The sequence below is a fragment of the Mauremys reevesii genome, linkage group 11, assembly GCF_016161935.1.
Source record: "Mauremys reevesii isolate NIE-2019 linkage group 11, ASM1616193v1, whole genome shotgun sequence".
Lineage (NCBI taxonomy): Eukaryota > Metazoa > Chordata > Testudines > Geoemydidae > Mauremys > Mauremys reevesii.
The window spans coordinates 29,898,677-30,042,855 of NC_052633.1; the positions used below are offsets into that span (position 1 = coordinate 29,898,677).

The 144,179-nt window shown below is 41.5% G+C and overlaps 2 protein-coding genes and 1 long non-coding RNA gene across 3 annotated transcripts in view; all 3 read right to left on the minus strand.

The window, feature by feature from the left end:
- Nucleotides 1-5,167: 5,167 nt before the first annotated feature.
- Nucleotides 5,168-88,925, minus strand: ITGAV (integrin subunit alpha V). Its single transcript, XM_039494681.1, has 30 exons — nucleotides 88,539-88,925; nucleotides 76,557-76,684; nucleotides 53,830-53,921; nucleotides 53,259-53,373; nucleotides 51,538-51,599; nucleotides 48,447-48,492; nucleotides 46,792-46,917; nucleotides 43,859-43,903; nucleotides 43,582-43,625; nucleotides 43,430-43,486; nucleotides 42,852-42,904; nucleotides 42,253-42,455; nucleotides 39,978-40,169; nucleotides 39,797-39,842; nucleotides 38,633-38,740; nucleotides 37,062-37,120; nucleotides 35,823-35,977; nucleotides 35,175-35,312; nucleotides 33,819-33,886; nucleotides 31,144-31,291; nucleotides 28,837-28,929; nucleotides 28,007-28,086; nucleotides 23,704-23,784; nucleotides 22,333-22,438; nucleotides 21,145-21,303; nucleotides 17,575-17,688; nucleotides 13,470-13,583; nucleotides 13,263-13,370; nucleotides 11,586-11,708; nucleotides 5,168-11,204 (listed from the first exon to the last, which is right to left on the minus strand). The coding sequence occupies exons 1-30, from the start codon at nucleotides 88,697-88,699 to the stop codon at nucleotides 11,109-11,111; spliced, it is 3,120 nt and encodes a 1,039-aa protein (XP_039350615.1). The 5' UTR covers nucleotides 88,700-88,925; the 3' UTR covers nucleotides 5,168-11,108.
- Nucleotides 88,926-104,610: 15,685 nt separating this feature from the next.
- Nucleotides 104,611-123,650, minus strand: ZC3H15 (zinc finger CCCH-type containing 15). The gene is made up of 10 exons (XM_039495258.1): nucleotides 123,379-123,650; nucleotides 118,747-118,848; nucleotides 114,306-114,417; nucleotides 112,521-112,673; nucleotides 111,177-111,268; nucleotides 109,522-109,704; nucleotides 108,499-108,645; nucleotides 108,038-108,139; nucleotides 107,616-107,742; nucleotides 104,611-105,407 (listed from the first exon to the last, which is right to left on the minus strand). Exons 1-10 carry the CDS (start codon nucleotides 123,454-123,456, stop codon nucleotides 105,217-105,219), a joined length of 1,287 nt encoding a protein of 428 aa, XP_039351192.1. The 5' UTR covers nucleotides 123,457-123,650; the 3' UTR covers nucleotides 104,611-105,216.
- A 15,383-nt stretch (nucleotides 123,651-139,033) lies between these two features.
- Nucleotides 139,034-144,179, minus strand: part of LOC120375123 — a 16,708-nt gene continuing 11,562 nt past the window's right edge. Inside the window, exon 3 of the long non-coding RNA XR_005586446.1 lies at nucleotides 139,034-139,101. This is a non-coding gene — a long non-coding RNA (uncharacterized LOC120375123). The remainder of the gene's footprint in view (nucleotides 139,102-144,179) is intronic.

Below are 144,179 nucleotides of genomic sequence, written 5' to 3' on the forward strand. Positions count from 1 at the left end.
GCACTCAGGCAAGCCTACCAAAGAACCAGAGAGGCAAATGGCTGCTCCGGATCAGAGCCCCAGACATACCACTTCTATGATGAGCTGTATGCCATTCTAGGGGGTGCCCCTACAACTACCCCACCCCTGTGTGTGGACTCAGTCAATGGATTCTCACGCAACAGGGATGTGGATTTTGAGGACGAGGAAGATGATGAGGGGGAAGAGGTTGAAGATAGCGCACAGCAAGCAAGCGGAGAAACTGTTTTCCCCGACAGCCAGGAACTGTTTATCACCCTAGAGCCAGTACCCTCCCAACCCACCCAAGATGGGCTCCCGGACCTTGAAGGCGGAGAAGGGACCTCTGGTGAGTGTACCTTTGTAAATATAATACATGGTTTAAAAGCAAGCATGTTTAATGATTAATTTGCCCTGAAAACTTGGGATGCATTCACAGCCAATACAGCTACTGAAAAAGTCTGTTAACATGTATGGGGATGGAGCAGAAATCCTCCAGGGACATCTCAGTGAAGCTCTCCTGGATGTACTCCCAAAGCCTTTGCAAAAGATTTCTGGGGAGGACAGCCTTATTCCATCCTCCATGGTAGGACACTTTACCACGCCAGGCCAGTAGCACATAGTCTGGAATCATTGCATAACAAAGCATGGCAGCGTATGGTTCCAGTGTTTGCTGGCATTCAAGCAACATCCATTCTTTATCTCTCTGTGTTATCCTCAGGAGAGTGATATCATTCATGGTCACCTGGTTGAAATAGGGCAATTTTATTAAGTGGATATTCAGAGGTGGCCGTTCCTGCTGGTCTGTTTGCCTGTGGTTGAACAGAAATCATCCCTGCTGTTAGCTCGCGGTTCGGGGAGGGGTGAAGCATTCATCCCAGAGAATTGGATGTGAGGAGGGGGTTTAGTTGGGTTTGTGCTGCACGTTAACCCGAAAACCGCAACCCCTCCTTTTAAATGGCCAACCCATTTTAAATGGCCAACCCACCGAGTGCTTGGTATGAGAAATGAGGGCGCTGCTGTTTGAAACCATTCCCACATGTTATGAAGGTTAAAGAAGCCAAAAGATTGTGGCTCACCATGTCTGCCTGCAAGCTGAATTCTGTTGCCCGCCAGACCTGCACATGTGATCTCTCACACCAAAGCGGCAGGTCCTCAATATAAGAGGCTATGTAATGTCCACTGTTAAAGACTCTACCCCTTGTTCTCTAAAATGTGTCTTTTTAAATATACTACTCTCCCTTTTCTTCCTCCCGCAGCTGCAAATGTTTCAACGCTTTCCCTATTATCTCCATCCCAGAAGCTAGCGAAGATTAGAAGGCGGAAAAAACCACACTTGCGATGAAATGTTCTCTGAGCTCATGCAGTCCTCCCACACTGAAAGAGCCCAGCAGAATGCCTGGAGGCAGACACTGTCAGAGTGTAGGAAAGCACAAAATGAACACGAGGACAGGAGGGATGGGCGAGAGGACAGGTGGTGGGAGCAAGAGGAGAAGTGGCAGGATCAAGACGATAGGTGGTGTCAGCATGATGAGAGAAGGCAGAAAGCAATGCTGAGGCGACTGGAGAATCAAACTGATATGCTCCGGCGTATGGTTGAGGTGCAGGAAAGGCAGCAGGAGCACAGACTGCTGCTACAGCCCCTGTGTAACTGACTGCCCTCCTCCCCAAGTTCCATAGCCTCCTCACCCAGACACCCAAGAACACGGTAGGGGGGCTCCAGGCACCCAACCACTCCACCCCAGAGGATTGCCCAAGCAACAGAAAGCTGGCATTCACAATAAGCTTTGAAGTGCAGTGTGGCCTTGTCCTCCCCTCTCCATCACCCCACCTGGTGCTTCCCTCCTCCCCAACCCTTCCTGGGCTACCTTGGCGGTTATACCATTTGCGTGAAGAATTAATAAAGAATGCATGAATTTGAAACAATGACTATTACCATGAGGGCAGCTGTCTTAGTCTGGATCTGTAAAAGCAGCAAAGAGTCCTGTGGCACCTTATAGACTAACAGACGTATTGGAGCATGAGCTTTCGTGGGTGAATACCCACTTCGTCGGATGCAACCGACGAAGTGGGTATTCACCCACGAAAGCTCATGCTCCAATACAGCTGTTAGTCTATAAGGTGCCACAGGACTCTCTGCTGCTTTTAATGACTTCATTGCCTCTCAAAGTGGTGATCAAAGGAGGGAGGGGAGGGTGGTTGGCTTACAGGGAAGTAGCGTGAACCAAGGGGGCAGGTTTTCGTCAAGGAGAAACAAACAGAACTTTCACACTGTAGCCTGGCCAGTCATGAAACTGGTTTTCAGAGCTTCTCTGATGCGCAGCGCACCATGCTGTGCTCTTCTAACCGCCCTGGTGTCTGGCTGTGCATAATCCGGGTCCAGGCAATTTGCCTCAACCTCCCACTCCACCATAAATGTCTCCTCCTTACTCTCACATATTGTGGAGCTCACAGCAAGCAGTAATAATGATGGAAATATTGGTTTCACTGAGGTCTAATCAAGTCAGTAAACTGCACCAAAGCGCTTTTAAACATCCAAATGCACATTCTGCCACCATTCTGCACTTGCTCAGCCTATAGTTGAGCAGCTCCTGACTACTGTCCAGGGTGCCTGTGTATGGCTTCATGAGCCATGGCATTAAGGGGTAGGCTGGGTCCCCAAGGATAACTATAGGCATTTCAACATCCCCAGTGGTTAGTTTCTGGTCTGGAAAGTAAGTCCCTTGCTGCAGCTTTTGAAAGAGACCAGAGTTCAAGATGTGAGTGTCATGTACCTTTTCCGGCCATCCCACGTTGATGTTGGTGAAATGTCCCTTGTGATCCACCAGTGCTTGCAGCATCATTGAAAAGTACCCCTTGTGGTTTATGTACTGGCTGCCTTGGTGCTCCGGTCCCAAGATAGAGATATGGGTTCTGTCTATCGCTCCACTGCAGTTAGGGAATCCCATTGCAGCAAAGCCATCCGCTGTGACCTGTACATTTCCCAGAGTCACTACCCTTGATAGCAGCAGCTGAGTGATCACATTGGCTACTTGGATCACAGCAGCCCCCTCAGTAGATTTGCCCACTCCAAATTGATTCCCGACTGACCAGTAACCGTCTGGTGTTGCAAACTTCCAGAGAGCTATTGCTACTAGCTTGTGAACTGTGAGGGCTGCTCTCATCTTGATATTCTTGCGTTTCAGGGCAGAGGAAAGCAAATCAAAGTTCCATGAAAGCGCCCTTACACATGCAAAAGTTTTGCAGCCACTGGGAATCATCCCAGACCTGCAAAACTATGCAGTCCCACCAGTCTGTGCTTGTTTCCCGGGTCCAGAATCAGCATTCCACGGCATGAACCTGCCCCATTACCATCATGATATCTAAATTGCCAGGGCCCATGCTTTGAGAGGAGTCTGCGTCCATGTCCTCATCACTCTCATCACCGCGGTGCCGTTGCCTCCTTGCCTGCTTTTGAAGTTTCTGTTGCAGCATATACTGCAGGATAATGCGCGTGGTGTTTACAGTGCTCATAACTGCCGCGGTGATCTGAACAGGCTCCATGCTTGCCGTGGTATGGTGTCTGCAGGAGAGCAGAGTGGCAGCGGAAGCGGTCGTTCGATGATGACAGTTTGCAGTCCTACTGTACCGTTTGCTGTCTGCAGCACCCAGGACACAACAGCGGTGGCTGAGCTGAGCGGGCTGCACGCTTGCTGTGATATGGCGTCTGCATGGAAAAAAGGCACAAAACGATTGTCTGTTGTTGCTTTCATGGAGGAAGGGAGGGGGGCCTGACGACATACCCAAAACAACCTGCAACAATGTTTTTGCCCCATCAGGCATTGGGAGATCAACCCAGAATTCCAATGGGCAGCAGAGACGGCAGGAACTGTGGGATAGCTACCACAGCGTAATGCTCCAAGGCGACACTAGCTTCGGTACTGTGGACACACGCCGCCGACTTAATGCGCTTAGTGGGGACACACACAATCGACTGTATAAAATCGATTTCTAAAAAAATAGACTTCTATAAAAGCGACCTAATTTCATAGTGTAGACATACCCTCAAACACTGCCTGGATGTGAAGATGCAGAGAGGTTTTCTATGTTGTTTTAATGGTGGCCCCTCATTTTGGTCTTTGTCTCACAGGATAAAAATGGTGGCTACAGATCAGCTGCCATATGTTGGGTCAGACCATGGTCCATGTTGTCCAGTGTCCTGTCTCCACTAACTAAAAGCAATTTTTCTTTAGCTCAAAATATACGCAATAGCTATGCTTGTGGAGCAAAAGACCTCATTTATGTTCCTGCTGTTGCCAGGAGGTGTCATATGGAACATATTGACAACCATGACACCTTAGGTAGCTACAGATTGACTTCAATATTGTAAACAATTTTGCACATCTTTCTTAGTCTCCTTTTATGGTTTTCTCCAGTTAGTATCCAACCCACTATTTGTTTTGGTAATTTGATATTAGTCAGGCAGCACTCACTCTTATTTCTACTGCAGTCAACATGTATTATGTCAGGGGTAGGCAATCTACGGCACATGTGCCAAAGGCGGAACGCAAGCTGATTTTCAGTGGCACTTACACTGCCTGGGTCCTGGCCACCAGTCTGGGGGGGGGCTCTGCATTTTAATTTTAAATGAAGCTTCTTAAACATTTTAAAAACATTATTTACTTTTCATACAACAATAGTTTAGTTATACATTATAAACTTATAGAAAGTGACTTGTCTAAAAACATTAACATGTATGACTGGCACACAAAACCTTAAATTAGAGTGAATAAATGAAGACTTGGCACACCACGTATGAAAGGCTGCCGACCCCTGTATTATGTCATGGTCTTCAAAAGCAGCAGAACTGAGGGAACATTAAAGCCCTGACAATAGTACTACTCCGTGTGTAAAGGGAAGCACATGCATAAGTCTATGCAGAATTAGGTGTAAAGGTGCAACCTGACCATCTGAGCTGTATGCACAGTGTGTTCTACAGACACAACCTGTGTGCCGATACTGTATCTTATAGAGCCGATTGAAAACTGCCAAAAAAGTTCACACTGAATTTCTACCATTCTAAGCTGGTTGAAAAACCAGCATGCACACGCACACACACATGCACACGCACTTTTGAAAAATTTCAGCTAGCTCTACTTCCTAAGTAAACATATATTCAGTCAAAAGAAAATAATATGCACCCCTTTATTATTTTGTCCAGCAAAATATTTACAATCACCCAGAATATAAAGATGAATACAGTTGTTAATTTGAAAACAACCCAAGAAATTAAATTGTCCTAATATGTACAACTAGAAAATTAAACACTCGTTCCCAGAAATTTCCCTTGGTAACTTTACACATTTAAGAAAAGGATAAAAACTGACAGTTTTCCATCAATAAATTAATGACCATGGAATGACCATTCCGTCAATAAAATAATGACCTTGCAGATATAACTTTTTGATATTGAGATATGTTGCAAGATGTTTGTCATCCAGTAATGAGAGAAAATAGATTGCAACCAGCTTCTCTTTCCCCTTACTGTAGTAACAAATCCCCTTGTTGGAAGTGCAACTTCAGCTGAGAAATTGACATCTGTGTAATGTGCACCTTTTAATACTCAATGAATCCTTGTGGGCTGCAAGCAGCTACTCTGGAACTTTTCTACTGACTATTTTATAGAATTTTTTTAAAGTGCATATTCCTTTGAAATAATTCAGAGAAGATTTTTTTATTGAGGTATTTTATTCCAAAATTCTAATAAAAATCAATCTAACATTTACAATCAGATTTTGAAAATCTGTTTATCCAATCATGAATATTTTAAATTATATCTAAAATCAAATACAGAGCTATACAAATATAACCCAATGAAATCATTTTAAATTGTAAGATGTCAGTGGATTTCTGGGATTAAAAATTGACTTTAAAGGAAAAGAAGAAAGGTTTGCTAGCCATATCTGATGCTAATGCAGTTCTTCCTGCTGCAATACACAATTTGTGTGATTTATATTTAAAAAAATAAGATGGCTGAAAATGAATATTGCTCTCTTTAAATGTTCCATAAGGCCCCTTGAAACAATTTTGTAACTTTTGAAAATATTTCCACTTGATTCATGAATATAGTTATCAAATAGCTAGGAACACTAGTTGCCCAAATTTGTGATAGTCTTGTTAGTAAGTTAATTTTCTGCTTGCACAGACAACATTGTATTAATTTAATGCACTAGCAAAATGCATGCAAAATGGTCTTATAAAATGAAGAATTAAATTTTACATTTTCAAAACAGAATTGTCGTAACAAGTAAGTTTCCTTTATGGATCAGAAAGGGCCACTCAACTAATATTTTCATTGCAGTTTCTAATGTTATGTTAAATCTTTATTTATTTTGTAAAAGTCAAGGGTCAAGTTATTCAACCTTAATGTAAAATATTTTTACAAGGACAATGCATTTAAACTTAGATTTCCTTTGCTATTATTAAAAAGTTTCCAATATCTTTTGGAAAAAAATGACACTGAAATAAGAGGCACAAACATATGAAACAGTAGTAGCACTACAGACTCAAATACATTATTGTACAGTCACTAGTCAAATTTTCCACAGTGGATTTAAAGAAAAACATTGTACCAAATCTCATTAACCCCAACCAATGAGTTAGCAACTGATAAACTTTAGAATATATACTCATTATGTCTGACCCAATGTGGGTGATCAAAACACTTTCTACAGCAGTCATGTATCAACTCCATTTAATACATTAGTTTTGTAAAAGGTTTTTAAAAAGTATTGACTCCTGTAAGTCAACAAATGCTACATGACATCTTAGGTTAGGCCTATTAAACTTAAATATGACTTGGCAGTGAATTAGGTCTGATTATAATGTTATATTGCACTTGAGAACTAAAAACTCGGGACTGAGTACCAAAAAGTTCAGATCCCAAGGAACTGCGAGAGCTCAGCATCTCCCAGGATTAGATCCTAAAAGGAACAAAAGGTTGCATTTCTTTGTGGTAGGAGTACACAGTGCACAAAACTTTTTTTTCCTCAGCTCTTGTGTCAACAAGTGAAAGAGTCCCTTATCGCCCCAAGAAAGTGACACGGTCAGCGCACATTCTGCCACCTACCCATTCATTCTGGGCTGCCATTTTCCTATTACATAACCTCAATTCTTTCCCATTCACAGACAGCTGCATTGTACATGAGCAGACCAACTGAAAGCCGACTTCACAGGACTTTGGAACAGGCCCCACTCTGCAGTAAAACAGAGTTGACTAGATTTTATCCACGCTAATGCTGCTCTCTGATGCGATTTGGTAGTGCTCAGTAGTGATACCCCATAGCTCCCTCTGGCATGAGCACTGGTTCTAAAACAAGATCTCTTCCCCTCTCCCCTCCTCCCCCCAAAATGGTCAAATCTCTTTTAACCCCTCTGAAATAGTAGCGGACACTCCTAAGAAAACTTCTTTAATGCATTTTTTGCTGTGTAAAGCTCTACACTTTCATAGCTATATATTAATAAAATGAACATTTCAAAAGCACCAAGAATCCCCTAGTTCCAGCTGAAATACTTTCGAAAATACCTATGAAAGTCCATTTTAACAAGGTTACAAGTATTCAAGGCTAGACACAATTTTAGGAATAATACTAAAATCACGGTTTGGATTTAAATCTTAGTTATACACAAAGAGATGAAAAAATGTTTAGTAAAGAAAGGAAATACAGTAGCAGACTTTCTTTAAAAGTATAAAAAGTACCAAGATCGTTTCGTCAATCATAAATTTAAAGGATAGAACTACAAGTCTAATATAGACATTTGTGAACATTTCTAAAAGATTTTGACTTTTGATATAAATATCTAAAGTTTGGCTTCCCACTTGTGCTTAACAACAATATATCTACTACTGAACTTTAATAGTGTTTCTTGAAAGACTGATTTAAACCTACAAGTGAGGTTACATCCTTACACCTCATGAATCTTGTCAAAGTATGGTACCAGACAATATACATTTCTCAATACTTTTTAAGATACATCATGAAATGCTGCAATAATGCAAGTTGGAGTAGTTATATAAATTCATAAAAGATCTAGATGTTTTAAATTGCCCTCTTAGGCTAAATAATTTCACAAGTTGTTAGTGCATATACATGAATTTTGACTTATGAAATGAGTTTATCTGAAAAGAGGACTAAATAAGCTATCTGCTATTCGTATTTTATGCACAGCATTTGATTCAGGGGCATTCATTGCATACAAAAATATCACATTTTCTTTATAAAAAAGTGAACATTATCAAACACTTGCTATAAGAATACAAGTAGCGCTTGCAGGCCACTATGAAAACTATTATGACAGTAGAAAATATAAATTCTATAATCATCTTATTGCCAAATCTAGATTGTAAAAACAAAGACCTCAATTCAGGAAAGCATCCCTGTTCAAAATATCCCTTAAGCATATGCTTAACTTTAAGCCTGTGCATATGTGCTGTCCTGAACTGGGGGCTGTGTCCAGTTGCAGTTATGATGTAACCTGAACACTGCAGCTATGTTACTGTTTTCTAACAATGAAACTGGAGATTAGTGGATGTACAGAAATTTTAATCAAAGAGGGGAGGCAATTATTTGCTGTTATTCTTTAGTAGAATATAAGAAATACAAATAATTTCAAGAAATCTTACTTTATGCAACTTAGTACAAATGGAAGTTTCCATAGTTACAGCAGTGGTGCTGAAATTATACCTTTGTACCCTAAATGCCAAGAAATAAGCTTTCCTGACCGTAAAATCAGGAGGTAGTTAATGCTAATGTTAACACCTCTCCCAGATGAGCTGAGCTTTCCCGTGCTTTTCTGTCTCCCTGTAATGGCCTCTGTCCTGTGCTCATCCTTAGATACGTGAATTCTCCTGCTGATTCCAAATCACTGTGGCTACTCACGTGCTTTAAGCACATACCTGTTTGCAGAATCAGAGCCATGTTCTCTCTGCTGACAGACTCTTCAATCTCTAGGCTTAGCCTAAGTTTCAGACTAGACCCAAAGAATCCAATGGTCCTTCTGTGCAGATTTCTGACTAACATCAATGGGAATCAGGTGTGCAGTATAACTGCAGGATCAAGCCTCAATTGAAGCTGAATTTAATAAAAAAAGTCACTCCTGTTTCATCTTAAAACACATACAACAAGGCCATCTAGGGTATGTCTACTCTGCATCTGGGACCCAGCCTCCCAGCCTGGGTCCAAAGGCTCACATTAGCAGCGTTTGCACAAGCACTCTGAAAACAGCTGTGTAGACGGGTCAGGTTAGAGGTTGGATTCTGAAGCCAGGGTGGGGTGAGATGGGCTTGAGAGCCTGAGTTCTGGACCATGATGCAACATCAAAACATCTATTTTTTGAGTGCCAGCATGAGCCCCACTAGAGCAACTCTGTGGACCCAGGGTGGGAGGCTTGCCCCAAGATGCCTCATAGACATGTCCCTAATGGCTTGGGTCCTGATTCCTCCCTCTATGATTACAATAACAATACTATAAAATTAAAGGCAGTGGGTAAAATCCATTACTTCAGTGAGGCCAGGATTTCCATTATAAACTAATTTCACTTAAACAGCTGTCTAAAACAATATGTAAATGGATAAAAAAGCAAGCTGCCCAATATACATATTAACTCCTTACTAACTTTGGACTTTCTCAGTAATAACTCAGAAGAATAGTGGTTCAGCTAAGAAGAATGCAATGAAGAGTGAAAATCAGTCCTGGTTTTCAAAAAACCAGACATGAGGCAGAAATGAAAGTCTAAACAAGCTATTAATTTCAGACAACTTGCAGCAAAAAGGTTATCTGGTCATTGGGGTATTCACAGTGGAGATGCTGCCCCAAGCAACCTGAATACATGCCAAAGCGTTCTGTCCTTGGTGTTACTCTTAGAGCTTGTCAAATACAAAAGTTGCATCAGTTCAACTATCCTAGTATATTTAAGTAGTATAATACCGTTAGGATTGGTCTACACTAGGGGGGGTATCGATCTAAGATACACAACTTCAGCTACGTGAATAGCGTAGCTGAAGTCGAAGTATCTTAGATTGATTTATCTCGGGTCCTCACAGCGCGGAATCGACATCCGCAGCTCCCCGTGTTGACTCCGTTGGAGTTCCGGAGTCGATGGGAGTGCATTCGGGGATCGATACATCACGTCTAGATGAGACGCGATATATCAATCCCCGAAAAATCGATCGCTACCCGCCGATACGGCGGGTAGTCTGGACATACCCTTAGTGTGGGCACAGTTACATTGGCATAAAGGAATTTATACTGGTATAGTTTATTTATATGTTTGGGAGGGTACTAAGCTATCCTAGCAGAAGGAACCTTTATATTGATATAACATCATCCACACTAGGGTTGATATCAGTGTAACTATACTGGGTTAAAAATGCAGGCCAAGACCTGTGAAGCACCATCTATGAAATCAAGAGGAGTGGGAGAGGGGAGAAGAAATGGTCCCATGGAAGCAGCTGACCCCCAACTCCCTATAGAAAGGGCTACCAACATGCAGAAGAGAAGGCAAATGGGAATGATCCTGCTGAATATTCCCATGTATACTTTTTTGGGGGAAATCATCAGCCTACAGTCTAAGGACAGAAAAGCTTTGCAATCAAGGCAGACTTGTAAAATAAGCTATACTCATTTTGTGCATCTAGCCACAGAGCTTGAAAATTAGTGTCTGAATGTAAATGTCCATCAACAGAGAACATACTAAATCTAGCAGTTAACTATGGGAACTTCTGGTTTACGGAGTGTAAGTGAAATCTATGTAGCAGTTCGTACAACACTAGTCTGTGCATCAGAAGACAGTGTCTCTGAAATTAGATTAGCAAAATCATGGAACTAAATATGATGTATGTTTTTGACATCCAAATCAGTGCATATGTATTAGTCACATCTATTAACGTGATTAATACAAGGGAAGAATTAAATATATTGCTTTTAATCTGTAGTTAAGGCTATTCCCAATGCCAAAAGACATCAGCAGTAGTGCAGTCGTGGAGTGTCTGTTCCTTAAGAGGGAAATCAAAATTTGTAACCAAGATGCTGGCATTTTTACAGTTTCAGTATGTTACACAGATAAAACTCTTTTTAAGCTTCTGACGTCCCTTCGCCATTTTCATGGGGTTGCAGCTGTTCTCTTTCTTGTTCTTCCTGAGGAGGTCGCACACGTTTGAAGAACCCCATCTGTAATTTGGAGAAATAACACGTATTTGGAAAGTGACAGTCATGCCATCTACAAGCCATTTCTCACTGTGTGAGCGCTTAAACCAACTAACTATTCAGTCACTTGGGTTTTCCTCCCTACTCTCTAGTTTCAGCTCATCCTCTAAAACCAGGAAATACTAACTGAAAAAGGAAACCGAGCCAAACAACAGCCCAGTCCTCCCACAAACACCAATCTTTATTGCAACTCCTCCCCTGCTCAACAACCTAGAATGAATGGATGGACTCTGCAGTTTACCCAATAGATCAACATATTCAGACTGTTTAGGAGAAAATTACTAGTCTCGTTTGCAGTAATACATCAGTAACGGAACCCCCCCCCCCCCAAAGTATAATGCTTACCCTGTACATTACAAAGACTAGAACAGCCAGGAGCAATAATCCTGCTAGGACAGCCAAAATTATAACCCACACTGGCACTGGCATGGGCTGTGGTTGAATGCCCCAGGTGATATTTGTGGTAACCTAATGGAAAACACAACGGATCACATTTTATTAGGCAGTGGCATGAATGAGTTTGTCCATACAGTTTGTGACATACGTATTTTGAACCTGTCATATTTAAAACACATCCTAATGCACCCCATGAAACAACATTTCTTTTGGTTGAGATGGCACTTCTGTAAATTGATGGAGAATATATGAATTCAAAAAGGCTTCATCAGCCCAAGTAGGAAGCAGCCACATTATCCAAGACTATGAAAGCCTTTGAACCACACTAAATACAGATTCTACATATGCTTGACATTTTAAAGAAGAACTGTGGCATCTCACAAATGTGTCAGAGCTTTTAAAAATATTTTTGACATTTTATTTTATATTTTATTTTAAAGGTAGGCCCCCCGGTAATGCTAAGACTCAAACCTTACAGGACTTGGAACTTGTAAATTGTAACTAATATATTTTAGAAACCAGACACTGTATAAGAATGTCCTCTTCCAAATCCCTCTGTAAAAACTCTCTTTTGCCATGATGCCTACAAAAGTCTTGACCATGGTTAGAGAGCTGGTGAGCCGAGCTCGCTGTTTGTCATGATGACCACTGCTGCGTCATTGTTTCTCCTCCTCTTTGTATCACCCTGTTGTCTACTGCCTTATACTTTGGTAAGCTGTTCGGAGCAGAGCTCATCTTTTTGTTCTGCATTTGTACACTGCCTAGTGCAATATAGTTCTGGTTCTTCACTGGGTCTGTTGGGCACTACTGCAGTACTAGATTATTAATTACTATTAATAATAATAAATAAGAATGTCATAATTTTTAAGTTCAAACCCTTCCACTCTATAAAGACTAGAAAACTAAAAATTTCTACCATTCCTGGATTTCTTATTGCACCAGTTTGGTCACAAGATATTGGACTTCACATCTGTCAGTGGTGCAGGACTTAACACTGTCCATTCTGGGGTCTGGCAAGTGTAATGTGCATGGGTGGGGATGGGGAGAAGGGAATATTTCTCTGGAAGAGTTAAGGGGAGGGGGACCCATGACATGGTAGGTGCTGGAAAGCTTCTCTAAGCTTTGGAATATTAGAAGCAGTCCCAGCAGACATAGATTAGTAGGCAAAAGGCAGGTGAAGCGGTCAAAGATGAATGATAAATAGCATATATTGCATACGTCTGCCGAATTGGGCCCTAAGATGTTTGATAGTACCACCACTGTGACATCAGTAAACTGTATTTCCCAATAAAGGACTAAATATAATCCTGAACATCAGAACAAGTGATTCAGAACTGTCAGTATGTAGACTGATTTGTATCTATTAACTAGGTCTATTTGTGCACAGTATTGTCAATATAGATATATGACAGCCTACATGCCAAATGCTAGAATTCTAGTTTTCAGATTGAAAATGTTTGGTTTTATTCTTAATTTTATATGTATAAATAATTTTAATATATAAAACTAAGGGTTAGTTAAAATTTAGTAGCATTATGAAGGTGAATTTATGTGCTTCATTTTGATTGTATTAATTTCAACTGAATGTGCATTGGGTCAAACCATGTTCAGACATAAATGACTTACTACTGTAGAATTGTGGATATCTTCAAATGAAAGGTTCTTGTAAGGGAACTCTATAACATTGAATGAGGCTGATGACTTGAGCGAGTACGAATGATTCTGGTTTTCTTTCTGTGCAAAAAACCAAAATTGATATTACATGTTGGATGTAAAAAGACTTTTCATGTTTCAGAGGCTGAGAGAGATAGTGAATTATTAATAGGCACTTACGTTCATAAAGGTCTGGGTCCAAAGGCGGGATTTTACATACAATATTGCACTCTTTCCCCTCTCCAAGCGGCCAACTTGGCAGACTATTTTTAAACATTCAGCAGTTCCACAGCCCTACGTGCATCAAGAGAAATGGTTACCTCACTGATGAAAATTCATTACTATGTCTACATTCAGTCTTAAAGACACAAATGACATTACATCAATTGCTACACATTAGATAATTTCTATATTCAAATGTGCAATAGAAACACCATAAATCACTCAAGTGACTGGGAAATCCATAGCAAAATTCCATAATTTTGCAATTAACGAACTCTATTGATTTAACCCAATTTTAAGGCCCCTTTGTACCATGATTAGAAACATTTGATGGCAATTCCAGGATATGCATTATAGATATATACTTTAGTAAGATGTGTGCTGATCTGAACTCTCACTGAATGCTGGAGTTTGTAATTGTCCAGTGTGTGAATTAGAAAGGTTACATATTTCTACAAAATATGGTACATTGTACCCAATGTATTCTCAGTTATAGATTTCCATAGCATTGTATTTCACAGCTGGATATCACAAACTCATGATGCAAAATATTGTTGTTACATGTAAAACCCAAATTCCATTATTTAAGATAAATACCCTTAAACGAGGAGAAGCACAAATCCTTTCAGATTGTGGTATCCTCCAATCCCAGAGAACATAGCTAAAAATTTATTTCAAATAGAAATTATTCCTGTTAATATTATAACTGACTAGACTGCTTTACTTTCTCTCTTTGTTCTAGAAACTGTGAAAGCTGGCTTCTCATTTTATTGTGTACCGTGTGCCAAATAACTGCACAGACCCAACCTAAGTGCTTCATTGTTGTTGCCTTCATACAAAGGTCACAGAGGTTTTAGAAAAAGATTTATGCCAAAGATTCCACCTGCTGTATCAGACAGCTCTGAAACATTCTGCTGCTGCACTGTTGATAAATTGGACAAAAGGCCTTCAGTAAGGGAGAGTGACCCTGTGACACTCTATAGCTCGGGGGAGCACCCTTTAACCCCCATGTTCTTCGTCTATATATAATTGTGATATTGCAAATAAAGCATGCCATGTGAGGTATCAGGGGATCTGCTGAAACCCATTGTCCCATCTAAATATGTGCATCATTAATGCATATAAAATTATAAGAATTGTGTTGCATGGTTTTCACTAAAATATGCTGTGGGTTTGGGAAGCGCCCAGATACTAGCTCTCCAGAGACAACAACAACAAGGGAGGTAACCAACGCCTGGGTGGGTGCAGAACAGACATCACCAGCCTTTACTGTACATACATCACCAGCCTTTGTCCAGCAGAGGAGTTACAATTCAATGACTCACTCACAGGAGACACACCAGGGGTATTGCGTCACCTTGTGACTCAGCAATGCCCACCAGACATGCTTCTCCAAGCACATGGATTAAGGGTATAAAACAGAACACAGGGGCCCCATGCTTTTCCTTTTCTCCTCTCCCTATGCTGCAAACAACAAGGACACTCAGAAGACTGAAAACTCCAAAAGAGAAGACTGGTCCAGGTTTCAAGGGTGAAACCTGCATACTATGAATTGCAATATCCAGTGGGATGAGAAAAACTGCTTAATCTAGATGTTGCCCAGTCTAATAGGATTGAGAGTTTAGACTGCGTATTTATATTTTATTTTATTTTGGTAACCACTCTGACTTTGTGCCTGTCACTTATGATCACTTAAAATCTATCTTTTGTAGTCAATAAACTTGTTTTACTATTTATCTTTACCAGTGAGTTTCCCTGAAGTGTTTAGTAAATCTGCTCAGGTTTACAAAGGCTGGTGTATGTCCACTTTCAATTGATGAAGTGGTGAACTAATTAATAAACTTGCATTGCTCAATAAAGGGTCTTGAGCAGTGCAAGATGGTATAATTCCTGAGGCTGGGAAGATTTGGCTGGTGCCTTTCCCTGTGTGATTCATGAGTGGCTCTGGAAGCATTCATGCAATCTAGCTCCACATGCTGCTGTGCTGAGCGATAACAGCACCTGGAGGGGTTTGCTGCTTGTCACTGGCAAAGCATTGCGAGAAACAGCCCAGGGTGGAGAGTTAAGGGGGCACAGCAGTCCCACAGTCCCAGGATGACCCCCAGGGACCGCATCACAGTCCCTTACCTGTAAGCAGTGCTAAGGAAATTCAGAGTTCAGCTGGCTTTTCTAACCTGGATTAAACATTTCTATTTTCCACTAGCATCCTCATTAACTAATGGGATTAGATCATCAACAGTTCAGACTGAAAGAGGAACAAAACAAGGCTGCCTCTTTTCCCCTTCCTTTTTTGACGTGACATTCAGAACTGTAGCGATGCTTACACAATACAATTTGGATGCAACCATCACCCTGCCTCGGAGGGAAAGAGTACAAGATAAAAACGTAAACTGGCAGAATATTCTTGTCACTCAAACTGTGTCCTTGATGTCACTCGTCTCAGAGTTGTTTGAAACACTGAGTTATTTGTCAAGCTAGTGAATCAATTGAAATATCTCACATATAATAAATCATAGATGTTAGAGACTGAAGAAACCTACTGTATTGTATCATCTATAATAGGTGCTGTTAAAATCCACTGTTTGCTATTCTGCAGTACCTCCTCTTCTAATTAGGGGAAGCTATTGGGGAAGGCTGGGCAAAGGCAGTGACCTTTAAGAAAGGAATGTTTGGCAACTGGAGGTATAGGAGTTTGGAGCTCTTATGTGGAGAAGACTCAGACTATCAGATCAGAGCTGTTTCACGGCACAAGCGCTGGAGGGAGGGGGGAGAAGCAGGACGCGGCGGTGTGCTCAGGGGAGGAGGCGGAGTGGAGGCAGAGATGAGCTGGGTTTTTTCCAATGGGTTCTCCAGCCCCGGAGCACCCACGGAGTCGACGCCTATGGCTCTGCCTTGATGCCAGCCTCTTGAGCAGAGCACCAATCCCAGAAGTACTCCCACCACTTCTCCCAGGTAGAGCCATCAGACTGCCCTTCCCAAAGGTCTGACAGGTTCATTCCACAGAAATGGGGAGAAATTCACTGTCCATTTCTGCAGTCTCAGGGTTACAGAATAGACTGATGCTCCAGTGAATAACTTTATTTATATGACAGTAATGCCAATGGGCCCAAATCAGAACTAGGGCCTGACTTTGTTAGGGGCTGTACAAACACTAGGTGGACACGGTCCCTGCCCCAGCCAATTAAAGACAAAGCAGAAGAACCGAGCATAACAAGAGAAAGAAAAGGGGAAACAATGGAAAGAATTCATGGGTGACAGCAGCAGGTGGATACACGGCTTGAAGGTTCCAAACCATTTGAACATTTCTTTAGAATTATCCTTTCTAAAGAGTTCCCATTTAACCATAACCGCCCCCCATCCTGGATTCCCTCTACATTTGCTCCCTCACCTACTAGATAAAGTGGACTCACTACGTTATTATTATTATATTATTACTTTTTCCTCCTGCAGAGTCGATCCCCCAAATCCCTCTATCTAGCACTACTGGCTCCTTTCAAAGAGAAACACAGATGATCCCCACACTTCCTGTGGATATTGGGTCCCCTTGGGAGCTGAGAGGCCACAAGAGCTCAGACGTTTTCCCACTCCCTGCTGTTATCCAGAAAACAGGGACAGGTCCCTGCAAACATCAGGAACAGGAGGGCAGAAAGTCCATTGGTCAGTTAGGTAGAGTATGCTCTGATGTCACTGCAATCCAGGGCTGTGAAGATGCCCCCAGGGATCACCCAGTCATTATACATCTCCTCAGTGTCTCACACCTCCCCCATCCAACTGTCAATCTCCCAACTCTACAGAAAAGCATAGTATATGGAGACCCTGACGTTGAAAAAGGCCTCAACTCAATTCCCATGCCTGCAAATAACTGTGGGCACAAATGCACTCAGACATCTAATTAATTGATTGCACAATTAGATATGTTCCACTAAAAATGGAAACACATGGAAAAATCAAGGCCCTAGATTATCAAATGCATTTTTTCCCTTATAAAACTATTTCCAAAGTTTTCATCTCTCCATTAAAAGAGCAAAAGATGACAGCTGAAATATATCAGTGAAGCACTTACCAAAGTATGTACATCGCCTTCAATGGCAGTTATATCTCTTCGATTTATATGGTGATCACGATTATCTTCATCCCTAATTGTTTCATTCTTCTCATCTGCTTTAGGAACTAAAATCTAGGGTTACATCAAGAAAGACACAAATAATAAACAATATTTTATATAGCATCTTCTATCCTAAAGGATCTTAGAATGCTTTACAAACTACCAAATACATATACAGGAATAACTTAACAGAAGCAATCACCTCTGGGATGGAACATAGCAACATTTTAACTGCAGAGAGCAACACTTCACACAGTTTAGTAGAGGAATGCAAGAACACTGCCACATACTCAGGGGCGGCTCCAGGCACCAGCATGCCAAGCACGTGCTTGGGCGGCAAGCCACGGGGGGGCACTCTGCCGGTCGCCGCGAGGGCGGCAGGCAGGTTGCCTTCGGCGGCATGCCTGCGGAGGGTCCGCTGGTCCCGCGGCTTCGGCGGACCTCCCGCAGGCTGCCGCCAAATTCGCGGGACCGGGGACCTCCCGCAGGCAAGCCGCCAAAGGCAGCCTGCCTGCCGTGCTTGGGGCGGCAAAATGCCTAGAGCCGCCCCTGCACGTACTGTGGGGAATGCCGTGGAATTTTAAGTAGACAAAAGTAATTACCTAAAAAGAACGTGTCTAGGACACCAGGCTAATACCCCTACTCTTGGCAAATGTGATTGAGATCTTTAAGAACTACTACTAATGATTAGACTTAAGAGTGTGCAGAAATTGGGTTACAAGCCAACAGCTAGCCAAACTTCTTTGACTGGGTCATTCACATGTTTTTTGCTTAATTGTTAATGCTGTTTCTGTGTTCCAGAGAAAAACAACAAAAAAAAAATGGATTCCTTGAAACCAGGGATAATTTTGTTGCTATGTCATTGCAACACAGACATGAACATACCAATTGCATAGCAAAACCATTTAAGGAACTCAAGTTTATTAGTGTTTTGCATTAACTTTCTGCATGCCTGTAAACTTCAAGCAAAGTAAAACTAGGTCAAGAAAAAATTCAAACTGACCTCACCTGAAAGATTTCACAAAACTTAGACAAATCAAAATCTATGAATTGCACACAGCCCTAGTCTGGAACTTTCTGGTACGTGCAGCAGAATGGAACCTCTGAATGAAAAAGATGTGTGTGTCCTTATTTTTAATCCCCATTGGTCCCTTTGTCTCTGTCCTAGCTGAGGTTTGCAAATCTCCAAAATTTATCATCTTCAAATTTAATTATTATTTTAATTAATCACTCCCTTTCCTAGATCATTAACATAGATGGTTAATACGACCTAATTCAGAGCCCTGCAGTGTCCAATTCTTGCCTCACCAAACTCAATACTTTGCCAATTATTAGTGCATTTTTTTTATTTTTTTTTTTTACACAGTTCAGCCAGTTCAATTAGTAGAATGTTAGCTGATGTCAATGGAAGTTTCATGCCTAGAATGGGCAAAGAATCTATTCTTAAAGCTGTCAATAGAGCACTTTCAATTTAGTAATCTCATATTCAAGGGTCTCTCCCCAAAACTTCTAATGTATTTGAGTCTAAGAAACTGGTGCAAGCACTGTATGTTACACTTACATACACACATTTGTATCATTTAAGGAGGCATTTGAAATAGGGTACTGTGGGTAGGATATTGTGGGCATTGGCAATTCCTCCAATTTGGGAATTCTTTTTCCAGATTTCACATTTGAGACCTAAAGGACACTATATTATTCAGGGTTCCACATACGAAATACCCATTTATCCTTGTGAGGGATTTGAAATTGTATATACACCTCTACCTCGAAATAACGCGGCCCGATATAACATGAATTTGGATATAACGCGGTAAAGCAGTGCTCCTGGGGGGGCGGGGCTGCACACTTCGGTGTATCAAAGCAAGTTCGATATAAGGTGGTTTCACCTATAACGTGGTAAGATTTTTTGGCTCCCAAGGACAGCGTTATATTGAGGTAGAGGTGTATATGTGCACACTATATTTATACAGTATATTGAAATTACATGAGAGAAATATATATCATTGTGTATTATATATAAAATACTTTTGTGGCATGCTGGGCCTCATCCAAAGGCTACTGAAATCAATTAAAAGACGTCCATTGACCTCATTGTGCTTTAGATCAGGCCTTAGGTAAATAAGTAGTAATAAAAACAATAATGAAATGTCTCCTACTAAACTGAAAAATAAAAATATTACATAAACAACAAAACAACTTTTGGAATATTGCTGTTTAAATCTAGATTAAATAACATTCCATTTGTAGCCAATGTTTCTAATTATTCATTAATATGTTATATCATATATATTCATTCTATGTTAATTAGAGTTAATTTGTAAGATTATAGAAGTATAAGATTGATCAGTATTTAGAAGAACCAAGTATCAGACATGACAAGTTGAAATGCAAGAACATGTAGGCTGAGGCCTGCAAGATTTTAGCTTAGCTATTTTAGGTCTTGGAGACAAGAAATGATGACATGAGTGACCAGAAAATAACTCACTGCCCTCAGATTATGGGAAAGGAGGTACCAAGTGGTAATATTGTGTAAAATTACCCAGAAAATAAATATTGAATCATAAAAATACTGTAAAGGCACATTTGTATCTGACATGTCTCAACCGCGGGATACAGGCTGTGCATCAATGCTAATGAGAATAAAGGGAACTTACACAGCCTACAGAAAATTGGGGTCCCTTAAGTTTTCAGGGGACACAAACCAATAAGAGAAAGAGGTTGACACTTTTATGGACATGCGCAGAATGTAGGTAAAGACAGAATTACATTATAAAAAAGGGATGCCCAGAATGGGAAAATTTATCTCCCTAGTATGGGAGACTCCATCAGGAACCATCCCTCTACTGATGATCAAGCCAGGAGAGACCCATCAGACCCTAACACTGTTATTAAGGATGTGAATATAACTATATTTGTAACTTGTCATAGGTATGTATAAAATTTCTATATGCTTGGGTAATCTTAACTTTAATTGTAACTTTAATAAAAATTGTAAAACAGTCTAGACTTTGTACTTGTGAATGTATGTGTAGTCACTACCTTTGGTCTTTTTCTGTTCCTAGAGACTAACTCTGAAGCAAGTAGCAAAGGTGACTTTTACTCTGTTAAGCTTGAAACTGTAGCTGCCACAGCTGAACCCACGGTGGTGTTATTGTGTAGTCCACATTACAAAATTCACTTTAAATAAAATAAAAGGCTACACATTGCTGTGGACTGAAAACTATGCCAACATGAGTTTTTCTTTAAAAAAAAAAAAAGTGGGATACTAGATCTGAACTTTTGGCTGAAAAACTGGTGTCTACCTATCCTTCCAGCTGGTGTCTCTTCATGCAAGGAACCAGGATATAACAAAAAATAAAAGGGAATACATAAAAAAAGAGTAGAGAAAATAGGCAGATTCTCAATAGGAGTAAAACTAGCATCTATGCTTATTTAGATCAGCAGAGGGTCTGGTCTATATACATAAGCTTATATTTCACAGTTTATAGTATACCCAAACATGGCATTACAAAAGTCTCTGCTTACCTTAATTTTCAATGGGTTGATCTCCATATCTGAAGTGCAGTTCATGGGTCCATCAATTTCATATTGCATAATATACAACAGGGTGTTATTGTTGTATTTGTAAGGCCATTGAAGATTTAGCATCACCTTGCTGAAGGCACTTGGACCATTGTTTCTCAGCTAGTGACGAGAAGAAAATGAATGACTGTGTAAGACTATCCTCTTTCCTTTGTTAATGGCCCAGTAGGCACTAGTATATATTTAAAATTATATGAAGGAGCATCTACAAGATTTCCCCTGACTGTCAGTACAATCAGAGTATCACCAGTGTTACTATGGAATGAAATTTCATCTCCCAAGAAGCTAACTTATAATTACTTGAAATAATTTGCTGGAAAGGGGAGAGTCTTCTGAAAAAACTTAAAGGAAAGATTTTTCTACCTTCAAGAAATTCCATTTGTTAAATGTACTACATTGCCCAAAGTGAGAGATACTGTACATTTCTTATCCAAAGTTGTATGTACGTTGTGGACACGTCAGATATATAAGAATAATTTTTTTTAGATAAATCAGTACCTTATTGGTTGCATAATAACTTGAATTATAGTCAGCCTTTCTAAAAAAAGTTATTTAAAAAAATTAATTGAACACAGATGAAATCTGTGATAGTTGCTTAAAAAAAAAGGAACTCTCAAAAGACTTTAATTTAAAGGTAAAAGGCTTTTGTAATAATGACTGCATAATTACAGTACAGCTGAGTGTCCAGAATAATTAACACACAGAGTAGTCATTTTATTGGTTTCACTGTTGCAGGATTCAGGCGACCAGATAATTTGTGAAATTTTCTAAAGTACTGGATGATTTTATGGCCAATAACATGCACAGTTATGTAAAATAGCATAGGGGCTTATGATTCAGGTATAAGGTGACTGCTGTAAGGATCGGAGAGGGATTTCTTCCCAAGTCCCACTAACTGCAATGTTCAGCACTGCACAGCTGGCTATATTAATTGTTAGTATCTTTGCCTTCCTCAGAGGCTTGAACCAGTGGACTAAATTGACTCAATGCAGCAAATTCTAAGTTCCTATTGAACAACCACATGGAGTAAAGCACATTTAGCATAAAGGAAATCTTAACTAAAATATTTCCTCCTTCCCCTGTTATTTATTAGCTAGAATCCTGGACCTCAAATCAGTAACTATTACATACCTCATATATGTGCTGAACTAGAGGTCCTATGTCTTCTTCTGTCTCTGGATTCTCCTGGGGTTGCCAGTTTGCAATGGGGAGGAAGATGTGATCAGGAGAAGAGACACTACATAGTGAAGGGGATAAACAAAGCTATCAAATATTTAGCCTAATGAATTACTAATTTCTAAAAAGTGACCCTAAGGCTTTCATAATGCAGACCGGAGAAAACTAAATTTACAAATATCTAAAAACTAACACTGACTGACAATGACCTTTCCATCCTAAATACTGGATGTTGGAATGAGCAGAAGTGGGGGTTTTTTGGTATACAATGCTTGATCTTCTGCTCAATATATTGTTAAGAATAATTCTCTCTCAGAGGGATGTTTCTTCATATTCTTCTAGTTTGGGGCATAATATAAAATTAATACATGCTGTCTGGATAATCTTCTGTGGTGAGGAATTCAACTGTGAGCCGTGTTGATGATAGGGGCATCTGATTGGTAGGGTCATACATGGAACTCAGCCAGCACCTGGTTGGTAATGGTGGTTTGACTAATTTTTCTTCCTTTTTAAACATGAAGGTTTAACAGTACCAGGATCTCAAGAAACTTATTAATGCAGAAGATTTCTGGTGGGAAGGAAAAATTAAAGAAAATGGTGCCTTCACAGGTGATTTTCACTTTCCCCCTAAAAAATATGCAAGGCCTCAATGATTGTGAGCAATATTCGTGTTCCAGCAGGAGAAAGAACAGTCAGGATTCTTTAGAGGTTTAAGAGCTGCACAGAAAAGCGCTCTTTGTAAAATAAATACATAAATAAAAGCTATTCAGGATCATTAAAATATGTAGTGAGAGGCATCCTGAATTGACTGGCTGATCAGAAGGACCATTTAACAGTTAGGTGAAGTTTGGCTTTCAATAAATAGCAGTAGGAGAGTCCCATCACAGCCTCTCAGATACTATACCTGAGGCTGAAAAGGACAAGCTACTTTAGACCTATATTTGGAGAGTATTTTGACATTCTAAAAAAAGGGTTTTGGCAGTTTTGGACTCAAAATGTATTTTCTTAGTCTGTTCAGAAGGTGATTTTTTGGGAGTAATTTTTACATACTGTTCTTTGAACAAATTATAAAGATGAAGAGTAGCTTTTTCAAAGGCACTTAAGTGACTTAGGAACCCAAGTCCCATTTTCAAAATTGACTTAGGATCCCAAATTACTTAGGTTTCGCTTAAAACCCCAAAGATGATGACATGAATCCGTGTTTACTTTTCTATTACAAAACCTCCAAGGCTCAATGAGAGGCAAGACCTGCAAGGAAATTTACCAAAAAAACAAAAAACACTCATCTGAGAAAGAGACACTTGCTAAATTAGTATCAACACTCACCCTCTAATTTCAACAGATGCTAAGATGGCAAGGTCAGCCTGATAAGATGTGGTTGGGCTTAAATTGTCAAATAGATTGGAGCTGAAAAAGAAGATAAGTCCATTTGTTAAATGGAATGAACAAGGTTCTTTTTTCAAGCGTTAAGCACACGTTAAGTAACATTATTATGTGACTCCTGTGTCACTGGGGCAAAAGGAGAGGTACTAAAAACGAAGGGCCAGAGACTCTGCTCCACGGAGGTCTGCTTTGCCATATTGTATGGAATAAATGGGCCTTAAACCTGCCCTAAATATTCTACTGGCATGGAAAAGTCAATTGGCATAAAGCTGGTGTAGCTGACTACGCCAGCCCTTCCACTTTAACTCTCCTTGGCATAAGGGGCAATCGAGGGGCTAGAGGAGGCAGGGTCAGAGCAAAATGCACTCCAGTGATCACTGCTACACATGGCCCTTGTCTAGCCCTTCGGCCGCTCTAACTTGCCCCACGGGCTGGCGTGGCCTTCACCTAGCCCCAATATTGGGGATGCAAGAAAGTGCCTTAAAGTCATCTCTGCATACCTCATCCCCTGCCACAGCTACACTAATCAGCAGCTGGGCGCTGAACCCTACATTTAAACCTACAGGAGGGTGTACTAGATCACAGGGCAGTTGTCACTTATAAATGCTAGGATTACTCATACCAATACAATCTAGCACTTTCCTAGCTCCTATATAAAAGCTTTTCATCAATTCTTTATCCCTATTTTACAGAAGGGGAAACTGAGGCAGAGAGAGGCTGCGCCAGGTCATTCAGCAGGTCAGTGGCAGAGCTGGGAATAAAATCCAGGTCTCCTGAATCCTAGACCAGTGATCTATCCACTAGAACCCATGGCCTCCTCTGTAAGGATTTCCTAAATGTTCTCTATTTTCTTCACAGCTGTTGTAATTATAAATTACATGTAGCAGAGCAATATTTTCCTCCTAGGCAGCAACCATCATACCCTTTTGGATGCCGGGTTGTACCTGTGACATTGGTGGGCCAGGTGCCAGCTCATGTCAAGGTGCTCGTGTCTCCACTGGACACTAACAGATATGTAGCTGGAATCTGTATGGCTCACTTGTGGGTTAGAATTGATCAATTATTAGAATTTTAAGAAAGTGTTTAGATGAGAGTTGCTGCACGCATTCATCTTACTTGCAGTATCTATGTTCCATACGGTAATTTGTGAGCAGTTCTGTTGTGAGCCTCTGCGATTCTTTCCACACAGGAGAGGAATGTTAATTAGTGTGGGGAACTGCTCTTCTACAGAAGACCCACCAGACCAGAGGGGCTTTGGTTGGATCTTGCAACTGAAAACTCCCTATGTCTGGACTGAGAAACCCTCAACGAAAGGATTAAAGACTCTTATTGTTCTGCTCTCCTCTCTGAGAATATGAGTCATGCAAGTGGATTCTGCCCATCAGCTGAGTTTGCAGCTCAGATCACATGGCAGGAGGGGGATAAAAACCCCATACTGAGCAAATAGGTTTCTCCATGCTGCTTGGAATCAGAGAGGGAGAGGTGTTTCTAGGCATAAACAAGAGATCCCCAGCTGAAGCACAGGTTCGCTCTAAAGGTCAAGTAGAGCTTGCTCATTATAGAAGCCTATGTTACTGTATGAAACCCAAAACTGTAACTCATTCGTGTGTCTGTCTGCTTGTTTTAACCTGGTAAATAACTCAGTTTCCTTTTCCTATTTAATAAATCTTCACATAGTTTACTATAGGACTGTCTACAAGTACTGTCATGGATGTGAGCCCTTGAGTGCAATTGACCTGTAGTAAGTGACTGGACCTTTGGAAGCAGGAGTAACCTGAATATTGCTGTGATCCTTGGTATAAGGAGACATCTATCACAGAGATATGCTCACTTGGGGGCAATACAGATCAGAGTATCCAAGGGGACTGTCTGTGACTCTGTGTTAAGGCTGTTAAAGTGCTGAGGAGTTTGCACTTAGTACAGTTTGTTGGTGAAATCTAAGTTTACACCTCACAACCAGTTTGGGGTTTGTTAAAAACCAGGGCACCCCCTCTTTTGTCACTGTTGGGAGCGTTGCAGTGCACACCTCTGAGTGCAGCAAAAGGCACAGAATAGAGAAGTGGGACGTGTCTGTCATATTACTCGGACCTGTCACATGTCACTAAATGCTGCATTCCTCCCTCACATTCTGCAGAAGCAATTCCTATCCTGTTGCGTTTGCCAATTACATAAAATGTGCATTTCTCCCTTATATTAACTTGTAGTATATTATGCTTGGGTTGCTCACTCAGTTAATTTCCTCACAAGTGATTGCCCTCATGAGAGATCAGGGGGGTGAAAAGGGTCGGGGAGCTTTCAGAGGTAGATGGTGGGGGATGGTTTATGGTGGCAATCGGAAGTCAGGCAGGCGAGTTTCTTGAGGTGGGACCTGGGAGGTGCTGTAGCAGCTCCCCCTTTCTCCTTCTTCTCCCCCACCCCCCACACTTCTCTGTGGAGGAAGCTGGGGAAAGAGGATCTGCAGGGACTGTTATTCCTCTGATGGAGGGAACCAAGTGCCTTGGTGATTGCTCTCACCTTTGAGGGAGGGAGAAGCTAGGAGGCCCAGTGGTGCCCAAGGGAGGTGAGCTAGACTTATATGCCACTGGCCAGAAGCAACAGTACATTGGCTGGTAGAAAGGATGGGAATAAAACTGAACCAGACAGTTATGTGAGATCAAAGGGTTTGAAGTGCTGCAAAGCCTTTGATCACCAAGGCAAACATCTGTGCCACTAAAATTGAAGGAAGGGGCTAAAATTATTATTCATATTATCAGTTTTGGAGAGGGAAAATGCATAATGGGTGAGTGTTATCCATTCACTGGGTTCTGGGGACAAAGTCCCCAGGAAGTGTGACAAACTCACATGATGCCTCAAGGACAAAGTGCTATATTTGAAGCTCAGGCTTTGGCTACACTTGCACTTCAAAGCGCTGCCGCGAAGCGCTAAGTGTAGTCAAAGCGCCAGCGCTGGGAGAGAGCTCTCCCAGCGCTGTCCGTACTCCACCTCCCTGTGGGGAATAACGTACAGCGCTGGGAGCCGCGCTCCCAGCGCTGGGGCTTTGACCACACTGGCGCTTTGCAGCGCCGCAATTTGCAGCGCTGGAGAGGGTGTGTTTTCACACCCTGCTGCAGCGCTGCAAATTTGCAAGTGTAGCCATGGCCTTAGAGTTAACTTAAGAGATGTATAAATCATAACAGGAGAAGCAGATTCCTATCGACTATGCATCACAGGAAGCCTGTGTGTTTTCTCCAGCAAGCACATAAATCTACTCCATTCATATACTCCTGATATATTATTGCCCAGAAGTCACCATTCAGGTTCTAGGCTTGGTTGTGCCACGGGCTGTACCAAAAAACAAAAACAAACACAAAACAAAAACAAAAAAACCACACACACACACACAAAGAAATGGTCTCTGCTCTGAACAGCATAGGTGAATAGCCCTGGTATGGAGTAGCACCTCCCACGGTCACAAGTTCATTAGACGTAGAAGCCTGGACTAACGTGCTCTTGAGAGCATGCCTGCATAGCAATGGGAGGTACTACTGAGTCTCAGGTCAGTGTAACTGCACTAGCTTTAATCTAGCTAGCACAGCTAAAAATAGCGGTGAAGATACAGCAGCACGGATGCCAGCTCAGGCTAGCAACACAAGTACATACTCAGCGTTCCAGGTGTGCTCGTACAGTCTGAGATGAAGCCCACGCCTTCGCTGCTATTTGTCCCATGGTAACTAGATTACAGCTAGCGCAGGTGTGCCTAACCCAGCTGCAATCACACCTCACGCTGCAGTGCAGACATACCCATAGAAGGACTGGAGTGTCCAAGCAAACTTCATTTTTAAAACAGAGCCTGCTGCTAATCCGTCAAATGCACACATTATTTCACATTTTGGCGCTGCATGTGTGAAGAGGAGATCCAAACTGAACCAAGAATGCAAAATATTAAGCTCCACTTCAAATACCTCATCTGGTTTTGTACCCATTGTCACTAAATAGCACCATTTCATTTGTGCCACATCATGTGGATGGTAAATCAACCGCATACAAATAGAACTGACATTTTTCCTACATTACAAACAACAGAGAAGTGTTTTAAAGCAAGTTAAATCCATGATAGAACATTTACCAAATAGAAAGGAAGAAACTAGCTTAGAACTAATTTGTAAATGATCAGTTCAAAGCTTTGTCATTTACCAAGGTATCTATTCAGTGCTAGCTACAGCATAAAGTAGATTTGGAGGAGTAGTGTTAGCATCTAGTTCCATACCTTCTGATCTGCAAGTCAAACTTCACGGAAGTGTCCATCTCTGACTGCTGATTCACACTGAAACGCAGCCCAGCTAATAGCTTAGAAACAAAACCAAGTGACCAAGGTTTAGAGGAACAGAATCAAGTTCAAAACAAAAAGTGCTCAGCACTACTATTCGTCACTGAAATTGCACAAGGCCCGGGGTCACAGGGAAGGAGAGGGCAGACTGAACTAGTAATAAGGACATCCAACTGAACAAGTCGTGCCTCTCTCACTTGGTTGAGGTTGAGTTGTCATAATGCTGCCTCAGAGAAAAAGTAAAATTTGCTTCTACATATTCCCAGACCTCATGTTCTGCACCAGGAGGCAGCATGGTCTAGTAAACTGGACAAATGTCTGGGAGTCAAGTAATTTAGATTCAATTCTGAGTTTTGTACTAATTCACCCAACGTCATGCAGTGAATCACTTACTCTCTCTGCACCTCAGCGTCTCCATCTTTAAAATACTTGGAAGTGATATGTACTCCCTTATGTAAATTGCCTCGAGATTTATGAGTGAAAAGTGCTATACAACAGTGCTCAGAATTATTACAGAATAATTCTAGGTAAAGTTGCATCATAAAAACCATGTACATTCTTTTCAGACATTAGTTTACCGGCAAACTTGCAGCCAATTATCAGAATGTTTTCTTTGAACTATTCTAACATGTGGGTGGCTTAAAATATATTTTGAGATCTAAATGTCAATGAGATTACATCTTCTAGCAGTATGAGTGTGCATCTTTCTCAAAGAATATGAAAAGTCATCTTCCTGCCTCTTTTAAACCCCAGCCACGCATTTGACTTACTTTAGTCCCAGCCTTCATGGGATTTCCAAGGTCACAGACCACCAGGCGAGTTTGATTCTCAGTTTTAAATGCACATGATAGACGTGCTAAAGCCTGCAATAAAAATAAACACATCTTAAAGAAGAAGAGCAGTGCAATATTTTCTGGCATCAGTATGAAAGACAGGAACAAATTGCAAGCAAGTTGCATTCATTTAAAATATTACTGGGCAATCTAGTAGCAAATAGCTCTGGAAAAAATCTGGAGGCGAAAACCTCACAAGGTAAGTGGTGTTCTGTTTTCTTGAATATACAGTATGAAAGTCTAATACTCTTACTCATATTGGGTAGCAATGATGATTTTTGAGGCCTCAAGTATTTCTTAGGTTGAGTTCTCCACACCTATGTGAAGTACCTATGACTTTTCTGCAGGGGACTTAGTTTCAGAGCTTGATTAATACTTCACATTAAGAGAGAAGTCTTTGAAGGCAAAATGCGATGAGAAGTCAGTAGCTCCTCAGAAGCAGTTCTTATCAGAGACATCAGGTTTTGGATAAGTCCACAGTAACAGTAGAGAGATCTAGGGTAGCAGAAGGCAAACCTCTCTGAACATGCCATTTGAAGTATGACCAGGATACTCAAGGGCACACTATCATATGGGACTAAAGGAGTGGTGCCCACTATGACAGTGAACAACAACAGAGTTGAGGAGGCTTAAACAAAAGGATTTCCCCCCCGCCTCTTTTTCTTAAGAGCAGGTGCTCTCTTAAACTTTACAAGTATGGAAGAGGGATTATCTAACTTCATTTTGTGCTTCCTACAGACCTTGCCCATCAAAGAAGTGGGATAAATTGCATCAAAGGTAAGGTTTGTCTTAACATCCTGGCAGTCCAACCAAACCTAGGGTTATTCAGCTGTTGAGGGCTGTTCCTCCTCCTCCTCCCTGGTCTGACTAGTTGAGGGAAGGGGAACAGTGCGTGTGTGTTGACACCTCAGAGGTAACCACATACAAGACATTAGAAGCAGAGCAATCCAGTCAGTCTAGGTTGCAAGAACTCATGGCAAAAACTGCATTTACTGATTTATCTCAGCATTCTCCAACTTTGTTGCCATTTTAAACAATCCTATAGGTCAAAGGCCTAACTGTGTTGAGAGAAAACTAGGATGGGGGAAGTTCTGGAAGCATAGTGGGATCTAAGCACACTCTAAGGCAGAGCACTGCTGGGAAACGTCACAGAAGCTTCAAGAATCAACATTGGTGCTTTGAGATTGGTTGCTTGTGCCTGTGCACGTGTGATGCCAAAGAAAACCCATTTAGATAACTTGCGTCCCTTCCAAGAAATACAAACATCTCAGAAGGCTACAGGGGAAGAAATTAAATAAGTCAATCCCAAATACTCCATGTGACCAAGAGAACTGAAGCCCCTTAATTTATGAGGATTCTGCAGTTACAAAATTTCCAGCAGAATCCACTCTTTGATTTTTCCCTTTGTTCTTCACTTGTGTGGCAGGGAGGGAGCAGTAGAACCCAGATATTATTCTCTCTCTCTCTCTTAGATTTGCTCAGCTCTTTACCCAAGATATGAAATGCTGAGTCTGAATATAAATTAATTAGCAAAGGTGTTGTTCAAAGACCTGTGCCAGAAATAATCTGTGTGTATTCACTGTGGCTGTGTGCAATCTATTCATCATTGCTTAACACCTCTCTATTGAATCAGAATAATTCAGCTTTGAAGTTCCAGCTGGGCATCTGCTCAGGCAATTTCCAAGTTATTGTGATCACCTGACTAACTTGAAGGCTAACACAGAATACCCATAATTTCCAGGACCAAGCTAGTAAGGGTTTAGAGCAGGAGAATATTAGTGACCCAGTCTAATAACTGGTGATCTAGAGCCCCTCTTACAATAGCTCACTTTTGGGAACTCTTTCCTAAAAGATACAATAGTGTGTTGGGATGCACAAAACTACACAAGGCAAGAGTGTGTGCTGTGAGGCCAGAACAATTCAGTAGAAAGTTGTGGTTTTAATATTTCCCACACACTGCTTTGACTTTTTGGTTTCATCTGGTACCAGAAGACACACTTTCCTTACAGCACTTTCAGATTAACCAGAAACAAAGCAAGTACCACAGAATTCCTGCAATGACATCTGTTCTAATGAAAGCTCCAGGCCAGTTTTACACAGCCAAGAGGTTTGGGTAAACATTTGAATTTTTAGGCTTAGTTAAAGACTGAAGCTTGTGCATCACTAAGAGCTCGATCCTGCAAACCTCCACATGAGTAAATGCAACAGGGCTAGTGACAGGAAGAAAGCGAGTTAGAAACTTACCTCATTGTTACGAACAACACCAATGAAGTCTGCTTGAGGTGGAATGATAACAAAGAGTTCGGCTTCATAGGCTCCTTCCCCTTGGTTCTGGGCATCGACAATCAGGGTTAAAGGATTGTCATCACCAATATAGATCTGCTTCTGATCACTGAGCAAGCAAAGCAAGTGCAAAAGTGAATACTGTGTTCACATGTTTAAAGTAGTTATGTTTAACAGCTAGGATTTACAGAAAGGAGGCGTTTTGACATTGCACTAGAGCATTAGGGGTCACCACAGTTAACTTGCAATAAATGTTTCATAGCTCAAAAAATACAACTTGCAATGGATTTTAAAGGAAAAAAGATACGTCACTGGCAATAATGGAGCAAATATGAAATATCATTAAGAGAAACTCCCTGATAAAGCATTTTGTCAATTAAAAAAAACCAAACAAACCACAACACAACACACACTTCCTAACAGCAGAACAGTAGATAAATGCTACAGGCCAGATCCCCAGTATACCCTTGCCATTTTAATAACCACAAACACATAGTTTATATATAAATGTGTACACACGCACACACACACACACACAGCCAAACTCAACTTAAAGTTAACTACAGAGCCGCAAGCAGCATCTCCAAAACACACACACATTTATATCACTTTCTAATAATTCGAGATAAATGTAAAATATTTTCCCTATATAATCTTTGAAAATGTTGCATATAAACTACAAGCGACCCAAATTTTCTCTGAATTGGTATAAAATTTCTCAAGCGTAAGACTACAAGAATGGCCATACTGGGTCAAACCAATATTCCATCTAGCCCAGCGTTCCGTCTTCCAATAGTTGCCAGTGTGAGGTGCTTCAGAGGGAATGAACAGAACAGGACAATTATTCATTCCCTGTTGTCCTATCCCAGCTTCTGGCAAACAGAGGTTTAGAGATACCCAGAGCACAAGTTTGTGTCCCTGACAATCTTGGCTAACAGCCACTGATGGACCTATCGTCCATGACCTTATCTCTCTCTTTTTTTAAACCAGTTGTACTTTTGGCCTTTTCAACACCCCTGACTATGAGTTCCACAGGTTGACTGTGTGTTGTGTGAAGAAGTACTTCCTTATGTTTGTTTAAAGCCTACTGCCTATTACTTTCATTGGGTGACCCATGGTTCTTGTGTACCGTGATGGGGCAAATAAAATGTCTTTATTCACTTTCTCCACATCGTTTATGATTTTATAGACTTCTATCATTTTCCTCCTTAATCATCTCTTTTCTAAATTGAACAGACCCAGTTGCTTAAATCTCTACTCATGTGGAAGCAGTTCCATATACCTAATCATTTTTGTTGCCCTTCTCTGTATCTTTTCCAATTTTAATACATCTTTTTTTGAGATGGGGCGACCAGAATTGTATGAAGTATTCAAGATGTGAGCATTCCATGCATTTATATACAGTAGAACCTCAATGTTAGAAACAGCCTGGGAATGGAGGTTGTTCGTAACTCTGAAATGTTCATAACTCTGAACAAAACTTCAGGGTTGTTCTTTCAGAACTTTACAACTGAACATTGACTGAATACAGCTTTGAAACTTTACTACACAGAAGAAAAATGCTGCTTTTAACGGTCTCTTCCAACCCTGACATTCTATGATTCTATGAAATGAAAAAAGCACAGAAAGTTTCCTTAACTTGTCAATTCATTGTTTTTAGTAGTTTACATTTAACACAGTGCTGTGTGTGTGCGTGCGCGCGCATGCTGCCTGACTGCGTACTTCCAGTTCCAAATGAGGTGTGTGGTTGACCAGTCAGTTCGTAACTCTGGTGTTCGTAACTCTGAGGTTTTACTGTAGTGGCATTATAATATTTTCTGTATTATCATCTATTCCTTTCCTAATGGTTCCTAACAGAGTTAGCTTTCTTGACTGACGCTGCACACTGAGCAGATGTTTTCAGAGAACTATCTACAGTGACTACAAGAACTCACTCTTAAGTGGTAACAGCTAATTAAAATCACATCATTTTGTATGCAGAGATGGAATTAGGTTTTCTTATATGAATTACTTTGCACTTCTCAACATTGAATTTCATCTGCCACTTTGTTCCCCAATCATACAGTTTAATGACATCCCTTTGTAACTTTTTGCAGTCAGCTTTGGACTTTGCCACCTCATGGGGTGTGTATGTGTATACATACTCATGCATGCATGTACGATTGCCCTCTGCTGGATAAAAATCACACCTTCTCATGTGCCTGTAACCGTGTCTAGTAGCAGCTAATGAAACTGTGGGACAGCCTTTTTGTTTGTAGCCGAAGATTCTACATGCTCTGCTTTCCTTGTCACATGTTTTCACTTTAGCTGAGACAATGATGACTATATACATGCAGCCAGAGTGTCTTTACAGGAGTTTAGTCTCTCCTCACAACTCATTTATGTTAACAGCACTCAGCCACAACGGGAAAACAGGTTCCCTTTTAGGCCATGATCCAGCAAAAACAACTTATGCACATGCTTAAATTTTACACTCTGAGTACTCCCAATGGTTTCATTCCATTCCATTCTTTTCAATGGGACTACTCACAGTTCACAAGATCTATGTAGGTTTGGAGTCTTACATAGGAAGTTACCTTTCCCAACAGTATTTTTCCATAGTATTTATTGTTTATTTTTCCAACACTGAAATTTACCTGTGTACTGCAACCTGCAATTTTGGTTTGCAGATATTATCTTCACCACAGTCCAGCAGAATATGTGTCTGTGCAAAAATCAAATACATATGGCTTTAATAAGTTCAGCCCATTAATTCAAACATGTATCTTCATTAGCACAGTTCCCTTATCACTGCTTTTTTCAAAGGTTTTTTGGAACAATTCTAATTAGGGGAACCGTTTACTTGTCTCTATATACATGAACTATGAAAAAAGAAAGAACAGTTTTTAATGCATGCTGCATGCCCCTTTTACACTTGCTCACTATATAAATCTAAAGCCAATGTCTACATTTATCAATCGTATTTGCAGATCACCTAAAATAAATCATATCTGTTTCTTTACTGTTGCATCTCTATCAGGGGCGGCTCTCTGTATTTTGCCACTCCAAGCACGGCAGGCAGGTGGCTTTTGGTGGCGCGTCTGTGGGAGGTCCGCTGGTAACGCGGATTCGGCGGCATGCCTGCGGGAGGGACTGGCGGACCTCCCGCAGGCATGCCGCCAAAGGCAGCCTGACTGCCGCCCTCACAGCGACCATCAGGCCACCCTCCGCTGCTTGCCACCCCAGGCATGTGTTTGGCGCCCTGGTGCCTGGAGCTGCCCCTGATCTCCACTATTCTCTCTGTGCAAATGACTGTGACAAAGCTTGGAACAAAAGGTAGAAATTAAGTTGTTTGAGAGAACTGCAAGGATAAATTACTAATCTACAGAGCATCTCTGAAACTTATACAAATATAAGCATAAGATCAGGAACAATTTCTAGGAACCCTGTGCTCCAGAATGGCAAACAGCAAAAAAAAAAAAATTTCAGAGGTGACTGCATCTTTTGCGGTATCGGGTTAAAAGGGAGGAGGAGCGCCCACTGATCTAGGAACACCAATAAGCTGCAGAAGTGAACTGCATGCTTCAGTGAGTAACTTACTCTTTCCTCTCCCTGGAAACTTCACATAGGTATGGCACATACAGCAGCTCAAAATGAGAAAATGGATTAAAGCCTCTCACCCTTCTGGACCAGCATACCTGATGCTGACTTGACCTCTGTTTTCTGTAATACAGCTAAGTATGATAGGTGAAAAAGAGGCTCAGCTCTGAAGACTAGGGTGTGTCTAATGCAAAAAAGTAACTTATAAAAGAGAAAACAATACATGCATGTATTTGGAAAACATTTTCAAAATTCAGTACCTAAAGCTAGACCCCCATATCCATATTTAGGTGTTCTGATATTTCAGAGGTGTTTCTGAAAATAAGGCCACTAGTTGACCATTATGTGGATTTAGGCACCAAAGGCTGAAAACACTGTCTATTCTGTTTAACCAAAAACTGTCAGGAATATACCTGTCTGCTAATGTTAGCAGGAGTGAACTGGTTGAGGATGGGCTGTAATCCAGCTGAGTCTTTGGCTGTTTTGTAATCCAACCGATATTCCATGAAAACGGTGATCGGAGTAAGTTTGTCTCTAAACTCAGATTCATCCTGAGGGGAGAAATGATTCTGGTCATTCTTAAATCACATCAAAAAGAATCCAGAGGGGCACTGGATTCAAATCAGAAGCCTACTAGTATTGGGTACTATTATTATTTATTGGTCATATTATGCACTCAGAGTCCCAAACCAAGATCAGAGCCCCATTATGCTAGCTGTTGTACAAACAAAGAGAAAATCCCGGCTCTAAAGAACTTACAATCTAAATATACAAGCCAGACAACGTTAGTGTTAGTATGCCCATTTTACAGATGGGAAATTGAGGGATGCAGAGAGATGTAAATGATTTCCCCAAGGGCGCACAGGAAGTCTGTGGCAGGGATGAGAACTGGCTCTCCAAACCCAGCCCAGTGTTTTAATAACAAAACCATCCTTCTATAGCAATAATAATTCAGGGCAAACAACGACGACTCTGGTAATTACAGCTCTTTATTCAATGTGTGCAATTCAAATAAGGCAAAAGACATTTGCCCTAAAAGTTTAACTGAAGTGATCACTTACCCTCAAAAAAGCCTGAAGTTCTTCACAACGCATTGTGCCCCCTTTGACAACAGTCATATTCTTAGAGTGACCAGGCTGTTTGTTATGGAGAAACAGAGCTCTCCTTAAGGCTCCTTTTTGCTTAAGCTTATCCAACAGCAGCTCCACTTGGAAGGCTATCAAATCCAAAGCATTTGAGTTAGGAATTTCTTGACCACCCATACGCATAGCAGGTTCCTCTCAGCTAATAAGTCACAAGCTGACTTCAGCTGTAATGGCAATCTAACAGCTGTGCCCTCTTAAAAACTTTTATTTCTTTCAAGTACTAAATCTGTCATCACAATATTGTAGCAGAGGTTGATATTGTACTAAAATGAGACTCAAATCTTCTGCTCGACACTCCAAGCATATTTTTGAAGACAAATCTTCAAGTAATAGGTTTGCCTTTATATTGGGATTTCTTTATGAAAGCAGAAGTTAGAGTGTTGTAGTCTCTGGAAAAAATCCTTACAGCCACAATATATATCCTCCACTTTTATTATTACTAATCTGATCATTGCTTAATGTATTTGATATGGATCCCACAACTTAAAAATATAATAAATTTCCTTCTACATAAACTTTGCCAGATCATATCTATTATATACACATTATGTAGAAAACACTGAAAGTTTTCTGTATGTGACAGTAGAATCATCCAGAAAACATCAGTCTGTTGCACTGCAAAAACCTACATACAGCCACCATATAAACCTCTTAGAATCATTTTATTGAACCTGGTCCAATTCCTGATCCGATTCCCATCCATGCCAATGAGAGAGTCTTTCTATTGACTTGAATGGGAGTTGGATTAGGCCCTTAGCATCTCAATTACCATCTCCACTATTAGTTCCATTAATGCACCCATGGGAATTGTTTATCTAAAATTCCCTTTTGTAGACACAGCTAAAGAGCTTGATCCTGCCAGATGACGTGCTGTCAGGCCTCACTTCAGGAAAGCCACTTAAGCACGTGCTTAAAGCCCATTCAATTTTGTGGGACCTAATATGCTTAAAGTATAATGCATGCTTAAATTCACTGCTGAACTGGAACTTCACTTCTAAATAACTTGAATGGTGTCTAAAGGGGCTCAGCACTGGGAAGGATCACGCTCTATACTGAAAAAGCAATTACTTTAGTGATTAAGAAACAGTTATAACCAGGATTCATGCTTACAGACAATTTGAAAACTTTTACATTTTTTAAAACAGCAGAACTTACTGAGTGTATTGGGGAGCTTTCCTTTGCCATCAGCTGTTAAGCAGAACTTTACTTTAAAGCTGTTTAAAAAAATATTTCAAAAAGCATATTTGATTAAATATTTTTCAGCAGAATGTAGTTTAAAAGTGCTCTCCCATAATTTTCCCAGTTCAAAGTTCTTTTCTTTAGAGACTCCAAACCCAGTCCACTCCCAAAGTTCAATCCTCATAGCCAAAGAAACCAGAACAGATTCATGACTGCTTCTTTTGTCCCATCTAGTTCCAGTTGGGCCATAGGGCGCTGTCCAAAACCTGACCTTCTCCTTCCCCATTTAAGAGGACAAATGAAAATACAAAAACGGGTCATGTGTTTTTTCACCTCAACTGGAGCAGGTGGAAAACTCACTGCATTGCTCTCAATCTGCACTCCCAACGTGGGAGAAAACTGGAAATTTCAGAAGACATGGATTATGTTATTTCCATATGGAGAAGTTGAATGTTGGGGAGGCTTTCAAGGGTGGGGGATAAAAAAAAATACCTGAACCATGTTGGGCAGCCACTCTTTAGGGTTAGGAAGTAAACCTTGCAGTATTATAGCTCTGGGGACTGAAGTACCAGAGAGCCATGAACCTTAAACATAACCATGGAGAACACATATAGCAGTTTATATGGCTCACGGCACTTCTACACTGAAGGGTCATTGTTGACTGGGGTATAGGTCTTGCCACTGTAAAAATTTAAGACGTCAAGCTGGACAGTGACAGTAGAAATGAAGAGCCTTTAGAGCTTGATTAGCCTAATAACGTTCACCTGTGAAGACCAGAGTTCAAATTTTGCTGTAGGCCAGAAATGAAAGTGAGCTAGGGTTCTTGACCTAAAGCACTCCACAGTGGGGAACAACCGGCAGCCTGGGCTTTGAGGAGTCCAGGCCTAAAAAGGAAGGGCGACGGCAGTCCAGAACTGAATTGTTAAAACAGAATGGCTAGAGCAGCAGTTCCCAACCTTTCATGGCGGCGGTCAAGCATCTGCCGAAATGCCACCGAATTTGGAGGGAGGGAGTTTGCAAGACATCTGACCCCAATAGACCTGGCTCAAACCAACCCTAGTGGTCTCTTACTTTCCTGAACAGTGAATTCATTCTAATCAGTAGTAGCAGTAGTAGTAGTAAACGTTTATGCAATAAGTTTGCTAGCGATTATACAAGCATTCATTTGCGAGATGCTGAACCTTGGTGCTGACATGCATTAGGAACCCGGAACATGTAGAAATTTCCAAAAGGAAACTGAGGACTTCCTTATTTGCACTGATATGCAGCTGTTCAGCTCTTAGCTGATTTAATTGGGGAGATTTTACTCTATTCAGTGGAAACATTTTGCCATCCATGAATGAAAGGTGAAAAGTGAGGATCAAATCCAAAGTCCACTGAAGTACTGGGAGTCTTTCTATTGATTTTAATGGGATTTGGCTCAAGCCCTAAGTGTGCTTGCTTTGCTTTGTCTAGCCATTCAGAAAATCCAGTTTCACTTTTTAAAATCTGTTTATTAGCTCTACTCTCTCGGCCTTGAGAGTTTAATTAAAAATAAACCACCGTACCAGGAAACTTTCACACGAGTATCTGGCAGTTCACAGATTTTTTCTTCAGGATTTAGAATGGTCGGGTTAACTTCTAAGCCGGCATTTACACTGATCACTGGCCTAGCCCTGTAGACAAAAAGTAAATAAATTCGTGTGAATGACAACACTCATATAACACAACACCACAAAATTCTTCATACTGTGAAAACTGTTATACATTAAGTAATGCTAAAAATAATAGATACAGAATGTAATGATAGAGCAGCAGATGGAAAAAGATACAAGAGAAGTTTTTTCATTGAATTCAAAGAGATGGAGAGTAGATGGGCAGAGAGTTAAAGAAAAGCTGCCCCAGATACCAGGAGCTGTGGACTCTCACATCAATACTACCCAAACGTCAGAATGAATCAAGAAGAGCCAGATGCTAGATAAGTAGAGGGAACAAGGAAGGGAGTGGAATGAGATAAGTTCTTTGGAGGAGATTGGAGTGAATATGTGCAGAACTGAAGAACCTTAATGACACTTTTAAACTAGATCCCTAATGGCTATATTGTAACTTTACACCCTATCCTGGGTAAGGGACAGGGAACAGCTACGTGACCCCAGAATCAGATCAGAAGAGGAGTTGGAACTCTTCCACAATTCCTCCCCTTCTCCCTCTTTCTCTGAGGAGAGTAAGTTACTTCCCTTTTTTGTGAAGCAGCCATAAACTTTTTTGTGCTCAACTTAATACTCTGGCCTGCGAGAATGAGTGGAAGAGGAGAGCAAGCTCCCTCCATTCCATGCCCCACTCTGCCCCTCTCTCACAGGAGAAGTTGCCATAATAAGTCAGGAGCTCGCAGAACCTTCAAGGATGAGAGCAGGTTTGCACATCTGACCAGGCAGCAGCATTTTACACCTGCAGGCCTCTGGAGAACTGTCACTCAGGGGAGGCCATGGAGGAAGATCTCATGCAGTGTATTCTCTCAGCTCTGGACACATCCACCAGAAGCAAATAATAGATTATGGACCGCATATTACCACAGTGGAAAGAATGAGGTAACCACTTTTATCCATGTCATTCTGCAATGCAGCAAGACAGAACTTCAGACTCTCTCGTTTCTGTTCCACTCTGGAATTTACAATTTGTACTGAGCTTTCCTCCTGACTGCTCTTACATGAGAACATGCACCATGTGCCTACCTGTACAAAACAGCTGTGTCAACACCAAAGGCTCCGACAATCAAATCTGGAAAGGAGAAAGAAATGCTAAATTTGAGACTTTATCCTCTTTTTTAAAAAGGGACATTAGTTGGTCAGACATATAAAAGTGATGTAGTCACATTACTGCAACTGTTCTAAAGCTATGTCAAGAAAAAAGCACCTGGATATCCATTTTTGTCCACATCAGTGGCTCCTTTCAGTGAGTACCCAAAACTTGGTGGCATGGTACGGGCGGCCCACTGTCCTTCAAGAATCTGAGATGGCACTGCATTCAAACCTGTCGCTCTTCCATTGTAGATGTAAACAACCCCTCTTTTGTCCTCTCCACCATAGGGTGCAGCAACTGCAATATCTGTGAACCAGAAGGAATAGCCTTAATGTCTCCATAAACAAAGAGAACTTCTGTGTGCTGACACTGAACAATTCATATAGGCAAAATACAGTTACAGCAGAGTTTCAGAACACAGCAAGTTGATAATGTTACTATTCTTTGAAAGGTTTATTTATCTACACCCTTGTCTCTGTTTTATCCTGAGATTTTCCAGAATAACACCAAAATTAATGTTTAAGGAGCATGTGTCCTGTAGACTTATCTGCAACAGAGAAGGGCCCAATCCCGCAAACACACTTTTGCACCTATCTGGAGTCCGGGTATTTAACATTTTCCCCTAAAACACTCAGGATTGGTCACTTCTGGAGACAACTCACCAAACTAGGTTTCATTAATATAATCACGTTCATCCAGAAGGTTCAAGATTTTTAATAGCTCCTATAGACCTAAACCAGCCTAGTAAAACACAGTTATTAGATCCTAAGCACTATGTTGATGAGTGCGTGGAAATATACCACAGGAAGAATTTTAAATTAATGCAATTATGCCACATCTCAGTAAGTCTGAGAACACTTATATTAGCAGTGAATGATAAATGGCCATAAACAAAATGCTAATCTGATTCCTTACAGGAAACACAACTAAAAAACAAGTGAGTATGCTGATTCAAGAACACCATGGGGCAGGATAGCTCAGTGGTTTGAGCATTGGCCTGCTAAACCCAGGGTTGTGAGCTCAATCCTTGAGGGGGCCACTTAGGGATCTGGGGTAAAAATCTGTCTGGGAATTGGTCCTGCTTTGAGCAGGGGTTGGACTAGATGACCTCCTGAGGTCCCTTCCAACCCTGATATTCTATGATTCTAATCAAAGTATTAAAATCTGAAACAACTTATAGCAGATGTTATAACATTACTCCCTGTACATTTATATAAAGCTGCATAATGAGAAGAAACTCTCAAATATAGTACTGTTGTCTTATGGGCATTAGGACTTATCTGCATTGAGCTGATGAAAGGAGCAGAGACAATGGTACTGTACCATCTGGGGATGGAAAGCATGTTAACCAAATGACCCTGTCACAGAGAGGAATAGTGGAGCTTAGGGAAAAGACATAGTAATGATTAAATCCTAGTAAATGAATTAACTTTAAAAAGGTGAAGATTTTGTTCAGTTACCTTTCTAACAAATGAATTAAGTCTGATTAAAATAACCTGAGTAGAATAGCATAACAGAGTAGCAAATGAACCAGAAAAGACCACTTGTGTCATCTAGTCTGATGATCAGCATTTTGCAGGACTATTATTAGCCTTGATCTTACTAATGTTTTATTGAACTTGTACTTGAATGGCTGCTGAGATGTTGCCTCTGCACAAGGATTCCATGCTACTAACAACTAAAAGTCCAAATATTCACTTTTGTTGAAACCATTGGCATAGACTATTTTGAGCAGCAAAACATGTTTCTTTAAAAGCTGAACATTAAAACTGTTTTCTCCTATGAAAAAAAGTTGTAACATATACAGACTAATACTGGGCCTGAAATCAAATTTTTGCCTCTCATGCATGAGAAGCATCTCCTGGATAGATTATCACCTTTAATATTGTTCTTTAGATCTAGTTTGCATTTCCTGTTCTGTTTTGTAGCATGACTATTTCGGAACTATAACATTTCCTATGGACCAAATGAAAGGCTAGAAGATCAGCTACAATCCCTAATGTATTAATCCTTCATGAAATATCCTTTGTTGAGGTTGTATTTGCTATCATAACACTTTTGGGGGAAGGATTGGCTTTTATAAAAGGGAAACCTCAAAATTTCACCAGAAATGCCCTTCCAACTCACGATGGGAATGACGTATTTGATCAAAGTACTTATCATTCACAAAGAAGTTCACTGACTGATATAACAGCTTAAAATAGTCATTGCTGTAGTTTAATTGGTATAGTCTCTGCGTGATGCACACACGTAACTCCTGTTAGCATTCTTGAGAGCAGCATATATGCATCGAAGGGAGACTAGACCTTGGTGTCCAACAGTCTAATCTGTTTGTGTTCAGAATTCACATTACACTATGAATTTAATAATTCATAAAATGAGGTCCTACCATTGAAGCCATCCTGGTCCAGGTCCCCCAGAGGTGCAATAGAACTGCTGAATCTCGCAAAGATCTCAAACCCATTCAGCTTTACGATCTGAAAGCCTCCAGAAGCTTGTTGAAGGCATATGGAGACCTGACCCACCTCTTGAAGTTTGCCATCAGAACCACGCTCCATAAAAAGGGGAGCTCCAATAAACAAATCTGTGTAACTGTATAAAAAAAATACTGTCTTTCAACCACCACAAGAAACTCGTTTCACATGTTCCCATCACCCACTGTCACACAGAATTGTACAGTTATGGTTAAGATGAATGTTTCATATCTATCTTTAGGTTTCACTTGGAATTTAAAGAAAGCATCTAAAGCATGCATTTCCTATTTAGACAGTGTAGATGACATAAGACAACTTTAAAAAAAAAATTGCATATTGAGTGCTCAAAATAAAGTGTGTTGTGCAGGGAAGCCCTAATAAAATGCAGTAAAAAATCCATAAAGAGTGAGAAATAAGTGTAATGGGAAATATTGCTAATTTTGTTCTAGGAAATTAATTTTGAGAGAGAGACAACTGTTTCCACAAACAGCTAAGAAAAAGAAAAGGCACTTACTTATCCCCATTTATATCAGTGGCAGCTACAGAATATCCAAAATAGGCAGCCATCTGGAAAACAGCAGCAGTTTTACGTTTGATCCAAATACTTCAATGAGTGTCATTTTTGCCCCTCTCCAAAATATTTGGTACATGAATTTCATTAGGGGCCACCAATAGTTTTTTCATTCCTTTCCCCTACTCCCTCAGTAAACTGGTCTGTTTCTACAACTGAATAAAGAGAATGGATGACTCCTTCCCCGCAACTAGTAGAATCCTGTGGTCCATCCTCTTTTTTAATTCTTAACAGACTAAATTGAATTACAACACCAAGCAGCACTAACACAACTCCACTCCAATGACTCTTACAGGTTTCTAAAGGGATTTCTGTGCTAAAACTGTTTTTTTTAAGTAATATCAGCACAAGAAAGGGAATTCATGGAACACATCCACAGATTACTAAAGATATGGAGGCATATGAGCTAACAAAATACATCTCCTAGACATGGACTTCATGCCAATGTTCTGTCATTCTGAAGACTTTTTCTCCCTTGCACCCCTACAGCCACCTAATTGGTATAAAGCAGAACTATATACCTGTTCTCCAGTAAAATTGTACAAGGATGACATATTTTTCCCATTGTAAATAGACACCTGCATAGGAAAAAGAAATGAGCTAGTAACACATGTCACTATACACTACAACAACATTTAACAGCTTTTCAAATTTAAGATTTCAAGTTTCCTACCATGCCCAGCGTTCTTGCTGCTCTTGGAACCCCAGATACAAAGTCTGAAACATAAAAGAAGACAACTTGTTAATGTTCAGATTCCAGCTGAGCAAAGAACAATGGCTCAAGCTAGATCTTAATTTGCCTGAACCTTTTGCTCATTCCTAGAATGTGAGGTACTATACTGTGTATGCATCCATGTACATCTGGGTTTGTGTCTGTTTGAATATTACTTCAAGTCTGCTTCCTGCTGAACACATTTTTACATACCAACAAAACAAGAGCAAGGCTGTACCTTCTATGCCATCACCACTGAACTCTCCAACAGCCACCGAATAACCTGAGCAACAACAACAAAAGTGATAAGTCACGATATGAAGCTTATTCATTTTTGCTTTTCATGTAATTTCTCAACATTTTCCATATGATCCACTTTGCTTGCACATCTTATTGAATGATCTCAAAAGACAGTAAGATAAACAGCTATTCCAAACAGCATATCCATTGGATAACTATACTACCCAACTAAAAATAGTTACAGTCTGCATGAGACGCATCAATTTCAGTGGGAACAGCCATACCCAAATGGGCAGGTTTGTTTTGCCAAATGGGGATCCACCAGTTTGAAACTGGAATGGCTAGGTTCAAACAAACATATAGAACCTAGAGATGGTCCAGAACTGACATGTTTGGGTCTGCATTTGAAAGGATTTATATGTTGCAATCCAAGTTTCTCTCTAATGGAATCCTTTGATGAATTTATGGCAATGAAATTTGGTGGTGATCGAGACCAACTGAGGACTTACCTGTTATATTGAAAAAGGGCACATCAGGAACAGTAACAGAATGATCCTAGCTCTGGACTCAGCAGTTGAATCTTGGCTCAGGTTGTGTAAAAGAATTTTGAATAATGTCTAATACAGAGAGAGCTCCTACTTGAGATAATATTTAGCCTGATTTTTTCTGGTGGATGAGGGGAGGTCACATCATAATTCAACTGAGATAGCAGACAATGACTTGTTCTGTGTAAATTCAGATGGTGATGGTAAAATAATCTCAAAGCTCTTTGCTAACTACTTAATACAAAAAGCCCAATCACAATACCAATTTTACGGATAGGAAAAAAATGAACAGATGCACAATGAAGTGCACATAGTCAGACAAAAGTGCTTGGCTCCTGGGCCGCATGTCTACTCACAAGACCTTCAGGAAAGAAAACAGGAATTTTGCTAAGACACCATTACTGGCACTTCTACTTTTGTGAAAAGACACCTGGGATTCTTAAATGACCAGAAGAATTCAGGACCTCTATATTAATCTCGTTATTCAGGAGTACATATTCCCCATTCTCCCAACCATTACACTGGGCCATTAGTCCAGTACAGCTTCAGAGGAAATAGTATTACAAAGTCACTTTTTGCAACACAATACCTTTTTTTTTTTTTTGAAGGTCACACATCCTCACAAGTACAGACCCTACTTAACTGTCAGATCTGACAGACTCCAACATGCTCTGGTTCAATTTATTTTAGTGAGGAAGAACAGTTTCTTTCTTTAGATAAGGGTTTTACTTGGAAGTTTAAGGCACAGTATTTTTTGAGAACTTCCAGGAACCGTAGCAAGAGCATCAATATTAATTTGTTACAGTATTAAATTATGAACATGTTCAGGTCCAGACAGGGGAATATTTTTAGAAAGGACAATTCTTTTAAACAATGTACATGTGAACAAAATAAAAATGTTTCCGAAACAGCCTTCTCTTAAAGGAGTTCCTGGTCCTCTGTTTTGCACACGCAATAAGATGGATATATGCCCACTATTTCTTGGAATACAGAGCTGACATTGGTATCCATAGGAATTCTACACACTCACCCAAGGAACACCCTAAAACTATTCTCTCCCAGGAATTTTACTCCATGTTCCCTAGGAACATTTTTCCTTTCCTTTCTTTTGTCTAAGCAAGACCTAGATAAAGCTAAATGATAACTTCCTTAACCTCTCCTGGAGAACACTTTTATTTGTTATTACATCAACACACATTTTCATTTTGGTTCATAGAATCCGAAGGCTATTTCCAACTGCTGTATATCTAAAGTAAATACAATATGTGTGAGGGGGTGAGTGTGGATGTGAATCTCCATATAGAATTATATACATGGATGTAAGGCCTGATTGAAAGCCTAGTCAAGTCAATGGAAAGACTCCCACTGGATTCTCTGGGCTTTGGCTCAGGGCCATGAAAAGTTAACAGCACCCACTGTGTTGACAAAAATGAAATGAGGTCTCAAGTGACTGTGACATATTGATGAATTGGTGCAATATTGAAAAGCAGACTTTCACTTGTTCCTGACCAAAATATTTTTTTATCTAGAGAGGACTGCTCTAAGCATGAATTTAAATTAGTAAGTAGGTTTCAAATGCTTCTAATGTATCAGCATTTTAAAGTAATCTCCAGCACTTTCTTATCTAGGTTTATGTAAGGGTGGGGAAATGGGTCACTGAGATTGACCTCTGTTCCCATATTAGCAGGGTCCACTTATACACTTTTTTTGGTCTTTTATTCTCCTTTAAGACCTCCCAGGGAAATTTTGAATTACCTTAGGAACTGGTATGATTTGAACAGGCAAGTCTGATTCCATGCCAGACTGGTGTACATTAGACTGCCCTGTAAAGGCAGAACAGGCCTTGTTCCTTTACTTTCACAATTTTAAAGTAATAAAGGACTTAAGAACTAGGGAATTTTCTGTGCCATGTTACACCAGCTGCTGACTTAGAACACTTCTTTTTTTGAAGGGCAGAGATTACGGAATAATAAGTAATCTCACTGATAAAGATTTCTGGTCACACATTTCCCCCCCCCCAGGGTCATACAGAGTCACTGAGAAAGTGACAAATCTCTGACACCATATAAAAAGCAAGTGCAAAGCAAATATACATGGATTAGATAACATGTCCAACAGCTCAAGACTGACCATGAGTCACTCTCCATATTAGAGAGACAGGATGGTTGCACATAATCCTAAATGGATAGGCATTTAGCAGGTAGAAACACTCTTATCAACTGCTATCTTTATCAACATTAACATTCAGTAAGGGTTCAAACCTGCTCCTGTTGAAATCAATGAAGTCAATAAAGTTATTGGGTCTTTTGCAGTGGGTGCAGGATCAAATCCAATGAGTCTTGCTGCAATATTGATACAAATATCCTTTTTTTTCGAAATGACCTACCCAAGTAGCTGTCATCAAAAGCAGCACTAGCGGACCGTGTTGCTAACTGGTCATCATACTTTATACTGTAGACTTTGGAATTAGACTTAGACACAATTTCTGCCACCCGATCAGAAATGAGTTGACCTGCGGAAAAAACAACAACATTAAAATAGATAATTGCTCTGGTGAATTTAACTGTGAAGAATGGGACTTAATCAGAGAATGTTTGGATTCTAAACCAATAGCTTTTCCATTAGACTAAAGGAGAAACCTCCATTAGCCAACAATAACAGTAGCCATTGGGAGGCATGAAAATAAAAATGTAGACCATGATACAGCAAAGACTTAGGCTTTGTCTACAGTGGACTTTGTTGTTAAAACTTCTGTCGTTCAGGGGTGTGAAAAAAAAACACCTCTCAAATGACAAAAGTTTTACCGATGAAAAGCACTGGTCTGAACAGCGCTTTGTCGGGGTGCAAGTTTTTTGTTGGTGAGAGAGCACCCTCCTGCCGACAAGTAGTGGCTACACTGCGTGCCTTTTAGTGGCATTTCAGAATTTAGCTTAAAAGAATTGTAGAAAATTATGAAACTGCAAGTTCAGGCGCATTATTTTATTTTTAAATTACTGTTACATTTAGATTTTTTTTTTCCTTTCAAGTTTTATGTAAGAGATGACAATTTCTCAAGGAGCTAACAAATATACATTACAAACTCAATTTGATGAGCATCAGTTGCATCTGTAATGCATTTTTAATCACTCTCCTTTATTCAGGGTCTGCACTAATACAGAAACTATGTTATATACATGCAACATGGGCAACTACATTTGGCAGCTGCTCACTAGGGGTGGTGGCAGCAAGTCAATCGGCTTTTGTATTCACAGGCTGTCTATGCTGCTTGAGCTATCGTGCTAAAAATAGCAGCGTGGACATTGCGGCACAGACTAGCTGCCCAAGTACAAGCCCAACCGACCCCTTGAGTCTGCACTCAGGTGGCTAGCCCATGCCACCGTGTCCACACTGCTATTTTTAGCACATTCATTTGAGCATAGCTAGTGCGCATCTGTCTGCCAGGATACAGACCGTGGATGCGCAATGGTCAGTTGAAGGCCTTCCCTCTAGGAGAAGATAAATGAAATGTTCTTGTGGAAACTGTGAAATCAGAGGTAAGGTTTGTGTTACAGCGCAAGGCGGATGCATGTGGAGAATGTGACATATCTCTGTATCCAAAGGAAATGGAATGTACTTCTCTTGGTGGGGCCCGTAGCGTGTCTCATTGACAGTGAATAATTTGATGTCTGTGTTATAAGATACAGGAAAGACCTCTGGCTTAACTTTACATTTCCTTGCTTTTAAGGTTTTGGGTGGACGGGAAAAATATTCCCTGAGGTAATCTCATCGGGCTTGAACAAAATATTTGCCTTTAGGAACAAACACACACACTTTATATATTTAACAGAACATTTGTATGGTTATTTAGTTAATAATCAGTACAAAGAAGTCTTTTAAAGCTGCCTCAAATATTCAGTAAATGTTTTAAGGGGATTAAAAAAATATATTTCTAGTGTCTCATTCACTGAGATATTAACGTTTATGGAGGAGTCAAGATAGGTGGAGTGGGGGTGGAAAATCAAAGATATCAGCATTTTGTGTCACATAAGTGATTTGTCTCACCTTGCCAGTAGAAGCTTCCAGGTCCTCCAAGAAGTACCCGGTCGCCCTAGAAAGAATTAAATAAAAAATAAGAGCCCTCATTACCATATAGCTGAAAAATAATAAACAATAATAAAATATATGGTAATTCTAGGGGCACACAGTTTTCTTGTACTGTAAAGTTGCTGTAGCAACCCAGCCACGTATTATACTTTTTAAATAGATTTTTTTAATTATGATTTGAGATTACACAGACCTACTAAAAGAGAATCAAAAAACAAAAAGGAAAATTAAAAATGTTGATCTTCTAGAATTTTATTAGGTTTAACACTACTGAAGCAAATCAACATCTGCTTTTGATCAAGTTATTTTCCCACCCCTATGCTCCTCCCCCCATCCCGCCTCTTCTTTTTAAAACTCTGAACTGAATGATTCATGTCATTTTAGCTGACTCCTACAGGCATAATTTTAAGACAACAGAATATAGTTAGAACAAAACCGTATGACATTTTGCTAGGACTCTGTCATATGACTGGTTTCTGTGCAGGCATACAGACTATTCTTTCCTCTCCCCCATCCCTACTTTTTCTTAATCAACTACAGAAATATTGTACACAAAGTAGTCTTGGTTTTGATCTTTGTGTATATTACAGCAAAAGCTTTGTTATCCAGCATGTTGGTGGAATGGGGGTTGACGGTTAAGTCAAAAATTCCAGTTAACTAAGAGGGAGGGAGTTTGGGTACAGAAGGGGGCTCAGGGCTGGGGCATGGGCGGGGTTTCAGGGTGCCAGATCTGGACGGCTCTCATCTCGGGCAGCTCCACAAAAGTGGGGACATGTCCAGAGAGGTGCGGCCAAGCGGCTCTGCATGCTGCCTCCGCCTCCAGGCGCCGCCCCCACAGCTCCCATTGGCTGCAGTCCCTGGCCAATGGGAGCCGCAGAGTCAGCATTCAGGGCAGGGCGGGGGCAGCGCACAGAGCCCCTGTGGCCATTCCTCCATCTGGGACAAGGGTCTCAAACATGCAGCCGGCCCGCGGAGCTCTTCCCTGCAGCCCACGGAGCTCCCCAGGGCCGCCCAGAGGGGGGAGCAAAGGGGGCAATTTGCCCCAGGCCCCGGGCTCCGCAGGGGCCCCCAAGAGAAAAGCGGAGGCTCCCACCTCCGCCCCTCTCCTGGAGCCTCGGCGCATAGAGCGCCGAGTCTCCGTCCGAGCGCCTGAGCCCCGCCCCGATCCGAGCCGCGTGGGGAGGGGGCGGGGCTGGGAGCTCTGGGCTGAGCGCTGCGCTCGGCGTGGAGCTCACAGCCCCGCCCCCTCACCACACAGCTCTGAGCGGGACGAAGCTCAGGCCTCGCCGGAGACGCGCTCGGGTAAGGGGGAGCGGGAGCCGCCGGGGCGGGCCGGGCCTGGGTGGGAAGCGGGACCTGCCGGGGCCGGGCCGTGGGGAAGGGAAGCGAGACCCGCCGGGGCCGGGCCGGGGGGTGGGGGAGGGACGTGGGACCCGCCGGGGTCGGGCCGGGGGGGGGGAAGCGGGACCCGCCGCGGCCGGGCCGGGGGAAGGGAAGCGAGACCCGCCGGGGCCGGGCCGGGGAAGGAAGTGAGACCCGCCGGGCCGGGCCGTGGGGGAGAGCGAGACCCGCCGGGGCGGGTGGGAAGCGGGACCGGCGGGGTGGGAAAGAGGGACCCGCTGCCCCAAAGACCAGCGGCGGGCAGGGCCACCCAGAGGGGGCAAAGGGGCAATTGCCCCGGGCCCTGGGCTCGCAGGGGCCCCCAAGAGAAAGCGGAGGCTCCGCGCCAAGCCACCAAACAGCTGTTGGTGGCGCTTAGCACTTTCCAGGAGGGAGGGGGGAGGAGCGGGGAGCTGCGCGCTTAGGGGAGGAGGTGGAGAAGAGACAGGGCAGGGGCGGGGCCTCATGGAAGGGGTGGATTGGGGGTGTGGCCAGGGGCAGCAAGGGGGCGTGTCAGTGATGCGGCCCTCGGGCCAATGCACTAGTCCTCATGCGGCCCTCGGGGTCATTTGAGTTTGAGACTCCTGATCTAGGAGCATTAACTTCGGCCAATGGGATCTTTGGGGCTGCGCCTACGGGCGAAGGCAGTGCACAGAGCCACTCGCTCCATCTCTCTGGACATGTCAGCACTTGTAGGGAGCTGCCCAAGGTGAGTGCTGCCCAGATCCAGCACCCTGAAACCTCTCCCACACCCCAACCCACTGCCTCGAGCCCTGTCCTGCAATCCCTCCCAGAGCTCACGCCCCACAACCCCTCCCAAAAGGAAGGATTATAGAGCTTTCTGGTTTGCGAAGTGCCAGATAACACAGCTTTTCCTGTACTTGGTATGGCTATGATCCAGCAAAGCATGTTTGTATCTTTAAGCACAAGCAGTCCCATGTAAGTCATTGGGACTACTTGTGTGCTTACGCGTGTTGCTGGATCAAGTCCTTTTTTTAAAATGTGATGCTTCGCTTTGTAAACATTTTTTTCCTATGTTTGGATTTTAAAAGAAATCAAACAAAAAAAGAAAATTAAAAGAGAATATACGAAAAAACATTTTCATACAGCAACCTACATACATAGAGAAAGAAAACATAAGGAAGAGAACACGAGCAAGAAGATACAGAAAATTTGGAGCCATGGCTCAATAAGCAGCAGTGATTTGGGTCTAAAAGCAGAGTCTACTAATGGAGTTAAGGAGGGGTTACACTGTCACTTTCAGAGCAAGTCATTCCTGGAAGAGAACTGATTTAGTGACTTGAAGTGACCAGTGTATGGTTAAGTGTCTAATAAAATTACAAGTTTACTGTAGTTTCATTTGACCTGAGGACCAGTGGCAGCAAAGATAAAACAAATAATCAGGTACCACTGACAGAAGCTGGAAATGCAGGGTACTTATGTAGGGCATGATCTTTCAGAGCTTAGGTGCTAAGCACCTTGCAGGATCAGGGCTCATAATAATGGCTTATTCCAAACATTTAGATTAGTTTAATAAAGTTTTACTTTCAGGAACAATGGATCTTTATTTTAAAAAATAGATACATGCCTATATCAGGTACTGGTTGGAACTGCTGTAATTTGTCTGCTGACTTGTGAAAACAGGCTACATCCAATGAGCATCACATACCTTTGTAAAATCAATGCTAAAGCCTCCTTGACAAAATCCCTGTCCATCAGCATCAATAATTGCTACAAAAAAAAAAGATGGGGAGAGAGTGATAAATTAAACTTTGTGACAGGGAATGGTAAGATGATTATAATTACATTGATCCATTCTGCTCAAACATCCTTGGATGGCCAAAGCCTGGATTGGGTGAACTTGAACTCCAGGTGATTTTTGGTTTGGTGTGAGGGAGATGTGTGTCCCTTTCTCTGAAGCAGTGGTCAAAGCCAGAGGTCAGATACCAAGTTAGGTGCTTCAATAGTTTGTTCTAATATGGCAAGGCAGATATTTCTTCCTGTTCTTCAACACATAATTAAATAACTTTAGGATTAGTTCTAGTCCTGTCCGAATAGAAGTAAATGGTAACTCCATATTCCTGCTGAGTTAAATTCCAAAGGTACTGAGGAAAAAATAGATGTAAAGTATCTGAAAAAAGGAACTATTTTTCTCTTTCTATGCAAAAAAAAACAACCCAGAAAGCTATAACTATAATGTATTTCAAGGATTGTCTGAAGAAGAAGAGAAAAGCATTCCAGGCTGATAGTTCCCATGCTAGGATTCAGCCCAGAGAGAGATTTTATGACCGAGTTAATCCCCTGAATATACAGCTTTAGGGCAGTAATGTGACAGGCCCTTATTTATAACCGTGTGAGTAGTTGAATATTCGTTAAGTTTAAGACAGACATTTATGCTCCTTTTATGTTGGATGACTATGGAATGCACTTCCTGCTGTTCTGCAGAATTTCTCAGTCAATGTTGTGATTCAAAAGGAGGCTAAAGAAATAGGGTAACAAATTTAAACAGTAATCTCTTATTCTGGGTGCTCAAGTTGAGACATCTTGGATCTGATTTCAGAGGTGAGAGCCACCGCAGCCCATACTGATATGACCAGGGCTTGTGGGTGCTTAGCACTTTCAAACAAATAGGCCCATGATTGAGTACAAAAAACATGAAGGCACCAAAAATCAGAGAGTCTACTTTTGAAAACGTTACTCTAAGTTTACCCTAGTTGCTGTTATTTGAAACAGCTAAGATGCACAGAAGTGGGACTGTTCTGTGCAGGGCACTTTGTACTCATAATATGTTGCAGTACCCTAGTTATTCTCCTCTTCAGTAGTTCACTGGCAGAAACTTTAATCTGCTCTGGCACATTTCAAACAGTTAAAAGAAGAATCAACTGGAGCATTAATATGATGACAATAATTCCAGATTCAGAAATTCATGCACTGGGGGTTGCAACAGAGCAACATCCACATCTCCGAAGAAAAGTGGGCTCATTTTGGATGCCACAACAATTATCAATGAGCTGTGAAATTCATCTCTGGATTTTCCAAAATTCAGGGATATTTGGATCCATGGTCTTAGTTTGATGCACTGTAGGGAATAGGGTGGGGTGCGGGTGGAAGTAGGGATGGTGGTGAGAGAGAGATACCGACATCTGTGAAATTTGAATGAAAATCGAATGAAAATCCTGAACACCTCAAAAGTTCAGGAGTGCCCAGACCTGGAGCTTTGGGTCAGGTTCTTCCCCAATTGCCACAAGGATAAATGCCAACCTGACCAAGGAAAAAGAGGGAAGGCACAAAACAGATTCTCTTCTTACTCCACACAAATATACATAAAATTGGTGTAACAGAAGAGAAATTGAAATTACTAAGTTAAACAACAAAACCTTCTATACATACTCGATCTGCAGGGAGCATATTCAACAGCCTTAGATCCATCATGAAGGTAACAAGTTCCTACAGGCTCTCTCTCCTGTTTCGCTTCAGTTCTCCAATGATACAAGGGGGCACAGGCCTGAGGAAAAGACATGATAGTCTATAAAACAGGTCTCTCTTCAGAACGCCTGAGCAGGTTGGATTGATCTTTGCACCGCTGTTCTACTGCATGCCCAAGGAAAAATGATCCAAAAGCACTGCTTTTAGTAGAAGTACATCACATTGCCTACACAATGGGCAGTTGTAACAACCTTAGACAAGGAAAAGTCCACTTGTATTTTTAGAAATGTGCATTTGTTGATAGAAGGCTGTGTACAACTCTCATAAAAGAAGGAAGGGCTTTAGAGGAATTTTTCAGAAATAACTTCAACATCCACTAATTCATGAATTATACTAGACTTTCCATAGCAGAAAAGCCAGACAAAATCCTAATGAGAAACTCAAATTGGATGGCAAAGCTAAGTTTAATTCTGAATTGTCACAGTCTTTCTATTGCAGTATTTTCCTGTAGAAAAACATTATAAGCAAGACTTACCAGAATTTTATCATTTTTAGACCTCACAGATGCTCCAAACCACTGGTGAGACTTAAACTCCAGTGGATCATTAGGTGCAAAATTTCTGTCACCTGCAAAGAAAATTAAAAACACAGCATTATTTCATGAGCACCGAGTGATCTTTAGAGAAACAATACTAATACAAACTGAGATAAAAAGCAAGCCGAAACCAATAATATTTGAGGGCAGAAATAGCTTTGATAGAAGTAATTTTTTTCTGATGTGCTTATATATCTATGGAATATGTGACTATTTACCACATATGTAAAAAACATAGGCAGAATGATGAATTACTGTAGGAGCACAAGTGTTGCAATTTCCACTCTCAATGTTATAAAATCAAGTAAAGATTCAAAAATATACCAACTGATATGATTAGAAACAAAGCAAGAGTAAAGTTTTGCTGTCTACAGTAACCAATGAGTTAAAACTTTAAGTTGAATAAGAGAGTTATGGCTAACTTGTGCCTTCCTAAGGGCGTATGTACATTGACTTCATACTTTTAAGTTAATTCCCCTTCACTTTCCTGAGTACCCCCATACACATGCCCGAAAAGTTAACTGTTGTTGTGGAATCTTGGGAGGAGTAAATTAACTTGAATGATTTCTTGTGTAAGTGTAAATGTAAAAATCATCTAACATACCCAGCCCTGAGCCTTCTCCCACTAAGAACAATGGAAATGTTGCCATTTCAGTGAGAAGATAATCAAGCCCCCAGGGTACAGCACTCAGAGTGGGAGATAACTAAGGAGTTGTCTACATAGGGAAACAGCCTGGAATAGCCTGAAAATGGATTAACCTAGAGGCACTTTTAGTACAAAAAAGGAGAGTCCACACAAGGAGGTAGTGAAGAATAAGTTACTGCAGTTTAAATCCACCCCCTAGCTTATTTTGCAATAGCCTCCTTGTGTACACAAGACATGAAAATTACTGAAGTTTTGCTATGTCTGTGTTTAAAGTATCAGCAAGCTGACTAGTTGATACATCAGTCCCACATGCTGCAAAAAATACCCTTTCTTGTGAATCAGGAGCTCCATTACTCAATACTTGTGACTACTTGATTCAAAACTTCCTTGTACATTATACACCTTGTAAGGAAATCTCTGTATCCATAGGCATGCTATTACTTCCTGATGGGGAAATCCTTCAGAAAGGAAAACAAAGCAGACTCCAGTCTCCACAGGCGGCTAAAACAAAAAGGTGGCTGGATAACCGTTACTCTGATCTCAGGCCAGAACAACACAGAAACCAAGACAGGTTTTCATGGTGTCAGAGAAAATTATTTATTTTTCTAATTTCAATAGCACAAAGAGGCCAATAAAAAGACATTTCAGTCCTGTCTGCTCTCTCATCATATTCCTATTTATTACTTCAATGGCCAGTAAAAGTGCACCTCTCCACGATCAGCAGCCTGTAGTTTTATATTACCACCCAGCGGTAGCAGAATTTAGTCAATTTCTGTCTGAGGCAGAAATCTGTAATCTGAAGCCAGGTATCTTCTGAATGTGATTTGATTATTTACAGTATGTACACAAGACCTGTAACCCTTCAGCAGGTTTGGTAACACATGGCACACAGGCAAATCCTTCTTCCAGAATCCTCAGGCAAGGCACTTTTTGCCCTGTCCCCAGAAACAGCTGTTCTGTCTCTGCGCCCCCCCCCCCCCCCCCGCCCCCGGCGAATGCTCTCTTTTTACAGACTAATCCCTTCAATTTTACACTTGGCGAACTCCTAATCCTAGGCTGCTCACCAAGGCTACATGACCTGGAAAAGTGAACCTGGGGCTCTGCAGTACCAAGGAAGTTGGAACCTCAGTGCTTCAAGTGCCAGACAAAGGAGAATGTTTTAACCCACACAATAACAATACCCTTAATGATATGTTAGGTTGTGGTTACTGTGTATGGCATCTAACCCTTTTTATGCAGAGTTTCATCCTAGGTGCTTCCATCTCAGTGATTATGCAACTATTAAGTACCTTTTGCCATAACAGTATTAAAAAAGACAGAGAATGAAGTGGGTTTAAAAAAAATAATAGATCAGTTTCCCTAATTAAAGCTTTCCCTATGCTGATGTAAATTGGAGACTGCAATATATCTAGGACAGGGGTCGGCAACTTTTCAGACGTAGTGTGCCGAGTCTTCATTTATTCACTCTAATTTAAGGTTTCACGTGCCGGTAATACATTTTAACGTTTTTAGAAGGTCTCGCTCTACAAGTCTATAAACTATTGTTGTATGTAAAATAAACAAGTTTTTTAAAATGTTTAAGAAGCTTCATTTAAAATTAAATTAAGATGCAGATCTTATCAGTTTAGTGCAGTGGTTCTTAACCTGGGATGCACGCACCCCCTGGGGCAGGGCTGGTGCAAGGATATTTTGCGCCCCCCCCCCCTTGCACATCGGTCCATTGAGGGGCAAATCCCAACGAGCCTTTATAGACTCCAGGGGCCAGCTGTGCCCAGGGGCTGCTCCCCAGACCAGGTTCCCCCCTCCCCGCCCCTGAACTCCCTGGAAGGTGCACAGCCCCGTGAGCCCTCCCCACCCCATCCTGGTGGCCCCCACCCCGAGTCCACTCACTGACTTTGCCAGGCTTGGGCCGCTGCAGCAGCTCGGCAGGGAGGAGCCCCCTTCCGGAGGCACCGGCGAGCCAAACCGTCCTGCTTGTGGCAGCAGCGAGCCCCAGCCATGGAGGAGCCGGCATGGTGCAGGGGCAGCAGCCCTGCAAAGGCGGCAGCACCGCTAGTGGGGAGCAGCTGCGCCCCCCCAGCCCGCCTGCCCAGGCTGCGGCCCAGTGCCCCCCCGGGGGCTCCTGCAGGCTGCAGTGGATGTATGCGGGCGCCAGCCCCCATGTGCCCCCCGATCACCCCCTCGCCTAGGATTACCATATCAAAAAAGAGGGGAGAGCCCTGCCTGAGCCCTGCCCTAGCCCCTCCCCCATCCACTCCCTTCCACTTCCCACCCCAATTGCTCTGGTCAGAAATCACCCCCTGCTCCTTGTCCCCTGACTGCCCCTGAGACCCCACACACACCCTAACTGCCCCCCCGAGGACCCTACCTGTCCCCTGACTGCCCCAACCCTTATCCACACTCCCACGCCCCATCCAACCACTCCCTGCCCCCTGACAGGACCCCTAGAACTCCTGACCCATCCAACCATCCCCCTGCTCCCTGACTGTGCCCCGGGACTCCCCCTACCATGCCCATGCCAGTCAGACGCGTGCCGTAGATTGCCGACCCCTGATCTAGGACTTGACTGAACTGAGTTATAGGTTAACAGTTGAATTTTCCAAAGCACCTTGCATGACTGTGCTCCCACTGAAATCAAGCACTCGGTGCTTTTGAAAAATTCTACCCTAAACTTCTAGAAAGGTGCCCACCTTGTACAGGGCTATGTCTACACTGGCAATTGAATGACAAAACTTTTGTCTTTCAGAGGTGTTATAAAAAACAAACAACAAAACCCCAAAAAACAAAAGTTTTGCTGCAACAAGTGCCAGTGTGAACAGCATGTTGTCAGCGCTCTCCTGCTGACAATGCAAAGGCAAACATCGCTCTTTTTGTCGGCAGGAGAGACGACAAACAGCGGCTACACTGCACAACTTTTAGTGGCACAGCTGTAGTGACACAGCCGTGTCACTAAAAGCTGTGTAGTGTAGACAAAGCCTAGGGAGTCTGGCAACTCGCTGTTGGAGTGGGAGGAGAGATTTAAGCATAGTTGTTTGGGTATATTCCACAAACACAGAAAATGATACCTTTTGTTCTTCTGAACATGCTCAGAAGTGTTCAACATACAGTATTAATGCACAAATGTTTGACATGAGAGATTAAATTTTTGTTAACTAAGCCTTACAAAGAAGCTCAATTACTAAACAAAATAATCATATTTCATAAGCAGGGTTTGGACAAAGAAAAAAACTGTCTCCCCCTCGAGCAAGGCAAAAAAAAAAATCTCACCTACATGTATCAACAAGTGAGAAATATATGCACTGCAATAGCTTCTCCCTAGCAGCTTTTTTATGTGCCAAAAGTTAATGTTTCACGAGAGTATTCACAGAAAGTAAATTAGGCCTAGAGTCCTAAGTGTACAAAACTGAAAATCAGTAAGTGTTTATTAAACTTATGAAACTTTGGGTACAAGAGTTCACATACTCAAACCAATATACGACATTTTGATGGACAATTTTTTGTACTATTTATTTCTGAATTTTGTTAAACCATTGATGAGAAAATTACATCTAGCTACTATATATTTTAAATCAACAACTTTACAGATTGATTCATATCTTAATACATTTTTAAATTACTGTAAAACCATTTCAGTGAGCATGTCTCTCTAACCATAACGTTGCCGACCCCAAGCAAATAAATAAATACATACATAAAATTGGTCAGGTCCTCAAAAATCATGACATGGTCTTAAAAATCATGAGATTTGAAAAATAATTAATTGGGGCATCTTTTTATTTGCTTTCTGGCGTGGGGGCTTCAGAGTTCAATTTTGTTCAATTTTGTCTACAGGCTAGAAACTTTTGTTTGTTTTTAAAATGAAAGCTGAGATTTTCACGTAACCATCAACTGACTGTAGTACCTGGGGCTTTAATACCTAATACCATGAGACTTCTGACTAAGAAGAGAGTTGACAACACTTTCACTGCCCATTCTCTCCATTTTGTTTGATGCATCATCTTGTCTTGTTTTAAACTTAAATTGTAAGCTCTTTGGGACAGACTCTCTCTCCTACTATGAATCTGTACAGTTCCTAGCACATTGGACACTTTGGTTTCTCTGCAATACAAATAAAATAACTACAAAATGAAAATCTAGGGCAGACCTGACCCCACCCCCTTCACTTGCAAAGTAAGATGCAACTTTAATCCCAACCAAAAAATCCCCTCAGGAAAAAAATGGTCTAAGTAGGCCTTGCAGCATGCTCCACTGTCAACTGACCAGAGTTCCACACAGATAACATTATGCAACCTGATCCTCACCGGTTTAAATCCAAAGCCTTTGGGCTGGTCTTCACTGCTAAAAGAGCTGTGTTTTTTTTACCTCGAAGTAGCTAATGCCATAAACTATCGGGAGGCAATAACCCAGTGAAGACAAGACACTTAGATTGACCTTGAAGTAAACACACTGAGGTCAGTCCTACTGCCTTCTACCCGCTTCCCCGCAGACTGACAGCAGCAAATTTACTTCACAGTTTAAAAAAAAAAAAGGGGGGGGGGGGAAGGGCGCGTCTTCACTGTGTCTTTACCACAGGATAGCTCACATCCATTAGTTACCCCTTAGTAAAAAATGCAGCTGCTTTTTTTTTTTCTTCCTTCTTAAAGCACTGAAGACAACAAGCTCATTAGGTCAACTGCAATGGTACCAACAAGGAGTGAAGTGCCTTTGAGGGTACATCTACACTGCAAACAAAGACTCCCCAGGCAGCATGTCTCAGCCTAGGTCAACTGACTTGGGCTCATGCTATGGGGCTAAAAATAGCAGTATAGCCTCTTGAAGGCTACCTGTGGAAGTAAGGCTATGTATTAGTCTAGAACAGGGGTCGGCAACCTTTCAGAAGTGGTGTGCCGAGTCTTCATTTATTCACTCTAATTTAAGGTTTCGCGTGCCAGTGATACATTTTAACATTTTTAGAAGGTCTCTTTCTATAAGTCTATAATATATAACTAAACTATTGTTGTATGTAAAGTAAATAAGGTTTTTAAAATGTTTAAGAAGCTTCATTTAAAATTAAATTAAAATGCAGAGCCCACCAGACCGGTGGCCAGGACCCGGGCAGTGTGAGTGCCACTGAAAATCAGCTTGCGTGCCGCCTTCGGCACACGTGCCATAGGTTGCCTGCCCCGGTCTAGAAGATACACACAAACAAACAGGCCTGCACTCAAGCTCTAAGTGAGTACGCATCTGAATATACTGATGAATCTCACATCTACCACGTACACATTTCAAGCTCTTAGTAAATAATGGTTTAAAGATTTGATATACTAAAATGGGAAGAAAACAAAAATCTGTATCAGAATATGTTTCAAAACACAAGGAAGTTTAAAAAAAATCAGGAGAAAAGGATGAAAGTTGAGTGTATGCAGTGCAAATGGTGTGGCCAATTCTTAAATGTAAATATTTATAGGTTAATAGTTCTAAATCTACAACAGTAAACTGTTTATCCAAATAAAAGGTTTTATTTGGGGATTAGAAATGTATTGTTTTCTTAAACACAGGGGTGTTAAACACATTGAATTCCTTTCAAAGCATTAACCTACTGAATACTTTGTTCCCGTCCTTCTGTCCACCAAAATAAACCCTGATATTTACCCAGAAAAATTAATAATTTTGCACTGATTTTCACCTGTTTTTGTTGCTGTAGTGATAAACTCCCCGGAAACATTAAATAAAATAAAAACTGAAAATGAAGGGTCTTAATCATGGGGTACACGTCACACAAATAAAAATGTATGTATAAATGCCAGATCGGTGCTGGGGCTTTTCCTTTGTGCATCTGTTCCACCATCCTACTTATCTTATGTACCTTTTCATTAGGGAGAGGGACCTGATGTGCCAACTCAATAGTGCTCAGCCCCTTGAAATCTCACCCCTAGGACTTTTTCCTCTTTCTAGTCAGAGCAGGCAATTACTCCAAACAAAAAGCCACTTCACCTAACCCGTCCTAACACAATTATGCCTTGATACATTCCAGTTCTATAATATTCAAGCCTCCTGCTCAAGAACAAAACTTGGTATCCTTTAATGATCAGTTTTATGGGTGTGTTTTTGCTGTTGGAGAAATGGGACATTGTCATTGTTATATTAAATAGGACTTATATTTACATCTGGAAGTTGGGATGGGGAGAAATAGCAGGAAGAGGAGGAGATTATTAACCACACCTCTTTCAAAGAAGGCAGAGAGATTCAAGGAGGGAGGAGGTTTATTTCTGACATATTTTTGGCCAGTCTGCTACAGTGTATGCCTTCTTCATTCAATATAAATGCTATCTAAACAATGGTGAAGTTACTGTTAAGTGATCTGGAAGTTGTGCTATGCAACCCTTAACATGCTTGGAAGCAGAAACTCATGAAAACTCCATGGTAATGAGAAGATTGGACTGTAAACATTGTCCCCTTCTGGAAGTGCAAATCTGAACTGAGTTAACTGTATGAGTCAAGACAAGAGGCACTGAACTGGTGAAGTTTGGCCCAGACTATGAATATTTAAAAAGATGTAAAATTTAAAGACTGACCTAATTTACAGAATAGATTAAAGTCTCCTCAGTAAAATAAGGACTGGTGCAGTTAAGATGAGTTTTAATAAATGGAAACTTAATGCAGCTGGCCAAAAAAAGGCAACCTCACAAAATATACAGAAGTGCTCTTCTCAGAAAGCAGTATTGTAGATGGTTTGAAGCTGGACATCTTCCATGTAAAATCTGAATAAAGGTTTCAATGTGGGGGATTGTGAGCCAAGAGGATGAATGTTAATCATCATTTAAAAGTCCCATGCTGTGAAGGGACTGACTCCTGCATGAAGACCACTTGTTTAGCAAGCCTGTTTGGATCATGACCCAGTGATAAACAGGAACACAAAGCTCCTGCTTACCTCTGATTGGGGGAAAAAATCCTGTTACTTCCTCAAGGCTCTGTTGGAGCAACACAATTCCCCCCTCCCCTCCCCCACCTCATCTGAGGTAAGCAAGAAGCTGTGTGTTCCATATAGTCCTTAATCACGATCCAACTGCACTCAGTGAAACAGTATCCTGGCAGAAATCTACCTAATCACAAACACACACGAGTGATTTCTCCAGTGCTGGGAACTGACAGCACTTTGGTGAAGTTTTACACATGTAACACCTCTCCCCACTCTGTAGTCACTGGAGTTACCCTGAGCCTGACTCAGATTTCACTTACTCCAGGGTAAATCACAAAGATGACAGTTGATTTCACGAGAGCTATAGGAGTGTGAAGGACGAGTTAGCAAGATTAGAATCGATCCCTCTAATTACAAATGAAAAAACTGCCTTCACACAGCTGAGTGGTTTGTTTTTGAACCAAACAGCTCCCTTTGAGATTAGCAGGTTTAAATCTCTGTCCATGTCAGTGGCCAAATCTACACTCCCCCTTACTTTGGTATAACTTACATTGCTCAGGGGTGTTAATAAGCCACCTCCCCAAGTTCTCTCCCGTTGGCACACAGCATTTTCACCAAATGTGTTACAACAGCGCAGCTGCACCAATGTAGCACTTCTAACGTAGGCTAGCCCAGTAAAACAATCATACTCATTTAAAAACCAGTATTTGCTAAAAGTGGATAATTTCCCAAAGATACCAACTTTCCTAGTCCCGAGATCCACTGATGAAAAGTGCTATACAACAGTTATATTATCATCCCAACTTCCCTTCCTTATCCTACTCTAGGGGAAAGCAGGAGTTCCCCACTATTTCCTCCGCAATATACGTATAAATTTGCCTTCAAGAGTTTTGTTCAAGTTTACAACATGCTAGTTCTGCCCTGAACTCTATCAGCAGCTCTAAACAGTGAAACACTGAAAGGATGAAGCTGCACAAAACAGCTAATATGCCCTCCTAAAACTAAATAGGTCACAGATAGAGCCAGGCCAGACTGGTGGAGTAGGCTTCCAAACAAAGCCTTTTATTGTCTAGGATCACCCACTTCAGTACGGAAGGAAGCTGAGAAACGTAAGAGGGAGTGTGTGGGGGAGGGTGGGACTTTATTATTTATTATTATTTCCCTTTTGAAAAGCTTATTTCTCTTTTAGCATGGATCAAAACAATCGATCTCAAACTAATTTCAGCCAAAATGAATACAGGACAATTCCTTCATAAAGACTGTGGTATACTAAACATGGGCAGTGGAAGAATACAGCTAATTAGAAAAGTGCCAAACTGTACCCGGTCAGACTTAGCCTATGTAACTTTTTTTCCTGGAGCAATCAGAAAAAAAGCTGGAATGGACTCAAACATTTCAACCAGTACACGAAAACCCCACACTTGAAGCTTGGTAATTTTCTGTAGATGCTTTTCCCAATTCCTGATTTTGGGAAGTGGTACAGAAAAGGCAGAGAGTTCTGGAGACATCCTCATTGCCAGGAAAAAGATTGAGACTAACAGTGAGTCACAATCTGTGGAGATATATATTATATATACAATTTTAAAGAGGTGGGGAGACAGTTTATCACTGCGGAGCCAGCACTTTCTGTGCTAAAATGAAATTTGCCAGAGAAATCTGCAACTCATTAGCATGGAAGTTCAAAGTTGTTTTAAGAGCATATTTTAGTTTACAATAGTTTAATGGAACTTTCTGTATTTTGTCAGATAACTAAGTATTTGAATTAGCAAGGAAGCTCTTTAAGCAGGGACTCAAAAATGTTATGAAGCTGACTGCACAGGGCTGTACACAGAGGCATTTTGAAATGGAACAGTCACATTTTCCCAATCTAATATGCAATTCAAGAGCTCACAAGTACACTGCATTGAAGCATTAACAGGAAAGTTTGTCAGTGCAAATGTAAAACTTTTTATTATTCTTTTGAAAAGGTTACAGGATTCCAAACAATGCCCTAAACATTCTTGAAAAAGGAAGAGTTAATTTCAATCTTGCAGGCGTGATACTCAAGAGAACTGCAAGAGACTTGAAAGGAAGAATATAATTTCCTTTTTGGAAGCAAGCACATAACAGAATCCTTTGGTTCACATTCATTTTCTACATATTGCTTACATGTGTACAATCTAATAGACTTCAACTGGTCATGTAGGTCCCTGAAAAGCGTGTGTGCGCGCATGTCCAGAATAAAGTTTCATAGCTTTTAGTGACCCCCTCCCTCCCAAAATCCTATGTCAAAAGCACAGAGGCATTTTATCCTGACTGCATAAAGCCAGTAAAAGTTACGCTCCCTGACATTCACTATATTACTGGTAACAAAAAAAATCTTAATGTGCCTTGTATGCTGGAAGGCTGTTTGTGAGCAGCACAGGTGTGAGCTACTTCAGCAAGACATTGTAAGGCACCCTAGGCTGCAGGGCAGGGGTGACACAGCTACTCATTAGTCTGGATTGTACCCTGGTATGTCACACTTGATCAAAACTTACTTTTGCTGATGTTCATGTACAATGACTTCAGAACACCTACCTGCTCACTGATTTTTGTTGCCTGTTAGTCTTATTTTGCCGAAAGATTGTCAGACACTAAGTGTAAGGTTAACCTTCTCTAAAGAGGAGGACATCCCCAGTCTGTACAACTCATGTGAACTACCTTTCAGCATCTCAAGAAACCATCAGCTAGGCAAGATTTGAAAATACTTTCAGCGGTAGATGGATCTGTGTGTGTGTAAGACCAGCCCTACTGAGTTTCAAGGCTGTGAGGAGGGAGGGGCATGGAAGGTAAGTTGCATACCACAAAGAAATGAGAGACTGGCCCAAAACAGTTAAAACTAGTGGGTGCAGCAGTAAGGATTCGCCTTCTTTCAGAGGTGTAGTGTATACACATGAGTAGCTCCCCAAGCATGGGTACTAATAGCAGTATACACAGTCAGGCATGGTTTAGGCAAGTAGAATGAGTACATATCCATATCCTTCAAGGGTGTATTTGAGTGCATACCCTATACAGCTCTCTAGCTGCCCAAGGCATGCCTCCTGGTCTATGCCACTATTTTCAGCAGTGTAGTGTCCTGCGGCCTCTCCGCTACTGGAGCCTTTTCCTACCACAGGGAATGTGGGGAAAGGCGCCGGCAGCAGGAATGCAGAAAGGAAAGGCTCCACCAGCTCCCCCTTACTGGAGCCTTTCACTGTTGCCTCCACTCTGCCAGAGCCTTTCACTGCTGCGTGTAGCTACACATACCCCACACGTCACTGCTAGTGGTGTATAGCGTAGACAGACTAGGAAACAGATTTTCAGAAAAAGCTGAAGGTGTGCAGTTAGGGTTGCCAGGTATCCGGGTTTTAACCATAACACCAGCAGCTCCGGTTGGCACCACTGACTGGGCCGATAAAAGTCCAGTCGGTGGCACAGCGTGGCTAAGGCAGACTCCCTACCTGCCGTGACTCCGTGCGGCTCCAGGAAGCAGCAGCATGTCCCTCCTCCGGCTACTATGTTTAGGGGCAGCCAGGGGGCTCCGCACACTGTCCCCTCCCCAAGTGCCGGTTCCACGGCTCCCAATGGAAGCTGCAGGGTCGGCGCCTGCAGACGGGGCAGTGCACAGAGCTGCCTGGCCACACCGCCACATAGGAGCCAGTGGGGGGACATGCCCCTGCTTCTGGGAGCTGCTTGAGGTAAGTGCCACCCAGAGCCTGCACCCCTGACCCCTTCCCACCTTCCAAACCCCTCATTCCCAGCCCCACTCCAGAGTCTGCACCTCCAGCCGGAGACCTCACACACCCTAACCCCCTCCCACACTCAAAACCTCGAAGCACCCCTCATCCCCATCCCCACCCCAGAGCCCTCACCCCCTCCTGCACCCCAATATCCTGAGCCAGCCCAGTGAAAATGAGCAAATGAGTCAGGGTGAGGAGAGCAAGCAACAAAGGGAAGGGGGATGGAATGGACAGGGCCTCAGAAAAGGGGCGGGGCAGGGCCTCAGAGCAAGACGGAGCAGGGGCAGGACAAGGCAACGGTGTTCGGTTGTGTGTGAGTAGAAAGTTGGCAACCCTAAGTGCAGCTCATAGTGTGAATCATACCTTTTAGCAAGCTTTATATAATTTGGTTTCAGAAGGAAAAGAGAGAGGGTGGTGTAGTAAAATTTAGCTACAGTTCAACGCCTGTGCAGATTTTCACTATGAACAAATTACCAGATCTGGCTGCCACCCAGAAAAGGCAGGAAATCAGATGAAAAGCCCAGAGTATGTGCTAGAGCATCCGCCCTATACAGCGAAGGACCGCTACACAAAATTTGGTGGGGAAGGGGAAGAAAGGAGAGAACTGAGAAAAGAAACTATTTGTTATAAGGATCATAGTTTTCCCATCTGAATCCCAAAAATCTAATTTTTAAAGCCAGAGTTTAAAACACAAGTTATGTTTTCACAGATAGGTCATGAGGTTGAAGGTAGACAAGGTTTTCCCAACATGTTTTGTTTATAGCGAGTTTTGTTAATAGCAATCTGGTTGGGAAACCAGTAACTCTGTGTCTTCAAAGGAAGAGAAATTATTACTAAATGATCTCTTTGCAATTATACAGTGTATATTGTTCTGGAAGTAGATTTCACCACAGCATTTGTATTGAAGAATCACTAAACATCCACAGCTTCTTAACAAATGCTGAAGTTGTATTTGAACACAGAAAGAAAACTCCAGGGAGTTTTAAGAAGTAATTCAGTTCAAAGAAACTGCTAGTGCTATGTTATGTTTACATTGTTAAAATAATAAGAAGTCAGGAAACTCAAAAAAATAAAATTTCCAGTGTTAACACACTTTGTGACAGTGATGTATTAAGCTACTCAGTGAATAAGAAACAGGAATGGAAAAAAAAATCACTTAGCACTTATACTGTACACTCATCAGTAGATCTGCAACACAGTCAAGTTAAAGTTACAAAAACAACGTGCACTGCCTGACACTTCAATTTTGAAACCTTAACACTGTGTTAACACAAGATATTTTACATTTACCCTAAAACAAGTATTTTTTCCACTGAACGTCCAATGTATTTTTTAAAATGAAACAAATTTTAAACCATTTGTCTGGTGATGTTGTGACACCCCAATATTCACCACTGTCATGTAAATAGGTTATGTTTTGTACAAAGTCAGTCTTGTGAGGTATCATTCAGAAAGTCTTTATCTGCTAGAGCAGGGGTATGCAACCTTTGGCACGGGTGCCAAAGCCGGCACGCGAGCTGATTTTCAGTGGCACTCACACTGCCCGAGTCCTGGCCACCAGTCCGGGGGGCTCTGCATTTTAATTTAATTTTAAATGAAGCTTCTTAAACATTTTAAAAACCTTATTTACTTTTCATACAACAATAGTTCAGTTATATATTATAGACTTATAGAAAGAAACCTTCTAAAAATGTTAAAATGTATGACTGGCACGTGAAACCTTAAATCAGAGTGAACCACTTCTGAAAGGTTGCCGACCCCTGCTGTACAGGGTTGCAGATTCTCTTACCAGATCAACCAGTGGAAGCAAACATAGCCCAGCTCCATGCAGCCATTGCTCTTAGCATTAGTAGCCCTCTTATGAGCCAGAGGGGGAATGTGACGCACGTGGGGGAGGAATAAGTGTTATAAAAACAAAAGCCAAACAAGAGAAGGAGGGAAACAATGAAAAAACAGAAAAAAGTATGGAGCAGACAAGGAGAAAAAAGGGGCGAAAAAAGAAGGGACAGATGCAACTGGGCCAGGGCTAGGGTTACCACCTGGCTGGTATTTGACTGGCCTGGCCAGTATTTTTATAGACTTGCCAGTTGCCAGAAAAATAATTTAATCTGCCAGGTTGTTTTTGTATGTGGGTCTAAAGATTTGCATTATCATCACAATACACTGGGATACCTCATGTTAAAAGTTTCTGTGTCCAGCGGACAATGCTGCATAGTTCCCACTTCTTCAGTTTAAGTCGGGGTGGACAAACTTTTTGGCCCGAAGGCCACATCTGGGTGGGGAAATTGCATGCAGGGCCATGAATGTAGGACTGGGGCAGAGGGTTGGGGTGTAAGAGGGAGTGCAGGGTGTGCAGTAAGGGGGTCAGGGCAAGAGGCCAGGGTGCAGGAGGCGGCTCAGGGCAGGGGGTTGGGGTATGGCAGGGAGCTCAGGGCAGGGGACTGGGGTGCAGGAGGGGGTACGGAGTGTGGGAGGGAGCTCAGGGGGTTGGGCTGCAGGAGGGTGCAGCAAGTGGCTCAAGACAGGGAGTTAGGGGGCCCAAGGCAGGGGGTTGGGGTGCAGGGTGCAGGAGGGGTTCAAGGTGCAGGCTCTGGCCTGGCACCGCTTACCTTGAGCAGCTCTGTAGTGGTGTGCAGCGGGGCTAAGGCAGGCTCCCTGCCTGCCCTGGCCCCGTGCCGCTCCCGAAAGTGGCCAGCGTGTCTGACAGTAGCTCCCAGAGGTGGGGTGGGGCAGGTGGCTCTGCCGCTTGCTGCCCTCACCTGAGGGTACCACCTCCAAAGCTTCCACTGGCCGTGGTTCCCTGTTCCCAGTCAATGGGAGCTGCGGTGGGTGGTGCCTGCAGGTGAGGGCAGCGCATGGACCCCTCTGCCTCCCCCTCCCCCAGGGGACGCAGGGATGTGGTGCTGGCCGCTTCCGGGAGCAGTGCAGGGCCAGGCAGGCAGGGAGCCTGCCTTAGCCCTGCTGTGCCACAGGGCCAGCAATCCCATGGGCCAGACTGAAATCCCTGACGGGCCGGATTCGGCCCGCGGGCTGTAGTTTGCCCTCCCCTGGTTTAAGCAACAACATATCAAAACTGTTGAAAATACAGCAGCCGTCTGCCCACCAACACACAAGTGCATCACACGTGTGCGAGAGATGGTTTGAGTCCCATGAGAGTGAGAAGACATGCGATGTTATCAATCTTATAGATATGTGTTCTCTCTCTAGATACTGTAAGTGGCTGTTGAAGGGGGGTGGGTTGCGGAGTTGTCTTGTAGTTGGGGTTGCAGTGGGCTTGCCTTGGGGGGTGGATTGCTGGTTTTCTTGCATTTCAAAAGTAGGCCATTCCCAGGCAGGTTACTGAGCGCTTACCACCAATTCCCAGCGGCAAAGCTTTTTCAGAGGGAACCATCAATGCAGAATTCTGGAAACTATTGATGAAGATAATCTGGACCATATTTTCATTTTGACCTCACTCTTCTTGCTTGTAAGTACAAAGAAACTGCAGTACTTATTCTGCAGGAAATAAAGAAGAGATAACTGCCTCACTGATTTACACCAATATATAGACAGACATTCTCAGGCATGGAGTGGCTTTTAGGAGGATCAGTGATTACTTTAGAACAAGTGCCTTTCAGTCTCTCAAAGCAGTTTGAGTGGAAATTTGTTTTTAAAAAGCCCCAGGTGGTACAATAGCATCTAGAGATCTTCAACTCATGCGGGGGAAGCACACCCATTGTGTCAACCCTGAGGAGGGTAGAGTGTGTGCTTTCCTCTGGGACCAGCTCTGTACAACCCTAGCACAACCACCAGGAAGCAGTTCCTACAGAAAGGAGTTTCAAACTTGTCTAGCTACATCAGTGACTAAAAACCCTAGTGTAGGCAAGGCTTCTACTGACTCCAGCCCTAGGGAGTTTAAAAAAAAAAAAAAGAAAGAAAGAGAGAACTCCTGTCTTTGACCCCAGAACCACTTAAGACTCAAATCTGCCTGCCACAGGCAGGAAAGCCATTACTTAAGTTTCATATTACCTTCATAAAATGGAATTCTCACTAGATATGAACAATTAAAGAAGAAACTGACTTAATTAAATGTTAGTCCATACACAGAGAGAATGCTACGTTTTCCATTAACAAAACAGCCAAATACTCTTGGGAGTAATCTGTTTTACGTTGCCATTTCTAAACAACACTCAGGAATTAGCATTTGTGTAACATATGAGAAATAAAGTAGTGATGGATGACCCTGCAAGCTGCAGAGGTTCCACTCAGTTAACCACTCAAAATACACAGGGAGAAATATGTGTATGATGTGAGTCTCACATCATTCTCTCCCTAGCCCCCACCACATGCTACGGAGGAATTACAAGCATTTTCCAGTTCCCTACATACGGTCTTCTATTGAAGATTCACTCAGTAAATGACAATTGATTTTCCTTAGGAACATAAGGCCAATGGTTCATCAAGCCCAGTATTCTGTCTTCCAACAGTTGCCAATGCCAGATGCTTCAAAGGGAACGCACAGAACAGGGCAACTGTAGAGTGATCCGTCCTTTGGTCATTCAGTCACAGCGTCTGGTTCTCAGACAACGGGGCTGCCTTCCTGCCCATCCTGGCTAATGGCCATTGATGGACCTATCCTCCATGAACATACCCAATTCCTTTTTTGAACCCAGTTCTACTTTTGGCCTTCACAGCATCCCCTGGCAACAAATTCCACAGATTGACTGTGTGTAAGGTGACCAGGTATCTGGTTTTCGATCAAAATGCCCAGTCGAAAAGGGACCTTGGCAGCTCCGGTCAGCACTGCTGACCAGGCAGTTAAAGTCCGCTCGGCAGTGCTATGGAGCTAAGGCAGACTACTCCCTACCTGTCCTGTCTCTGCGCTGCACCCCGGAAGTGGCCAACAGGTCTGGCTCCTAGGCAGGGGGACCATGGGGCGCCACATGCTGCCCCTGCCCCGGCTCTGCACTCCCACTGGCCGCAGTTCCCCACCAGGACCCCTCTGCCCCACCCCCCAACCTGGAGCCCCCTCCTGCACCCCAAACCCATTCATCCCTGGCCCCATCCCAGAGCCTGGACCCCCAGCCAGAGTCCTCACCCCCTTTTGCACCCCAAACCCCTGTCCCAGCCCAGTGAAAGTGAGTGAGGGTGGGGGAAAGCGAGCCACCAAGAAAGGGGGAATGTAATGAGCGGGAGACATAACCGCGGGGAAGGGGCGTGGCTGGGGTGCTCGGTTTTGTGCAGTTCGAAAGTTGGCAACCCTAACTGTGTGTTGTGTGAAGAAGTACTTCCTTACGTTTGTTTTAAAGCTGCTGCCTATCAATTTTATTGAGAGCCCCCTGGCTCTTATGTTAGACTCTAGGGCCTCCCCATAAACCAGGCGTTCTCAAACTGGGGGTCAGGACTCCTCAGGGGGTCATGAGGTTATTACACAGGGGGGTCGCAAGCTGTCAGCCTCCACCCTAAGTCCCGCTTTGCCACTAGCATTTATAACGGTATTAAATATATTAAAAAAATAATAATTTATAAGTGGGGGTTGCACTCAGAGGCTTGCTATGTGAAAGGGGTCACCAGTACAAAAGTTTGAGAACCACTGCCATAAACTATTTTGAGGATTCTTATAGGCCCTTAAAAGACTGCTTAAAAGGTCATAGGAAAGGAAGAGAAATACAGGAACAGAGAATTCTGAGGAATATCTGTTTGCAAGTGGCTGAATAAAGGGACACAGGATGAAAGAGAATGAGAACCTCCAATACAAAAATAACCATTATGGGCAAGAGGCTTAGTTTAACTTTCTCACAGACTCTCTCACAAAAGGTTGTGAAACAGACTTACCTCCATTAGCAACCAAACTTCACATGTACTTTACAAAGTATCTGAATACATTTCTGCTCTAAAGAGATCAAAATGCTATCCTTCTTCCTGTCATGCACGTTTAAAAAAAAGAAAATATGATTCTGCTTTGGCAATCTGAACTACTGGCCTGATAATGGCAAGGAACCAGCTACGCACATTAAAAGAGATTGCATTGTTACAATGCATTGACTGCCCTGTTTTTCTGGAGTATAAACATACATTTTAATCTCCCAGACACAGTGTGATAAATACAGCACTTCCATAAACACTCAAATGAAATTTTAATAACTTAAAATGTATCTGAATAAAAATTCTCCTGAGCCACCATGATTCTCAACTATGAAATTCTTATCTTTAAGTTCCAGGAACCTAATGTGCCCATTACCTAAGGCAAAAATACAAATAAAACACTGCTTGTTTGCCCAGTAGTACATATCTTGATGAGTAGAGACATGCATTATAGTAGTGAGGCCTTTTCCTCTACCTACTTTGCCTGGCATATGGGAAAGCCTATTGTAAATATTCAGAGCCTAAACTGATTCATTAATTATGATCACCACATCTCCTTTTGCCACTTACCCCTGGGGGTTCTATATCTAGCAGAAATCTTTCAGCTAGCATAGAAAGATCTATTAATTACAGAACTCTTATAAAGATTGCTAGCAGCGTCCAAGACTGTACTTCAGCATAATCCAGAAAACAAAGTTTATCAAAGACACAGAAATACAGACAAATTCTGCTCTCTTACACTGGTGTAAACAAGAGCTGATTTTGTTCCACTATCAACATCTGAAACCATATTTAAAACAGCCGAGTGTACTGTGGCACCTTATAGATTAACAGACGCATTGGAGCATGAGCTTTCACCCACGAAAGCTCATGCGCCAATACATCTGTTAGTCTATAAGGTGCCACAGGACTCTTTGCTGCTTTTACAGATCCAGACTAACACAGCTATCCCTCTGATCTTTAAAACAAAATGCTTATCTATTTTAATTAGACCAGTTTAAGCCCCAATCCTGCAATTTGAGCGGCATGACAGGTTCCCACTGAAGTAATTGAGAATCTGCACAGAGGTCCTGTGTGGAATGGATTGCAGGATCAGGGCCTATGATTATTCATATTGAAATTATTTTCCTAGCTAATATACTTCAGAGCATTTGAAGTTTATGTTTTTTAATTACGTTCAGCTCGGACATTGAAACTGTACTCCCTCAATTAACAGGTTCATTTAAGGCCAGAAAGGATCATCTGTATCCTGTATCAAAGGCCATCAAATTTCATCCATTTCCCTTGCACTGAGCCCAATAACTTGTGTCTGGCTAAAGCATAGCTTTCTGCTTACAGCTCCAACTTAAATACAGCTTTACCTCTGCTAGCAGTTTACAATCAGTTTCGCTTTTTTGATCTTGCACACTAACCTAAGGCAAATATAGCTACTGTGGTTAAATAAAAGAAAAGTTTGCAATATATTTTTACAACAGGTTTTGAAAAAAAGTAAATTTAAACTTGGGGCCCTAACTGCGTAATGTCCTTTAAAGAGCTCTACTTTCAAATGTATAGAGGTGTCTAAGCATCCTGATTTAGACTACGAACGTATTTCTCCTTAATCAGTTGACCAGATGCTAACTAACATCCAGTGGATGAAAATGAACTACAAGATTTGAAAGAAATACCAACTGAACTTTTAAAAATACAGCCTGCACAAATGGGGCTGGCATCCTGCTTTCATTGACTAGCTAGGGTACGTCCAGACTACCCGCCTGATTGGCGGGTAGCAATTGATTTAACGGGGATTGATATTTCACGTCTCGTCTAGACACGATATATCGATCCCCAAACGTGCTCCCGTCGACTCCGGAACTCCACCAAGGCAAGCGGCGGTAGCAGAGTCGACAGGGGGAGCCGCGGCCATCGATCCCGTGCCGTGAGGACGGGAGGTAAGTCGAAATAAGATACATCGACTTCAGCTACGCTATTCCCGTAGCTGAAGTTGCGTATCTTACATCTACACCCCTCACCCCCCGCCCCCAGTGTAGACCAGGCCCTAGTAATCTCTCTCTCTTAGATAGCACTTTTCATCAGTAGACCTCTCAAAACCTTCTTCCTAAATATGAAATTTTACTCTATCATTTATTGGAGCCTACACTGATTTCTGTACTAGTGGCATACTTATCAGTCTGGTTGTAAAAATGCTATAAAATTGTATTGCGATACATGTCAATAACATTCATCTACAGTGCTTAATGTCAAAATGAAGATCAATTACCAGAATATCCCCTATATTTCTTGGTATTTATAAAGCATCTAATAATGATGATATTTAAAGGGGGAAGAAAAAAAAAAAAAAGAGATTCCCTAACAAAAAGTATGTTAATCATGAACTGCTAAACATCTGCAATTTGGTTATTCAAGGCCATTTGTACTACTGACTTAATCCAGAATACCAAATTTTCAAAAGAGATTACTGCAAGGAGGAGATGTACATAAGCAGTATTCTGGTCAAAGATATTTGTACAGCAGTCATTGACTTGATTGACAAGCCTCAACTATACTAAAACCAATCTTACCCTATCAAAAGGACTGTTCAGAACTCAACAGGGTGGTTTGCAAAAGGATTATAATCAATGATTTAGAGTGAATATAAAACACAAGACACCTGAGAATCTGAGTTTCTAAAGCTCATGTCACATCAGAAGTGTCAGCTGTGTGAAACATTCAGATTCCTGGATGTTCTGCTCTTAAGTCTTGTTGCCTGAATATGGCTTTGAGTACTAGCCCATCCCTTATGGGAGAGTCAGAGAATATTTTCGATATCAGGAGTACATTTGCAGGATTTATTTGCTTAAAATAGGTTTTAATTAATCTTGCAGGACTAAACTAGGCACCCACATGATCATATTTAAGTTTTATCCTCTCACAACCTACACTCTTTTACCACCTAACTTTGGACATGAGGGAAACAAGAAAAGGTTTCTTTGAGGCAAGGACCTGGGGTGAAATCCTGGCTCCACTGATGTCAATGGGAGCTTTGCCATTGAGTCTGATGGTGTCAAGATTTCACCCTTGTTGTATCTGTGCTGTAAAGTACTTAGCATGCTTTAGAGTATTGTGAAATAAATGTTAAAAAAAAAAGTCAGTCTTATTTCTAGATATATGTTAAGAAATATTTTGAAGAACAAATATGTGATAGACCATTATGATATCTAAAGCTAGTGCCAACACTACTTTCCAGTCAAATCCAACCCCCGAATTTCATGACTCTTACCCTACCCTGTTCAGAAGGGGGGGGGGGGGAGAAACCCTAGTAACTTAAAAACTGTGTACAATTATTATTTTCACGTCCTAAGCAGTCTGACATACTGGTAGCTGTGGACTGAGATTTTACAGCCAAAACAACTTTAAAACCATGGTTTGTTCCCAATGAACAAATCAGTCAAATCTTGATATGAGTTTTATACACACTATGCCGAGTACAGCTTTCAACTATTTAGAAACTAATAAACAGAACAATTTCTAGCATCATGTGCAGATTTCAGAGACTTTGGTGAGATACCTTGAGAAATTAATGCTATAGAAGAGTAGCATCTTTATTGTACTGTAGATTAATTTACAAATTCTGAATAAGCATGACAACCTATCAAGCCAAAACTCACGTGTGCATACATGTACATAGATAGTACTGACAGATGCACAGATGGATGGTGACCTGTAATGCTCTAAATCACCAGTGCTTCCTCAGGCCACATTAATATAGGTCTTGCTAATCCACACTCATGACACGCAATGGTTTTTCCACATGCTGGCCTAAAACAAGCTGTGGGAAACAGGATTCAATACCCATGGGCTCAAGTGTAGGAACACGTGCAGTGGATTATCGCATAGCCTACTACAGCTGGTGGAAATCACTAAGTGTAACAGAGCGTAAAGACTGAATGGAATGATAACATAGCACAGTGTAATATTGTTTTCCGTTTTTGTACAGTGCTGACATGGGTTAATTTCTCATCACATACCTATTGAGAAATCCTGACAAAGATGTGACGTAAGTATTGTGAAATGACTAGAGTTGTAAAAACCCCACTGATTTCTGTTCATGAAAACCTTTGCTTTTGTTTCAGTTTACACCCCCAGGTTTCAGTTTGATGTTTTTGAATAACCTGAGTGGGAGGTGCAGACACGTAAGTCAGGGCAGTATTTACCATGTAATGTCTTAGATATATTTCAGAATACAAAAGAGAAAGTATGAATGAATAACCAGGGCTGTAGTCAGGTTAAACAAAAACAAATTAATAAAGAAATACTTGTGATCACATAAGCTTCCAGCACACACCAAACACGCTGAAATTCTCAATGAGAAAGAAGAGTAAGCCCTGACTAGTGAGCCAAACCAAGAGAACTTGCATTTAAACTAACTGGGAACACATCCCTTCATCTGAATCTGAACAGGCCCACACTGTCACTGTCAGACATTGCTTAGGTGCAGAATTTCTCTAATGCAGCCACCAGGGGCCTTTCGTGTGGCCATGACAGCCTCCTGGGCAAGTATTGGCCTCTTCCTCTCTCTCCTTGTTGCTCCTGGATGCACTTCCCTGCACTGCCTCTGGAGACAGGTGGGGCACAACACTGCAGAAGCAAGGTGAGTTCTTGACCAACCTTGGGGAGAGGATGGGCTTCAGCCCTGGGATGGTTAGGCAGCAGGCTCCAGTAGCGGGACTTCAGGAGCCAGGCTGCAGGACTTCAGGGGCCCTCTAGCCCCTGGCTCTGGCCACTAGCCCCTGGCTCTGGTCCCAGGCTCCCACCGACATATGGTGGGAGCCAACCCTGAGCGTTGACCCCTGGTCCTGGCCACATGGCAGCGGCTTCCAGCCTCTGGCTTCAGCTGCACAGCCCCCAGCTCTGACCATGCAGCAGCAGACACTGACCCCTGGCTCTGGCCATGCAGACCCCAACCCCCCAATCACACTGGCCCTCCACTGCCTCTCCCAACCCCACAACCATCCCTCCATCGCCCCTGGCCCCGGCTGCCTCCCCCTCCAGGGCTTAATTTGTCTTGGTGCTTGCTGAGAAAAAGTGATGAACAAACATGCAAGTATCATTTTTCACCTGGGAAGATGTGATAAATAATACTTGTTGTGAAAAGTAATATTTGTATGTTCTTTAATACCACTTTTCAAGCACACTTAATAGCTAGCTGGAATGCTGTGATAAGTGATATTACAAGTAGGGTCTGATACTTCTAGTATCAATTATCACAGCCTTCCAGCTAGCTACTAAGTGTGCCGTGAAAAGTGGTATTAAAGAACATACAAATATTACTTTTCACAACATTATTTTTATTATTGAGTCCGCAAATAAAAACATACATAAATAAATTACAATGATTTGGATGTGTACATGTCCATAATTAACTTTAGGAAAAAGAAATAAATACGTATTTTAGGAAAAAGCGTCAGTGTGAGTCACTCTGAGGCTACCAAAAACTTTGCTTAGGGCATGGGAAACATTACAAGCTCCATCTACTTACAGCAAGTATATCATACTTTACCTGTGGAATCAAATATAACAGGCTGGCAATTTTTGTTGGAATTCCAGTTACACTTGAGCACCTGGCCTCCTTCTACAATGTCAGGTTGTGAAGTGTTCGCTTTTGGAGCACCCACCAGAAGAAATATCCTGAAGTAAAAAAGAAAACACAAATAGAAAGTTCAAGAGCACAGTCACTAATTAATAATAATAATGCTTAGCTCTTATGTAGTGCTTTAAACGGTTATGTAACCATGGTTCTAAGACACAAACTTAGAATTTGGATCCAAACTACTTCAAGATTCAGAGATGTTCGGATTAGGGGGTTTGTTTTGGATCCTGTGTTAATGCAGGTTAAAACAAAATTTTGACTAAAAAACAGACAGCTGAGAAAGTGTAAATAGAGATTCATGTTTAAAACATTTCCTGACTGATTCAGATTTCAAACAGACATTTAGCTGGACAGCCTTTCCTTCCCTCCTTTCATTATTCAATCTTGTGTGTGTGACAGAAAAGGATGTAGTGTACCCTGGTTAAAAAAAAACAAAACAAAAAATAGTCTGGCATCACTTCTAGTTCATTTCATACCTAAAAGCAATTCACGGCAGATAGTCAAAGGCCAACCTTGATAAAAATCTGGGATTTTTCATTTAACAAATATTCTAACTGGTAAGTTAGCCTAGCAATAGCAATTTTTTTTTTAAATTAGTCTCTCCAAGAACCCCAGCTGACATCAACCACACATTTGCACGTTTGGCATATGACTGAGTCTTTATTGAAACCCATCAAAAACTAACCCTTTTCTCTCTCACACCTATTATAATTTTTAAAATCTTCATGGGTATTTAGATGTGCATTCTGCCCAGTGGCTGTTGTGACATAAGGCTGTGAGAACTTGCAGATTGCAAAAGTCTATTTCTGTATATTCAGATTTGGTTTCTCTTTCTTTTTCTCACTCCCATTCAACTCAAGATTATTACATCTTTCAGAAACTCCAACAATTCCATGAACCATGCTTGACTAATCAGCACTTTCTTTAGGGTCTGAATCTGAAAAACAGTGTGGATATAAAATAAGAGGCGGCAATTACTAAGCAGTCTATTGTATTATTTCTATTTTATAATGAATACTATGACACTGTTCCTCCCTTTAAAGCCACAGATGGCCATTTTCCTCGAATACATTTTCAAATACAGACAGTGGGTAAAAGTGTTACTACCAATGCAGAGAGGAATGCTTAATAAAACAGTATCATAGAATCACAGAACCATAGGGTTAGAAAAGACCTCAAGGGACATCTAGTCTAAACCCCTGCAAGATGGATGGTTTAGACACAACAAATCCTACAAGACAGACGGCTATCTAGCCTCCTTTTGAAAACCTCCAGTGAAGGAGCTTCCATGACCTCCCTAGGCAGTCTGTTCCATTGTCCTACTGTCCTTACAGTTAGGAAGTTCCCCCCAGCCCCCGAGATTTAATCTAAATCTTCTATGCTGTAGTCTGAAACCATTGTCTCTTGTGCTGCCATCTGTGGAAAGAGAGAACAACTTTTCTCCATTTTTTTTTATTGCAGCCTTTCAAATGTTTGAAGACCACTATTATGTCCCCCCTTAATTGCCTCATTTCAAAACTAAACATACCCAGTTCCTTCAGCCTTTCCTCATATGGCTTGCATTCCATCCCTTTGATCATCTGTGTCGCTCATCTCTGGATCCTTTCCAGTTTCTCTACATCCTTTCTAAATACTGGTGACCCAAATTGGACCCAGTACTCCAGCTGAGACCTAACCAGCGCTAAGTAGAATGACTTGCATGCTATGTCTCCATTAATGCAACCTAAAACTGCATTTGCTTTTTTTTTTGCAACTGCATCGCGTTACTGACTCATCTTGAAGTTGTGATCCACCACAACTCCCAGATCCTTTTCAGCAGTGCCGCTGCCCAGCCAGTTAACTCTCATTCTGTATTTGTGCATTTGTTTTTTCTTCCCTAAGTGTCATCATCATCATGTTCCTATTACACCTCTGATGTTTAGCGCAGTGATGAAGCTCCTCCACTCCTGTCTGTTTCTGGCAAGTCTTTCAATGGTTCCCCAGCTGTGCCCCAAGTTTTTCAGCTTGGCTTCCACAGCTCTTCGCCATGTTGTTTTCGAGCGGCCTCATTTCCACTTGCCTTCAGGTGTCCATCTTATTGCTATTCTGGTGATGGAATCAGTTTCCATCCGAAGCACATGACCAATCCATCTCCAACGCCTCCTGGCAGCGATGGTGCTCAGATCCTCTTGGCTTCCTTGTGTCAACAGATCTTCGTTTGAGATTGTTCTGGGCCAAAAAGATAGGGAGGATTTTATTAAGGCAGTTGTACGGAATGAAGAAACTTTGGACATGTCATACTTTCTCATTCCCCAGCATTCTGCACTATAAAGTAGTACTGAAAGTACGCCACTCTGATAAATCTTGAGTTTGGTTTTGGTGTTGTATTTTGATGATTTCCAGACTGTATTTAAGATTCTGAAGGTGTTTCTGGTTTTATTGATTTTGTTCCAGATGTCCTGGCTTATTCCACCTTCCTGGCTGGTGGTGTTGCCCAAGTATGTGAATGTTTCTATCCGTATGTGAATAATCCTCTATCCGTACTGGTGATGGTGAGGCAATATTAAAGGTCATGATATCTGTCTTATTGCAGTTGATTTTCAATCCAATTTGCTGGCTGAATGCGATGAGTCGAGTTGTTTTTTCTTGTATATGGTATTAGGTATGTGATAGTAGAGTGACGTCATCTGTGAAGTCCAGGTCTTCAAGGGATGAGTGTCCATTTAAAGCCTCTTCTGTTGTACGCCACATTACCCAGTCAATGACAATGTTGAAGAGGATTGCAGACATGACATACCCCTGACATACTCCTGGTTTTGACTTCAAAATTGAGCTCACTGTGATTAACACTGGATGTAAAGCTGTCCTCTGGTGTCCATCCCTAAGTGTAACACCTTACATCCGCCTTTGTTGAATTTCATTTTGTTATCTATAGCCTAGTTCTCCAATTTATCAAAACCTCTTTGAATTTTAGCTCTATCTTCTAAAGTGTTTGCAAACCCCCGAGCTTTGTGTCATTTGCAAATTTGATCAGTATACTCTCTAGTCCTACACTCAGGTCATTAATAAAGATGTTAAATAACACCAGACCTAGAACAGATCCCTGTGGAAACCCACCTGAGACCTCCCTCCAATCTGACATCATTCCATTGATAGTTACTCACGTGGGACTGTGTCAAAAGCCTTGCTAAAGTCCAAGTATATTAGGTCCACACTATTCTCCCTACCCACCAAACCATTTACTCTATAAAGGAAGGAAATCAAGTTGGTTTGGCATGATCTGTTCTTAGTAAACCCATGCTGGCTGCTAGTGATCACCTGTTCATCCTCCAGGTCTTCCCAAATTGTATGTTTTATACATTGCTCTAGTAGTTTACCAGGTATCAAGGTCATGCTGACTGGTCTATACTTCCCTGGCTTCTCCTTTTTAAAGACGGGCACTAGGTTAGCCCTTCTCCAGTCTTCCAGAATCTCTTCTGTCATCTATGAGTTTGCAAATACTATTGCCAGTGACGCTGAGATTTCTTCACCTAATGCCTTCAGCACCCAAGGATGAGTATCATCAGGCCCCGCTGACTTGAATTCATTCAAATTAGACAGAACGTATCCGATGTGTTCTTCATTTATCCTGATCTGCATTCCTTCCCCTTTACTGTCTATGGTAACTTCTCTAGTCATCCGGTCACATATTATTTTTGTGAGAAGACTGAAGGAAAGTAGTGTATCAGAGGGGTAGCCGTGTTAGTCTGGATCTGTAAAAGCAGCAAAGAGTCCTGTGGCACGTTATAGACTTGGAGCATGAGCTTTCGTGGGTGAATACCCACTTCGTCGGATGAAGGAAAGTAGGCATTGAGCAGCTCTGCCTTCCTATCATTTATGTCAAATTTGTATTTATTTGTCAGAGCCAGAGACTCCAGCCAGTAGGGGCAGAAGCAGCCAAAGGAGGGTCTGCTGCACTGGTGGGAGGAGGTAAAATGAGGCAAACTGGGACAACCCCTCCTTCCACGCCCCCTGGACAGAGACCACCCAAACACAATGAGGACCCTAGGACCCCGGAAACGTCACCTCCCTCCTTATCTGCTCATGTGAGCTCCATATTCAGAGAACCTTCAACAGTTCTGAGCGGACTTTTTCTGCCCTATGATGATTGGCTGTTTTCTTCAGCCCTCCCCTGCCCTCACACAGTATCTCTACACATGGATAAAAGACCTGTGGTATAGCCATGGCTAGCCTAGGTCAGCTGACTTGGGCTTGTGGGGCTCAGGCTGAAGGGCTAAAAATCACTGTGTAGATATTTGGGCTTGGGCTGGAGCCCTTCATCCTTGCTGGTCCCTGCTCTGTACCCTTCATCCCTCTTCTCTTCCCTTCCCTTTCTGTTTACCTCATCCCCTCCTAACTAAGCAAAAAAAAAAAATAAATAAAAAAGTTGTGGAACCAACATGCTCTTTGCTGTCATCACATTGTTTGCTCCGCTTATGTGTTCTACCCCTTCCCTCACCCTGTGTCTGTCTGGTCTATATAGTTTGTAAGCTCTTCAGGACAGAGACTGTCTACTGCACTGCGTTTGTACAGAGCTTAGTACAATGGGACCCCTTGTTGGTTGACCCTTACGTACAACCAAAATGAACATGTTAAAGAAGAAAAGAATGCTTCTAGCAAAAGGAAGAGACAGGACAGCACTCCCAGTGTATCTCCCCTATAGAAACTCATAAGAACATACTACGTTATAGGATTCCCCTGTCTATGCTAGGAATATTTTCAGATAGATTTTAAAACCAGTTAGAGCCATAGCAGAGACCCGGTTTTAGACAGCTTTAGATAGCATGGCTTGTTTAAACAGAGTCAGTCCTGAAACTGATTCAGATAACCATAGTGTAAGGCTCGCAAATTAGTTAGCTGAACCAACTTCAACACTGGTTAGAAAATATACCCAGTGTAGAAACACCCAGGTTTCTTAATCTTCCCTACATTTCAGTTGCTGTTTTCTAAACTTTCACTTAAGCAATTCTTAGTGCACTTACCAAAGAGAAGCAAGGCTACACCAGATTTTCAGCTGGGGTAAATCAGTATAGTCAAGGGAGCTACGTAATTTATACTAGCTGAGGATCTGGCCCACTGTTTTGAAATCAGTCAGATTATTTCTGACCAGCTAGTCATATTACAAGTGAATCCCCAAAATGTAAGACCTGATCCAAACCCCAGTGAAGTCAATGAGATTATGTTTTTAACATTGCTGGTTTTCGTGCAGGGATGGTACAACTGGTGGTGGCAGTCAGAAACAAAAAGGTACTTGATGTAGTCAAGACAAAGGAGTGCTTGTTTCAATGCAATGTGCAGTGCACCATGAGTAGGTATCCCAGTGTGCAACTCATTACTGTCCAGCAGTGCACTGTCTTTTGGAAGGTTTTGGCAGTGCATGGTGGGGTCAAAACGAGTCATGACCCCAGGGTCAAGATCCCATCATGCAACTGTCTCCAACCCATGATGTCATCTCTATTCCATAACTTTTGTTCCTATTTTGAAAATCCCATGAACCTGCATGGGACTTGTCACTGTCTGTCATGGCTGACAGAAACATGGAGCATGCTCAGATCTGAATTATTGTCATGAGCATTACAATCACAGGACACATAATACTCTTGTATTTGCAGAGCCTCAAGAAGAGACATGGAAAACGTGATGATTTTCTAGAGAAAAGACTGCAGTGGGACAGAGCGAGAACCAATTCAAGATTGGTGGTGATGTGCACAGAGCAGCTGCAAAATGGTGGAGTGCCAGTTCTAAGCCTGAGAAACAAGCACTGACTGGTGCGATGGCATTGTTATGTAGGCTTGGGATGATGAGGAGTGGCTGCAGAACTTTTGGATGTGCAAGGCCACATTCCTAGATCTGTGTGCTGATCTCCCCCCAGCTCTCCAGTGCAGGGACACCAGAATGAGAGCTGCACTGACAGTGGAAAATCAAGTGGCATTCACACTGTGGACACTTGCAATGCCAGGTTGCTACTGGTCAATGAGAAATCATTTTGGAGTGGGAAAATCCACTGTGGAGAGCCACTGTCATACAAGTGTACAGGGCCATTAATCATCTCCCAGTACACAGGGCTCTGACTCTTGGACCCTGCATGCTGCCAATAGATGGATTTGCAGCAATCGGGTTCTCAAACTACGGGGGCAAGAGAGGGCACACATATCCCTACTCTGTCACCAGACTGCCTTGCCACAGAGTACATCAACAAAAAGGGCTACTTTTATGCAAGAACTGGTAGATCACTGGGAATGCTTCACTGACATCAATGTGGTCTGGTCAGGGAAGGTGCATGATGCTCACATCTCTAAGAACAGAGGGCTGTTCTGAAAGCTACAAGCAAGGACTTTCTTTCCCAACAGGCAGACTGCTATTGGCAATGTTGCAATGCCAACAGCGACCCAGCCTTCCCCTGCCTTACAAAGCCATCCACCGACCGACCACCTTGACAGATTCCACTACCAGCATAGTATCTGTGAAGCAAAAGGGGAAGAGTTGCTGCCAGGATGTAGGGCAGAGATAGAGCAGCTGTCTGCTGAGTCTGAACAGACAGACACAGGGGCTATCAGAAGAGGTTAGCATGGAGATATAGGAGCTATATCAGGGAAGCTCTGGAAGAGCACTTTAACAGCGAGCCACAGTAAGACACTGTGGTGTTCTGTGTTCCACATGACTCTGCAGTTTGGTCTGTTAGGAAATGTGTGATGTTTGATGCACATCTATGATCATAAAACAGGCAGAGTACCTACGAATTTTGTGGTGCTTGCTGTACATTTATGATTGACAAACACAAGGTCACAATGATCCTATGAGTTGTGTCAGAGATTGCAATAAAAACTTAAGTGGGTGCTCTCATTGCTGCCAGGCACTTTGCAGCATATGTTCAGAATTAATGAAGATGAATTATTTTCCAAACAATAAAGTTTTATTGAGTAACAAAAAATGCTGCAAAAATTATGTGCAAGTTAAAAATAAACACATTAAAGCCTTAATACGTTTATGAAGCAGAGCTTAAAGAAGCTATATCAAGTGAAGAGTAGGTGACAAAAAACAAAAAACCAAAAAACATTCTACACAGCAGCAACAAAAAAGGCTCAGGGGTCAATGATCCATGTCACAAGTTTGGCAGAAATCATACACAGTAAAAGCTGTGTTATCTGGCACTTTACCAACTGAAAAGCTCTATAAACCGGCATTTCTGATCTTCACTGAAAGTCCGGTTTATAGTCTGGTTGGCGCGGGGCCGCCTGGCTCCCTACCTGGCTCAGTGTGGCTTCCTGGAAGTGGTGACATGTTCCTGCTACTCCTAGGTGGAGGGACAGCCAGAGGGGCTCCGTGCTGCTGCTCCCCACCCTGCCGCAAGTGCTGGCTCTGCACTCCTATGGGCAGCAACCGCACGTAGAGCCGCCCATCCGTGCCTCCGCCTAGGAGCAGCCAGGGACATGTTGCCACTTGCGGGGAGCCGCCTGAGATGAATGCTGCCAGGATCTGGCACATCGCACCCCCTCTCATGCCCCCAACCTTCTGTCCCCTCCCGCACCCAAACTCTCTTCCAGAGCCCACACCCCACACCCCTTCCCAGCCCTGAGCCCCCTCCTGCACCCAAAGTCCCTCCTTCTTAGTCAACTGGAATTTTTGACTTACCGGCACTCCCCATTCCCCCAACATGCCAGATAACAAAGCTTTTACTGTAACATGATCCAACATTGATTTCACTAAATGCGTTTTCCTAATCATAACGAAAAACAGTTTTCTTGAATTTCTGCACAATGGTCCACTGAAGATGATATGTAGTTTGTTCTTCACTGTCTATTTTCTCTCTTGCACAGTGGTTGGACCAAATGGGCAATCTATGTTTTTACATACACTGTCAAGCTTCTGCATAACACAAAGGAAGAATCATGGATCTGATCCTGAACCACTGAAGTCAATGAAAGCTTTGCTATTTAGCCACAAGCATGCAGTGGGGATAAAGCGAAGGCTAATTATGCAGTGCGTGACACAGGAAAATTTAGTACACAAGGGACAAGCTTCAAGATTTGTAATCAGCTTTTGGCAGGGGACTAAGGTTTATAACTCGTGCTTCATTCCATTCTTGACGTTAAATTTTCTGGACGTTAAACTTCGCAGCTCCCATTGGTCAGGACCAACGCTCTGGGCTGAGGTAATGCGCAGAGCTTCCTAGTCAGTCCTCTGCCTAGCAGCTGAGCAAAGGGGTGTCACCACTTCCGGGGGAGCCCCCCAGGTAAGCGCCTCACCCCGTCCCGTGCCCCAACCCTCTGCCCTCTCCCACACCCAAACTCTGCTGCTACTGGGAGGGGGAGGCACGAAGCCCGGTAGGGAGCCTGCCAGCCCGCCAACCCGTCGCCCCCAACAACAGCAGGGGCCCGGGCCACATGCCACCACCCACGCGCCCCGAGCACCAGCAAGGGTACTGGGCTGTGCACCGCCGCCCACCAGCACCAGCAGGGGTCCTGGGCCGTGCGCCACCACCTGCGCCCCCCCAGCACCAGTGGGGATCCCTGGCCACCCCCAAACCCTCCAGCACCAGTGAGTGTCCCGGGCCGCCCCCCGCTAAGCAGCCGAGCTGCCCTCCCTCAGCACCCACAGGGGCCCCAGGCAGCCCCCCACCAAGTTTTATTCACTGGTATTTTTAGTAAAAGTCATGGACAGGTCACAGGCTGTGAATTTTTGTTTACTGCCCATGACCTATCCGTGACTTTTACTAAAAATACTTGACACAAAATATAGCCTTAATTATGATCACTGCTTTGTATGTATGCAATCTGGTGCAACTATCATGAAGCTGATATTCCAGAAGTCTCTCTCTTTCACAGCAAATATATACATTTATGAAATATGCAATACAGCTAATGATTCTGCAAACACTTGAACAGGTCCATTGTATAAAATGTAGGGTAGCACATAAAACCTTGATCCTGCAGAGTTATACATGTTCTTAACTTTAAGAGCATTAATAGTGAATAATTTCATTGAACGGGACGTGCTTAAAGTTAAATAGATGGTAAATCTGCAGTATTGAGGCTTAATTTTGTAGGGTAAGCACACAAGATACATATTTTGACTGCATAACAATATAAAAACCACCAAGGAAAAGAATTCCCATACAGGATAGTCATGTGTCTCTCATTTGGCTGGTCATCTGGAAAATGCTTTCACCCTTAGAGTATTGGCAAACAAACACTATAGTAAACCAGGATCTTTGCCAATAAAGCATTAAGAGGTCACTCTGACTCCCATTAAAATCAATGGGAAAATCCCCCATAATTGACTTCAGTGGGAGTTGGATCAGAATACAATAGGAAAGTCTAATTTGTTTACATATTTACTATTCTTACTCAAGATATACAACTAAAGATAATAGTATAAAACTTGCAGAATGAAGACAGCACAAAAGAGTGTTGCAACATTTACAAGTTAAGGCAGGGTGACTTCTACTTAACTGAAGCAACAAAGAATGCAAACAAGGCTGATACTTTACAAAAAGGTGTTACTCAATATTTATACGTTTATAAACAAATTCTAGCTGCTAAAATCAAGAGATGAATAGAAAAATCACCCCGTATGTCAGATATATGCTAATCTTCTACCTCTAAAGTTGATTTTTGAAGGGGTGGGGAGGGCACAAAAAGGGAGAACTATAATGTGTATCCCACCTAAGAAAGATAAATTGTAGTATTATAATTAATCTAAGAGTTGATAGAAGAACTATGGAACACTTTTGTGAATCACAAACTACGTCATTCTGAATCCTTATTTTAAGGTGCCAATTAAAATCAGACTGCAACTTCTTCAAATCTCACACCTTCAAGAAGTGCACATGATCAATAACAATCTCTAGAGCACTTTTGATCCTTTAGAACCCTCAGATACTTCACAAAATTCAGAGATATACCATTGAAATACCTCCACTTTTGCAAAGGACTATAGCAATAAAGTCAAACAGCTTCATACACAACATTGGAGTGGGAAACAGATATGCTGATTCAGTTCATAAAGCAACAAAGAATCCTGTGGCACCTTATAGACTAACAGACGTTTTGCAGCATGAGCTTTCATGGGTGAACTTGCATCCGAAGAAGTGGGTATTCACCCACGAAAGCTCATGCTGCAAAACGTCTGTTAGTCTATAAGGTGCCACAGGATTCTTTGTTGCTTTTACAGATCCAGACTAACACGGCTACCCCTCTGATATCAGTCATAAAGTCATTAGAAAAAAAATCCTATATTTCTGTTAACTGCCAGGGGAGCTACTTGGGCAGATTTTTAAAACAGGATAGTCAGTGTTTTGTATGCAACAATGCAAATACAAACCCATGCCTAGATTTGCATACATAATATTTACCATGATTATGACAGTCATAGAATCATAGAATCTCAGGGTTAGAAGGGACCTCAGGAGGTCATCTAGTCCAACTCCCTGCTCAAAGCAGGACCAAACCCAACTAAATCATCCCAGCCAGGGCTTTGTCAAGCCTGACCTTAAAAACCTCTAAGGAAGGAGATTCCACCACCTCCCTAGGTAACCCATTCCAGTGCTTCACCACCCTACTAGTGAAAACGTTTTTCCTAATGTCCAACCTAAACCTCCCCCTCTGCAACTTGAGACCATTACTCCTTGTTCTGTCTTGCAATACTGTTAAGAAAATTTTCCAGTCCAAGCACAAAGTCTATGCCCCTGCCCTTAACTATGATGAGTAAGAAAAACTATATATTTTGCACACCAGTTTTAAAACAAAAGGGATCTATCCTATGTTTGCAGGGAGTAGAATTTTGTATATCCAGGTTGTGCACACAATCATGGTAACTGTGTACGCATATGCAGACACACATAAAAGGATCTGGTTTAAAAAATGGCCCTTAGTGCCCAGGCAGTACAATTTTTAAGGTCTCATTCAAAAGCCAAGTCTATAGATTGAACTGCACAAGATTCAGTTTGGGCCTAAGGAAATAAAATGACTTCCACTGATTTCAAGTGGGCTCTAGATCAGTATACCCTGGAAGAATGAAGGGATGATCCCCTCCACCTGAGATTTAAACCTATTGTTTCAGGGCATCTATATATTTAAATCCTCAATGTTAGGCCATTTAGCCACTCCCCTCGAAGCAAACAGGCCTGCACTAATGCCTGCCACCGGTTTTCTTCTGAAAGGCTTAATACAGAGAACTTGGTTGATTTTCTCCTAAATAAAAAATAAGCTACAGTAGCCATTTAAATGCCTAGGTAGCCTCCTTTTAGCTTGGTCTTTATTACTATTCTGTGGACTTCTGAATTACTTTTCTGGCTGACAAAGTTCTTTGACACAATTTGCCACAGGTGATAATGGATCAGAGTTTCAAAAGCAGAGTTTCTTTCAGCCACCCAGTTGTATGACTTCCACAGCCACTCACACAACGCCCTCACTCTTTCATAGAAAGCGACCCTCAACATTGTACGCTTGGGATGCATCCGGTCAATCTCAAAACCGCAGCGCAAGCAGGGGGTGGGTGGGAGAGCGGAGAGTGCCAGAAAAGCAATCAAGTGTCTAGAGACCCGAGCTACAGTAGAACAGGATGTTCGCCCGCTTCGGGGGACAGGGGAAGAGGATGGGATGGGAGGCTTTGTTCATTTCACAATTCTCCCGGCCCTTTACGGCTCCACCAAAGGTGACCAGATCATGTCCTGATTTGATAGTCACAGTCCCGATAGTCGGGGCTTTGTCTTATATAGGCGCCTATTAACTCCCTACCCCCGTCCTGATTTTTCACACTTGCTCTCACGCTGCCACCGGGGCCACAGCCCCTCTGGGGACTCACACGGCCCTGGAGCCGCCAAGGGGGACCCAGGTTACAACACCCCCGCCCGCCGGGCTGGCAGCTACGTACGAGGAGGAGTCTGGCGCGAAGAAATCCACAGCGAAGCCGAAGTAACTCCCCTCCGAGCCGGAGTAAACAGCCGGGCCGTCCGCGTCCAGATTGAAGGCGCCGCCGAGCGCCAGCCAGCGGCCCAGGAGCAGCAGCAGCAGCAGCAGGCGGAGGCGAGCCATGGCCGGTGCCCAGGCGCCTGGCAATGCCCAGCGGGTGCCCCAGCAGCCCGAAGCGGAGGGACGCCTGGCAGTGCCCGCTGCCGGCAGGGACCAGCTGCCCGGGGCGAGGCGCGGCGCGGGGCGGGGCGGCGCAGGGCTTCCCGGCCGGGCGGGTCGCTTCCTTTTCGGTCGTGTTCCCGGAGCGGCGCTTCCCTGCGACTGGGGCTGGCGAGAACCCGCCGCGGCCTCCGCCTCTCCCCGGCGGCTGACGCGCCGCCCCACGCCGGGAGGGGGAAGCCGCGTCCTGGGGCGCTGGGGCCGGGGGGCGGAGCGTCCGTTCCGGGGGCGGCGCCGGCCATGGGGCGGGTGCTCGCTTCCCTCCAGGCCTGTCACCGCCGGTCCGGGCACCGGCCGGGCTGCCCCAGCGCTGAGTGCCAGGCCCCGGGCGCCAGGGGGTCCGAGCGGCTCCCAGCGGCAGCGCCCGAGTGCCGGGGTCTGCGCGGCCCGGGGAACCGCTTAGCCGCAGGGGCCGGTCCCCGCCCCCGCCCCCGGAGATGGGGTGTTTGTCCGCCTCGGGACACTTAGGCTTAAGGTTGCCAGCGACTCTAAGCTGAAAAAAACCGGGACTTCGAGGATGCTCCTGAGCCCAGAAATCTAGACAGCGGCAGAGTGTGCTGAGCACCCTTGCCGATTTCCCAGGGCCGCTGCCTCAGAAAAAGGGAGGCTTCTGGGCAAACATGAGCAGAAAAATTGACTCTACTTAGTCAATTGCAACTGGAGAGTCAGGGAAATGATGACAGCACAAAATCCCTAAAACAGAACTGAGAGAAGAAGAGATTTTTTTTTTCTACAAAAACAAAGAGTGTACCTTAAAAGCTTCTTGGAACAGGGACTGTGTTTTCATTCTCCCAGACTGAAATCATGGCTCTGTTGAAGTCAGTGGTAAAATGCTGGTTAACTTCAATGAGCCAGGATTTCATCTTGTGTTTCTGTGGACAAATGCAAAATCATCATAATTAAGGGGTTTTATTTTCCTAACACATTTATTCTAACCCAAAAGGTGGAATGTTTTGGAAAGTTTGCTGAAGTTATAAGGCTATTTTTGAGTAATTTCAGGGTGGAAAGAAAATATATTTGGTGCAGATTAAGAACTCAGATTTCTTAGTTTTAAAGTTTAATTCGTCATACACTTAATCTTTAATGAGGTCAAGTGCCTCAACATTATTTAGAAACATCTGAGACTACAGATAAGGGAGAACTGGTTGACATTATATGATTGGACTTTCAAAAAGCCTGTGATGAATTCCCTCACAAGAAGCTATTAAGGAAAGAAAGTAGGGGAGGGAAAGTGCTTTCATGTATTACAATCTCGCTACAGGGACAAAAGCAGAGTCAGAATAAGTGGTCAGCTTTCAGAATGGCAAAAGGTTCAGAGTAGAGTGCCCTAGAGTTCAATAGTGGGATCGTGTTGTTCAATGTTATTTAGGGGGAAGTTGTATGGTCTGTGTTATGCAAAAAGTGAGATTAGGTGATTGGTCCCTTCTGGCCATAGAATCTATTAATATAGTTGTCAGTGATCTCAGGAAAAGGTTTAAGTGGTGAGGCCCACAGATTGGAGACTGCACAAAATTTAGATTAGTCCAGACAAGAGAAGAGTCTGGGGAGCTTCAGAACACTAGGAGAATGGGCAACATGATGGCAGATGAAATTCAAGCAAAGTAATAAACATTGGAAGACATAATTTGGAATTATCCATACACTGTGATTGGTTCAAAATTAACTTTCATCCCTCAGGGGAAAAAGGCCTAAATCCCGTTATGGACACTCAATGAAAACCTCTGCTCAATGTAGAGTAATGTTCAAAACTCTTAAATAAAATGTTGGTTGCATACAAAATGGGATAAAGTACTGAAAATGTTATGCTATTATAGCAATCAGTTGTACACCTTCACCTGGAATACTGTCTTCAGTGCTAGTTACTTGCTGAAAAAGAAAATACTGGCAATAAAAGAAGTTCAGAGACAGATGAATGTGGTAGGGAGATACCTAGAGGCAGAGAGAGACTTTCAAATGGAGGAGAGATAGAAAAGGCTGGAGCTGTTTAGTTCAGAGAGGAGGTAAATAAGCGAGGGAATGATAAAGGTACATAAGATAATGACGGGTATAGACGTGGTAAAATGAGTGTCAAGTATGGCTTTTCTCATGATGCTGAACAAAGGAGACGTTGAATTAAACAGCAAGGCAACAAAATTGAAAATTGATTAAAAAAATCAATGTATAGTTAACCTGTGGAACTCACTGTCACAAGGCCAACAGTTTTGCAGACTCCAAATAGGAATACAGTTACATTAGTTAACAAGTTGGCATCCTTTCGTCTGCAAGAGATGGTGGAAATTGCAGCCTATGAGCTAGATGGTTTGCAATGTCTCATGTGACTGAATAGGCCAATCAAATTTGCATGATCTTTGGCAGTTATTGCAAATGTATGTATCTTGGTTGGGAGCTGCTTGCTTCCTATGGGCTCTTTTCTCCTCAAACTGTAGGAGCCAGCTCCTATCATGAACTTAGATACCCTGATGGAGATGATAGTGCCACTTGTTATGATCACTAGCCATGATTTCCCATTGGTCAGGATCAATTCCAAATTTAGACAGGTTTGAATAAACAGTATCTGAATCAAGGTTCAGAAGAAACATGTTGTTTCAGAACTGTCAGAGTTTCGGGCACTTTCCTTTAAAGCATCTGGTACATACCACTGGCAGAGATGGGGGGTCAGGGACGGTGTGGGTAATGCACACAGCTACTGAACTAGATGGAGCTTGGGTCTGAGCCAAGTAAAAGCAAAACGAATGACAGCAAATAATAAAGGCTGCACGCAATATATTAGAGATACCAGGTAGTTAGATATTAAGATATCTTAATAGATACATTTCTGATTTAAGGTCAGATGCAGAGTTCTGGGAATCCCTTTTAAAAAGAGGGAATCAGCAAGGAAATAAGTGTATGAAATACACTTGAAGATGGGGAGATTTCTATTAGCAGACAGCTCTTTAATCTAGCAAAAACATAAGATCCAATGCCTGGAAGCTGAAGCTAGAAATAATGCACATATTTTTAACAGTGAGAGTAAGTAACCATTGGGACAACCTGCCAAGGGATATGATGAATTCTCCATCACTAAGGGCTTGTCTACACTACTGCCTGAGGTCGATCTAAGATACGCAACTTCAGTGCAGTAAGTTGACAGCTGATGCTCTCCCATCAACTCTGTTTGCACTCCTTGTTCTGGTGGAGTACTGGAGTTGACAGGAGAATGCTCAGTGGTTGATTTATCGTGTCTGTACTAGATGTGATAAATCAACCCCCGCTGAATCGATCGCTGCCCGCCGATCCAGCAAGTAGTGTAGAAAAGCCCTAAGTATTTAAATCAAGATTAGATGTATTTGTAAAAGATGTTCTTGAGCTTGATAAAGGAATCACTTGGTGAAATTCTGTGGCCTGTGTTTTATAAAAGATCAGATTGAGTGATCATAGTGTTCCCTTTTGGCTTTAAAATCTGTTAAGTGACTAAGTGGAACTGCGGGTGCTCATCACCTCTGAAAATCAAGTGCAAGATGCCTGAAGTTGGGGTTCAAAAAAGGGAGGTACCCAAAATTAGAAATTGCTTTTAAACATGTATTCTGTGATTCTGGGAGGGCAATCAGCATCTATAAGGATTAGACTCTTTTTTTTTTTTTGAATGGAAAACACATTCAATAGGAAATCATTCTTAAAAGTGCTAAATTTTTAAAGTGCTGTTTAAAAGAACTACGATTAATCTATCCACCAGTGTTCCTGAACAAAATCCCTTTCAAAGGAGACATTTTAATGATATATCTTTTGATGAAAAGGCTTAATCCATATCTAATCAAATTAAGGTATTAATATTTAATAGAGTCCTCTATTCTAACAAGATTTGTCTTACTTTTCCTGTAAGATCTTAATCCTCTTAAGACCCTTTCACAAACAAAGGGAATATGATCTTTTATCCACAACCACAGTAATGAATCACATTTTAGGATTAGAATCAGAGTTTCCTGTTTTCTATCCAATATGATATCACAGTCTTCTCTTTTCTGTCCCAGATAGTTCTCAACAACTCAAATTCATTGATCTCTGTAGTCTTTAGGGCACAAGCTAATAAGAACAAACTATATAAGGGTTCCATTGATTATCAGTATTGGAGATGGAGACCTCATCTAGCACTAGATTAAAATCTAACAGAGAAAGGCACCTTAACTTTAAAAGGCCTAACATAATATTTATCTCTGGATATAATATAATTACATTATTGTTGATTATATACAATATAAATTAAGTCAGTCTGAAGTCAACAAAAGATTACCCAGATTATGGTAGACTAAAAAGGGAAGATCAAGATAATGGTAACCTTTAGGAAAGTTTCTGAATCTATTTTGGATTTAATAAATATGGAGAATTACTATTAAAAGCATAGTAATTCTGCATATGTAAAATCGCAGGGCGGGTTCTGACCTTGCTTACACAGTGTAACAGAGCAGAATTTGAGGCGTAGTTTTGAGTAAATTTGGAAGGTTTGTCAATAAAAAAGCTAATAAATTATGAAGACACAAGGCAGTGCTGTTTCTCACATACACTGATCTTATGCAATATGAGCAGCAAAAGAGGGGGAAAAGAAGAAAAGTTTAAACATAAAACTTTCTTACCCCTGAATTGTTTTTTCCAAAACAGAAATACTAGGCTGCTTTTTACATACATAGAAATTGACTGATAATCTGTCCAGTGGGCCATTTATTCATTTAAACATACTAATATGGTTATGTTGGTTTGAGAAATGCTCCTATGCCTTGTCTAATTATTCTTTCCATTCACTATAGCTGGGAAACTTGGGATTGATTTGATATGCACTATAGGGGAAGGATGAAAATGAGGGTTAGAGGAAAGGTCAAAAATGGGGGATTGAGCTGCCTGTGGGGTACTATGCTATACCTACTTTCTCTGCTGGACCCATCAGTGTCTGCAGAAACTAAATTTCATTTTGTTTCTAGTCCTTGTAGCGGAGAGGATAAATGGACACTGACACACGGCTGAGTCCTCACATAAACAAAACCAAACAAGGGCCAAGAGTATATCCAGGTGAGTTTTTTCTGCAGAAAATATCCTATGACAATGGGAGAAGTATAGACTGCCTCTTCCATTCACCTCGCTCAAAAACAATTGAAGAGATTTTGCCTTAACTTTAATTTAAAATAATCATTTTGCTGATACTCCCCCTGCATCATGTCATGTTATATATAACTCACACTGTAAAACTCTCAAAGCAGGAATTGTGTATTCCACGTAGGCAGTAATATATCTGAAATGCCATGCATGCCTATTGTGTTAAATATAATTTTAAATCACAATCCTTATAAATAATAAGCAATATTGTTTTAGTTAAATAACAAAGCCAGCATCCCAGCCAAGAAAATACTGCCTTTAATAACTAGAGTATGTGATATATCCACAAACGGGAATTATATAGTTAAACTGAAAAGATAAGGTCCCTAAATCCAATAAGAAATACTGTACATTATATTCATAAATACTTTATACTTATCCAGAAGTTTTCATCTGATAATCTGAAAATGCTTTATTACTACAGCTAGCTGAACATTTTTCTATCAAAACTTTTTTGACAGAAAACTGGGTTTTCACTTACATTATTTTTTTGTTTTGCAGAAAGTGTCTACTTCCTTAAAAATCTTTCAATATTTTGTGAGGGTTTTTTTTAAAGTGTTTTTTTTCACACCCCTGAGTAACATAAATTATGCTGACATAAGCTGTAGTGTAGACATAGCTTTAATAATTTCAGTTACTACACCTGTCCTTAAGCTCCTCTGGCAATTTTCCTGCTTTAAAAAAAAATGTTCTCTTCCCTGCTGTGGATGTGTAAAAAACATAAACAAGATGAGGTCAGCTAAGTGACTGACTATAGAGGATAAACAGTCAATTGACACAAAGAGCTGGCAAATGTGCAACATAAACAAGCTCAGAAACAGAAAAATGCTTTAATCTCTTGGTTATAGACAGGTTAGGTGTTACTTACAGCATGAGTAGATAAACAGAAAGAGAACAGGGCGGGGGGGGGGGGGGGTAATTGACAGTGTCCCTTTAAAATTATATCCAAATCACTGAAAAATGCTTTATTTTCAAAGTATCAGAGCTGCTGTGTCAATTATAAGTTTTAGTGGTGACTCTTCCTGCTTTGCTGTCCAGCGTTATCTTCCATTGTCTGTTAAGAGAATTCATTAAGAGAAAAGGTATGTGAAAATATCACACGCTGGGTTCCTTATCACTGGGGTTATTTATCTTGCTTCTTCAAACAATTTCCCCTCTGCTCTTTCCTTCACTACTGTTTCACATACATATCTCTTCTCATTTTATCTTGAGCTGTACCAAAGGGAGTAAGGTAATAAAGCCTGTCATTTTCCTGACTCAGCAGACAGCCTCCCACTCTTCTCCCACCAAGTTTAGTCACTGATCCAGCTAAGCGGAAGTCATGGAGTCATTAATGTCTGGCTTAATTCAGAGCACAATCAGAGTCAGTAAGTCTAGACAGTTTCAGGGTGTAGCCACATCTCCTATTATGGCATTATTACCCCCACATCCAGCCCAGGTAGAGCTGGAAAGTGAAGGGGATTTGGGTCATATTTGGTTCTCTGCTGATGTCTTTTTAACTGTTGCACCACGGTGTGTCCTGATCAAAGCCAGCTTGCTCTGCATTAATGAGGAAGAAGAGTATTTTGTGTTGTTCAAAAGTTTAATTAATCTCTCTGTTTATTGCTTGCACTGAGTAATTAGGTCTGAGAGAGCGATAAGATGGATTGCTGTCTGAATACACAAGAATGGGTTTGTTAATATTTACAAGCAAAAACACCATCTCACCAGGCATGGAGATGTCATTGTGGGGGAGGAGGGGCAGGGTTTCCTGCTTTCTCAGTGTTCCAGCATAACTATAAACTGAAGCCTGTAAAATCATGTTTCAGACAGTGAACAATCAAAGTATGTGCTTATGTGTTTGCTCTCCTCTTATCTCCACTGTTAGATTTGCAGTTACTGACTAGGATGCTTGGTGATAAAAGCCAACAATTAAAGAGTGGATGGTTGGACTGGCTCCATTTTTTAGAAATGCTAGGGATGGGGTTGTGGAGAAAGACAGGATTAATTTAAAATTAATCTAGCCTCTTTTAGGGTTTTACGGTCTAGGGATAAACTCTGCCCCCTATTGGGATCTGCTAACTCTGGATCTAGTCTTGCAAGCCTCTATTTGTCTGAATAGTTATTACAGGAGGACTGCCAGGGGAGTCAACAGGACTACTCACATGAATAAAACTTTGCAGGATCAGACCCTAAGAGAGATCTGGGTTCCAGTCTTGGATCTACCACAAACTTCTCATGTGCTCTTGGACAAGTCACTTCCCTCTTTCTGTGCCTCAATCTCCCATCAGAAAATATCATCCCCATTTTACATTCTTCCACTCTGTATCTGTCTTGTCTATTTATTTCCCTTCACCATGCATTGCTGCAATGGTGAAAGGAAATAAAGGTGTGCTCTATTGTGACCAGGTCAACAGTAGCAAGGATGGGAGTACACAGACTTCTAGCTAGTTGGAGATGGTGGGAAATGTTTCTCGAGCACACTAATATTTGCAGGCCCAGCTTCATCCCAGATGAATTGCAGACTATCTTGACAATCTGTAGGCGTGCATCCCCAGTGCTGGCTGTGGACAAATACATTTACAAGCTTTTCTAAACTTGCCAAAGAAAGGAAGATTAGATAGTGGGTAATAGCTTAATCGGTGTCATTGAGGGATGGTTTCTTCAGGGTTAGTCTGCCATTGTAGTCTTTAAAGCAGGAAGAAGGATGTACAAAAGAAGCATTAGCAATCTCAGTTGGAAGATATCTTGGTTGTTCATTACTCTTCTTTACTAATCAAGAAGGCCAGGGGTCTGATTCATAAGTGTTGAGTCATGACTCCGTTAGAGTGTCCCACATGTTTTGAGTGGGATGAATTCATGGAGTGAAGGAGGGCTGAGCTCATGGGTTCCAGTACCATGCTGCCTGAGAAGCCCTTACAGACATGGACAGTGTCCTTAGTGAAGAAAGATATCAGCATGAGCAATGGGTAGATTATGTTGGAGACTGTAAGCACATGGGGTTAGTGAAATCACTCACCACTCTGAATATTTCTACTGGGCATGGTTTGGTGCATTAATGGAGGTGAGCCGCAGTGATCTCTTGGCCTGAAATACAAGCTTTGGATAGGCCTGGAAACAGGCTTTTCTTTTGGTGTGTTTTTGCTTTTGATTTCCACCATTGTCACTTGAACTTCTGCCCATCTCATTTGCTGGTGCAGGACATCTGTGAATCATAGGAATCTGTGAGAGCAATGGGTAGGGGTGCGGGGGAAGACTCTGGGACCACTCTGTCTATGCTTCTGGTTAGCATGTGATGAGTCTTACCAGATCTGCAGTGCCTCATTCAGTTGTTGGACTGACGATGCCCTCAAGGATGTTTTACAAATTGGTGGGACCCAAAAGCCTTAGGGATTGAACCATGATTATGTGGCTTTCATGCAGTATAGAAGTTGCCAAGACCCCTGCCTGAAAAATGCAATAGTCCAGTCAGGACAATGGCTGGATGAAGATGTACTTTGAGTCAAAATTTAGCCCAAAGATCACGCCTAAGATATGGCTGGCTAAATAGGTTAGGCCAGAAACAACCTGAAAGAGTCTTGAGGAAGAAAAAGGAAGTGAGTTCCAAAACATGTCTGTGTTTGGATTTAATTCCTTGAGTATTGTTAGTAACATTACTTCAGTATAAGACAATGACATTTTCCTCCCATGATTCTTTGCCTTCTGTAGAGGATAAGTTACTCATCCGAGTTTTAGTTCCAGGACCTCACACAGTCAGAATAAGAAACAATTCCACTGCCTTTAAAAATCGACTCATATTTCCTTGGTTTGGCCAGAATTAAGTCCTCATAACTCATGCCTTTTACTAAACATTCATTCTGAATAGCAGTCCTGCAAACTTGAAAAACAAATATAATCCATATAGGCATTAATTGCTCATATATATTTTTTTAAAAGAATTAATAAAGATTTTTTTCTCCATTAGAGGAACAGCAGGGAAGGTTGATGGGCCTAGGCCAGGCTCCCTACCTGGCTACTGAGCTCCACACGCTGCCTCCGCTCCGCCCCAAGCTCTGGTTCTGCAGCTCCAATTGGCTGGGAACTGTGGCCAATGGGAGTTATGGGGGCAGTGCCTGCCGGAAGAGGCAGCACAAGAAGCTAGGAGCTGAGAGAGGGGAGCCCCCCACCCAGGTAAGCACTGCACCACACCCCAATCCCCAGCCCTGAGCCCTCCCACGCCCAAACTCCTGCTGCTGGGGGGTGTGGGGGCTCAGGCAGCCCCAGGGCCAGGCACATCAGCTGCTGCAGAAGTCATGGAGAGTCACGGAATAATCCGTGACTTCCATGAGCTCTGTGACAAACAAGGAGCCTTATTTATGATGATCAGTGTGACATAAGCTTTCATCAGAGACTTACATGGCATTCTTTGGCAGACTTCTATGTAGATATCAGATCCAGGGGATTCCTGTAACCCTTACCTCTATTCCCCCTGGGTCACACACATATCCTAGCTCATCTTGTCACCTTGAACATCCCCCGCCGCTCCCTCAGTATCTCCCCTGATGACTGCTGTTTCTCTGTTGTCCATCTTCATACAACCCTACATTCTGACCCTCTGTCAGGGCCAGTAATAATACGAAGGAGCCTAGAGAGATTAGCAGCTTGGGACAATACACAACATGAGATGAAATTTAGAAAATGTAAAGATACTATCTCGGGGGAAATAATTTGAAACATACATCATTCAGTGTCAGTAGGAAACTTTGGAAGCAGCAATATTAATTACCGCATATTCTGTTATCAGCCAAAAAGAAATAAGATTCCCCTTCCATGCAGCCAAAGTGTATATGCATATGAAATAAGAAAGGGCTTGATGCTGGAAGTTCTCCATACATGGAAATCTACTCAAGTCAGTGGGAGAACTGAAGGCTCTTTGGATTATGCCCTTTCTTATTTCTTTTGGTGCATAAAAGTGTATCCACTAACTGGCATCACAACTGTTTTCCACTACACGGATATCACCATTATTCTTTTCAATTATATATATATATATATAATATATATATAATTGAAAAGAATAATGGTGATTATTATATATTATTATATAATTATATTATTATATATATCACCTTTCCCTGTGTTTTCTTACTGCATACAACACATCTCTGCCGCATCCTTCTGACTTGAGGCATCTGATCCTTCAAAGTGTGATCTCTTAATTACACACCAGAAAGAGTAATAAAAGTTTAATACACATCGATATGGTTATCCATTGTGTAATGATTGCATATTGCTTAGCATGTATAGATATAGCCAAAAGGGCAAGTACAACTAGCTGACTTCCAAATGCAGCAGTTATTCAAACTAGGCAATGTAAGTTAGAGAGGTGTCTGAAAAACAAAATACTAGTTTTCTATGTGAATGCTGCATAAGAGTGACAGTTCTGAAAATTACAGCCATTCCTGATTAGACACTCAAGGCTGCATTGCCATTCATTTGTTTGGACTGGAATCTTGGGGTTTCAAAGGAGAGCTGCCCTTGTTTAGGTACACATCTGTGTCCTGGTCATGAGACATCTGAGGCTGATGGAAAGCATGGGAGGATTGGTAATGTGATTCAGAGTCTCATGAAGCTACACGGTGTTACACGTGGCTGCTTGATGGCCTTCGATGCACTCTTTATGGACAAGTGGCCAGGGCTTAAAGAAACCCACAAAATTGACCCCCTCAGTGGCAGAAGAAAAGCCAAGGATTAAACAGGAATGGAGAGGAAACAAAACTGCCGCTCCCACATGGCTGGTTCCTCCAGAGAAAGGTTGAGGCAGATGACTGGAGCAGTGAGAGGGAAAGATTGCACTGCACCTGCCTGCAGCACTCCTGTTCAGAGGGTACAAAAATGACTTCAACCTTCTGAGCTGTCTCTAAGGACTCAATTCACTCTGTTATAAAAGACTGGTGTAGTAAATGCAGTTTCACAATTTTTAGTGGTCAGGGAATGGCAGGAATGGTTTGGCTGAGATTCCAAAATAACCACAAGAGATAATAACAGTAGGTAGGTTTTATATAGTGCTTTGTATTAGTAGATTTCAGAGCACTCTAAAAAGTTCAATATCATCCCCATTTTACAGATGGGGAAACAGAGGCACAGAGAAAGGACGTGACTTGCGCAAGGGCATGCAGCAAGCCAGTGACAGGGCTGGAAAGAGAACTTTTGTCTTCCAAGTCTCAGTCCAGTGCTCTAGCCACTTCGCCTCACTGCCTCTCGCTACCTTGATATGCACTGAAACTGATGGAAGGGGGCATTAAAATGTCTATACAGTTTTATTTCAGTAGATCCATGGAGCCTCTGCATAATCGGTTATTTTTAGAACACCTGTACCTGAACCTTCTGATGTACAAGGGAATCAGATTTTCTCACTTGTGAATTTCCTGGTCTGTGGTTGGGGTGACGGGCATGAATGATGATGAATGCACTTAAAATGATCACTTCTAAAAGTTCACTAGTAGCTCAAGATAGGCATAGCAGCTGTCTGCATAGAAGTGCAGAACACGTGGCTAAGAGTGTGTTTCCTAATACATTGTTTCTAAGCTTAATTATTACCTTGTAACCAAAATCTCGAATACATTGCACGGGCTTAGCTACTTTTAAGAAATTGGAACAAAGAAATAATAGAGCTACTGTAGTAGAAAGAAAAGGTCATTCTTGCTGCTCTTGACCTTTGGTTTTGTTTTCTCCCTAAGTTAACTGAATATCTGCATATTCAAGCAAGTTATAGTTCCTACTGTTGACTTGGATACTATAATGTTCTGTTCAGCAACTTTTGGGAAGTGACTGCAGTTGATAAGCATTTACACAACACAGGAGCCAAGAAACAACTGAATGTTCATTATCTAAACTAGTTTTATTACATGGAATGTGAAAAAAGCTGTGTCTTCACTGTATGTTAGTGTGTATAAGGATTTTAAAAACAAGCAAAATACAGGGGCTATCGATGAATAGCTGTAGGGCCTGGAGGAAAGGTGAGAAGAGAAAAAGAATCTATAACCTAATCAGTGAGCCTTTTTTTTTTTGCCAGAAAAGCATGTTTCCTGAACTAGAAAAAAATGAAGAGTCCCTTTCACTGAATTCATACGCTATCTATGGCAGATTAAAGGATGGAAAAGTACTTTTATTTGCATTAGATACAACAAATATATATATAACGTGTATCTGAGTTCAGTGAATTGCATAAAGGCAATGTTTCAGGTAACTCATTTCATTCAAGCAGGACCTTATCCCTCACTTTACTGTAACTGACTTTAATGTGAGGTTATTCAACTCATCACAGAGAAATTAACACCACAGAAACAAGAACAAAAGCCTCAACTTGATATTTTTCTTACTATCTGTGCACAAAAATCACAGATTCAGGTGCACCCACTTGTATTACATCAGTGTTCATTTGCAAAAGCACAGATATAGTTTCCAGAACTCATTCAGATGAAGAATGCACTCATTTTTAATTTAGCACACAGACTGGAATAAGTACTTGTCATACTGCTTGATTTCCTGGAATTTGAGCTTCGTACAAGACACAGGACTGGAAAATATTTTAAAAATAGATTATGTTTAAGCCAATCTTCAAATGACGGAAGTACTTAAATGCCCGGAATTTAAAAGTAGCACATTTCTGCGTTCATTTCTTAAATTTTTCTTCAAAGCTGGAAGTATGCTGAACCACCACCCAAGCTTAAGGATTTTTTTTAAAACCAAAGGCTGTCATCCTGCTTGCTACTGTTAGAAAATAAGACAGGGCAAAAGAGCTGAGCAAGAGAGGACACTATAGAATTGGCAAAGAAGAAAGGACACAGATGAGGGCAGTGAATGACAATATTTTCTGGCTCTGGGGAATTAATTTATTTGAGGTGCTGAGCACATGTAGCTATTGTCTTGAATTGAAGTTCAGGGTACGCCACACTGTTGAAAGTCAGGCCCCAAAGTGCTCAGTGTTTAAATGAAACACATACTGCTTAAAATGTACAGAACTAGAGAGTATTTTAATTGTACTATAACATCTTTTCATTGAACACTTTACTCTCCTCTTCCCCAACTTTTGAAATGATGCTGGTGTGGCTACTAGCATTTGTTTAGGCATTTCTCATCCGTTGGGCCAGACTTTGTGGACCACAGAATTGTTACTTACCCCGTAGTTCATGAAACTTTGGAACACTACATTTAACACCCCAATCAGACTTGGTGGATGTTCTGATTGGGGGAGGGAAAAAAAGCAAAAGATTTTTGGTACAATTTCAAAGACACAATTTAACCCTTTTTAAACCCCTGCAGTTATAGGAGTCAATACCGTATGTGTAACAGATGCCTGCCTGCAAGAAGGCACAAGAATTATCATCTTTCAATTGCCAAAAAGTGGCCTGGGCAGCTGATTACCAATATTGTGTTATTGTAGGGCACAAGTCACTGACTGGTGGCTACACCCTAACTTCTTCAGCTTCAGCACCAACTTCTAATGACCAAGCTAGCTGTGGGTTTAAGATCTCTTTAGAATTTCAGATTTTCTCAGGAAAAGCACTTTGCACAGCAACAATGAGTATGTATCTGTTAAAATCAGATGAACTCTCAAGTAACAGATTAACGTAATATTTTTATCCAGATATACAAATTTTAATCCAGCATAAAGAAGCACACTTGCCCCTTTCTTTGTAGCAATACCGGTTTCACAATGTATAGTCTTATACCTAACTACAAAGGGAAACGAGGAAACTGGCTACACAAAGTGCTGTAGATATTTGACAAGAAAAGTTGAAAACAAAACAAACAAAAAACCAAAAAAATTCAGTTAGATGTTCTTTGGAATTACCAGTGCTAAGAGTAGGTACAATTCTGTAAAGAATATTTAAGTTCCTTCCCATTTCCCTCTTCCTCATACCCCACCCAATATTCCTTTTTTTAATACTTCAGTTGGGATTTTAAATCTCCTTTCCTCCACAGCATACATAGACATATCAGATGCTACAAGCCTCATCTTCATTTAGTCATCTGCATATTAAAGAGGTTGTATGAGCAAAGAGGCTACCACACCACACAGAAGCCCACAACACAGCTCAATAACTACACTGCTAAGAGATGTCATCCATAACATCAAGTGTATGAGAATTACTAGACTATGTTACTGTTATAGACAAACTTAATCTTGCCAATAGTGTTACTGCACTGGCCAGGAAATGCACTGAAATTACTGGCACCAAGGAACCGAGAAATAAAAAGGGTAAATAAGAGAGATACTTTGGCTAGATTCCAAATCCAGTACTGATTTCTCTCCCTCTCACCTATAGCCTCATATCAAGGAATGATACAAAAGCTAACAACCGTGCTAATGTTCATTGTGAAGGGGAGGGAGTCACACTAATATAAATATTTTAACCACCACATTTAAGTAGGAAAAATTACAGGCCTAAAAGTCATTTATATATATATTAAATATGAATGGAAATAGGAAGATCTTTCAACAGACTGATAAATGATTAAGCCACTTTTTTAACCCAACTTAAAACAATTATTTTGTAAGTTATGTATTGTCATTCATTCAAAATGGGAGCTGCATTCTCGGTGTCCTGAGCTACATCAGACTGCTGGCAGTGCTGCTTATGTGTCGTCATGTCGGGGGGTGCGGGGAAGGAAGCTTCTGACAATTAAATATTTAGTAAGAAAGTTTAGCTTTCACTGATCAGTGTTTTCCTTTAAATTCTTACTCTTAGAAATCAGTTTCACTGGGCCTCTCTCTCTCTCTCTCAGATGCTATTTTCTGTTGCTAAAGGGAAAAAAATGTCCCCCTCTCTCACCCCCAAAGACAGATCCCAAAGAGGGCAAAAAATGTCCATGGCAGCTAATTTAGCAATGGCATTCCAGATGCAAGAGTTCATTTTAGCAACACCAGAAGTAACCCATTAAAGCTGATGTTACCACTTGGAAGACATTTGTGCAAACTCACCCACAGTACCACGGATCTTAATGTTCCTTGGAAAATAATTCTGAAGTAATTTGATGAGTAATCATTACACATTTTATAATTAATGCAACAATATTGTTACTTGATTTTTAGTTCTGAAGCAAGGGTTTTTTGTAAGGTAAGGAGGTGGGGATAAATATTGGTTTTCCAGGAGACTATAAATTAGGAATCATTGGTATGGAGGCAATTTCCTTATTCACAGGTCATGTAAACTTTATGTAAGCTTTACTTTTAAAGCATCATATTGACCTATACCTAGGCCTGAAAATGCTGCCTTCTAGAGGTCAAAGACAATGCCCATCCCCAAGTTTTCCTTTGGAGATGCAGACATTCTGGTTTATAATTTGTATAGTGCCAAACATATGCCAAGTGCTTTATAGACATACGAAGACAAGATCCCCACCGTGAAAAGCTGCTAATCTAGACAGTGTACAAATATGACCAAGGGAAGAATAAGATGCGACAACAGGTGAGTGAACTGTATAACCTGTCATATTAATTCTATTATGGTTTTATTGCAGGGAAAGATGAAAGATAATATGCCATTTAGAATTCTTCTGCATGGAGGTCCAGGGCTTGAAGGCTAACTGTAACTAGCCACTCCTTTAGCTGAAACCCACGAGTTTACTTCTGGATCACGACTAGAGGGAACATATTTACTCACTATATCATACAAAATATATTTTATTTACAATTTGTCACACACTGATGTAAAGAAAAGTCAACATAATGATTTTAAAGTTGACAGTCTTTATTTACAACCTTGTTGGCAAAAGGTGGAGGGAAAGTTTAAAACATTTTAAACAGAGGGCACCATAGCTGACGCTGTATCAATTCATGAATCCGCATCTTTAGCATCCAGCTGAAGAAGTAAAGCATATCAATACCTACTGGAGCACGAACATCTGAATCTGTATCTGCTCCATTTAGAGCACATTGCTCGAATATTTTAGGCAGTTTGAAAATCAACTCAAATTACTTATTAAAAAATGCAGTTCTGGTGAAAAAGCTGTTCACTTTGACTGTATACTGCACCTGGTAGTAATAAATCCACTTAACTCAGTTATGCTTCCTACTTTTAGTTGAAAATTACACCTCATTTTCTGCGATGACAGCTCTCAATTCAATTATTATCTACTCTGAATATCTTACTATGAGGTGTAGTCAAGAGTGGAGTAAAGGAAACTGAAGGAAAGTACTTCTGGTTTTTGATGTGCCCTCCAGAATCAGTTGGGGAAATCATAAACATCCTGTTTAAGAATTCTAGATGAAAAAATTATGTAGTCAGTTTTCACTTTGTAAGGTAGACTTCAATTTTCTTATTTGATTTGTTTGTTCATTCTTCTAAATCAAGAGTGTTTAATTCTTCTTCTAGTTCATCCAAGTCCTCTCCAGTAAAAAGATTTTCATCAACAGGAACTGCATCTATTACTCCATTTTCCTGTTCTCCTTCTGCCTCGTTTTCTTCTAAATCACTTTGCTCCCCATTCTCTATCCCACCTCCTGAAGCTTCACTTAATTTGTTATCTGAAAATAAAAACAATTCTTACAATGTCTATTAATGTTACCAATTCTTACAGTCACTCTCTCTCACACTCACACTCTCTCTCTCCCCACCAACTAGGCTCCATGCTTGAAGAATATACACTACTGCCATATGGCCATATTCAACTAAGACTTACATATGCAGCACCTACTAATACAATTCATCCCACTGAACTCAATAGGACTACTTGTGTGCTTGCAGGACTGCGTTTTTAACAGTTAAAAGTGAACACAGATGTGCGTAAATGCAAAAGATTATTAAAACTCTTGTCCTCACCAACTGGTTCATACTATTAAGTTATTACTAGGGCTGCTGATTAATTGCAGTTAACTCACGCAATTAATTTGCAGTTTTAAATTGCACTGATAAACAACAGAATATCAATTGAAATTTATTAACTATTTTGGATGTTTTTCTACATTTTCATATACAGTGTATTCTGTGTTGTAATTGAAATCAAAGCATATATTTTTATTACAAATATTTGAATTGTAAAAAGTGATAAAAGTACAGTAAATAGTATTTTTCAATTCACCTAATACAAGTATTGTAGTGCAATCTCTTTATCATGAAAGTTCAACTTACTAATGTAGAATTATGTACAGAACAACCTGTACTCAAAAATAAAACAATGTAAAATTTCAGAGCCTGCAAGTCCACTCAGTCCTACTTCTTGTTCAGCCAATTGCTCAGACAAACAAGTTTGTTTACATTTCCAGGAGATAATGCTGCCCACTTCTTGTTTACAATCAGGGCTTTGGAGTGGAGCCCGGAGCTGGAGCGCGGAGCAGTGGAGCTGCAGGTTTTTGCCTGGAGCTGGAGTGGAGCCAGAGCACAGCTCCAAAGCCCTGTTTACAATGTCACCTGAAAGAGAGAACAGGTGTTCTCATGGCACTGTTGTAGCTGGTGCTGCAAGATATTTACAAGCCAGATGTGCTAAAGTTTCATATATCCCTTCATGCTTCAACCACCATTCCAGGGGACATGCGTCCATGCTGATGACAGGTTCTGCTCAATAACAATCCAAAGCAATGTGGACCGATGCGTGTTGATTTTCATTATCTGAGTCAGATGCCACCAACAGAAATTTGTTTTTGTTTTTGGTGGTTTGGGTTCTGTAGTTTCCACATTGGAGTGTTGCTCTTTTAAGACTTCTGAAAACATGCTCCACACCTCGTCCCTCTCAGATTTTGGAAGGCACTTCAGTTTCTTAAACCTTGGGTCGAGTGCTGTAGCTATCTTTAGAAATCTCACATTGGTACCTTCTCTGTGTTTTGTCAAATCTGCAGTGACAATGTTTTTAAAATGAACAATATGTGCTGGGACATCGTCTGAGACTGCTATATCATGAAATATATGGCAGAATGCAGGTAAAACATAGCAGGAGACATACAACTGTCCCCCCAGGAGTTCGGGCCCAAATTTAATTAATGTGTTTTTTTTTTTAAATGAGTGTCATCAGCATGGAAGCATGTCCTCTGGAATGGTGGCTGAAGCATGAAGGGGCATATGAATGTTTAGCATATCTTTGCAAGTAAATACCTTGCAATAAATAAATGATATTCTATTATTGTTTAACAGAGCGATTAATCACGATTAATTTTTTTAATTGCTTGACAGCCCTAGTTATTACTATTATTCAATGCTGTATTATAAGTCCAGAAAGGTCTAATCAGGATCAGGCATTTATATGGTAGCTGCTGTACAAATATATAGTAAGATGAAGTACTTGCCTTAAAAAGTTAGCTAACAAGTTTAAGGTAAATGTACAGATTTTGGAGTCATCATTCATTCACTTATTTTCTAAAACAGGAAAGTGTAAAGAAAGGTGTTTCCTTTCCCAGTGTCAAGATGTAATTTTGAAATGATTTAAAAAGTTAAACAAATACTGTAGTAGAAATGACTGTAAATATTAACTAGAGGTCACAAAGCACAGGGCATTTATTTCATTAAAAAAATAAATAATGTGCCTACAGCAATTCCTTTCCCCTATACTAGAAAATATTGTGTTCTGAAAATACAGAATAACTATATGTGAAGCAGCATTAAGATACTATGGCAATAACCACTATACAAATCTATCAAACGTTTCTTCAGAGCCTCTCTCTATTTGGGTATTGGAAAGACCTTTAACATTACTTCAATGTACTGTATCTGTTAACTTAGTTATGCCTAAACAGTGAACTTACCATCTTTTTCCACTGAAGTGTATGTGCTGAATCGCTCAAGACTAGCCACAGTAATACCAGTCTCATCTACATCCTTTGGGACATACAGGTTCAAGTCTACATCATTTATCCTCACAAGATCTTCAACCTAAAAAACAAAGAGTTTGGGGTTTTTTTTGCATTAATCATTGTTTTCCTGCAACTGATTTGTTAATTTTACATTTGACATCAACTTTTCTTACTTATACCGAACAAAATAAAACCTGCAGTAACAGCAAACTAAAAGGGGCACCTACTATTTAAGTACTAGCCAAGCTTCTCAAATTTAATCATAATTAACTTTTTTTATGGAAGCCTATCAAACCCAAAAAGTTAGTCTCTAAATTGTAAATGGTAACCAGCAATATGAGGTAGTTAAAAAGAGTTAATACTTGCTTCTTTACCTCATCTTCACTTGATCCTTGAATATAATTAGTGTCGTCTGCTTCTTCATCATCGGCATCAACCAACTCAGGCCGGAACTCAAATACTTCACGTCCACTGATCTATCCATGGGGAAGCAAGTAAGACATGTTCAAACAACATAAATATTATCTGTACTGCAATTAAGAGAATAAAAGAAAATACACACAGCTTAATTTCAGGCCAGCTACCTCATTATAGAGTGTGTTTCACTCTTTCCTCTTACAAGCAGTAGTACGCCTCTACCTCAATATAACGCTGTCCTTGGGAGCCAAAAAATCATACCGTGTTATAGGTGAAACTGTGTTATATTGAACTTGCTTTGATCCACCCGAGTGCGCAGCCCCGCCCCCGAGCACTGCTTTACCGCGTTATATCCAAATTTGTGTTATATCGGGTGGCATTATATCGAGATAGCAGTGTATCTGAGTAGAGAACATACCACCAGTGCTTTGCCAGCTTTAAAATCAGCTTTCCTCCGTTCCATATCTTGTTCAGCCTTGTCAATTTTTTCTTGTCTTTTTCTTTTCTTCCATGCAAGAAAAGACTCTAGGGTGATTTTGGTAATGTTTGGTCCTAAGGCAGCACGCTGTACAATAAAGATATTAGCTTTAATCAATCTTTGTGAACACAATTATCTACCATACAATAGGGCAAGTTTTTCTTCACAACTTAAGAAACTGTCTCTTAAAATCAGTCCCTCTTAAGATTTTTCTGTACATTAGAGATACTTAATGAGATTTTTCTTTTGACATACTTACTATTAATAAACATGCATTCATGCACTAAAATTTGACATTGTTTGACTCATCAAAGAAAAGTTTAAATTGGTTACATCCAAATCTATTCTACTACTATATGTAACCTGGCAATATTTAAGAAATGATGGTTATATGCATCCTTAAAATATAAATGGTATGAACTAAGGGTGTCAATTTCAACGGCAACACTTGTCTTGGCTTTTGAAAAGATGTTATTAATAAAATCCTCAGGTTCCTTTTAAACAATAACCACCAACGCCACTAGATTTTTCTTCTGGTTTCAATCTTTTCAACTCCCTAATTTTGTATACCACATTAAGACAAAAACACACACACAGAAACCCAGTCTTCAATAGTGCCTACTATTCGCAGAAGCTGCATTTCAGTACTACAAGTCAAAATTCTGACCTAAAACATTGCTGCCCTCTAGAGGTAAATATTCAGCTAAACTTTACTTTGCATTCTTATCTGGTGAATAACCTGGAGAAATTAACAGTTTCAGAAGAAAGACTTGATTATTTTCAAAGAATCACTAAGTATATTTCACTCTAACACCCAAATGGATACAAACATCAGTGAGTACCAATTTACTCTGTTGCTAGAAGAGTATTTTGAACATGTACCTCTTTTCAGAGGACTTTGTTAAAAAATAATTAAACCATGTAATATTCAGGCTTGAATGACTGAGTTAGCTATTACCTTACCTCTCTTTCTATTAGATCTTCTAAAGAAACTTCATCTTCCTTTTCCTCCTTCTTTTTGTCTTTTTTTAGTACAAAGCCAGGAGGGAGAGCATGGCGGTACATACAATTGTCTCCTCCACCAGGACAAACCCAAAACCAGCCATATTTGTTGTTTTCAATAGCATCAAGAAAATACTTGCAGACCTGTATTAAAAAAACAGTGCTTATTACCCCTGAATCCTACCTTCTCCTCCCCAGCTACATACACTGGTAAAGTGAGTTTGTCACATTAACTCAGGAACAGTATTACAGCAATGGTCAGTAATTCACCACTTGTCATATTACATTTCTGAGCTACCATTCAAACAGAAGTCCCAAGAAGAAATATTTTTGAATGTATTTTGACTAAAGAACAATGGACATAAGAGTACAACTGATTAACTTATTTAAATAAAAAACTATATTTAAAGTTTTCATCAGCTTTTTCTGTTAAGGTTTTCCAAATTTGGGGAAAGAGATGGCTCAAAGGAATGGTGATTGATTGTCTAGTGGTATAAATCCAGTGTCTCTGTGTAACGCAAGTTGGTCAGGTCTATGTCCTGTTCTTCACTGAGAGGTATCCAAATTTAAAAAGAGGTTATGGTTTTGTATGTTTTTGACAGTCTCAAACTGATACATCAAGAATGTAATGAGAATGGAGACTGTACTCTACTACCCTTTCAACCTTGGAAGTTCTCCTTTCCAGGTCAAGTTTTGAAGCACACTGAAGGGACAGCATGCATTCTTGCTGCAGTCCTACACCCATCTGTAGATAGAGCACTTCAGTTGCCAGAGCTGTGAATGTGGCAACTTTAACAAGCAATTTAGTAATTTTACTATAGATCCCAAGCGGTTCTTTCACATTTCACTTCCAACTGTGTCATGAGTAATAATTAGTTATTGTGAAATAACATAGCACGAATACAACCACCATTTTCTTGTATTTTTAGTTTGTATGGATAAAAATGTGGAATTAAAAGAGTGAAAAACACAAAGGTATAAAATATTAAGATTTAAACTGATGCTAGTTAAGATACAAATTAAGGTCCCAATTTAAAATATCCCATAGTTTTGGAGCCCTAAGGACTAGAAAATCCCTTCTAATTAGTGATTTTTTTAGACTTAGCATTACAGAAAAGATTAAACTGTATGCACTGATAGGGCATTCATGGTTAGAATATTTCTTCGTTCCCATCTATAAATCTATTAGCATCTTAGGTTCACAATCAAAAAGGTAAGATGTGCAAGAGAATCAATCACATAAGTAATCCTATTGGCATATGTAACTATGAACACTTGCATCTTGAAAATGGGTAGTCAAATTACATCCAATAACGTACCAGGATTACTCTTCATACTGTTTATGAAATCATTTTTATCTTAGAAAAAGATGCTTCTCATACCCAAAGATGCACACACAACTATATATTTATAATTATAAAAGAGCCTTGCTTATTTCAGAAATATGGCAAGATGATAGAATAATGCAAGTCAACCTTTATCCTCAAAAAGTCTTTATAATAGTCAAATAAAGATTTCAAGATATTCTAGTAGAAAAATCCAATACCTTTCCAAATTTAATTCTCTTTAATGATAGCTAATAACTACTGTTACTCAATTAAAGAAAAAGGACATACTATTTGAGTTTTGGGTTTTTTCTTTTCCGCCTCACCATGCTTCTTGTTCACCACCTCTTCCAGCTTTTTCTCATCCCAATTATCCATTGTATCTAGATATAAATAGTAAAAAAGTGGGTTTCACTTACATCTCAAATTATAACTAAAATGCCAAACCTCACAATCAAACTGCTTTGGATTCTGCAGTTTAATTGCAGTAAAGGAAAAGCAATACTGTCAAGTTAAGGTTCTTAATTATGATTTAATAAAAAGGATTTTCAAAGCCTCACATGCTTTTATTTAAATCAAAAATTCTTTGAGAGCATTTTAAAGAATTTACACCTCTTCTGCCACATAAACTCATGTCTCCCCCCCCCCCCGCCGCCCCCCAAAAAAGATAGAATCTCAGATTCTATGTCTGTGTTGAGTGGATTGGGTGGGGGAGGAAACATGGAACAGTGGGTGGGATGGTGCCCAGGAAGGAGATGGGGGAAAAATAGTTCTAACAAACACACGAGCAGGAGAAGAAAGGCTGACAGATATAAATCAAGGCAGGAAGTTCTTTATTATCTTTGGTGATACACAAAAAGCAGCCATTAAAGAAAAGAAGCTGTGAAGGGTTGGAACACTAACAAGAACAATGAAATCATACGTGTGGTCCTGGTGCACCACTTCAGTGTGTCAAAAGGTTAAAACATTACCAAGCAGGAATGGCACACAACATTGTGTTAGTGCATGACAATCGGAAAAGAAAATTGACCTGTCTTAGTGTAGCTCTCTAACCCATGCTGAGCAAAAGTGCAAAGCCAAACAGCATTCTATTTTCAACTGATCAGTGCTGATGGGAAATGAAGCCACAGACAGAAGCTTCCCAAGCAACCTGAATTTAAAATACTGTTCATACACATTATGCTACGGCTAATAGCATATGTGCAAAAACCATAATAAGTTGCAGTTCATTTGCTTTTTCTGAAGCCTGGCTATCTTTAGAAGCAATTGGAACTAAAAGGAGCCAATTCTATACAACTTGCCACCTCTATATTGTAAATACCCCACACCACCAGAGTTTAAGGACTGTTGCCATGGAGCACACTGTCTTTATTATACTAATCCATCAAAATATGGACTGGAAAAAATTCTCTTACAGATATGAAGTTGAGTGATTTTTCTTTTTTAAAATCAGCTCAATATTATTTGTATTACCAACCACCTAGAAGTCCCAGCCATAGGCCACAACCTGATTGTGCTAGGCATTGTACAAACAGAACAAGAAGACTATTCCTGCTCCAAAGTGCTTATGAACTTATCATTACAACTTTGGCACCAGAAAAGTATGTTGGCAGTTATTTTCCAGAAGAAACATACCTTTTTCAAGATCTTCATCTCTTGCATCAATGTAAACACTTCGTTTTTCACACTTTCTCTCCAAAGACAAATCATGAGAAAACTTGCACTTATCTCCTTTGGTGCACTGTCCTTGCTTGAAGAAAGCACAAACTACTGATTTGGGATCTGCACCTGTGTCATATGAAATTTAGTATTTTAGTACTCTTTCCAGGCAAAACATTTTAAGTCGCATTTTAAATTATTTACTAATTTTTTTTCAAAAAGTATTAACGCAACATTTCAGTTTTTAAACACCAAACAATAGAGCATGGAAATTCAAAGTTAATTTAAAAAAACCTGGAAGTTATTCACAGTACAATTACCATCACTGACGTCTCTCAGTCTACTTCAGTACCACTACCAAGCTGCTGTCTTTCATGTACTGTATGCTTCATACCTACTTTGTTGTTAGGTTTGTTTTAAATGTCCAAATGTAAAGGCATTTTTATATTTAAGAAAATCTGGCACCAATGTGTGGCTGAAGTAACGCATGTGACCTACTCTTAGTTTACTACAATAGGTACTAATTCAAGAATCAAATTCGCTTTAAAACTATCAACTGGGTTAATCAAGTTTCTTGTACTTAATTCCTATATTGATTCATAAGGCATGATATTTTCAGTGGCAACCATCTAGCTCCAGTGCAACATAGTTAATGGAAATGTCAATCATTTTCACAGGCACTGAACCACTGCTATGGGACGTATTACTATAGCAATTAAACTACTAGGATTTAGTCTTAACGAGGCAGTGATGTTTATGGTTAGGGTGGGTGTCAGGCAAAAACAGTTTGATTTGGCCAATGATCTGATCTGACACCTAAGGGCTAGTCTACACTATACAAGCTCTGCTGATAGTTACATTGGCACATTACATTATAGCTCTACTGGCAGATTCCCCTAGTCCAGGTGCAGTATATGCCAACAGAAGAAGTTCTTCTTGCTGGTATATTACCACCAGCTCCTCAAACAGAGTTAGCTATGCAAACAGAAGCACTCTTGTTGGCATAGCTGCATGTACACTGGGGTTTTGGCTGGCATAGCTAGGTCAGCTAAGGGCTGTGGTTTTTCTCACACCCGTGACCGACACAGCTATGCTGAGAAAACTTTGTAGTATAGATCTAGCCTAAGACACAACAATCATGACTGTTTCCCCATTCTGTAAAATGGAGATAATGGTAATTTAAAGTGTTCCTTACTTACATAAAAAAAATATTCAAACTGTTATACTTTTACAAAGAAAGAGACACCACTGAACACTAAGGGGCAGCACACAGAGAACGAAAACTATATGCAAGGCCCACAACTGGCATGGAGCCTGTAGAACCAGTTCACTGCAGCCTCTGGCACAGGGACAGTTTTAGGGAAGGACAGTGCTAGAGTGAGGGCACTACACTCTAGCAATCTCCAGGGCAGAGAGAATTGAGGAATTACAACTGGCTCTAACAGCCCTCCACCCCAACTCTACTGTACCTAGTAAAAACTGGATGCAGCACAGAATCAGACTGCCAATGTTAATGAAGAAATCTCCATTGAAATAAGTGCAGATTTCTGTACTCAGATGAATGACATTATGACCTCACAATGGTTGGCATTAAAAGGTCAGTTTTATTTGTTCACAGAATGGAATTATTAAAATAAAAAAGTTAGAACTGCTTGCTTATAGATAGGAAAACTGACATTTTAAATACTTTTTTAATGTGAACTACATAAAATACCAATATAATTATCTACAAACTAAAATGTTACATTACTCTTAGTTTACCTTTACTAATTTTCTGGGCAGCAACTACAGGTTTGAAGAGTTCATTTAGTTCCTGTAATTCTTTCTTCTTATCATCTTTCTTTAATTTCTTGTCACCTTCAGCTTGAGCAGCCTATAATAATCCCAGATTTGAAGTAAAGGATATTTAGAACCATGGAATTACTCACAATCTGTACCCTACAGCTTCAAAGATAACATAGCATGCAATATTAATTATATGTAATATAGAACGACAGTCACTGATTTAGGAGGTGTCAGCATTATTGTTTTCCTAATATTTCCTTGTATTAATGGCCAGGGTGCACTATCTAGCAAATGTTAGGAAGAGCTAAAATACTTTCTTTCCTCTCTTCGGTTTGAAATGTAACAGCTAACTCTTTACTAGGGCTAAGATATACTAATATGATTGAAGGACCCTTTTCTATTTTTGTTCCACATTTATGGAATAGGAAATCAGGAAATAAGTTTCATTGCTGGCACAGGACAGCCATCTTCTAGCAAGACTCTAGCAAATACAAGCTGTCACAGTAGAGGAATAACTGAATTAAAGACCCAGTGCCAACACTCAGCCCAGTTACTCTTGGCCAGGACCCACAAACGTAGAGACTCTACTATTAAAACCCTAAAATATATGTTTTATTCTTTCCTTTTATGTGTATCAGCAGCAGCCAGCCACGAAGTCTACCTTTGAAAGTCTTATTCATTACATCATCTAGCCAATTTTTTATTTTATTGTGTGCAGTTCTTCAGCATTACAGTGTTCTGTTAATAACTGATGGTGTATATGGCAGGAAAGCTTAGTTTCATTTGAATTGTGTGTGAGGAAGAGATAATGAATAAAGTAGAAAGGGAAAACTATGTCTATGACTACAAGGGAGACATTGTGAACCTGCCTCTCCCTTCTAGTAGTTTAAAAATCAAGTCCCCTCATCATAAGTCACTGTTACTTAAGCTGGTAGGAAAAAAGACTTATACCCCAATACCTGGACCTGTGCAGAGAACAAAGACATGGGAAAATAGCATGTACAATTAATTAGTTTTAGTACGCCTGACTCTCCTCCCAGAGTTGTTAATGGGACTTTATACCTAACTATTTAAGGATATAATTATGCTCCCATTATTATTAGCAGTAATAAATATTTATATTATGATAGTGTATAATGGCCCAGTCAGAACTGAAGTCAATGGTAAACACCCATTTGAAAGAGTCATTCTCTTTTTTTCAGTATATTGCCATTCAGGCTCTGCAGCCCAGATGCTACCATTATAATAATACTTCCAGGCAGAGGCATAATTTGATGCAATGCAGAATTAAAACCAGGTTCCCCTCTTCCCTAAATGATGCATGAGATAGCTAACTTTCAAAATAGTTATAAAAGGTAAATTGATCCTGGGCTAACAGTCAACCTAAGAAAGATGCCAAATTATCTTTACAATTTTGATTTCTAATGACATTCAATCTAGAAAAGCCTATTTCAATCCTACTTTGCATCTGATGGATGAAATGGCACCTCCACACTTGTCAACTATAATAAAAAACAATATGTTTAATGATTTACTCTTTGAAATTACACACTTATTAGAGTATCTTTGTTACACCTCTAGGATTAGAGCTGAAGTTGTTTCTTAGCTCGACAGCACTTCCATTTGTACCTCAAGACATGCCTGTCCTTGACTCTTGAGGGTCATTCACAGAGGTACGGCCTTGGGAGGTACAGCACTGTATTAGGATTAGATGTTGAAAGTTCTCTTTCCAGACTTCTAGGTTTCCTGGCTGTTTGGGGAGAAAAGTTTCAACATCTAATCCTAATACAATGATGTACCTCGCAAGTCCGTAAGACATACAAGGATATACCTTGCCCAGTTTCCATTTTTTGTTGAGAGAATTCTTCTCTATCACGCACAGCTTTGTGAAAAAGCAGCAACTGAGTGAAATCAACAGGAGTCTGGTCAGTTTTACAATTGATATTCAGCCCTGGGCAGCTGTGAAACTGACATAAACCAAAAAAGAATTTCACAGGGCTCTACAGATGATCCTAGCTAGCGACTTGTGGCTCATGCTGCAAAAGAAGACAAAAAACCAAAGGTGTCTGACAATCTGACCTGGGAAAAATTCCTTTCTGACCCTACGTAAGGCAATCAGTTAGACCCTGATCCTGTGGGTAAGATCCACCCAGACTCCTGAGAAAAGAATTCTCAGTATCATCACATAGCAGCGTACCTTCCCATGCTGTGTTCCATCTCCAGCAGTGGCCTAAAACCACAGAAATGTCTGGCTGGAAGGGACCTCAAGAGGTCAAGACCATTCTCCTGAGGCAGGACCATACCTAGCAGGTGTTTGTCCAACCTGTTCTTAAAAACCTCCAAATACCTCCCTTGGAAGCCTATTCCAGTGCTTAACAACCCTTACTGTTAGGAAGTTTTTCCTAATAGCTAATCTAAATCTCCCCTGCTGGAGATTAAGCCCACTACTTCTTGTCCTACCTTCAGTGCACACTGAGAACAATTGATCAGTATCCTCTTTATAACAACCCTTAACTTACCTGAAGTCTTATCAGGTCTTTTTTTCTCAAGACTAAATATATCCAGGTGTTTTTAAAAAAACAAAAACAAAACAAAAATCCCTCTTCCTCATAGGTCAGTTTTTTTAAACCTTTTATCATTTTTGTTGCTCTCCTCTGAACTCTCCAGTTTGTCTACATTTCTCAAAGTGTGACTCTCCCAACTGGACACAAAAGCTTCAGTTGGGGGAGTCACTCATCTGCAGTAAGTAGAGCGGGACAATTACATTCTGTGCCTTACTTAAAACACCCCTATTATTACATCCAGAATGATATTAGCCTTCACAATAGTACCACATTGTTTCCTCATGTTCAATTTGTGATCCACTATTACTGCCACACATTTGCTACTTAACCTCCACTGCCTAGCCAGTATTACTGCCTAGCCACCTTTGATGCTTCAGCCGTTAGAATGGAATGGAGGGAAAAGAGTGCCTTCCTGAGCCCTATAGGTAAAAAAGGGCCCCTTAGTTTCACTTTTGTTTATAATTAGGTGGTAGTTATTTACCTTCAGGTTTTCACACACTAGTGCAATAATACAAAGTTTGGATTAAAAGCATTCCATAGGAATGTTTGCTAATCCTGTTACTACTGGAAAGCTTTTTAAATATGGAAACATCTTCACTAGTTGAAAGGTTTTATAAAAAATGTGTATTAATTTTTTTTCTAGATTTGGAACTATGTTATCCTTTAACTAGATCAGGGGTCGGCAACATTTCAGAAGTGGTGTGCTGAGTCTTCATGTATTCACTCTAATTTAAGGTTTTGCATGCCAGTAATACATTTTAACGTTTTTAGAAGGTCTCTCTCTCTCTAAGTCTATATTATATAACTAAACTATTGTTGTATGTAAAGTAAACAACGTTTTAAAAATGTTTAAGAAGCTTCATTTAAAATTAAATTAAAATACAGATCTTATCAGTTTAGTGCAGTGGTTCTTAACCAGGGGTACATGCACCCCCTGGGGGTGCGAGATGCCCTTTCTGGGGGTGCGAGACATGCGAGATTTTTTTAGAAGGTAAATCATCGAAAACACAAATTAAGCACAGACACATAAGTACAGGTACTTTGTTTCATCAAACCTATGTATTTATCAACATTATACATGTTTTAATGATTACTGTAATATACAAAGTTTTTAAGTTTTCATGTTTTTAAGCTAATTGAAGTGTAATTTTTTATAAGGACTGCAGAGTGCTGCGACCAGGCCAGGAGCAGAGCCCTGGGCTGGTTGCCAGTACCCCAGGCCGGCAGGAGGGCTGAGCAGGGCCGGTGGTGGGGACCCTGGCTGGCATGGGGCCAGGCAGCTGGAACCTCAGACCAGCAGCGAGGTGAGCGCGGCCGGCAACCGGGACTGTCGCTGGCAAGGGGCCGGCAGCGGGCTGAGCGGCTCAGCCTGCTACTGGTCTGGGGTTCCATCCACCGGCTCCTGCCAGCCAGGGTCCTGACTGCCGGCCCCACTCAGCCTGCTGATGGCTGGGGGTTCCGTTCACCCAGGCCCGGCAGCGAGCTGAGCGGGACCAGGGCCAGGACCCCAGCTGGCAAGGGGCTGGTGGCCAGAACCCCAAACAGGAAGCGGGCTGAGCGGCTCAGCTGCTGTTGGCCAGGGGCCGGAAAAAAATTGGCTCTGGCACGCATGCTGCAGGTTGCCGACCCCTGAACTAGATAAACATTAACTTAATAATAACGACAAAGAGAATTAGTGTCTGACAATTAAATGGCTATTATTTTTAAAATAAATTTAAACCAACTGAATAAATTAAAATTGTGCTAGCAAAAATACATTAGGTAAATAATAAAACTTACCTCAACAACATCTCATTACAAGTCTATATGAGACATTATGACTGATAAGAGATAATTACAGATTAAGTGCTTACCTGTCTTGGATTTTGTTGACCAAATTTAACTTGATGAGTCACAGCCTTGATAAACTTCTGCTGTTTTGCTCCTTTCTTATTCTTTAGACCAAATGTTTTATCCTAAATTAGAAGAGATTTGTATAAGTGATGCTTCAGCTACTGGACAGTTTTATGAAAAGTTCAATGTAAGTTACAACAAAAATGTACTGTTCCTTTCAACTTATCAATACCATTCCCACCCTTGATTTCCCAAAGCTACTTTGATCTGAGGAATAGAATGGGCAATATTTAGTCTTGCATTGGGCAAAGATTGAAGGTCTCAAATCAAATTAAACACTAGCTCTTAAATTAAAATAGATTTTTTTCAGTTTAAACAAGCTATGTTATTCTCAAAGGTAGCATACAGAATTCAGAAATTACAGTTAATTCTTTGTTAGTCAAGAAAGAGCAAAAAGAGTATTTAAAGATTTAATTAAAACAAATTAAAAAGCCCTATGGCTGTAACTTCCAGTTCAATAAGTGTTATTTAGTTTTTGAATGATGTAATCTGGTCATAATATCAATAATGAGGTAAAAGTCTATATTTAAATATAGAAGGCCTGCATGGAGACAGCATTAAAAGAATAAAACAAAACAAAAAAACAACAACGATAAAATAAAGATATCTCAACAAGGATTTGGTAAATTAAATAATCTGTCTCGATAAAATATCTCAATCCCAACAGGCATCAATAACATGATGTAGCAACAGTAAAATGAACAGAATAAAATCTTACATTCCATCTGTCAGGCTCAGTTTACCATGTGAGTTGCATGTCATTTTGAGACTCAGCTCCAAAACAGCTCGTAATCCTTTATTTTCCCTTTGGAGATTTCTGTAGTAACTAGAGTCAACTTTACAAATCTGTAAAACCTATAGGGCTTTTTATTTAAAAGAGGTTATCTTGCATTACACACACCTTTAACTTTGACTTGTGGAACAATATTATTCCCAAGTTCAATGTGTAACACAAAAGAAAGAAAAAAAGATAGGAAAAACTTTTTCACTAAGAGAGTGGTGAAGCACTGGAATGGGTTACCTAGGGAGGTGGTGGAATCTCCTTCCTTAGAGGTTTTTAAGGTCAGGCTTGAAAAAGCCCTGGCTGGGATGATTTAGTTGGGAACTGGTCCTGCTTTGAGCAGGGGGTTGGACTAGATGATCTCCTGAGGTCCCTTCCAACCCTGATATTCTATGATTCTATGATGTCTATTCCAGTGGTTTTCAACCTACAGGCCACTTGTGGCCCAATCAGCACACATTCTGGCCCTGACAGCCTCAGGGCCTTACATGTGTTTTATATATATATAAAATCTCTCTCTATATATCTCTCTCTCTATATATATATATATAGTGTGGAGGTGGTCCATATAACATATAGAGAGCTGCATATATGGCCCACAATGTTCACAGGATTGAGGAACACTGATCTATTCTATTGAGAATGATATAACAGAAAATAGACTAAAGGGGTACTTAAAACACAATACTTTCTGGGAACACCAGTTTCAAGTTCTGGGCAGCAGAAAAAGGCTTCTCAGTTAAATGCACTAAGCTATGAAAAAGTCAGAAACTACATATATGACCTTAAAACGGATTTGGAGGTTCTGCCTTTTTTTTTTTTTGGTGAATGCCATTCCATGGCATTTTTGTAAGCGCAACAGTTGCCCTAGGGTGTCCAGCCAAAAGCATTTCCCCCTTACTGCTGCTTTCTGTTATGGCAAGGTGTGTTTGTCACCTGCCTCCCCTAGAGGTGCTGAATCAAAGGGTCCTCCAAATTAAGTCATAATGTCTTCAATTTATCTGAATATTTGTGCCCCAAGATTTTGTAGAACAGCAAAATATCCATATAATTCTTTCTTGTCCTTCATTCTTTTAACAGTTTTCTTTTTCATTGCTGTAGTTCCTCTCCCCACCCATCTTCCCTGTGACCAATGTAAGATACCGCTAAAGCAGTATTTCACAAAGTTTCATACTGTAACAGCACCTGTTGAAGAAAAGGCACCTGCATTGTGTGTGTTCAATCTAAAAAGTTGCTGAGTATCCCCCATTCCATGGCAAAAAGTGTCTGCTCACGCTCCTCTGCAGCAATTATTCTCCCTACATTTCCAGTTTGTTTATGGAAGGTTTTACATAAAACCTGACAACTCCCTTTACACTCCTATCTGCGGCAATGTATTTTTCTGTGACTGCAACCTCTATTTAAAGCCTATCTTTGCCTTTGATTTAATTCTATTTATTAGAAGCAGAAAAATATTTTATTGCTAGTCACTGGAATAAAAAAAAAAGTCACCCAATGATAACATCTTGGTTAACTCAATTTGGGAAATGTTAATAGAGAAAAAAACCTAGCAAAATAACCAAAAATTAAATAAATTAGAAACTGGTTACTTTTTATTGAAAACACTAAAAAATAGTTCCAGCACTCAAGCTCACAGAGTTTTACATACTAATTAACCATCCATAATAATAATGGATTAGTGAGTTTTCAGTGTATATTTTTAATAATTTGTTGCTTTGCAATGAATGTATAGCTTTTAAATACAACAAATATAAGGCCTGGTCTACACTAGAAAGTAACAGTTGACGTAAAGCAGCTTATGCTGACCTAACTCTGTAGGCATCTATACTAAAATGTCACTCCCACCGATGTAAGTCACCTACTACATCAACTTAGGCCATATCTACACTAGCCCTTATAGGGCAAAACTTGTGTTACTCAGGGTGTAAAAAAACCAAAACACAGCCCTGAGCATTGTGTGCACAGTGCTATGTCAGCGGGAGATGCTCTCCCGCTAACATAAAACCAGCTCAACGAGCAGTCGTACATATTATGTCCTCTCCCGTTGGCATAACGCGACTACCAAAGCACTCTTGCAGTGGTACAGCTGTGTAGACACTGTGTTACTTATATCGTCTATTGGCTGTCAGCCCCACATGGGCCTGACAGCTGGGGCTTCCCAGTGGTGGGGCTCCAGCTGTCAGCCCTGCTGTGGGGGGCTCCAGTTGTCAGTGCCCCTCAATTCCCCAGAGAATTAAGTTGGTGGAAGTGCTCCTGGTGAGGACCCACAGCTGACAGAAGGAACATAGTTTGGATGTTGACTTAACTTACGTAGATTTAATTTTGTAGTGGAGACATGCCCTAAGTTATGAAAAATGAAGACTGATTCACATGTGGCATTATTGGCTCATTTTATATAATGAATGTCCCTTAAATACACCATTACTTTACATGTACTATCATGTTTGTGATCTCATTTGAAATGTCAAAGATAACTTATCTGTTTTTTCAACTACAAAATAAGAGTCTTTGTGGACTAGACCTCTCCTATAACTGAGTTCAGCTAGAACATTACTAATTCAGCAACCAACACTCCAAGATAATGATTAAAATCTAAATCAGTTTAAGGAGTGTAATAAAAAAGAACAATTGTTTGAGGGTAGTTTGTAGCATTATATTTAAAAGGAAAATTGTTAAGGTATCTAGGTCCCAAATCTAACGTACCTGACTGATCTCCACTCAGTTTGCTTAGATATTTAGTTTTCTATTTACGCTCTTTCCTCTCCCCAAAAAAGTCGTATTTTCAGCATTTCAGAAGATATTCACTCACAAGGAATCCCAATGACAAATAAGCCTGTATAATGTTACAAGCTTTATTAAATAAAATTATAAACACTGAATCTCTTAACAGTCAAGAATAGTTTTATGAATGACAGACACTGTTAATGGACCAACAGAGCACAAAATGTTACTACCTGATAATCTTTAATTTATTCTGCCTAGATTTGCTAAATAAGTATTTACCCAGTAGCTATGACATCAGCTGACAAGAGACCATAGGCCATGATTTGCACTGAGATCCACATACTGATGAGTGATTCGATTTGACTGGCATTGCAGACGTATATCTGAAAGAGCTGAGCCCTGCAAGCTTTCTAACACCTGTGCTCTAATGTATCAGAATAAAAACTTTGACCAACCCATCTTCAGGCTGAAAATAACCGACCCATGTCTATTTACGGGATCCAATGAAAAGAGCAATTAAAGGGCCGCAGACAGGCAAGCAATGCGTTAACAGATGCGGCCGGTGCCTTGGGAGAGGAAGGGCGGCGGAGTCCCTTCAGAGGCGCCTCCATACCTGGTGGCGGCATCTACACTTTTGTTTTTAAGCTTGTTGATTTAAAAACATTTTCATAAAGTTGTTTCACCCGAAGTGGCCGCCCGGTGCCGTTTCCCCGGGGCAGGAGAGGAAAGGGGGAGATCAGCGGCGCTTCTAAGGCTGGTGGTTTAAGGCTCCCCCAGGGGACGTGGGATCAAGAAAGGGCCCGAGACGCCTCACCCCGGGAAGGACAGGAGCTGGCGGCGGCGGCGGCAGAGGGGGGAGCAGAAGGGCGATGGGGGCTGGATCGGGGCCGAGGAGCAGGGCGCGCTGGACCGGCCGGAAAGGGGCCGGGCGGAATACGGAGGCGACGCGGGGACACACCAGAGACGTGACGTGAGAGAGACGGTTATGGCCTCCCTGAGCGGCGGCTCCGCTCCCCTCGCCCCATCGCGACTGCGAGGCGGCTCACAGGGCCTGGCCACCCCGGCTCCTCCCGCCGCCGCCCCTCACCTCGATGATCTTCTCCTTCTTTTTCTGGTCCGCCTTCTTATTGGGCCCCGCCGCAGGCGGCGGTTTCTTGGGGGGCATCTCGGGGAAGGGGGCGGGGCCCTGTCCGCGCTCGCTCGGGTCCGCTCAGCGCCGCGGCCGGAAAGCGCGCGGGGCACCGAGGGGCCGTAGCTCACAGCCAAGCAATGAAAAAGCAAAGGAAGGATTCAGTTTACGACAGGCCGTCAACGACCGCTCCCCCGAGGCGCGCTACGAAAGCGGTTGCGCGCGCAACCTGAGGCGGGGAAGAGCGTGCAAAAATATTTCCCACAATCCCGCGCGAGCGAAAACCCCCAGCGAGGCCGGAATCACGTGACTTGGGTGAGGCGAGGTTACCGGTGCCGGCTCCCTCGCCCGCTGCTGAGGGATCGGTCAGTGCTCGGGGGCGGGACAGAGCCTCGCGCTCTCAGCCCTGGGCCCGGTCGCGTGGCGGCAGGAGCCGGGCCGGGGACGTGCCTTCCCCGCCCTCCCTTGTCTGCTGGCTCCCCCCGGGAGCTGGCGCCTGGCGAGGGCGCTGGGGTGTAGCTACCGCCGGTCCAAAGAGGCCTGGTCTGGGAGCCAGGTGTGTGAATCAGCAGCACCTGTAACAGGGCAGGACTCCGCCCCCGAGCGCTGTGCCGGCCATGTCTGAAATACAGCCCCCGTTCCCTCAGTCAGTAACGTGCGTTTACAGCAAATTCAGCTCCCAGGTGAAGTACCTAACGCCTCTCACCTAAGCCAGACCCGCTGCCGCAATGACTTTAGAGATAGACAGAGGGTCCCTATTCGTAAGCCGATGTAGGGAAAGGGGGATGGAGACAAGGCTGAACAGTGAGGCATGTGGCCTGGACAGGCTGGGGAATGAAGGATGATAATAGGCCGTTCTGTGTTTTGAATATGGGCAAAGAGCTTAAATTTAATGTAGCCGGGAATGGGAGCTCAGCCAGGGATTTGGCGAGGGGAGGGATAGCTCAGTGGTTTGAGCATTGGCCTACTAAACCCAGGGTTGTGAGCTCAATCCTTGAGCAGGCCTCCTAGGGATCTGGGGCAAAAATTGGTCCTGCTAGTGAAGGCAGGGGCTGGACTCGATGACCTTTCAAGGTCCCTTCCAGTTCTAGGAGATTGGTACATCTCCAATTATTACCTTTTATTATTACCATCCCTGACAGGTGTTTGTCTAACCTGCTCTTAAAAATCCTTCAATGATAGAGATTCCACAACCTTTCTAGACAATTTATTCCAGTGCTCAACCAAGTAATCGGCATTTGGGTGAAGGTTTTGTGGTGGAAATAGCTTCAGTGGAGTTACATGAGGGGTGAATATGGCCCATTTACTTGCATTTTAATTAACTTGATTCTGTGACAATGATTGTATTTATAGCTTGTTTTGGTCCTTTTAACAATTGCTTCCATTAATTTACCATAAAAGGGAAAACTAGGGCCAAATGGTGAGAGAACTTCAAAGGCACAAATGCAGTTAGGCAGCTATTATGTGATGATATCTCAATTCTCACATAATTGGTGTTTTTAAAGCCCCAGCTCTTAAAGTCAAATATTAGGGCTGCATTTTTTATTAACTCTAATACAGACTTCCTCTGTAACCTTGATCAAGTCACTTAATTTTACTATGCTTAAATCCCTCATGAGTACAATGGATATAATACGTAATATGAGTCTTAATAATTATATTTCCTGATTATATCAGAAAGTAGAAGTATATGCTCTAAAATACCAAACCAATTAAAGAGGCTACCCTGATGGTGTGTTGGGCCTGACCAAAAGCAAAACGTAATGGCAATTGGGAGCCTGCTCTCAGAAGATTTCCAGTGTATAGAGATTTGCAAATGCAGGAGGTTCTAATAGTTCTGATAAAGATCCACATTTTGGAGGATGCTTACCTAAACAAAACTAAATTTCAAATCTTTTGAGATTTGCCTTCTTACTTGCACTTGCTTCCAGACTCATTTGCCATCATCTGTATAATTGGAAAGGTTACCAATTTAAGACTAATTTACTTTTACAGGTGATATGACAATACTGATTTTATATAATAGAAATCACTTGTTTAAATTACTAAAAAAGCTAGGTTGTGCTGTGAGCCAAATCTAGGTTGTGCTGTGAGCCAAATCAATCTCAATCTCAATGAAACTTTTCTATTGAGATTCCAAAATGAGCAAAACAGGAGCAGCAAGGTAATTCATATGCAAATATGGTAATTGCCTGGATACAGAAGTTCCATTTTGCTATGAAATTTTAAAGGTTTGTTTTTTTTAAGTTGGAAAATCCATAGGAAATGAGTCAGTTTATGTTGAGAGTAAAAGTGATGATGATTATCTTAAGGTAAGAAACTTACTACTTAAGGAATCCTTGCCTTATATAATAAATTAAAGTTAATTTAGTGCTCATGAAAGTGTTGACTGATAACAATGGAAGGCCTCAAATTTATATGCAGAATAGGTACAGCACCAGCCAGAACCATCCAGGCTATCCCCAGTCCCCACCACTGGATCTTATTGTCTTCTTGCAGTAGGTTTAGAATAGTACAGCTCCACTGATTTTTAGAGTAGTTATTTCTGTTTTACATTGGTTTATGTGAGGCTGTATTAGTCCAATTGTATTTCAATCATTTATCAGGTGAGTGTTTTAAATACTCTTTGCTAATACTGCCAACAAACACATTGGTTAGTGCCAATTATGATGATAGTTTTGTTATTTGGAGTTTTGATCAATTTGCATGCCCATATAGCATCTTTCAATGCTCTGTGTTGTTCTCACAATACTCAAGTAAGCGTGAAGTATCAATATCCATTTTACATGTAAAGATCTAGAGCATCCCCTCTCATGGAATAACCTTCAGGAGGTAGGCTGTGGGAGGAGTATCTTCTCATATTGCTCTCCCCTCAGCTAATGTTGTTCTCACAATAAATACTTGTGCTTTCCCTGACAGCCCACTGATGTTACTTCCTGAAAATCACTTTGATGTAATAGTGATAGATAGATGTGCTCAGATGCTTGAGGCAAGCTACTGGATACCTCTGCTGAAGTCCAGAAAGTATATCCTGACTGGGGGTTGCTTCTGCAGAAGAGACTGGGATTCCATTATGGCTTATAGATACAGCCATAATGATGGTGTTTCTAGAGATCAGCAAGATGTAGCTGGGTTTTCCTTGGTCCTTAAACTCTCCAATCAGGATGCTGGCCCACCAAATGGGTGAAGAATATGGGCTATAGTACATAAGCAGAGAGATACATCAGCAATCAACTTATGTCTGGGAAAGACTGATGCCAGTGTGCAAAACCAACCCCACAAATGTCAGAGCCCTCAAAAAGAGGCTCTTGCCCCTGGCAAGAAGGGAGGAAGCAGCATGAGATCTGAAAATGCTGCACCTGGAGAGAATGCAAAAAGAAAAAAACAAACAGGAAAAGTGGGTGAGAAAGAATCAGGACCTAAACATGTACCCACAGGAAATAGCAGGGAAGAAAGGCAAAAGGAAAGGCTGCCATTAAAACTGGACCTGACAGTGCAGCTGAGGAGGATGCTGATATCCTGATTTCTGCTGCTGTGGGCAGTTACAGTAACTCCTCACTTAATGTTGTCCCGGTTAACATTGTTATGTTGCTGATCAGTTAGAGAACATGCTTGTTTAAAGTTGGGCAATGCTCTCTTAAAATGTTTGGCAGCTGCCTGCTTTGTCTACTGCTTGCAGAACAAGCAGCCCGTTAGAGCCAGCTGGTGGGGGCTTGGAAGCAGGGTGGACTGGCAGTCCCCCCATCAGCTCCCCGTTCCCCTGTGCAGTAGCTGCCCAGCAGGCTATCAATTGCTGGCAGTTTAGCTGTCCCTCCCCACACTGCATTGTGATGCTCCTGCCCTCTGCCTTGTAGCTGCTCCCAGGAGCCTCCTGCTTGCTGTGCGGGAGCGGGGAAAGAGATGGGTAATGTCAGGGTGTCCCCCTCCCCTGTGCTTATCCCATCTCCATGGTGCAGGGGAAGAGGAAGACAGGACAGGGCTCAAGGTGGGAGGAGCTTGCTGGCAGTAGCTGCTGTCTCAACTTGCTGATCTACTTAAAAAGGCAATATACTTAGAGTGGTGTCAGTGTACTTAAAAGGGCAATGCACATCTCTCTCACACACAAGGTGCCATGCTGTCTCCTCTCCCTCCATTTGTGCTGCCTTGTAGAGTGTGAGGCTACATTAACAACACTGTGTTAATCCTTGAGGGCTTAGCCGAGTGCTAGTTCATGATTTATCAGTAAGGCATTCCCTGGGAAATATCCCATCCTCTTCTGCCCTCTGACTTCACCACCTAAACCAAGCTTCACAGTCATCATTGCTGTGTACAGTATTAAACTGGTTGTTTAAAACTTATACTGTGTGTGTATGTGTGTGTATATATAGAGAGAGTTAGTGATGGACTTAGACCAGAAGGACATAAGAGAGTAGTGGAAGGCAGGTATATTGGCCTTAGAATGAGCAGGTACCTGTTCCCTAGATAGCCAAACAAAGGCTACTCCATGCCAGTCAAGACACCTGATGCCAATTTAACCAGTTAAGATCGTTAGGCTAATGCTGGCATGTGACCTCAATTAACTGGCAAAGGGTCAGTTATGGCCTTTAGGCTAATGGAGACAGCTGGAACCAATTAAGGTCCCACTCATACTGCTTAAAAGCTCTCCTTTCCACTTTTTCTTGAGAGAAGCCCAGGTGCAAGGAGCTGGAGGAGAGGAAGCATTCCTGAATCAAGGGTGAAACTAGGAAAAGGGGACCATGGGGAAGTGGCCCAGGGAATCAGAGCAGCATCAGTGGTGAAAGGAAAGCTGCCAACAGCTGCTATCATTAGGGTCCCTGGGCTGGAACCTGGAGTAGAGGGTGGGCCTGGGTTCCCCTCTCTTTACACCCCCCCCACAGAGAGGGGAAGCAGACTTTGGTCCAGGCAGGAGGCCAAACTATGCCCACTGAGCTCTAAGGAGCAACAGAGAGTGGGGGTATTTTACTTTCTCACCTCCCATACTGGCCTGTGATGAAAGTAGCTTAATAAGCTGTGATCTTTGCCGCTGAACTGAGAAAGAGAGGTCATATTGAGGGCCTTAGCGAGCTTTTGAGGCCATGCCAATACAGGCCTGGAGATTTGTCACTCTCTATATATATGTACTTATGTCTGGTGAAAAAAAATTCCCTGGAACCTAACCCCCCCCATTTATATTAATTCTTGTGGGGAAATAGGATTCGCTTAACATCATTTTACTTAAAGTCACATTTTTCAGGAACAACTATAATGTTAAGCGAGGAGTTACTGAACCATTTCCCTCAATGCTAGAGAAGCTGCCTGTCCTCCAGATGTCTCCATTCTCTACTTTCACCTTCAGTGGGATTTTTTTGATGAAGAAGAATGGACACAGCTATCCATGAAGACATTAGTCTCCAAGTCCTATAGCTTTAGTTGCTAGTTGTGAGGTTCTGGATAGCCAGAGTAGATAAACCGCCCCCTCCAAGCTCTCATTCATAAATCCTCTCATTCATCTACTCATTGCCTAGAGGGAGGAGAATTAATTCACAATACAGAGATTTCTCTGGGGGGAAAAGAGACCATATTAAGGAGAAAAAACCAAGACAACACAAAGCAAGCCAAATACACCATTGAAAAATCTCCTACTATTTAGTTATATATATCTTCTGTTTCAGATTTATTTTGCTTAATAAAATTTAAACTTAGAGCTGTTGAGTATGTACAGTACCATAGTTAGCAATCTAAGTGTCCAACAGACTCATGGAGAACATATCGGTAAAACTGATTGATTAATCAAAATTTCTTAACTCCTGAGTCAGCAGAATACTTAAGAATATTAGTAATCCCACTGAATTTGGTAAGATTTATTTGCTTAAAGTTAAGCAAATGCGTAAGTGCATTGCCGAATTGGGGCTTTAACCTATATATAATTTAATATGTAATCTTTGCATTATATTCACCCTCATGTTCTTATATAGCTTTGGGACACTACGTTACGTAGATACAATGATTTTCTAATATGTACTTGCACTAATAAAAACACAATCTCCAAAAAGAAAGCTGTAATCTCTGCCTTCAAAACCCAGCAAAGAACTTAATCAAGGACTGGATGGTAATACAGATTAAAAAACGCATATTCCTCATGGTCCAGTATGGTCTAAGGATAATAGAACAAGTCCTCTTGATGTAACTTGTGTTAAATAACTAACCAAAGAAGCTTAAAAAAAAAAAAGATGCTTCCATGGAATACTACTAACCTCATCAGGATTCTCCAAAACGTTTAAAAAATACTCCCTTCTAACAAGTGACCTAGTTAACAATAATTACTTATTATAAACATTCATCAGTAAACCAAGCAAAACTTAACTTCCTTTCCAATAATATAACCAACAAATTCATACTTTGTCCATCAGGCAACACCTGTCTGCTGTTTATTTTGATTAGCTACTTTTTTAAATTTCTTTTCAGCGCTGTAGGAACAAAACCTGGATGGAATCACTGAACAGACATGACACCAGTTATACAACAAACTGGTGCTTGTTGTAAAAGAAAACAGGTTACTAAATAACTTGTAACCAAACAAAAAATATTTTAAAATTAAGCTAGACTTCTCTTGGGAGGAAAACCAGCTGCCATGCTGCAGTCAGAGATGAATTTTCCACATGTTAATCTTTTCCCCTTGTCATGTTGGCAGTTTTCCAACAATACTGATTTTTCACTTCTCTCAGGAAAAGCTATGTTAATAAATATACACTACAATTTAAATCCATGCTCAGAGGCTTCTTTTAGGAATTATAGCCATATTAAAAAGAAGTATGTACAAAGAGTGAGGGTTGCTACCACACTCGTTCTGAAACTCAGAACTACCCCTTGCCCTGATCCTGAAGTCCCAGCCTTCCCCGGACCCCACAGTTTTCTACTGCCCACTCCTTTCCAGAGCTTCGTGGCTCTTGCCTCACACCCCTGAAGCCCCACCTTCATCCAAGGCTCTCAGCCTCCTGCTGTCTGCCCTGTACGCTCCCCTGTCCCATGACTTCTCGCTACCCACTCCCAACACTTGCCCTGAGCCCCATGCTTCTACTTTTGGCCCCATCCTCTCCTGAACAGCTGCTCACGTCCTGCTTTCCCATGCTCCTTCAAGCCCCACATCCTCTTGCCCTCCCTTCCCTGAATGCCAGAGCCTCTCATCTCTCTCTCCAGCCACCCATTGTTGCCTACAATTTCAAATCTCTCATTCTCTCCTCAATATTCCCTAAACTCTATCCACATGCTGCTCTCTTTCCACACTTCCTTCTCACCCATATCCCACACTGACTTCACTGGAAGCCTTTCCATTGACTTAAATAGGCTCTGGGCCTTAGAAGCATCACTTTTGTTTCAGACTGAGTAGATCATGCTCTGGTAGAGCTTACATAAGCAAAAGTAATGGCTTTTTGAGATACCAAAAAGGTATTAGAAAGTCAACCCTTATGTGTTACTAAGTATTTTTAAGTAAATTATCATGAAAACTGAGGTTATTCCACTGACAGACATTCCTCTCAAACTTTCCCCTTCACATTTTAACTTAAAAATTTATAACAGTTAAAAAAAATCTTCAGGTTTTAGAATGGAAGAAAAAGTCAGAGTTTTACTTAAAATGAAGACTAAGAATTTATCTGACTGAATGTCTCTTGCATTTTCTTTATACAGTACAACTGAATTGAATCTGAAGTATTACTGAATCCATTACATTGTTTTTACTTAAATAGCTACACACCTGCAGCTCAGTTGAAATAGTGTGACATAGAGTGATCAAAGTGAAATAAAATAATGAATGAAAGGAAGCATTTATTTCTGGTAAGAGATGGTTTGATAGTATGGTCTTAAACTACCTCACACCAAAACCAGCCATAAAAATATGCTGGCTTTTAAGCTGTAGCATGGCAATTAGATTCCAGCATGCCACAAGCAAGGACATAACATGTCAGTCTCTTCATTCCATGTCACAAAATGCTTCAACCTCTTCTCACATTTAGCATCAGTTGTTTTCATTCTGTTGTGTTTTCTCACAGTGATCTGAAAGTTAGTGAAAATGAGAAATATTACCAATATTTTGTCATATTTTAAAAGCCTGCATTTCTAGACTGGTTTAATGTAGTCATTCATTTCAGTACTCATGTCCTCCAGTGCAGTGGTTCTCAACCAGGGGTATGCATACTCTTGTGGGTATGGAGAGGTCTTCCAGGGGGTGCATCAACTCATCTAGATATTTGCCTAATTTTACAACAGGCTACATAAAAAGCACTAGCCAAGTTAGTAGAAACTAAAATTTCATACAGACAATGACTTGTTTATACCACACTACACACTGAAATGTGAGTACAGTATTTATATTCCAACTGATTTATAGTTACATGGTAAAAATGAGACAGTCAGCAATTTGTCAGTAATAGTGTGCTGTGACACTTTTGTATTTTTATGTCTGATTGTGCAAGCAAATAGTTTTAAAGTGAGGTGAAACTTGGGGTATGCAAGACAAATCAGACACCTGAAAAGTGAACAGTAGTCTGGTAAGAGTGAGAGCCACTGCTCCAAGAGAGTGGCATATGTTCATATGGTGTCCTTGAGTGATGAATTTGCATTTAGATCTCTCGTTTAGCTGATAAATATGTATAAAGCCCAAGTACTCCTGTGAAGCTTGAAAACAAGATAGAACAGTACTTTAGACTTGCTAAGCCTCAATCCTGAAGTCTTTACAAAGGCAGGACTACCATTACTTTCCACAAGCATTACTTGCCAGCAGACTGCAGATTCAGGCCCTGAACTGGCTCCACAGAGAACCTCATTTCATATAGTATATTATTGCCTTGTCCTCTCTTCATGTATTTGTTTTCTCCCCGTCTCCTCATATGCATAAATTGTCAGCACTTTGTGTACAGGGCCTAGTGCAATACAGCCTTGAATTCTATGTAGTTTCTAGGTGCAACTATTATACAAATAATGTAATTAGCTTAAGCGATTTGTTAAAAATGCCTGGTTTCTTTTAACCAAAGTCACCAACTATTGAGGTTAGCGAACACCAAAGTGAAGGGCAAAATAGTGTCAGATTGTAAAAGCACAGGTATATTTACTTAACAAATAGGGTAACTTTTACAAAAGCTGAAGACCACACTGTGATCTTGAACTGCACATGGAACTCCTCTGCCGGGGATCTAGAGCAGTATAACAACAACAATACATGGCTTGCAATGTAGATGTGAGAAGAGAACTTGGCCTTAAATATTCCAGTTATCAGAGCAGATTTCAAGTACTACATTTTATTTAGCAAGAGACAATCTTTTATACTAAAAGAAATAAAAATTGTATTCTCAAGGAGCTTTGACATTCATTTTGTATTCATTTCTAGGCCCTGGAATCCCAGAAAAATATACACAAATATGGGGAAATTCAGAGAAAATGAAGAGGGATCAGGAAGGAATGACTAAAAGAAAATATGAATAGCATGGCGAAATGTCTAAAAGTAGATGTGGTAGCCATCCTCAAGGTATAATGGCAGTTATGGATGCCCAGCGTGTAGTAGGCTCGGGTCTGAAAATACAGATATGTATCACCCAGGACCCATTGGCTTCATTTTAGTTATACCATTGACTCCAAATATGAAGAGTAATCATTCAAGACAGTAAAAGCATATCACTAGAAGTAATATGATGAAATTAAGCTTCTGAAAATCTAGGTGAATGATAGAAAAAGCTTTCTGACAGTGATATCTATTAGACTGTGGAGTAGTGTCTCAAAAGAAGTGGAAAACTGAGCACTAGGTGCATATTAAACAAAATTGGATGTATCACTAGAAAAATATATAATAGGAAATAATCCTGAATTAGTAGAGAGATGGACTACATTATCACAGGCCAAACTGCGGGAGCCAATTCTTACTCAGGAGAATAGTCTCACTAACTTCATTGAGTAAGGACACTCACAGAATGAAGGGTATAAAGGGCTGGACCTGTAATAGATAAATCTAGTAATATGCTGTTCCACAATTGGTCCTGAGGTGTATAAATATCAAGAGCAGTCAAGCTTCCAGATGGTGAGGTGTTTAGGTATCTTTGGCTCAGATCATTGAGGGTTTTAAAAATAATGCAGTAAATAAACAGTGTTATTCCATATGTTTTATGCATTCAAGAAAGGAAGAGCTGATTCATAGTGATATGTTTACATACACAAAAGCAAAGGGAAGGAGCAAAGAGCAGATCCTAGGCCTGATCTAAAGCCTACTGAAATCAATGGGAGTTATTCTATCAACAAGCTTTGGATCAGGCTTCTATGTAGGAAAGAATATGGTCTTTTGCACTTCGTTTATATATAAATAAATAACATTGTTTAGAAATAGACTAAATGAATGATAAGATTCAGGTTAAAAAATAATCCTGTTTCTCTTCTGTTTAGGGAGGATGTAAATTGAAATATATTTTAATCAGTTGTCAGTGACCAAAACCCCAGAGCATAGTTCCTGAGAGCGTCTCAGTAAATCAAGAGGAATCAAAATCAAATTTAAACTGGCTATTTTGCTTTTACAGTCTAAGAAACTTGTTGTAAAGAACAACGATTTTAACCTCAGGAGGATGTTTCAGTCCTGGTCGCTTGCCAGGAACAGCAACTGCCACAAAGTGTCACTGTTCTCCTATGCTCAAAAATAAATCCTGCATAAAACTGCAAATTCAGTTCTGTTGCAGTTTGTAGAGACAGATTCTCTCTATTATACTGGTGCACACATGCAGTCAGTGGGATTGTACAACTGTAGTTAAGGATCTCTTAGGGTACGTCTACACTACGGGACTATTCCGAATTTGCATAAACCGGTTTTGTAAAACAGATTGTATAAAATCGAGTGCGCGCAGCCACACTAAACACATTAAATCGGTGGTGTGCGTCCACGGTCCGAGACTAGCATCGACTTCTGGAGCGTTGCACTGTGGGTAGCTATTCTGTAGCTATCCCATAGTTCCCGCAGCCTCCCCCGCCCCTTGGAATTTCCGGGTTGAGATCCCAGTGCCTGATGGGGCAAAAATCATTGTCGCGGGTGGTTCTGGGTAAATGTCGTCAGTCACTCCTTCCTCTGGGAAAGCAACGGCAGACAAGCATTTCGCGGCTTTTCTCCATGGACTGCCCTGGAAGATGCCATAGCATGGCAATCATGGAGCCTGTTTTGCCTTTTGTGACTGTCACCGTATGTGTACTAGATGCTGCTGACAGAGGCGATTCAGCAGCGCTACACAGCAGCATGCTTTTGCTTTTGCATGACAGCAGAGATGGTTATCAGCCATACTGCACATCTACCAATCCATAAGTTGGTAAAAAGATGGGCATGGTTACCAGTCCTTTTGCACTGCTCCATCTGTTGCTGTCATAAGTGCCCCTGGCTGCTCTTAGCCAGGGGCGCAAAAGCCAAAATTGGGAATGACTCCCTGAGTCAATCCCTCCTTTTTGGTATCTAAAAATAGAATGAGTCCTGTCTAGAATTTGGGCAAGTGTACTAGAGAACTACTGTATCATAGAACCAGAGGGCACAGCTGCTCTGTGTCAGATCCAGCAGAAATTATGAGCTGTATGCTATTCACAGGGGGTGCTCCTGCAACAACCCCACCTGTTGATTCCATTCTTCCCCCAGCCTTCCTGGGCTACTGTAGCATTGTCCCCCCACTTGTGTGATGAAGTAATAAAGAATGCAGGAATAAGACACAGTGACTTGTTAGTGAGAAATGAGTGGAAGGCAGCCTCCAGCTGCTATGATAGTCCAGACAGGACAGTAAGGAGTGTGGAGGAGAGGAGCCCAGCATCCCTCTGCTAGTCCAGGGGAAATTGAATCTTTTCTTTACACATGAAGGGTGGGGGCTGAAGGAGCTCAGCCCCCTGTTGCTATGACGACGATGGTTATCAGCCATACTGCACCATCTGCCAGGAAAAATTAGGGCCAGGGGCCCTTGATTGACCTAACTGATGCTAGTCGGCATGGTTACCAGTCCTTTTGCACTGCCCCATGTGCCAATAGGCTGATGATGAGGACGGGTACCAGTCATATTGCACCATCAGCCACCCATGGCAGGGGGAGCAAGGATGTTGGTGTTGAGTGCTGCAGCATCGCATCTATCTGCAGCATTCAGTAAAGATAGGGTGACATGTTAAATAGTTAAGAGAGGATTGTTTTCCCTTTCACTTCTGGGGGTGGGTGGGGGGGTGCGTAAATTGCCAAGCTATGCCCTGACCCACCGCGGACACGGTGTTTGACCCTAGAAGCATTTGGAGCTCAGCCAAGAATGCAAATGCTTTTCGGAGACTGCAGGAACTGTGGGATAGCTTGAGTCCTCCAGTCCATGAGCGTCCATTTGATTCTTTGGCTTTCCGTTACGCTTGTCACGCAGCAGTGCGCTGAGCCCCTGCTATGGCGTCTGTCTGGAGATTTTAAAAAAATGATTTTGAATTTCGTCTTCTGTAATGGAGTGCTGATAGAACAGATTTGCCTGCCCTTACAGCGATCACGTCTGCATGGTCCATGCGGGAGCTCTTTCTTTATTTTGATTTTTAACTGCATCGCCACACGTGCTGATCGGAGCTCCATGCTGGGCAAACAGGAAATATTCAAAAGTTCGCGGGGCTTTTCCTGTCTACCTGGCCACTGCATCTGAGTTCAGATTGCTGTCCAGAGCGGTCACTGGTGCACTGTGGGATACCGCCCGGAGGCCAATACCGTCGATCAGCGGCCACACTAACCCTAATCCGATATGGTAATACCGATACTAGCGCTACGCCTCTCGTTAGGGAGGAGTACAGAAACCGGTTTAAAGAGCCATTAAAATCGATATAAGGTGCCTCCTAGTGTGGACGGTTGTGGCGTTAAATCGGTTTTACGCTCCTAAAACCGATTTAAACACCTAGTGTAGACCAGGCTTCAGTTTCAGGTGAGTTATGTGATTGTTCTCAGAATCTTATTGTCTTTTGCCTTACCCAGTAATTCAGCATCTCATTGAAAAGCTTTTTGTGTCTCCTATCTATTGTCCTAGCTGGCTCAGAGCTAGGACTTTTCTATAGAGTCTTTAAACTCTACATAATTCTATACAGAAATATATCCATGCTATAATTCTATAGGATATATTTAAAATTCAAAGGCAGGATATCATTCTATAGTAAATTCTACAGGTTCTTAGAATAATTTTTCTAGAGCCCTATTACATTTCTATAAACCTTATTTTTCATCCCTACTAAATACAATAGGACTTTCTCATTTGGGATCAGCTCATCAAGGAGCAGGAACATATTTTCTGGGGCCGACTTACTATATGCACTGAGTCTCGCAACTCTGCTCATCACCATGACCATTCTGAGGCATGTTATGTTTCTGATGCCTTGGTATTGGGAGCATCATCATCAACTACTTTAATACTGGGTGCTCCAACATTGTATTGGGCTATGACAGAGTGAGCCCTGCAAGAGCTGGGTGGGCTCGATCAGTTAATTAGGCTGCAAATAGGAGAACTTTAGGCCAGAGGAAGCTGGTTGGAGAGAGGCTCACCTTGCAGAGACAGGTGGGGTCTACAAAGCCAGGTAGCAGGCTACAGACTGGGTGGCTGCTGAGAAAGGGCAGTCACTCCCTGGGAAGATGGAGGAGTGTTTGGGGGCTGCTGGTAAAGGCTGCAGGAAGGCAGGCAGCAGTCACTCCCTGGGGACAGGGAGGTGGGTTCTTGGAGCTGGTACACACACAGAGAGAAGGAAGCAGTCCAGGGAAGGAGTGTGAGAGCAGAGAGTGTGGAAACTCAGAACTGCTGAGTCAGGGTCCCTGGACTGGAACCCGGAGTAGAGGATGGGCCTGGGTTCCTCTACCAGCCACTGAAGGCAAGGCATAGACCTGAGGCAATGAATAGAAAGACTACCTAGGACTGCTGATGGACTGTACCCTGGATGGGGAAATGCTGAATGACATAGTCAGAGGGCTAAGTCATGAAGGAGATGCTGAGGGTCCTGGAGAGAGAGAGGAGCTGCAGACCAGAGAGAGAAAGACAGAATGATGGCATGCAAACTCAGGAGGAGCTGCCACCTCAGGGGTGAATGGAGCACCCCATGACATCAGCATAGATGATCCTGTGCAGGGCTTCTCTGTGTCAGGTGGTCCATCCTTGAGGATGGCCTCAAGTATTTGAAGTCTTGACACTGGCTGCTTTGGTGTTAGATGCATAAGTGATGGGCATATCTGTGAATCCCACTGTCTCATTGTTGGATATGCTGTTATTGGATTCCACAATGCTAGGAAGTCAGGACTATGTCAGCTGTTTCTGCACCACTTGTTCTTTTACTCCAAGTGACAGTCTCCTGATCACAGAGTCTTTCTGTGCCCCCTCTTAGGAGAAAGGCCACTCCTACTTCTTTTTTTATTTCTTGCCTGTACTATATCTAGGTAAGGTTGGTCCTCGGATCTGCAGGCTCTCTAAGTCAGCCTCATTGTCATTTGGGAACCTGAAGTCACTTCAGGATCCTTGTCTCTCAGGGCTGTAATCACTTAATCTTCTGCAGTGTTGTACCTGCATCTTGGTTCCGTTCTGATTCATGAGTTCCTCCAGAGACCTTATCCCTGTGGACCTTGCTGCTCTTGGATGATATGGACTTAGATGAGTGGTATCCAAAAAACTACAAATGGCTTTCAAGCAACTATCTGAATTGGAGTAACAATTTGAGAAATTGTCTATACTGTTTATAGGCAAGTTCTGTCTATAAACAGATAATACTATGGATAATACTAGGAGTAACTCACTTTCCATCCAGAGATTGCAGAATTTGATCTATTTAAACATACATTCTTGCTATGAGCTTGCAATGATTCTACTACCATAAGATGTTAGCATATTCTACAAAGTCTGAAGGCACTTCTGCTGTATGTCTCACAAATGTCTCAGTCATAGAGTTATGATGAGTACCATCCATAACTTCATGCAGCTTTACTCTGAGCTTCCCCTTGCGTACATATATTCAGTTTGGGAGAGGAATCCTGATTTCATTCTTTGGTGTAATTACAAACTTGGTTGATAAAAGTAACTGTGTGCTTGAAATAATATGCTTAGACTTTCATAAAGCATTTGACTTATTACTGCATGGCATTCACATAAAAAACAGCGGGACTATACAAAAGAGCACACATTAAGTGGATTAAGAACTAGCTAACTGTCAGATCTCAAAAAGTAGTTGTTAATGGGAAATCATCATCAAATGGTTTCTAGTGGGATTCCATAGGGATCAGAGGTAAGCCTGATGCTATTCAAAATTTTCATCAATGATCTGGAAGTAAAAATAAAATTACTGATATAATTTGTGAATGACACAAAAATTGGCAAAGAAGTAAATATTGATGAGAACAAGGCAATCATACACAGTGATTGCTTGGGAAGCTGGGCCCATTCAGTTATCTAAGAACAGGGAATTTACCTACAGAATTGGGCTCTGTAACCTGGAAAACTGATTCTGAAAAGGATTCAGGGGTCATAGTGGACAAGCAATTGTACATGAGATCCCAGTGCAATCATGTAACAAAAAGGACTAATGTGATCCTTGAATGTACAAACAGGGAATAGTGAGTAGGAGTAGGGAGGTGATTGTACCTCTGTATTCAGCAGTGGTGAGACTGATCCTGGAATGCTGCATCCAGTTGTGATGTCCACATTTATAAAGGATAGTGAAACACTAGAAAGGGCAGAGAAGAGACATAAAAATCACTCAAGGGCTGGAAAAAATGCCTTCCAGAGAGCGACTTAAAGATCTCAATCTATTAAATTTACCAAAAAAAGATTGAGAGAGGTGACTTGGAGCTTTAAGTACCTTTGCAGGGAAAAAATACTGGGCATTGAAGAGCCCTTTAATTTAGTGGAGAAAGGCATACCAGGGGCAGTCAAATACAAGTTATTGAGCTAAATAAAGAGGTAACTGGATGAAATTAGTGGCCTCTCAGATACAGGAGATTGTACTAGATGATCTAACAGTCCCTTCTGGCTTTAAACTCTCTGAATCTTTTGTTAAGGACGTCTCCTCAGACCTGTCTTCTCGGACCTGGAGTCTGCTTGTCAGTTTCCTGCAGTGGGGATCCATGCAAAAATGCTCAAAGAGTAACAGTTTTGTATCATAGGAAATATGTTTCTTCAGCATGATTGCCTGCAAGGATCCAAAGTCCCTTCCTCCCCCCACTATGTCTGAGTCTTACCCTCTGAATCAAGAATCTCTGGTATACTCACACTGCAATTGGAGGTGCGACTGCAGGACATGTAGCCAGACCTGCACTAGCTTTGTTCTAGCTGGAAGCTGTGGCAGCACAGGTGATAGGCAGCAGTCTGTATATCTCCACCCTGGGACCCTTGATATGTACTTGAGAGGCTAGAGCCCATGGTGCTGTGGCTTCACTGCTATTGCTTTTCAAACTGGCTCTGGTATGACTGCAGTGTAGATAGACAGGAACTTAGTGGCAGTGGATCTGTACTTCTTATATAGTGGGAGGGAGATGGCAGGGCCATGGCAAGGTGTACACACAGCACTAATGGACACTACTATTTAAATGTTTCAAGCTCATGCACTAAGTGTGATCCATGCAGGCAGTCATCTTGAAAAACTATGGTTACTACAGTAAAGGTTCATTTAAAATTTTCATAGTATCAAAGCACTCCTGTGTTTCCAGTTAAGGTGGATGCCATTTGGAAACTGTATAATAGTAGTATCCAAATTTTGGCAACAATTCACTAATTTGAATATACAAAAATTTAAACACATGCTATATTTTCTTTGTATGCCATCAATACATATTGCCTATAGCAATTTATAATTCATGCTCTTCTCATACTGAGGCCCAATGGGACTGCTGTATTTGAGTTTATTAGTGTATTAGAAAACCACAATAATGCATTATTTTGAAAAGATAATCTAAATTGTTTCATTTAGTCAGTCATCAGCAACTCTTTATTGGATTTTCTTAAAGCAGTGGTTCCCAGATGGGTTCGTGAACCCCTGGGGGTTTGCGAAATGTTACAAGGGTTCTCGGGGAAAAAATTCCCTAATGGTGGACAGAGCTGTCCCTAGGGACCCCGTGCAGCATGGGGCCAGCAGCTAAGCAGATCAAAGCAAGCATATCTATCACACTGAGGAGATTTAAACTTCAAGACTCCTTATAAGAAATGGAAAGGGAGGTGGATATTTTTTGCTGTTTTTAAAATTAAATAGGCAGCTAGTATAGTTTTTTAAATGATTATGAAGAACAAGTTTAAGCTTTGTTGTAATGTGTGTTGTTTGCCTGGACTGCTCAAGACTTGAATTCTTGTGTAGAAGGAACTCTTTGAGTTGGCTTCTTAAATACCTTCCTTCATGCTGTTCCTTGATAAATCATAGGAGCCTTGTCTTATAACCGGCTTATTCAAAGTGATACAAACTACGAAAGTGAGATCTTGGAAGAGTGTTGCTGTTTTCAGAATGTAATAAAAATACTGTGATGATAAATAATAATAATAAATAGGGTGATAAGTATGTCATAAAAACAAATTTATATTTCCAACTTCACTGCTTTTATAATTTATACTAAGGTAAAGGAGAAAATCCCTGGAAATATTCATTTTTAGGATGGGGTCCGCAAGACGACATTTTAGTGAAAGGGGTTCACAGGTTGTTAAAGTTTGGGAACCATTGTCTTAAAAGGGATATGGTGAACTTTTTTCCCCACACTGATTGTTCTCTATGTTTACTGTCCCGTGTGAGTAATACTTTCTTACAAGCAATAGTCCTGATTCTCCACTGCCTTGCATCTTATATATTCAGTGATTCATGTACAAAGTGAATGCAAAATGCTATCACTGGTGCAATCAGATTTGGTAGCATTTTACATACAGTTTGCACATCTGTAATAAATGGGTACACAAAGTGAAAAGCAGTGGATAATATTTCTTTCCTTATATTCTGTGACAGAGGGCAAGCAGTAGGGGTCCCTTATGGCTTTGTCTACTCTTGACTAGTAAAAGTGGTTGAGTTTAGGTTGGGTTTACCGAACAAGTAAGTACAGTACACGATTAGCTGTCTCCCAGACACTCCCTGGTAAACTCAGGGCAGCCCTGCAAGTGGCCCCCTGCCTTAGTTTCCTTTTTGGGTAACCCAAAGGGCTCCACTTAAGGCTCTTTCTTAAACAATATCCCTCTTGGGTGCCAGTTAATTCCAACAAACTTGTGCAACAACACAAGTCCCAAAACATGCTCTATCTTACTCCAGTGCATATAGTCCTCACACCCCACTGTCTTCTGTTCTCTTCCATCTCTCTTCCAGGACAGCTACCCCAGCCTTTTCTTCTCTTGGGAACGCCCTGGTCCTCTCACTGCTTCTCAGGTCCAGGTCTCCAGCAAGGAGACAACAGTGCATAAGCCCCTCCACTGCTCCCCCTTCCTTCAGCTCTCTCTAACTATCGGCTCCAGCTCTCCAGCTTAGAGTGAGCAATCAATGCCCCCTGCTGCTGCTGCCACCGCTGCATTCAGCCCTGGCTCTCAGGGATGCCAGCCAGCAACCCTCTCTTGCTGCTTTTCTGCCTTCAACCTTCTCCCAGAAATTACCCATCTGTCTCTTCCTTTTCTTATCCCCAGCCCTTCTCCTATCTAACTTCTGACATACTCAGGCTGCTCTGATACCTGACTGTCTTTTGTAGCCCCAGATGCTTACTCACTGGAACAGGAGAGCTGAGTCCAGTTTCATTTAATGGCCAAATATCCTGTTATACTGACCTAAACTCAATCACCTTTCCTAATGTAGATTCAGGGTAACACCTTCAGTTCAATTTTAGTTAGTTATACACTGTAGCCTGACATGCACAAATCAACCCTCTATCTACGTTATGAAATGTGGGTGGGTTTAGATCAGGCTTCACTAGCTCATGTTATCTATGCCCAACTAAACTCAACCACTTTTACTAATCAAGACAAGGCCTAAGTAGATGCCTTTCCTCACCCATCCAATGTACAAATGGATTGTCAGCCACCTGCAAGGCACTGTTCCCGACCCCACAGAGAAGTGGGTAATCACATTTGGCAAAGGACAGGCCATGAGCAGGAGGCAGATGACTGGAGGAAGGGCTGGGGAGAATGGATAATGTTACTGTAGAAATTAATAAAAAAGACAGAGGGGAGAAAAGAATAGTGGAATGGAAGAGGAAAAAAGAAGAGAAGAAAAGAAAAACCAAAAGTCTTGCTCTTGACTGTAGTTGCACCCCCAAATTAGTTATGGGTGAAAAACTTCAGATATAATTATTTGTGGATGCAAAATTCCACCTGCAAAGTCAGCTTTAGTTTCTCTCTGCCTAAGTACTTGTCTACAGTACACTGTGGGGGGAGATAGATCTAAGTTATGCAACTTCAGCTACATGAATAATGTAGCTTAAGTCAACGTGCTTAGATCTACCTACCGCAGTGTCTACACTATGCAGTGTCGACTAGAGACACTCCCCCGTTGACTCCTCTTGTCCTTCTCGTTCAGGTGGAGTACAGGAGTCAACTGGAGACCAATTGGCGGTCGATTTAGTGGGTCTTCACTAGACCCGCTAAATCAACTGCTGATGCATCGATTGCTGCTCGTCAATCGCCTGGTAAGTGTAGACAAGCCCTTAGTTTTGTCATTGTAAAATAGGAATAATAGTACTTCACTGCCTGACAGTGGTGTTGTGAGGCTCAATTCATTGTGAAGAACTTCGAGATCCATGGGCAAGGTGCCATAGAAGTTCAAAGTTATTATTAAAAATGATATGTCAATCTCAAAAGGCTCAGAGTTCATGTTTGGTTTAGATAACTAACTCAAGACATGATAACTACTGTACCTGATCCTCTTAAGTCTGCATTCTCACTCATGAGATTTCTGGTGTTCCTTCCTTCTGGTCAGGTTGTAAATAACACAAGAACAGCCTCTGTATTTCTGGTATTGGCCCAAATTGGGGAGAACAGAGATCGACAAAAATGGGGGAAAAAAGTACTGCATTGAAACTTCTTGAAGTTTGGGTCAGCTCTTTCTTGTTTTCTAAATCAGAACTAATTCACCCAGCCCTAAATATCATGGTAAAACATTAGAGCCTTTTGTTTGGTGCCTTTGGAGACTACATTTGATTATTTCTCCCTTCACTGAAGTCATAGTAAAATGAGAAGCTATGGGCTTGTCTACACTTGAAACACTTCAGTGGCACAGCTATAGTGCTTCGGTTAGACACAACCCGGGGTTCTCCCATGATAGCAGTGGCAGCTAGGTTGACAGAAGAATTCTTCCATCAGCCTACTGCTGTTTACACCAAAGATTAGTTGTTCAGAAGGGTGGATTTTTCACAGCCATGAGCTATGTAACTTGGTTGACCTAACCTTTTAGGGTAGACCAGACCTACATGTGTAAGACAGAACAGTTTTCAGGTTCCCCAGAAGATGGCAGTAAACACCTACTGTACATGGAACAAGTCCTGGATAGTGCATAATAACAATTCTACTCTGCTCCAGCATTTAGTTTGCTTCCCTTATTTTACTAACATAAGCACCGCAGTAATGATTAAAAGAAAATGAGCTTGAACAGATGCATGTGACAATTTGAGCATACTTTAAAAATACTCTGTTCTTTTTGGGATTTTCTTTTCTGTCACTATATCGCCAACAGGGCCGTATTTTTTGTTTTGTCTTTCCTCCCTGAGTATTAAGTTCAAAATCACTTCCAGCATGTAAGCAACAGAAGTGGGGAAAATTAAGGAATTGTAATACGAATAGATTGTCTACCTCTGA

What these genes read in the sequence shown, in the direction of transcription:
- ITGAV (XM_039494681.1), bottom strand. Translation starts at nt 88,699, where the DNA reads ATGGCTCGCCTCCGCCTGCTGCTGCTGCTGCTGCTCCTGGGCCGCTGG. An exon ending in TTCGCGCCAGACTCCTCCTC is followed by an intron (nt 76,685 to 88,538) that starts GTACGTAGCTGC and finishes TTTTTACTTCAG; the next exon opens with GATATTTCTTCTGGTGGGTG. An exon ending in GGACAAAAATGGATATCCAG is followed by an intron (nt 39,843 to 39,977) that starts GTGCTTTTTTCT and finishes TCTCCTTTCCAG; the next exon opens with ATTTGATTGTCGGAGCCTTT.
- ZC3H15 (XM_039495258.1), bottom strand. Translation starts at nt 123,456, where the DNA reads ATGCCCCCCAAGAAACCGCCGCCTGCGGCGGGGCCCAATAAGAAGGCG. An exon ending in AAGCTGGCAAAGCACTGGTG is followed by an intron (nt 108,140 to 108,498) that starts GTATGTTCTCTA and finishes CCCCATGGATAG; the next exon opens with ATCAGTGGACGTGAAGTATT. An exon ending in CACTTCAGTGGAAAAAGATG is followed by an intron (nt 105,408 to 107,615) that starts GTAAGTTCACTG and finishes TTTTATTTTCAG; the next exon opens with ATAACAAATTAAGTGAAGCT.